This window comes from Cynocephalus volans, chromosome 12, assembly GCF_027409185.1.
Source record: "Cynocephalus volans isolate mCynVol1 chromosome 12, mCynVol1.pri, whole genome shotgun sequence".
NCBI classification, from domain to species: domain Eukaryota; kingdom Metazoa; phylum Chordata; class Mammalia; order Dermoptera; family Cynocephalidae; genus Cynocephalus; species Cynocephalus volans.
The window spans coordinates 71,025,372-71,144,619 of record NC_084471.1 but is presented as its reverse complement, the minus strand read 5'-3'; the positions used below and the strand labels follow the sequence as shown (position 1 = coordinate 71,144,619).

The window sequence follows — 119,248 nt, the reverse complement described above, 5'->3', positions numbered from 1 at the left end:
AAATAAGAGAAAGCCTAAATCGCCATAATATAACCCATAAATATGTTTATTTTTGCTTACTAAGAAGTCTGGGGGACATGAGATTTTGGGTTTGGTTCAGCATTTCCACAATAAGTCATTGGTTCAATGTGACTATAATTTTTGTCCTTTCTCTCATATTGTCATTATGGCTTCTGTAGCTTCTAGTATCACATTATTAAACACCATATCTTAATTAGGGAGGAGGGCAAAGACTATTCCACCAGAAGGTTCACTTTAGACTCATTGGCTAGTAATGTATCACATGGCTAAGAAAGACTTAGCTGCAAGAAAGACTTCCCAGTTTACACCAAAGAAGAGTGGAATTTCATGAATGGTTTAGGCAATCATGACTCATCCCCTGGTGCTGATTATCTAAATAAAATTAGGATTGTTAATAGGTTAAAAAAGAAAATAACAATAAATAGGCAAACAATGTGTCCACCCATAAGGCATGTTTCTTTCTTTCCTAATTTTAAATGTCTGCTACAGTATGCTGGAATTCTCACTGATACTGTTACCTTACTATTCGTCTTTTCTTTTTTCTGTAGATTAAGAGCTTGGATATTTCATTGTTTGCATTATTTTGGTAGCCAATAGATAGGGATATTCTCACCTACTATCTTCCTACCTACTAGATTTCTATACATACAACTGTTTTTACTTCCTCCTTTAGTTTACTAGATGCTATGTACCGAACTGTGTCCCCCAAAATTCATATGTTAAAGCCTTTATCTCCAATGTGATGCCTTTTGGAGAGGGAGCCTTTAAGAAATAATTCGGTTTAGGTTTAATTTATAGAATAGTCACTATTGTAGTAACTACCCACCCTCATGATGGGATTTACGCCCTTATAAACAGGGACACTGAGAGCTTGCTCTCTCTCCACCATGTGAGGACACGGTGAGCGGGCAGCTGTCTACAAGCCAGGACAGGAGCCCTCACCAGAAACCAGATTGGCTCACACCTTGATCTTGGACTTTCCAGCCTAGAGAACTGTGAGAAAATAAACTTCTGTTGTTTGAGCCACTAGACTATGGTATTTTGTCATGGCAGCCCAAATGACTAATACAGTAGAGAAGATGTGTCTTCTCAATCCGAGTAAATGTCTCCACCTGTACTTTAGATATTATTCCATTCTGCTTCCCCCAGGAGCTAGCTCCTTCAAACTTGTCCTTTGTCTTCTTGGTATTCAAATTTTCTTTCCATTTGTTTTTTTGCAATTATCACTTAGCACATTAGGCTATTTCTCTATTTGTGCGTGTTCATAAAATATTTTTTAAATGTTTTTCCAATCCCATCTACCCTTATATATTCTTAATTAATTCTCTCATTTCCTCACACCCAAATATACTGAAGTAATAATTGCATTACCTGGAAACCATTTCTTCATCAATCACTCTTCTGAAGCTCATCTATGGTTTACTAATGACTTCTAAAACCAGTTATTAATTTTCTCTAAAACCTGGGATGCATAAAATACCATTTTATTTATTTTTCAGTGTGTATTTGTTTTTTCTTATTTTAAAAGGTGTTATTATGTAATGTTTCAAATATAAATAATGACTTGGAGAAAAATATGAAGAGCACCCGTTACACAACCACATACTTAACAAATCTTAACTTTTGCCATATTTCCTTCAGATTATTTTTCAAAAATAAGGAATTACAGATTTGAAATCTTCTTTATACCATTCCCTAATCCCTTCCTCCCTACACATAGATAACCACTATCCTAGAGTCAGAATATAGCCTCCTGTGGTAAGCAGAATAGCCCCCTAAATATGTCCATTCCCTAACCCCTGACACCTGTGAATATTCTACCTTGTATGGCAAAAAGGATTTTGCAGATGTCTTTAAGGTTCAAGACTTTAAAATAGGAGATTATTCTGAATTATCCAGGTGGGCCTAATCTAATTACATGAATCCTTAAAGCAGAGAACTTTCTCCCACTGTTGTGAGAGGTGGTAGAAGTGAAAGTCCAGACAACTTGAACGAACTGCCACGCTGGGGCTTCTCGAGCTCAGGGGAAGAGGAAGAACGACCTACAGAGTTCATGAAGGTAGGAGAAGTCATGATGAGAGAAAGAAAGAACTGCTCTTACTATTTCAAGCCCCAGCCATTTTAAGGCTGACCCTGGTGAGCACACAGAGCAAGAGCTGGCAAAAGCCGCAGCTGTGCCCTTCGTACGAAGTTGCTTGGAGGCTGCAGGGGAGAAGAGGACCTTTGTAGCTCTCAGGCTAACGAGACCACTAACAGTGTTCCTGTAGACCTGCATAGGAGCTAGGAGCCACAACAACAGAAAAAAAGGAGCCACTCAGAGGCCAGTGAGGCACCACAAAGGACCAGTGCATGGCCAATCCCATGGGAAGTGTTTGGAGTATGGGCAGTGGGGGAGACAGGTCCACCAGGAGAACATTGGGGCACAGCATGGACAGCTTATCTGCCTTCCAGCCAGCACAGGACCACTCAGTCGAGACTAGTCAAGAATATAGAAGTTCAGGGGTGCAGTTTGCTGAAAAGACACAGGCCCAGACCAGAGTTTTCACACAACTTGGGTGTATTGGACTTCACAAGACCTGGAAGTACTTATAAGGTCAATGATTAAAACCTGAGCTGCACAAAAAGCCTTCCCCAGAGAATCAGCAGCAAAGCAGAAATTTAACTCAACCACAGGGCTCAAAAGCTGGATCCCACAGAAAGTTCCCCCATTTTAGAAGTAAGCAAAGGACAACAAATTAGTTCCAGTGCAGAGTTTAAGGGGTGGGAACAGTGAATAATCCAACACAGAACTGAAAGAAAAAACAAAAAACAAAACCTCACAGATCAGAGAGAAAGTTTGAGATTAACCAGTAAAAGTCTAACACCACCAGAAAACACCTATAAAACCTAGAAGGACTGGAAGCCCCTCGGGCTCCCAAGCCAGGGTGGGGTAGGGATGATGGCCTTAGCCATGACCCCCCCATGTCCACATCAAGTCCAGAGATGACTGCCAGGCCACCGCCAAAGTGCCCCGGGCTCCTGAGCTAGGGCAATGGGGTGGCAAGGGTCTCAGCCACCACCCCCCAACATCTGCATCTAGCCCAGCAAGGACCACCAGGCTACCACCAGAGTGCCCTGTGCTCCTGGGTTGGAGGGGGCCACAGGCCTCAGCCACACACCCACGAAGTCCACATCCAGCCAAGCCACAACCAAGCCACCGCTGGATGTCCCCTCGGCTCCCCTGCCAGAATGAGGGGGGTTCCATGGGCTTCAACCACATCCCCCTTCCTCTTCTTCCCACCTTAGCCCCCTGCCCCTTCTCCTCTCTCCTTCCTTCCTCTCTCTGCCTCCCCCCAACTGCTTTGCAACAACATCTTAGAAGGTAAAATATAATAGTAATAATAATTATAAATTAATTAATTTTTTAAAAAAAGAAATATTTGAAGCTGGGTAATATTTACATATAGGTTCATTATCCAGTTCTATTCTTTAGGGTATATTTGAAAAATTTTCATAAGACATTTTGGGAAAGAATCAGTAACTTTGTGTTAAAGGATTTATGCTGAATGTAGTGTATAACTTTTTCTTCAGATGGAAAATAAAATATTTAACTTAAAATATTTCATGGATTTTACTTTTTCCTGTCTCGCAAAAATTATATTGCTTAAATTCAAAATAATTACATAAACTAATTAGCTAAATGATGATAATATTAGATTGCTGTTATAATGATAGACTGTTCAGGGTAGACGTTTGAAAAGTATAGAAGGAAATTCTCTCAGGATCTATATTCTCTGGAGCAAGTTAAACATTTACACCAGCTTGGAGTATTTGAGACTAATGCACATATGAAAGTCAAATAACTAATGTTAGAATTACCATTGAGTTATATGCTATTCAAATTATGTCTGAGGTTACACATAAATGAATTGCCAAAATGATAATGCTAAATAATATTCAAAATTAAGGCAAATACTTTATTTTTTAGCAGCTTTATTCAGGTGTAATTGAATCCAGTAAACTGCACATATTTAAAGTATAGTACAATATAACTTTAGACACATGTATATATCCATAAAACTCTCACCAAAATGAAGATAACAAACTCATACATCTCCCCAAAAGTTTCCTTGTGTCCCTTTAAAATCCCTCTGTCCATCCCTCCCCATCCTAGTCCCCAAGCAACCACTGATTTGCTTTCAGTTATTATACGTTAGTTTGCATTTCCTAAACTTTTATATGAAAGGAATTACACAGTATGTATGTACTCCTTTTTTTAATCTATTTTCTTCCATTCTGCATGATTATTTCAAGATTCATCCATAGTTCATTCTTTTCATTGCTGAGTAATATTCTGTTGTACGAATGTACCACAGATTTTTTATTCATTCACTTGTTGATGGAATTTGGGTTGTTTCCAGTTTTTGTCAAACAAAGCTGATGTGAACATTCATATATTAAAAAAAAAAAGAAAGAAAATCTCAGATATTGGAAGCATTTGACCCATTGCTGCTCAGTGAGGGACACATAGAAAGCATGAGAAGTAATGCAGGAAGCTTCTAGGAACAGAGAACAGCCCTCAGCTGACAGCCAGCAAAGAATCAGGAACCCCAGTCCTACAACTGAAAGAAACAAAATTCAGCCATCAATCTGAGCTTAGAAGTAGATTCATCCCTAAAAACTCCAGAAAGAAATGCAGCCCTGCTGATGCCTTGATTTTGGCCTGGTGAGACTCTAAGCAAGGGACCCAACTGAGCCACTCTGTATCCAGACTTCTGACCTATATGTACTGTTCTGAGTTGCTAAATTCTTGGTAATTTGTTACAGCAGCAATAGAAAACTAATACACTGACCCATGAATGCTTTTATACTTTTATTACATATGTACCTATTATTTTAATTTGTCATAAACATCTCTTGTTATATGTAGCATCCTGAAATTAGCTTTTTTTTTCATTCAGCATGTTTTAGAAATTTATCCAGGTTGATATATATAGAAATAGTTCATTCATCTAGTTGCTATATAGTGCTCTATCGTACTTTATTTATGCACTATGCAGAAGATTAAAGCACATGTTATAAATTTAAATGTTTTGGTTAACCTGTAGAATCTATAGGATTTTCTATGTAGATAAACACATCATCTTCAAATAATAACTACTCTTTTTTCTTGTCTTATTGCATCAATTGGCACTTTCACTGTAATGCTTAACTGCAGAGGTGAAAGTGTTAAAAGTCAAAGACAAAGAAAGAATTCTAAAAACAGCTGGAGAAAAGTGTCAAATTATCTATAAAGGAATCTCCATCAGGTTAATAGCACACTTCTTGACAGAAACCCTGCAGTTAGAAGAGAGTGGAATGACATATTCAAAGTGCTAAATAAAAAAATTGCCAACCAAGAATACTATATCCAGCAAAACTTTCCTTCAGAAATGGAGAAATAGTATCATTCCCAGACAGACAAAAACTGTTTGTCTGGGAAAGATATAAAAGCCACAAGATTGCCCCTTCAACAAATCCTCAAGGGAATCCTACATCTGGAATCAAAAGAGGGATATATATCACCATAAACACACGAAAAAGAATTTAAAATCATTAGTAAAATAGATATGTAAATGAGAGAGAGAAAGAAAATACATCTTACCACTACAAAAAAACACCCAACAGCAAAGACAAACAATAAAAGGGAAAGAAAGGAACAAAAGAAATATAAAACAACCATAAAGAAATTAATAAATTGCCAGGAATAAGGCAATATCTTTCAATAACAACCCTGAATATAAATGGATTAAATTCCCCACTTAATACATGTACATGGGTTGAATGGATTAAAAAACTACATCCAATTATATGCTGCTTGCAAGAAACTCATTTTGCCATTAAAGACACAAATAGATTAACGGTGAAGAGAAGGAAAAAGACATTCCATGCAAATAGAAATGAAAAACATGCAGGATTTGCCATACTGATATCAGATAAAATAGATTTCAGATCAAGAACTATAAAAAGAGACAAGGAAGGACATTATATAATGATAAAAGTATCAGTGCAGCAAGAAGATATAACAAGCATAAATATATATGCACCCAACATTGGAGCACCCAGATATATAAAGTAATTGTTATTAGATCTAAGGGGAGAGATAGACCTCAACACAGTAACAGTTGGGGACTTTAACAAGATGCTCTCAGCACAGGACAGATCATCTAATCAAAGAATTAGCAGAGAAATATGGTATTTAAACAGCACCTTAAACCAAATGTACTTGACAAAAATATACAGAACATTTCATCCAACAACTGCAGAATATACATTCTCCTCATTAGCATTCAGGATAGATCACATGTTAGGCCACAAATTAAGCCTCAAAAAAATAAATAAATAAATAGAAGATTGAATATACTGAGTGTATTTTCAGAGCACAATGGAATAAAATTAAAAATTAACAATGCTCCTGAATAACCTATGGGTCCAAGAAGAAATCAAACAGAAAATCAAAAAATTTCTTGAAACTAATGAAAATAAAGACACATCAAACCAAAACCTGTGAGATGCTGTAAAAGAAGTACAAAGGGGGAAGCTTATTGCAATAAATGCTTAAATCAAAAGAATAAAATATTTCAAATGAACAACCTAATGCTACACATCAAAAAATCTAGAAAAACAAGAATGATCCAATCCCAAATGAGTAGAGAGAAAGAAATAATTAAGATCAGAGCAGAACTAAATAAAAAAGAAACCCAAAAAAGATACAAGAGATCAATGAAACAAAAAGTTACTTTTTTTTTTAGAAGATAAACAAAATAGACAAACCATTAGCTAGGCTAACTTAAAAAAGAAGAGAGAAGACCCAAACAACAAAAATTAGAAATGAAAAAGGAGACATTACAACTGATACCACAAAAATACACACATATACACAAAAATAAAAAATAAAAAAACCCAGAGACACTACTATAAACAACTGTACACCAATAAATTTGAAAATCTGGAGGAAATAGATAAATTCTAGACACATACAAACTACCAAGACTGAACCAAGAAGAAAAAGGAAACCTGAACAGAACAATAAAAAGCAATGAGATTGAAGCAGTAATCAGCAGTCTCCCATCAAAGAAAAGCCCAGGATTGGATGGCTTTACTGCCAAATTCTACCCAACCTTTAAACAGGAATTAATACCAATTCTCTTCAAACACTTCCAAAAAATTGAAACAGAAGCCATTCTCCCAAACTCATTCTATGAGGCCAGCATCACCATGAGACCCAAACCAGACAAAGATACAAAAAAAAAAAAGAAAATTACATGCCAATATCTTTGATGAATATAGACACAACAAAATATTAGCAAACAGAATATAGCAACACATCAAAAAAATTATACACCAGGATCAAGTGGGATTCATCCCAGGGATGCAAGGATAGTTCAATATATGCAACTCAATAAATGTGATACACCACATCAACAAAATCAAGAACACCATGTGATTATCTCAAAAGACACAGAAAAGGTTTTGATAAAATTCAACATCCCTTCATGATAAAGACTCTCAACAAATTAGGTATAGAATGAAAATATTTCAACACAATAATTGCCATATATGACAAACACACCACCAAAATCATCCTCAGTGGAAAAAGCTTTATTTTTCCCTAAGAACAGGAACAGGACAAGGATGCCCACCCTCACCACTCCTATTTAACATAATACAGAAAGTACTATTCAGAGTAATCAGTCAAGAAAAAGAAATAAAGAGCATCCAGATTGGAAAAAAACAAGTCAAATTGTCCTGTTTGTGGATGACATGGTCCAGCACATAGAAAAACCTAAAGACTCTACAAAAAATTCTTAGAGCTGATTAACTATTTCAGTAAAGTTGCAGAATACAAAATAAACACACAAAAATCAGTAGCATTTTTATACTCCAACAATGAACTAGCAGAAAAAGAAATCAAGAAAGCAAGCCTATTTACAAGGGTCACCAAAAAAGTAAAATACCATTGAATAAATTTAACCAAGAAGTAAAAGATTTCAACAAGGAGAACTATAAATCACTGCAGAAAGAAATTAAAGAGGACACAAAAAGTTGGAAAGATATCCCATGCTCATGGATTGGAAGAATTAACATTGTGAAAAAAATCATACTACTCAAAATGATCTGCAGATTCAATGCAATCCCCATCAAAATATGAATGACATTCTTCACAGAAATAGAAAAAACAATCCTAGCATTCATATGGAACAACAAAAGACTCTGAATAGACAAAGCAGTCCTAAGCAAAAAACATAAAAAAGAAAGAAAGCCAAAGGCATTACACTCCTGACTTCAAATTATACTACAAAGCTAGAGTAACCAAAAAAGCATGGTACTGGCATGAAAACTGACACTCGGACAAAAGGAACTGAATAGAGATCCCAGAAATCAACCCACATATTTATAGTCAACTGATCTTTGACAAACACACCAAGAACATACATTCGGGGAAAGACTGCGTCTTCAACAAATGATGCTGGGGAAACTGTGCATCCATATGTAGAAAAATGAAACTAGACCCATACTTCTTCCATATACCAAAATCAACTCAAAATGGATTAAAGACTTATATATAGGACCTGAAAGTATAAAACTCCTAAAAGAAAACATACAGGAAACACTTCAGGATGTAAGACTGGGCAAAGACTTTATGAATAAGACCCAAAAAGCACATGCAACAAAAGGTAAAAAAAAAAAAAAAGGGTATTACATCAAACTAAAAAGCTTCTGCACAGCAAAAGAAACAATTAAAGACAACCTACAGAATGGGTAAAAAATGTTTGCAAAGTATGTATCCAACAAGGGACTAATATCCAGAATATACAAGGAATTAAAACAACAGTAAAAAAACCCAAGTAACCCAATTAAGAAATAGACAAGGGAGCTGAAAACACATTTCTCAAAAGAAGACATACAAATGGCCAACAAATATATGAAAAAAATGCTCAACATGACTAATCATCAGAGAAATGCAAATCAAAATGACATTGAGATATCATCTCACCCCAGCTAGTCTAGCCATTATCAAAAAGACAGACAATAACAAATGCTGCTGAGGATGCAGAAAGGGGGACTCTCCTACACTGTTGTTGGGACTGTAAATTAGTACATCCATTATGGAAAACAGTAAGGACATTTTTCGCACAATTACAGATAGAACCACCATATGATCCAGCAATTTCACTGCTGGGTATATACACAAAGGAATGGAAATCATCATGTCGAAGGGATGCCCAAGCTCCCATATTTATTGCAGCTCTATTTGCCAGAGCCAAGAGTTGGAACAAACCTAAATGTCCATTGAGGAATGACTGAATAACAAAAATGTGGTCTAGCTACACAATGAAATACTACTCGGCTATAAGAAAGAATGAAATTCTGCCATTTTCAGCAACATGGATGAACTTAGAGAAAATCATGTTAAGTAAGTAAGCCAGGTACAGAAAGAGAAATACCACATGTTCTCACTCATAAGTGGGAGCTAAAACAAAAACAAATAAATAAAAAAAGAAAGATACAACGATCACAATAATACCTTGAACTTTCAAAAGGAGAGAACAAAACTGAGGTTACCAGAGATGGTAGGGGGAGGAGAAGAGGGTTTAGTGAGGAATTACTAAAGAGTCACAAAGAATGATTACATTGTGTAATCATCACAATACCACAAAAATACAAAGACTCATTAGAGACTATTGTAAACAACTATATACCAACAAATTTGAAAATCTGGAGGAAATGGATAGATATCTGGACACATACAATCTACCAACACTGAATGAAGAAGAAATTGAAAACCTGAAAAGACCAGTAAGGAACACCAAGATTGAAGCAGTAATCAGAAGTCTCTCAACAAAGAAAAGACCAGGACCAGATGGTTGCACTGCTGAATTCTACCAAACCTTTAAGAAGTATTAATATCAATCCTTTTCAAACTATTCCAAAAATATTGAAACATAAACCATTCTCCCAAACTCATTCTATGGTCAGCACCAACCTGATACCAAAATCAGGCAAAGACACAGTGAAAAAAGAAAGCTACAGGCCAATATCCTTGATGAACATAGATGCAAAAATCCACAACAAAATATTAGCAAACAGAATCCAACAGCATATCAAAAAGATTATACACCATGATCAAGTGGAATTCACCCCAGGAATGCAAGGATATTTCAACATATGCAAATCAGTAAATGAGGTATACCACATCAACAAAATCAAGGACAAAAACTATATCATTATCTCAATAGATGCAGAAAAAGCACTTGACAAAATTCAACATCCCTTCATGATAAAGACTCTTAGTAAATTAGGCATAGAAGAAAAGTATCCCAATACAATAAAATCTGTAAATGACAAACCCACCCCTAACATCATCCTGGATGGGGAAAAGCTGAAAGTTTTTTCTTTAAGAACAGGAACAAGACAAGGATGCCCACTCTCACCACTTCTATATAACATAGTATTGGAAGTATTAGCTGGAGCAATCAGGCAAGAGAAATTAAAAAAAAAAAAAAAAAGAGCATCCATATAGGAAAAGGTGAAGTCAAATTGTCCCTAATTGCAGATGACATGATCCTACATAAAGAAAAACCTAAAAACTCTTTCAGAAAACTCCTAGAGCTGATAAATTAATTCAGTAAAGTTGCAGCATACAAAATCAATTTGCAAAAATCAGTAGCATTTTTATACACCAACAGTGAACTAGCAGAAAAAGAAATCAAGAAAGCAAACCCATTTACAATAGCTACCAAAAGGCTAAAATACCTAGTAATAAATTTAACCAAGGAAGCAAAAGATTTCTACAATGTGAACTACAAAACACTACTGAAATAAATTAAAGAGGACACTAAAAGATGCAAAGACATTCCATGTTCATCGATTGGAAGAATGAACATTATGAAAATGTTCCCACTACCTAAAGCAATCTACAGATTCAATACAAAATACCAAGGACATTCTTCACAGAAATATAAAAAAGCAATCTGATCATTCATATGGAACAACAAAACACCCTGAATAGCCAAAGAAATCCTGAGCAAAATAAATAAATAAATAAGCCAGTGGCATTATACTACCTGACTTCAAATTATACCACAAAGCTGTAGTAACTGAAAGAGTATGGTACTGGCATAAAAACAGACACATGGACCAATGGAACAGAATAGAGATCCCAGAAGTCAGCCCATGTACTTACAGCCAAATGGTCTTTGACAAATGCACCAAGAACATACATTAGGGAAAGGATAGCTTCTTCAGCAAACGGTGCTGGAAAAACTGGATATCTATGTGTAAAAGAATGAAACTAGACCCAAGCATCAAGCCATATACCAAAATCAACTCAAAATGGATTAAAGACCTAAATGTAAGACCTGAAACTATTAAAATCCTAAAAGAAAACATAGGGGAAACACTTCAGAATGCAAGACTAGGAAAAGACTTTGTGAATAAGACCTCAAAAGCACAGGCAATAATAGAAACAAAAGCAAATAAGATTATATCAAACTAAAAAGCTTCTGCACAGTAAAGAAAACAATAAACAGAGGGAATAAACAACCTACAGATGGGGGAAAATATCTGCAAACTATACATCTGACAAGGGATTAATATTCAGAATATACAAGGAACTAAAACAACTTAACAGTAAAGAAACAAGTAAGCCAATTTATTTATTTTTTATTTCATTTTATTTTGTCAATATACAGTGTGGTTGATTATTGTGGCCCATTACCGAAACCTCCCTCCCCCCTCCCTCTACCCCCTCCCTCCCAACAACCTCATATCTGTTCGCTTGTTGTGACAACTTCAGGGAATTGTGATTGTTGTGTCTTCTTCCCTCCCCCAAGTAAGCCAATTTAAAAATGGGCAAAGAAGCTGAATAGACATTTCTCAAAAGAAGACATACAAATGACCAACAAGTATATGAAAAAATATTCAACATGACTAATCATCAGAGAAATGCAAATCAAAGCCACACTGAGATATCATCTCACCCCAGTTAGACTGGCTGTCATCAAAAAGATAAATGCTGGTGAGGATGCAGAGAAAGGGAAACCCTTATACACTCTTGAATGAACTGTAAATTAGTACAGCCATTATGGGAAACAGTATGGAGGTTTCACAAACATCTACAGATAGAGCTACCATATAATCCAGCATCGTATATACCCAAAGGAATGGAAATCATCATGTTGAAGGGATACCTGCACTCCCATGTTTATTGCAGCTCTATTTACAATAGCCAAGATATGGAATCAACCTAAGTGTCCATCAACAGACCCCTGGATAAGGAAAATGTGGTATATATACACAATGGAATACTACTCATCCATAAAAAAGAATGAAATTCTGCCATTCACAGCTACATGGATGAGCTTGGAGAAAATTACGTTATGTGAAATAAGCCAGGCACAGAAAAAGAAATACCACATGTCTTCACCCATAAGTGGGAGCCAAAAAAATTAACAAATGAAGAAAAATGAAAGAAAGATACAACAGTCACAATAATTCTTTGAACTTTCAAAAGGAAAGAACAGAACTTAGGCCACTAGAGTGGGAAAGGGAGAGGAGAAGGGGGTTGGAGAGAAATTGGTAAAGGGCCCCCCCCAAAAAAATTATTACATCGTGTAATGTTGAATGTACTAATTATCCTGGGGGAAAAAAATAAATAAAATTTTCTTAAAAAGAGAAAGGAAGGAAGGAAAGACTACAATAATGTGTTGAACTTTCAGAAGGAGAAAACAGAACTGTGGTTACTAGAGATAGCAAAGAGGGAACATGCAGGGGCTTGGCAAGAAATTAGTTAATAGACACAGGAATGACTATATTTTGTAATGATGAACTTGCTAATTATACTGATTTGATCATCACACATTGTACACCGGTATTGATATTCAACTCTGCACCCCGCAAATATGTTCAATCAATTATTGTTCAAAAAACAAAATTATATAAAATAAATAAGGATTAAATGTAAATAAATAAATAATTCCTTCTTAACATATATATTTTTAATATATAAATATATTTTTAAAGGATGTTGGGTGACTATTACTCAGTAAATGAGATATGCAAAGTACAAGGTTATACATCTGGGGCGGTAGAGTAAATATGCCAGCTCCCTGTCTTTACAGCTAGGACACCGCTGCCTCCTTGTGGCATTATTCTATAATGACCATTTTTAACTATTTCAAGTTTCTTCAAATCAGTTTTGACAGCCAATGTCACAGAAGCCATGGCTTGAAATAGAGACTTTTTATAGATCTCAGATAGACATAAGCAGAACAACAATATTTGACAGAGACACAACCACCGTTATCTAGGTTTTTCTTTCAGGTGTCCCAGGTTCGGGGACAGAGAGGCTGAAGAAAAGCCTCGCGTAGTAAGAAAACCTGGAGTTGAGCACCACCAGAACAGGGACTGCTCGGGTACGATGTACAAAAAAACAGAGACGCGTGAATCAAGTTTAGATTACAGGCACTGCTCTTTCGCATGTTATGTAAAATTATGAAAAACTATATATATGGGGTAAGATTTTACATATACAGTCAAAATCTGTCACTTATTGTCTTTTACCGTGAATAAGTTACTTAGCCTTCTACTACTCAGTATCCTTATTTATAGAATAGTGACAATTATAGCAACTATCTCAATGAATTTTTTCAATGGTTAAATAATGATAATAATAAAAATAATAATTGCTTCTCAGAATTTTGGCTAAGATCAAGTGTAGTATCAGTTCTTATCAATTTAAAAATAATAACCAACATGACTGAGTCCTTACCATGTGCCACATGCTATCTTAAATGTTCTGCATTGATTGTCTTATTTCTTCTCACAACATTTATAAAACACATAAAGCTCCTAGTTAATTCTATGTTAGCACTTTGTACTCAATAAATGATATTTTAAAAGTCTATAAAGCTTTCTCTATATCTCAATCAAGTAGGGAAAACACACTTGTTTAAACAACTCAGCCAACAATGATTGTTTTCCAGGCACTGTACTAGGATCTGGGAATATTAAAATGAGTAAGAGAGAATCTCTGCCTTTGAGACACTCACCTTATAATGAGGAGAACAGTTATATTGAAGCTGTAATGCAATATAATATGTTATATTCTATCAGTGTGACAAGATTGCCATGGGAGTTCAGAGGAGGAAAAATTCATTCTGTATCAGATTATAAGGGAAATTTTTATACGAAAGGTACTATTTGAATCTGCCTTATCTAGATAAGCAAGTCTTAGGAAGAGGAGTGAGAGAAAAATCTTCCAGGAAGATGGCACAGTTCAGTAAAGGGAGCAAGATGTAAACATGCGGTGTTTGGGGTTAAGTGCATGGACTGTGGAATCACACAGGCTTGAATTTTAATCCCAGCTCCTCATCTTCTTTGTGGCCTTGGGCAGGCTACTGCTATTTCCCTATTTCCTTGCCTAGAAAATGGCATTGATAATTGTTCCCTATTATAGATTGGTTGTGAGGATTAAACGACATGTGCACATAACATTTAGCATATTATCTAGCCCTTTTGTATGTGCTATTAATGTATTTCCCTCTCAGTTGCCATTAGCTGAAAAAAGTGAACTATGTATTAATTGCCAGCCTTTTTTTCTTTTTTGGCAAACAGAATAAACCTCACTAAATGCACATATAAACTGTAAGATGCATCTGAATCTCAGAAGCACTAAAATATGAAAAACGTACAATTTAGAATCGAAGAAAGAATATCATCATCATTATGAGGACCAGTCTGCAATCTTTAATGCCATGCTGAATATTTAGATTTGATCCTATTGTTAAAATATATTTTTCTCTGATTTCTGGACACTTTGCAGCTCTTAAATTACATGTCGAAGTTAGCGTATAGTTGTCTGTCTCTCCTGTTATTATGTGGTCTGTTTAACCTGTCCCAGAACATGGTGGGAGCTCTATAGACTATGAAATAAGATGGAATCTGGCCAACCTGAGGGTGGTTTAGGATGAGAGGTGATCATCTGGGCCTCATGCTAGTACTCAAAGAAGTGGGCCATAAGCTCAGTGCAAAATAAATGCAAAACCACAGTTTCTGCCTGGACCTTATAGCTGATAGTTCATCTCCCCCCACTGTGTGTTTAGAAACAAATGTAGCACCAGACGCATCAGCACCACCTAGGAACTTATTTGAAAGGCAAATTCTCAGGTTCCACCCTGGACCCAAAGCAGAAACTCTGGGGGTGGGTGCAGCAATCAGTGTTTTATCATGGTGATTTGGGTGTCTTTCTAATAACTTCCTAGGTGCTGCTGATTTTCTGGTCTGAGGACTACACTTTGAGAAGCACTGAACCGGAGGAAGTTGAACTCCCAGAGCCTCTGCCAGGGACAATTATTGATGGAGACTTGGCTCATCTGAACCTCTCTCTAGTGGGGTGGGTAAGTCCACCTCAGTGCCCAGAAGGCTTGAGCCTCTCAGTCTGCCACCTCCTCTGGCTTTGGCTCCACTTTCTATTTGGCATTTTCTACATCCACAATGATACTGAAATATTGTCCTGGAAAGAAACAACTGTATTCCCACTGAGCATTATTAGCCAGAGGGCAGGATGACTGGAGAGTGGGATTCTGCCAGGTGTCTAGGGGTCTTGTTACTGAAAATCTGCCCCCGTTGTCTCTTCAGGCCCTAGCATCTTCTGCCTCCCCTGACACATCACAGGAAGCTTAATTGAGGGAGGTTGTGGAAGCAACTCCCCAGTGTCTGAGCCCAGGAACAATTGCTGAGGGCAAGGATAGCCCGTGCTTTATCCTCCATCACTTAGAGACTTCAGAAGGAATTGGCAAGATGCCCACCTTGTCTTGTTTCCTCTCAGCAAATGTATCAGAAATGCAGAAAAGGGAGGGGATGTCCTTGGGGCTTTCTTGGCGAGCTGCAGCCTGACCTACTATAGCCAATTACATGCACAAATTGCCCTTAGCCTCACTCTGAAATTACTCAGAAGCTAACTGGAAGAATATTCTGGATTTAGAGAATATTTGTTAACTAATAGTGGAAAAAAAATAGAACAGTCAAAGCTCTGAGTATGCAGTAAATGACTACATTAATCAGGGATGGGGGGGTCAACAAAACAGCGATAGAAATGATTTGTTTGTTACAACAAAAGAGCAATAGAAAAGATATGTAAATAATTGTGGAAAGAGGAGACTATCCCATCCAAACACCCTGCTATGCTTTGAAAGTGTCCCCCAAATTTCACATTGAAACCATGTAATTAAATATTTGAGTTAAATATACATGGAAGTTTTTTACTGGGGTGTGTCTTGGTCTGTTTTTGTGCTGCTATAACAGAATACCCAAGACTGGGTAATTTGTAAAGAACAGAGATCTATTTCTTACAGTTCTGGAGGCTGGGAAGTCCAAAGTTGGGAGGCCCACATCTGGCCAGGGCCTCCTTGCTGCATCATCCCATGGTGGAAGATGGAAAGGCAAGAGAGTATGGGTGGGGCGGAGGGGCGGACAGGGAAGAGCACAGAACATATCCCTCGATCAGGAACCTACTCCCTCAATAACTAACCCACTCCCAAAATAACAGCATTAATCCATTCATGAGGGCAGAAACCTCCTGATGTAATCACTTCTCAAAGGTTCCACCTCTCAACACCATTGCGTTGGGAATTAAGTTCTAACAGAAGAACTTTGGGGACACATTCAAAACATAGCAGGCTGTTTGGACCGGATAGGCTCCTCCTGTCCACAATTGTTTACATAGCCTTTCTACTGTTGTTTTGTTATTATAATCACCACTCTGTTGACTTCCATCCCTAATTGAGGTAATCATTTACTGCATGGCTCACCAAAACATTACTGCTTAGCTACAAAACAGCTTCTCAAGGACAGGACTATTCTCCTCCAGTTATTTTATTCCCAATTTCTATCCTAGTGCTCAAGACACAGTGAGTGTTTAATAAATGTTTACAAAATAGACTAACAAATTTAACATCAACCTCTTGATCCACGGTCATTATTGTTTTATCCCTAACCACCCTCTCTACAGAGGATACCTCAGTTCTTCCTCATACCTCATCTCAGTAATACCTCACTTCTTATTTTAGAAAGACTATTAGAGTGTGAGCTAACAGTATAATGCCCACCGAACTGAGACTGAAGAATGAAGCAGGCAACTCCATCAGGTTTACAAGTAGTTTGTTATTGTTGTTGTTATTATTGATGGGTAAGTTACTTACAGGGAATAGAATGTGTGAAGTAATCAGTCCAGATGCTGCAAAGGTGTTTCCTCTGTAACCCCACTGGAGAGGAGTTGTAGCTTGTAAGGGACCTAGAGACAAAAGTGGAGCTATGCCAAATAGAGAAAGGCTGTGGGTGTGGAAGATGCCCAGGCACCTGTTGCTTATTCTCGGGTTGCTAGAGTCACTCCCTTTATCTTACACAAGCATAGCATTCTGTTCCTTTCCTTACCTCAGTTGCTAAGCAACCTGTGCAAGGGAAAGATTGTAACTACTGAAGCTAGAACTCTGAAAGCCACAAGGATGGAGTGAGTTCTGACCACCAATCCTATAAAAGACTAAAATGGTTCAGCATGTGTAAGAAATCATGTACCTCTAGTTTTCACTGAAACACATAAATATTTTACTTAGGCTTTCAAACAGAGATTTTAAGCAATTTAATAGAAATTATCAAATCTGCTGTCCTATTTTTTCAGCAGAGCTTTTCCAAAGTATATCCAGGTGTGCTGAAATTATTTCCTACCCATCAATTCTTTTTGTTTTGTTTTGTTTTATGTTGTGTTGTGGGGTTTTTTTATTCAAAATATTTTAACATTTATTTGTACATGTTTGTGAGGTACATCATATGCATGTTGCTTCAATACATGCATATAGTACATGATGATTCACTCAGGGTAGATATCATAGTTTTGTACCCATTAGTCCGCCACTTTTCTTCCTCCCCACAACCCCCCAGCCTCTGGTAACCATTATTTTACTCTCTACTTCTATGACAATCACTTTTTTTTAGATTCCACATATGAGTGATATTATGTGGTATTTGTCTTTTTGTGCCTGACTTACTTCACATAACACGATGGTTTCCAGTTCCATCCATGTTGCTGCAAATGATAGCTATCAATTCTTTTTATGAACCTCATTTCCTCCTGTAAGCTGGCTTCCATCTATTCTCCTCTTCAGGAACTACACAATTTTTGTGCACTAAAATCTTATTCTTGACAACTCTTAACTACCTCCTCCTCTTCCTCTGATTTCTTTACTTGCTCGAATGCTATAAAAATTGTGCTTCTCTGATTTCCTCATACATCTTATAATTCTTTTCCTCTCCTTGATAGATCCTGCTGTCTAAATGGTAGAAGTCTTAAGACAGAATCTTTAGAGCTTGCAGATGTGGTAACAAGCAATGCTATTTGCCAATATTTCAGCTCTGTGTCTAGCACATGGTAGGACAGAACTTCTCAGTTGCCTCAAAGTTAAGTATGGCTGTATGTCTTGTTTGGGCCAATGGAAAATGAGTGGAGCTGATGTGTCAGTTCAAGGCAAAATTTTCTATAACAGTCTATGATTCATCATGTTTCTGTTTTCCTATCTCAATAATTGCTGGAGCGTAAAGAAGGAAGCTCCCTCAGCCTGATAACCTGAGTGAGGATGACATAGAACAGAGCCCTTCCCTGAAGCCCATTCGGAAGGACATGTAGTATGAGTAAAAAAATAAGTCTTTCCAGTTTTAAGCCACTGAGATTTGGGGGATTGTGTCAGGAGTCCCCAAGACTGCCCTCAGGCTCAATGATGCACTAGAAAGAATCACAGGACTCAGAAGCTCTCATAATATGGTTACAGTTTATTACAAAAAAAGAATGCAGATCAAAATGAGCAAAGGGAAAATGTATCAAAGTCCAAGAGAAACCAGGTGCAAGCTTCCAGGTATCCCCTCCTAGTAGAGTCACATGGAGGTATATTTAATTCTCCCAGAAATGATGTGTGACAACACGTGTGAAGTGTTGCCAACCAGGGAAGGTCACCTGGGCCTTGAGGTCCAGGGTTTTTATTGAGGGCCAGTCACATAGGCATATACATATGAGTGACTTCAACTATTCAGACCAGTCCTAAAGACAGGACTTTCTTTGGAATAAAGACAGGAATCTTTGTTTGCTTGAGAAACATAGGCCTGCAGAGTTCATTCTTTTCTGCCCACAGAGTTGATTTGGGGGGTCATACATCCTCTCCCGATGGTTATAGACACCTAAGTCATTTTTGTTTTTGAAGCACTCATTATACTAAGAAGTGACGAAATGACCAAACAAAACTTTAAAGAAAAATGAAATAATTTAAATATTTACATTTAATTAAATAAAACTTTGGGAAACAGACATTTTGAGACATACAAAAGCTGAAGAAATTCATTACCTAGAGATTTACACTGCAAGAAATGTTCAGAAAAAGTCATTCAGGGAGAAGGAAAATGATACTAGGTAAAAATCTATCTACACAGAGAAATGAAGAGCACCAGAAATGATATTTATATGGGTAATTATTTTTAAAAAGTTTTAAGTTTTTCAAACTTTTAATGACAACTGACTATTTAAAGCAAAAATAATAATGTATTTTGGGGGTTATACCATATGACAACAATAGCACAAAGGCTGCTGTGGGATAAAAGTTAATTGTTGTAAGATTCTTATACATTCTTATATCATAAAGTGATATATATCACTTGAAGGTAGACTGTAATAAGTTAAAGATGTAAACTATAAACTATAAAGCAGCCCCTAAAGTAACACAAAGAGTTATACCTAATAATCCAGCAAAAGATATCAAATGGGATTATAAAGATACTCAGTCCACAAAGACACAGAAAAAGAGAACAAGGAAACAAGAACAGCTAGGGCAAATAGAAAATAAAGGAAAAGAGGGGAGAGCTGAACCCAAATGTATCAATAATTACATTAAATGTAAACTAAATGTCCAATTAAAGGCCAGAGGTAACCGGATTTGGTTTAAAAAAATAAAAGAAAACTAAAAACAAGGCCTAACTCTGTGCTGCCTCCTAAGAAACCCACTTTAAATATAAAACTACAAGTATGTCAAAAGGAAAGTGATGGAAAAAGATATGCCATGCTAACAATAATCAAAACAAAGTTGAAGTGACCTTATTAATATCAGACCAAGTAGATTTTGCAGCAAAGAATATTACCAGGGCTAAAGAAGGTCATTTCATAATGAGAAAAGGGTGAATTCCTAAATAGAACAATCTGTGCATCTAATGAAATACATGACAAAAAAACTGAGAAAACTAAGAATAGGCAAATTTATAATTGCAGCTGGAGATTTCAACACCCTCTCTCAATCACTGATAGAACAAGTACACCAAAAATCAATGAGTATATAGAAAACTTGAAAAACACTGTGAATCAACTTGACCTAATTGAAATTTACAGAATGCTCCACCACCCCAAAACAACATAACATACATTATTTTCAAGTGCACAAGGAACATTTTCCAAGAGAGACCACATTCTGGACTATAAACTATGTCTCAATAAGTTTTTTTTAAAAATTCAATCATAAAAGTATTTTGTCTGACTATAATGCAATTAAGTTAGAAATCAATAACAAAAAGAAAGCTGAAAATTCTTTGTATTTGGAAACTAACTAACACATATCTCAATAACCCAAGGGTCAAAGAAGAAATAAAAAAAATTAGAAAGCATTTTGAACTACATAAAAATGAAAACACAACATTTCAAAATTTGTGTAATAAAGCTGTCAGTAATTAGAGGGAAATTTACAGCATTAAATGTCTGCATAAGAAAAGAAAGGTCTAAAATCAATTACCTCAGCTTCCACCTTAAGAAGCTAGAAAAAAGATCAAATAAAATCCAAGTAAATAGAAGAAAGGAAATAAAGATTATAGTGGATATCATTGAAATAGAAAACAAACAAAGGGAAATCAATGAACCAAAAGCTTGTTCTTTGAGAAGATGAATAAAGCTGATAAACCTCTATAAACAGACTGACCAGGACAGAGAGAAAGAGAGAGAGAGAGAAATCATAAAACACTTCCAGTGTCAAGAATGAGAAAGGTGAACTTTACCACAAATTATATAGATATGAAAAGACTAATAGAATTTTTAGAAAAGCTTAATTTTAGCGAATTTGAAAATGGACAAGAAATGGACACATTTCTTGAAAGATACAAACTACTAAATCTCACTCAAAAAGAAATGGATAACATGAATAGTCCTATTAAATAACTCAATTAAAAAAACTTAATTTGTAGTTAAAACTCTTTCCATAAAGAAAAATTCCATCCCAGATGACTTCACTGGTAAATTCTACATTTAAATAATAAATAATAAACAACTTATTCCAGGATATTAAGAGGAAGGAATTCTTCCCAATTAATTTTGTGATGCCAGAATTTTTATGACACCAAAATCAAACTATGACATCATAAAAAAGAAAACTAGAGAATCACTCATGAACATAGGTGCAAAATTTTTAATAAAATTTTATCAGGCAAATTCAATAATATATAAAGAGGATAATACATTATAACTAAGTACAGTTTATTGTAGGAATGCAAGATTAGACTCACATTCCCAATAAGAAAATGCCAGCAAACTAGGAATATAAGGGAGTTCGTTCAACTTGATAAAGGGTATCTAACAAAAAAACCTATGGCTAACATTATACTTAATAGTAAAAAACTGAAAGCAATCCCCTTAGGATCTGAAACGAGGAAAGAAATCTGCTCTCACTTCTATTCAACATTGTACTATAGGTTCTAGACACTGCAATTAGGTCAGTAAAAGAGATGAGAGGCATCCAAACTGGAAAGGAAAAAGGAAAACTGTGCTTATTCACAGGCAACATGATCATCCATGTAGAATATTTAAAAAAAAAAAAAACCTCCTGCCAGAACTAATCTATGAGTTAATATCTGAGTTTAGCAAAGCTACAGAATAGAAAATGAAGATACAAAGTAGATTTCCAAATACTAGGAACAATCAAAACTTAAAAGGAAAAAATATCATTTACAATAGCATCCAGATATATTAAATGCTTAGGTAAAAATCTTACAAAAGATGTACAAGATGTGTATATTGAGAACTATGAAATATTGCTTAGAGAAATTCTTAAAGATCTAAATAAATAGAGGAGTGTACCATGTTAAAGCATAGAAAGCTCAATATCAAAATGTTAAGATATTGGGCCGACCCCATGGCGCGCTTGGGAGAGTGCGGCGCTGGGAGCACAGCGACGCTCCCGCCGTGGGTTCGGATCCTATATAGGAATGGCCGGTGCACTCACTGGCTGAGTACCAGTCACGAAAAAGACAAAAAAAAAAAAAAAAAATGTTAAGATATCAATACCTCTCAGTTTGATGTATAGATTAAACACAATTCTAATCAAAATCCCAGCAGGCTTTATATAGAAATTGACAAGGATATTCTGAAATTCACACCAGAATGTAAATCATCTACAATAGCCAACACGATCTGAAACAGAAGAACAAAGCTGAAGGACTTACACTGCCTGACTTCAAGACATCATACAGCTACAATTAAGACGAAATGACATTGGTATATTCTTATCGCTGGCCTGGGATGATAATGCCATGGTTTCCCACCCATGGGAAGTGTCAGTAGGTGCTGTTGATTGGCTCATTTATTCTATAAACATTTGAGTTCCTCTATGTTCCAGCTGTAGTTCTTGGCACTATAGAACAATCAATAGTGATTAAGACAAAGCCCTCATGGAGCTTACATTCTGTGAGATGAAACAGACAATCAAAACTAATAGGTATTTATATTAGAATGTCCAGTGGTGATTAAAAGAAATGTAAGTCAGAGTAAAGGGATAGTAAGTGGTGGCAGCTGCTGCTTTAGATAGCGGATATAAGAAGACTTCTCTGAGGACAAGTCTTTTGAGCAGAGACCTAAAGTGAGTGAGGAAGCCAAACAAACGTTTGGGAGAAGAGTGTTCCGGGAGGAAGGGACAGTAGGTATGCAATCCCTGAGACAGAAGTGCACACTTGGCAGGAAGACAGTGCGACTACAGCAGAACGCACAGGATGGAGTGGGTAGGAAACGGTGTCTGAGGGGCAGGTTGGATATGGAAGGATGGTGGACTTTGTCCTAAGCATGATGCAAAAGGAACACAGGGTTCTGAGGGAGGAAGTGGTGTGATCTGTCTGCGTTTTAGAACAATCCTTCTGGCTGCTGCAGGAGATAAGAACGGACTGATAAAGAGGCTTTGGCAGCAGTCCAGGAGATAAATGATGTGGCTTGGCCTGCAGGTAATGAGAAGCGATCAGTTTCAGTACACACCTTGAAGGTACAGCCAATCAGACTTTCTAGGGTGAGACAAAAGAGAGGACTTGGTGATTCCCAGGTTTTTGACCTGAGCAACTGTGTGAATAGTGGCACAATTTAATATGGTGAGGAGAACAGGTCTTGGGGATGGGTGAAATTTGGAATTCAATTTTGGATAGTGAAAGATTTGGGGTGGTTAGAGAGAGGTAGGAATTTGAGTTGGAAAATGAGATCTTTATGGCCATAGAAGGATAAAAGTACCAGTGATGAGAGATGCTGAAAGAGGAGCTTGGACTCCTTGTGAAAACTGAGGTAAATAAAGAGGTAGATCATGAGGGGAATGGCCCTGATAGTCTCTTAGGGGGACAGGAACGGTCCTCTAATTGGAGCTTCTTCTTGTGGCTGATCTTTTAAGCAGTTCATAATAGTAAGAAGGTGACATTCAGGGAGTGAACATGGTGGTCTCACTTTTTCTTCAAGAAAACTATTTTATTCCCTCTGAGATTTTGAATCCATGATCATTGGAACTTTAAATTCAAAACCAGGAATGGAATTTCTCTAAATCCTGCTGAAGGCAGGTGGAGGGTGAGCAGACGTTCTTCCCTTTATCCATGGTGTCCACCCTGGCATTTTGCCACAGGTTGGATGCATTGAGTCCACTTTGGATTTCAGCCTCTCCTTTTCTACCCTGCATTTCTGTATGAGGGATCCTTTGGATCTTTCTTTCTCCCCATCACCTGGATAGGCTATGGGAACTGGGAGATACTATCTCAAGCTCCGTCTGCCTAAACACACCACACCACAACTTCTACTTCACCACAACCTCCATGTCGGCATAGCATCCCCTCTGAGGCTGTTACCCCTAGGGGTCTAGCTGCAGCGGGGAGCAGGGCCTTGGTCCCTTCTGTCCTTAGATTTTTAGACATATTGGGGAATTCGATATGTATCATTATCAGAAAGAGGCAGGTCCCTCTCAGAGTTGCTCATCTACACCTAACTTACCTCTCCTGTAATAATCACTTTCTGCCTCCTTTTTTGTCACTCCTCTTTTTTTTTTTTTTCAGGAAAACTATTTTTTCCCCCCTAAGGTTTTAAATCCATGATCACTCATCAGTCTTTGGTGATCTTCCAAGTCAAAGTCTTTTGGAATTCAAAACAAAAGCATTTCTCTCTCAAGGGCTTAGCTCTTGAAATTGAAAGCCAAATATATCAGACCTTACTCTGAAATTCAAAGTAAAAGATGGATTCTTCTTCTGGGCTCACTCCTGCCATCTCTCAGAAGCAAAGGATGTCTAATGCAATGGGTAGAGGGCAATGAAGCAGCAAAAATCCCCAGAAATTAAATTTAAAATTTCACAATATTAACTTTTATTTTACTATTATCATTTGGATTGACGGGAGCCTGTGGTGAGGCTGGGAGGGGAGAAACAGTTGTCCCAAGTCTATGAGGTCACAGCTGAGGTCACAGAGTGTTGAAGAGGGCAGGGCTGATACTGGGAACAGGGGACTGTTGTAAGATGGGGCTCAGAGAGGAGAAAGTCTAGGGGGGAAAGGGTGGGCCAAAGTGTGACTTGGGAAGCCCAGCCAGGTAAGTTTCTGGGCATATTTAACCTGGTTCCTCACTGGGGTTTGGAGGTGGGGAAGGGTGGAAGTGGGAAATGTGGGAGGGAATCTTCTCAAAGAAGAATTTGTCTTTTGTCTGGGTCACTGCATTGGCCTTTCAGTCCCATGTGCGGTGGACAGTATCAACTATGGGGTTTTTCCTTGTCCTCTACAAAGCACTTGAAGGATGAAGCTGACTGACCTTCAACTTGTAGTTCTATCTTGTGAGGTAGGATGGGATGGGGTATTTGCCAGTCTTGAATTCACTATTCACTATTTCCTATTCTTGCCTTTGGGCCCATCCTCAACTCAAGGAGCCTCTGGCCAACTCCCTACCTCCAATGTTATCCAGCTGTTTTTTACTTACGTTGTGTTTGTTTGTTTGTTTGTTTGTTTGTTTGTTTGTTTGTTTGTTCCACCCATCTTCTTACTGGTATTTTTGTTGTGACTGAAAAACAGGACAGGGAGATTTTACCTGGTGTAAACACTTCCTTCTACCTTTATCTCTCTTAACACATATGTACATGCACACACACACACATACACACTGACCCTTTCAAAACACAGACGCTTCCTGAACTACTGAGACATCTGTCCTTATAGTTCTCCAGTGGGTAAGTGCTTTTCTTCTCACTACACGCCTACCTTTTCCCCTGTTATGTCTTCCCAGGGCCTGGAGCTATCTCCACCTTCAGCTCCAGAGTCCTGGTTTCTGTCTGAGAACAAATGGCAGAGAATGCCTACCAGTACCAAGAACAAAAGGCAGGAATGAACTCCAGGCAGCAGAAAAGGTAAATGGGGCTAATGCCCCTTTAGCATCCTTAGATTGGCTATATCCTGTGGAAAAAGAACTAGAGTCACCTGTCTCCCATCTCTCTTGTCACCCCTATGCAAGTCTACACATGGCCAGGAGGTCCAGGCAGTTTACTCAGGACCCACTAGCATGGATGATCAGAGTGGTTGCCCAGATTTCACCTGTTTCCACTCCTCTCCTTCCTGCCAATTACCTATCTAACCCTGTATACAGCTACTCCTTCTTCCAGATGACTTTGGCAGTGATTCCATTAGTATTTAGGAAAGGGAGTTTCAGCTGAGCTGCCAAGAATAAGCAAAATCTTTCAACTTCCTCCTCGGCCTTCCATCCCCATCCCCACCGCATCACAGGTCATGAAGGAAAAAGGGAACACATTTTGGGAGTACAAAAAAGGAAGCAGTCTGATAGTTGGATGTACCTTCTCGAGAGGGACCTGGGCCGTTCGACAGGTTAGGTGGGGTGAAGGGCGGGGAATGGACACAGTTATACAGGGAGGAGAACAGTAAGGTTTAATGATAGTGACCGTCACCGTCATTTCCATTGCTCTATGCTTCAGAATTTTCAAAGTGTTACCACAGTAGCCAAGATATTTGGAAGATGAGGCCGCAAATCTAAGAGGGGACATGAGAGATGGGACCCTGTCTATCCTTCCTGAATTTTTAATATAGGAAGTTCAAGAATTCTTGCTAGGAGTTTTAGGATGGAGTTGGGAGAAGCTTTTGGATTACATTCCCTGCTTCTCATCAGGTTTCTATCATCCTTTCTTTCCAGCACATCCATAGAAGAGACAATGAGACCACAGGTGGGTAAGACCTCCATATGCACTGGTTCCTTTTGGAGTTCTTGATCCTGGGGAGAGGGGAGGAGAAGAGGCTATGGACAGGAGGCAGAAAAGCCTCCTGACAAGGACCATGTCTCGCAGGGCTTGGGCTTTGTAGTTGGGGTGCTCTTGACTGACTGGTGGGTCATGGTCTACCAAGATCAGATAACACCTCCAATGCCACTACTACATCAGATGACTCCAGGGGCAGGCAAGCTACATGGGCATTGATAAGACAGGTAAACATAAGGTCTGCTTGTACCTGTCACCCACCAGCTAGATCAAGATATGAGCAGGAGAAATGGGCTAAAAATGACTCAGCATGGTTGAAGGAGTCTTTGGGCTGCCTGAAAAATGGGTAACTACAGGTGTCCATCTCAATTCCAAGAAATATCTTTTATTCCACCAGTTCTATGATGTGTCATTTCAGATTCAGGGAGAGTTAGGGTAATGTTCTCAAGATTTGTTTCTTGTTTCAACAGGAAAGACGGGTATCAATAACTGAAACCCTGTGGGATCAGGTGAGTACAGAGGTGTCGTTTTTGACAGCCTGGTGAGAGGCAGGAGAAGCGAGAGAGTGTTTAAGAAAAGAGCCAATTTCTTTCTCTTTCCTTGAGCAGTTTCCTGATTGGTGACGAAGGACGTCCATGCTCCCTCCCATTTCGTCCTATTTCTCATCAGTGCCAACCCCTCAGAACTCCTCGTGGCGTGTCATCTCAATGCCTCTTCCCGATACCTGCCTGTTTGAAGCTGTCATGGGTCCTGTTTGTTGAAGCCTGGTTTTAAGGGTGTACAATTCCTCAGTTCTCCGTGACTGCCACAGACTTGAAAGCACAGGTTGGACCTTTCTCATGGATTCAGGGTGGTGAAGCTGTGCTCTGGACCCCACAATGAAGGCTGATATGTCTATGCATTTCCAACCCATTCAGATCAAGACTTTTATTAAAACAATAAAACATAAGCAAACTTAAATTAAATCCAGCCTTTATCTGACATTACCCACCATAAACCAGGCTCTAAAAAGTTATCATTCCTTCTCTCACGAATCTCACAGCTAAGTAGGGGGAAAAAGGCATATAAAGAAATAATCCCAATGCAGTTAAGTTATTTTTAAAGAATATGAACAAGGATCCTTGAAGATCAGGGAAGAAAGTAACTGTTTCTATTTTCCCACTAATAATAGCAAATTCCACTTAGTGGCTAGCCTCTGTTTCAAGTGCTCTAAATCTATTAAGTCTTAATTCTCGCAAAAGTCTTTGGAGGTAGGTACTCTTAGCATTATGAGTCTCATCTTACATATGAGGCACAGAGAGGTTAAACAAACTCTCACATAACCACTGAGTGTTTGTACTGAGATTTGAACCCAGAGGGTCTGGCTCAAAGCCTGGTTCTTTCCCACTATATGATGCTTCCTCTCAACTCCGATTTTTCTTCTTTTTATTTATCCATTTATTTACCGAGAAATGCAAAAATAGACAGAAATGTTCAAGGAATGATATAACAAACACAGATGTCCCTTCCATTTAAAATTTACTGTTAACATTCTATATTTGCTTCAAAATTCTTTTTGAAAATATAAAGAAATATAACAATACGGACAAAGGTGAGGTCCCTGGACAACCTTCTTCCTCCCTGAAGGCAAACAATATACTGAGTTTGGTGGTCATTTTATCAAAAGTCCATTTTTAAATTCATATACATATATGAGTCATATATGTGAGTGAATTAATATACATGAAAATATACAACATTATGTATACATTTTTTAATTTGCATAGAAATAATACATGCATTGTTCCGTAAGTAGCTTTTATTCACAGAATGTTTTTAAGACCCAGCATATGGATGTCTTAGTACATTTTGTGCTGTTATAATGGAATACCTGAGACTGGGTAATTTATAATGAACAGAAATCTAGTGGTTTATCATTCTGGAAGCTGGGAAGTCCAAGATCAAAGGGCCGGCATCTGATGAGGGCTTTCTTGCTGTGTCATTCCATGGCAGAAGGCAAGAAAGGGCTGGGCAGGGAGAGACAGAGAAAAGGGGACTGAACTTGTCCTTTTTACAAGGAACCTACTCCCACAATAACAGCATTAATTCATTCATGAGGGCAGAGCCCTCATGGCCTAATTGCCTCTCATTAGGCCCCACCTCCCAATGCTGTTTCATCAGGGATTAAGTTTTCCAACACATACCTTTTGAAAGACACATTCAAACCATAGCAATGGAGTATAGATAGATAGATCATTCTATATGCTGTACAATATTTAATTCTATCTTGTTTATCTGCATTTTATTTGTTTCTCAGTTAAGTTGGGTGATAAGATTGCTTTCAATATTTCACCAGTACAAACAATGCTAAAACATATTCTTAATGCTAATTTACAATTGCATGAGAGTTCCAACCTCCCCTCAATTCTCCACCAATTGACCTTATTTGGTTTTTAAAGTTTTGTTACTCTAACGGGCTAAACTTTTTATCTTATTACTGCTTGTACTGGATTGCAATAAGGTAGATACTGCATTCTTATGTTTATTGGCCAATTATATTTCCTCTTCTGCAACCTACTTCTTCATATCCCATACAGTTTAAACATATTTCTACTTGTTCATTTAATCTTTTATATATATATAAAAATATAAATATATATGTATATTTATAAATATATATATTATATACACACAAATATGTATTGTATATATATATAATATATGTAATTTTATATATATGTAGTTTTGGAAATAACTTTTTTTCTGTGCACAAAGACAATTTTCTCAACCTTGTTTTTCGAATAGTGAGTTTTCCCTCACTGATTTGTAATGCCACCTCTGTCATATACCAATTTCCCACATATACATGAGTCTGTTTCTGAACATTTTATACCAGTGTTACTCAAGTGCAGCACTTTTGACATTTGGGACTGGATAATTCTTCCCTGTGGGAGGCTACCCAGTAGACTGTAAGATGCTCAGAAGCATCCCTGGCCTCTACTCACCAGATGACAGTATCAACACTACTCCCCCGTTGTGATAACCAAAAATGTCAACAGACGTTACCAAATGTCTTTGGGGGGAGAGTTAAAATAGCCTCTGGCTGAGAACCCCATTAATATTTATCTATTTCTATGTTAATTCTGTACTATTTTACCTAAATGCATAAAATGCTTTCATATTTATTAGTATAAGGCCCTCTATTGTTCTCAAAATTGTCTCAGCTATTCTTGATTTTATAAGTTTTAGAATCAATTTGTCAAATTTCACGATTTTTATTACAATTGCCTTGAATTTATAGATTAATTTGGGGAAAATGAGATTTTTATTTTATTGAGGCTTGAGGTTTATATCTCATGGGTTAACTTTCCTGCCACACAGTTTCTGGTTACCTGCACTTGGGTTCAGGACCCCAAAGAGGTCTTCTGTGCAAAGCTTAGGCTCTCACCACTGGAGACTATCACCGTTCTAGAATCCACACCTATGGGTGATATATGCAAAGTTCTCATTCTTGTGCAGCTTCCACTGCCTTGTAGGGAAGAATTGTGAGAAAGATTTTTAAATATGCTAGATTCCTCACTAGCTCACCCATTTTTTTATTTCTGCCTTTCATGTCTTTGAGATATTTTACAATTCTGTCAGTTGTAGAAAACTGATGGTAATATGAACAACTCTCAGCTGTAGAAAAGTGTACAGCAGGATACAATTGATTATCACCCTGGAGATATTGGCCATTTTTCCAGTTTTTAACTTATTATAGTTGTTATATGACTATAAATCAGTGATGCCTTTAATTCTCCTTTGAACTGGTTATAATATCTTAATACATCCATCACTAACTAATGAGTTAAATAAAATCTTTTACATGTGTTCATTTTATATTTGAGAGTGAATAAGCCTTTTTCAAAAAGGATTCTTTAACATCCTCTACCCCATTCAAAAGAAAACTGAGACTATGTGACCCCAAGGGGATCTGTATAAGTCACTGCATGAGGGGGAACAAGGCCCTTGACCATGACCTTGCTAGGGAGCTAGATTCCAATCCTCCACTATATGCAGGTTGCATTTGGATTCCATTCCTGTACCAGCTTTGAAACAGCCTTTATCAGGCCCTGTTTCCTTAATTTATCCCCTACCACAGCTATGTATTTCCACTATGTTTCTGAAACTATGTCCATGAAATTTTTCCTCTGATATCTGAGCAAGGATTTAAAGCATATATCATGCAAACTATTTTATATTTTATTTCTTATGACTTCTGTGTGAAGAGAGGGGGTGGTTTTAGTAAGTAACCACTCTGAAATCTTGATAAAGACATCCATATGGTTCAGTTTTATTGAAATTTTAAAATATAAATTGATCCTAAAATATAAATTGGCATAGCTTTATTATTACTGACTGTGGTCCTTGATTCCTGCATCTTAAAACATAATTTACTGAAAGATTTAGGCCCTCCAGAATGAGTAAGCCTTGAAATAAACCTCTCAAAAATGAAAAATATCAATCTGAAGAGTGGAGGTGTTTATTTTTATCCACTTAAATGCCCGATTGAGTCCATAAAAAATGATTCGTTTTTTTGTATAGTTGCCAGCAAGCTATATTTCTGAGAGTGACATGCCACCTGGCCCTATGGCTTCTGGCTGTCTTGCTCAGAGCATGATTGGGATCCTGTCATTAGCACAGAGAGTAATTGTTTTATTTCCATTGGCTATGGCTGGAAGGTCTATATCAAGACATTAGAAGACATAAAACTTGGATTTAATCATCTGATATAATTTCAGTAGCTGGAACACCATTTTGCTTTGCATGATTTATAATGGGAAATCGATGTGTTACTAGGATATTTCTACCTGTGTTGGTTTAAATACTTCAAAATGTCCTACATATTCCCAAATCTATTGACAATTTTTTGAACAAGAATCATGGCTAACTGTAAAAAATATGCCTGGAGCTTTCCTGCTTTTTAGTTTATTAGATCTGAGAGTTTCAGACCTGCTATTTGTTGGAGAATTCTAAAGTATGAGAAAAAAGCAAAAGAATCAGTCTGTATTTTGGATATGAAGAATTGTCCTTTCTGTGGTTAGGAAAATGACCATATTTTGATTCCACTTCAAGGGAGCTATATCTTAGGAATTAGATTGAATTGTTTACTCTAAATTGGTTTAAAGACACCCAGTCAAAAAAAGACTTCCTTTGTGAATAGTTTAATTAGATGTTCTATAATGAATGAAATTACTGAATCCTATCAAAAGTATTTTCAGATCTGAAAACTATGAGTTGAAAATGAAAAATAGACTCATTAGGTCATCGGTAAGAATCTGTTGCTTTCAATAAGTGTCAGAATCTATGTTATTAAAATTGTTTTAAAATAGACTTAAAAGCACTTACATTTGTGAATAGCTTCTTCTAATTCTAAAGCTGCTGGTATCTTGTTCACTTTGACAAAATGTCCTTAGTTTCCCAGCTATCTGAAAATGATAATCAAATTCTCAAACATAAAAATGTCAGGTTTCACTTTACATTTGAATGGTATATACGTGCAGAAGCTAGTTATGCCCATAAGATAGCCAGAGCAAACCATGTGGTACCTTCATAGAGCACAGATATTTTTCTGGAGTTTCTAAGAACCTTCCCCATAGATATCAGCTACTTCAGCATCCTGGTCTTGACATTCTAGTTGCAGGTACATTTAAACTCTTGAATAAAGATGAGAATTAAAGGAAAATTCATCACTTTTGAACTTATAGGATCAGTTTCCTATACGGAACCAGGCAGGAAAAGTCTGTTTATTAAATCAATGGCCATGGCTTTTTGATTAAAAATAAGTAAAATTCTCTAGAGCCTCTCCTGCCATTTCCCACTGAACAATGTTTTATTAAATGAAAAATGTGGCCCACTTTTTTTCTTCTCTGTGATTTTCAATGACTCTGTAAGTTTTAGAGAAGGAAACAATCTTCTTAATTACAATGCTATATATTAGCATAGCTTTCATGTTCTTACAATTTTTGTACTAGCTAAAGAATAAGCTGCTTGTGTAAGGGTCAAAAGACCATCCTGTTGGGAACCAGTAAATAGTCGAGGATTATAAAAAAAAGATGAATACGATATAACAAAGGGTGAACGAAGTGTTGCTGAGAGGCAGTAAGTTGATAATTGGCACAGTTTATCCCTTGGACTGTTCATTTTCCATAAGCACCCTTATAAACAAATTGAAATTCTTCACTATCTAGAGAAACTATATTTTCACCAAACAAGATAGAGCTATCTGTCTTAAAGTTCTCACACTTTACATCAGCTGAGGGAACCCAGAGTTCCAACAGTCATTGTATCCATCCATGGCTGGGCAGTATGGTAGGTATATATTTAGTCGTGTAAGAAACTGCCAGAACTTTTCCCAAAGTGATCGTAAGATTTTACTCTCCCTCCAATAATGTACAAGAGTTCCGGCTGTTCTATATCTTCACCAATATTTGGTGGTGTTCTCCAATGTATGATAACCTAAATACAAATACGTGTTGATTTTAATAACTATGCCTAGCTTCAGAACAAGGACCAAAGAGAAATAAAATATAACAGTGGGTTTCATTATACATTCCATTCACAGCCCTCTCCTCTTTAAATACCTCACTGTACTTCACCTATTTATTATGTGCAGAAACAATGGCCCAGAGACATATGCGCAATGGAAATCAACAGAGATTTATTGCTGGAGTTAGAAAGCCACAGTCTCTTGGTATTCACTCTCTACAGCCTAATGGCTGGGAAATTAGGGAACTTAATTCTATATATAAAATTCTTTTGTAATAAAGTGATAGTCTGTAATATTAATTTTTCTGTATTTTCATCTCCTGTCAGGTGCTGACAGCTTTTAAGGACATACAAAAGGAGGTGAGATTAAATTTTGATTCTATGAATTCCCTGACCTCCTCACCTGCCCTTGATCCCAATTTCCCATACCCTACTGAGCTGTTCATTCTGACCACAGTCTTATCTTTATTTACCTAATGGTTTCTCCGTTTCAAAAAGTAGCACTGACTTGTCAGTCCAGACATCTAAGGCAAGAAGATGCCTAACAATTCTTTTGAGGAAATGTGATAATATAGAGAGAAAATTGTATTTACCAGAACTTCTCTCAACAAGAATATCCTTTGTGGTTATATGAAATGCTGATAAGTGACTGAGTTAGGGAGAATCCCCAGGTGACGTGGTAAACAGCCTTCTTACCTGAGTATGCGCATTAATTGCAGGGGTGTGCAAGTTAAGAGGCCAGGGCTAAACTTCTCGGGTAAATAGAAACAATCCTCTTCCTGCTCTTCCTCTATACAGATTTCAGTCTCTTTTCTAAACACCGATCAAATATTTAAGCAACATAGTCACATATGCACTATATTGTTGGCCTGCCCCAGACACTGAGTTATTATATTAGCTTGTTCAAGGTGCTGATATATCTCACTGTCACATCTTGTTTTTGTCTCTCAGAGTAGAGAGCAACAGACACTATCTACACAATTACTTATCAAGAGACTGTTTACATAGGCTATAAACAGAAAAACACAAACTTAGGACAGTTAAAAATACTACAAAGCCAAGGCCAACAGGAAACTTCTGTATGGATTTCTTAACTTTTGTTCCTCGGAATAAAGATATAATTTTATTAAAATTAGAAACAAATGTAATATGAGCCTCCTGTGGTCTTAGAAACAGTAGCTCCCTCTTCCTACCTGAGGAGGAATGACGGGCAAAGGGATTCAGAAGGCACAGAAAATAAACTTCCTCTGTTTCACTATCAGATCACTTTTGACCTTAAAACTGAGCCCTTTCCTATGGTCCAAGAAGAGAGATGCCATTGTATTCTGTTGCCATGTCTGTGACTTACTCTAATGAAAATTATAGCAGCCTTTGCCTCCAGCTGGTTATAGGTAAAAGGGGGCACTAGATGGAGATCAGAAGTTTGATATTTTCATCCAAGTTTTGCCTCTGGGTTCAGGGTGCCTCCACCCTACCCAGAACTTTAGTCCCCTGAGGCCACAGTCTCCTTCTGGAAGGACTTCAGCTAGTGGGAGGAGTAGGCTTGTCTATAAGTGGGACTTGTATGTGTTGACTTCCATCCTCTCAGGGCTTGTATTGAAGTTAACAGTCCATCTGACATCCCTGTGCTGAAACTCTCTTCCGGTGCTTCTTCATGAAATCCATCAGACACCATCCCTGCCCTCATAGATCCCCCAGGCTGCTGCAGACAAAACAGACTCTCTAGTCACTTTGTACAAGGGAAATTTTTGTACTTAAATACTGAGGAAAGAATTGATAAGTCAAGCATAAGATAGCAGAGAGAAACAGAATTAGAATGTGCTTTCTTTCTGATTAGGCCACAGCTTGCTCCTATTTATTCATCCATTATTCAACAAACATTTATTGAACATATGCTGTATGCAGGGGATTATCTTAAATGGTTTTGTGTGAGAGACACAAAGATAATACAAATTCTGCATTCAGAAAACTGAGAATTTCATTCCATTCCCCAAAAGCCCATATTTCCCAAATAGACATCCCTACATTTACTAAAGACTACAGCTGGTACACTAACGGTCCAGAAACCAGCCCCTGAGTCTCTGACTCTCCAAATTCTCATTATTTTTCAGCTGCAGGAAGATGCTCGGATTCGAGGTAAAAGAGCAATAATCCAAGGTTTGAATAAAGAATCAAGGGAGGGAATTTGGGAAGGAATAAGGAGGAATTCATCCCAAAGTTTCATCTTAGGATATTTCATTTGCCTTGAAGCTGGAGTCCAGGTCTTCTTTTCCTTTCCATCTTCAACCAAGCTGGGCACTGACTTTCCTTGAAGTCTCCATGAGCACTGGTTCTCTCTCCTCTATCCAGTCCAGTTACCTGGTATCTTAGTCTATTTGGGCTCTATAACCAAATACTATAGATTGGGGGGCTTAAAAACATCAGAAGTTTATTTCTTACAGTTCTGGAGGTTGGGAAGTCCAAGGCACAGGCAGGTTTGTTGTCTGATGAGGGCCCACTTCCTGGTTCATAGACAGTGGTCTTTTCACTGTGTCCTCACATGGCAGAAGGGGCAAGGGATCTCTCTGGGTTCTCTTTTATAAGGGCATTAATCTCATTCATGAGGGTTCTGCCCTCATGACCTGCACCACCCAAAGACCCCACTTCCAAATACCATCACATCGCAAATTAGGTTTCGATATATGAATGGTCAGGAAACACAAGCATTTATTTAGTCTACAGCACCTGGACAGGAATAGCAGGATCCATTTCTCCCTTAAATTGGCTGCTGTGGGCTTGAGGACACTCTCAGCCCTCAGTCAGACATGATTCTTTTCCGTCGAGGAGAAATGCCAAGCACAGACAGAAGCAGCTTCCCAGCTTTGCTATAAAGGCTTAGCAGGACTGGCATAGGGATGGAAAAACAGGGAGGTCACAGAGGAATGATTATTCAAGGTCGTCAAGTTATAGTTATCAAATGCCCAGATGTGAATTCTAGAAAATACTCAATATATCCAGTAGTCTAGAATTATAACATAAAAGCCATATTTGGAGCTCCTTCCTCCACCCATCCAAGAAAAAAAATATATAAATCAGAGCTTTTCAAACTTTTTTTATGTATACAAATCACCTGAGTCCCTTGTTTAAAAGCATATCAAATTCTTATTCAGTAGGTCTAGGGTGGACTTGAAATTCTGAGATTCTGTATTTCTAACAGGCTTCCATATGACACCAAAGCTGCTGGTTCACAGATCACACTTTGATTATCACAGATATATGTATATAACTGAGCCCAAAGAGAGATCCTCTAATGTCAGGATAAAATAAGATTTAATTCAGGGACTTTCAAACCCCATGGAAGGGTTGAGGAGACTTTAGCTGTGGGTACAGGAAGCATGGGGGAAGGGAAATCTAAAGGAGATTGTAACTACTCTTGGGGTCTCTCTGGCTATTGGAACCACTTTGGGCTTTTCTAGCTTCTCCACATAACAGAGTTCATAAGAGGCCAAATCTTCTTGGGTATCTTTTAAAACAGAGAGGCCAGAGAAGACCCCCTCCGTTCTTTCTTCAAGCCTGGTCAATCACCTCTACTCCAGAATAAAGAAATGTGGCCTGGAAGAATCCACTGTGAGATACAGAGAAACCTTTTCTTGGATGTTGATCCCTAAGGGTCAAAAGATCAAAAGGGTCAAGCTTACCTCTATTTGTAGGATGCTTGCGTGTCAGGCCTTATTTCCAAAGAGGTTGCTGCAGGGCCCTGAGAGTGCCCGCCTGATGACCCAGGCTGTAAAAATGTGGATTTAGGATCTAACTGCTGCTGTTGCTTTTTCACTTCTTGAAAGGTGGGGGAAGGGTGAAATTCAGGGTGAGATGAAGAGACTGCAAGTCTTATTGTATCCATTTTCCATACCAAAAGCGGAGATAAGAAATGAGAAACCAGAAAGAGAGGCATTTGGCTAATTCTTAAATGCCCAGCACTGGTCGAACAGAGCTCCGGTGACCATGATCCACTATGCTTTATAGATAGCCAGATGTCTGGTGCCACATTCTGCAACCATTTCTCTGACAGGCCTATAGGTCTTCAGTATCCCCACAAGTCTGGTCCCTTCCACTTTGACTGGCTATACTCCAAACTAGGGATATGAGCTTGGCAATTGGGGAGACAGTTCCAGACCCCTGTAACAGAATGACTCCTTCCTCTATCCACCTCAGGGATGAGCAAATGCTCCATGACACCCACATCATCTGCACCCAGGAATGGGTAAGTGGCCCTATTCTGACAGTCCCCAAGGGAGATGGCATCCACCTGGATATGGTCATCAAGGCCAGGAATATAGCTAGCTCTGAGTCTTGAGCTTTCAGAAGCCTATTCTTCCAATACACATCTCTTCTAAGGGGGCAAGAGGTGGCCCCACCAACACTCTCAACTGATGGTGAGCAACAGAGCCAGGGCTTTCTCCTCTGTTTTCAGCCCAATCAGAAATCCCTGAAATCTCAGGGTTAGTCCTAGACCTCAAGATAATAGATTTTGGAAATTTTTCCTCATTCAATTGAAGGAATAAGGGAACATAGAAAGAATGATGGAAAGGAAAGGAAAGTCATGAAGAAGGAGTAAATAATCGGGGGCTTAGAAGGTTATGAATAAAATTAACAAAATGTTGACAGTCCAGTGCTCTAACATTGGGAGATGTCAATTCCTTTTCCATAAGAACAAGATGAGGAGAAAAAATCTCCAGCTACCACAACAGAGATTTAATTTAGACGTAAGAATGACTTTCCCATAGTGACAACTGAGAAACAGAGGACTGGGTAGTCAAGAAAGACAAGGCAAGCATGAGGAATTTTCCTGATGAAAACATAGGCTCTGATAGGTTATGACACACTTCATCTCCTGATGCGCAGCAAGGGCTTTTTCTTATGGGCCACACAATAATCGGGGAATTGCCACTCCCAGAGCCAGTGATGCTCATTCCTGATGGAGTATGATAATAAAATCCCTAAGGACAGTGGAGGCCAGGGAGGGAGCCCAGAGGGTAAGATCTCTTTCCCTTATACATGCACAACCTCTTCTTATTTGGTACAGAAACATCAGGACTCCAGATTCCTGGAGGACCCCAAATTTGAGAAGATCACACTTCAGCAATGGAAAGCAACCATCAGGAGCCCGTGCCCACAACCTTAGAACACATCTCTCTGGTCAATCACCGTGCTCTTCTGGACCCTAACTCTATAATCAAAGAAGAAAAACTCCTCTGCTTCTACCAGGTGTTTCACATAGGCAGCCTTTCCCCCGACCTTTACCTGCCCACCCCACCATAGTCAGATCCTCTCAGGTCCTCATCCCAATGTGGCAGAGCAGTGCCCCACCAAGTAGGTGTGGTCCAGTACAAGGGACAATGGCGTGAGAGGGCAGGGCTAGGCCAGGTTCTTTTGGTCTCTGTGATCAAGACAAAGAGCCAAACAGCATGCATCAGGTGTGGATAGTTCTGTACAGGGAGGCTTGTTCAGGAATCAGGGAGAAACACTTGTGAGAGAAAGAGAGGGAGAGGTGGAAAGCTTAAAAACACACTAATACTTGTGAGGCCTGTAATTCCCTTCTGCAAAGTGCTCTGGAAACTTACATCACTTTTAGGGCTTAATTCAGTATCAAGAGTCAAATACAATACATCCATAATAGGCTCCTTTGTCAGAGTTTTCTTCAATCAAGTGCTTGAGTGTGATGCCCCCAAAAGCACTGCTTAAGTAACAGGTCATTTCCATAACCCTTTTAACTCTCTTACTCTTTAGGCTCATCTGACACCTAATCCCACATGGAGAAAAAGAGTGGCCACACCCTCTACCTCTCTAGGGCTCATTGAGAATTCTTTTTAAGGCAGGGTCTGAGTTATAGGTGATGGAGAAAATTGGTTTTACCTGCCTGTGACTATTTTTTTTTTTTTTAAAAACCCTTTCAAATATTTTACCCTGTTTCCCCTATAAATCCTCAAAATACACAAAATATTCAATATTTTGGCAAAAAGATTACATCTTTCTGAAAGAACACATACACTCACAAAACCTCTGTCATCACTCAAAATGCAGTTTTGGTTCAGATATTAAGGCAGGAAGCTTCCTTTCTCTTCAATACAACATAGCACGTGCAGGACAGCAAAGATCCTGAAGTGTAAAGTGCATAGAATATGGTCTAAAACTAATGGATCGCCTTGTTCAGTTCATGTTGGATGTCTTGGGGTAGAAGCATCACCACAAGGACTGCTTTTACAATGCCGCCTGCCTAGTAAACTACCTAGCAGGGAGGAGATTAAATTTCTTTTATTCCCACCCATGTGACTGTAACATCTAGGGCACAGCTTCAAATGCCTGAAAGAGAAGATATTAGGCAGACATCATCACTGAACCCAGAAGAGGGAGGAAATGCCAGGGTCTCTGGCTGCAACTGGAAACTTGGAAATCAAGTGAGACCCAAGCACATAGCAACTGCTGAGCTAAGAAACCAGCAAAAAAACAACTGACGAAATAAATGTGATGTAAAAGACATTTGCCCTCTTGGTTCTTCCTGGGCTGTAGAATGTAGTGATAGAATTTCATATGTACATGATACAGTCACAAGCTGCGTAACAAAGTTTCAGTCAACAATAGACCACATATGTGATGGTAGAGCAATAGGCTATACTGTACAGCCTGGCTGTGTGGTAGGCGATACCATCTAGATTGGTGTAAGTATACTCTATGACATTCGCACAATGATGAAATTGACAGCACATTTCTCAGAATGTATCCCTGTTGTTAAGCGACACATAACTAACTATACATTAGGAGAAGATCTGGATTCTAAAGTCATAAACTCATTCTGACTTTGTCTAAGTTATTCTTTGTGGGCCTCAGTTTCCTCTCCTGTAAAATAAGTAGACATAACTAAAAAATGCTGAAGGTTCCTTTCATTCCTAATATTCTGTGATCTAGAAGGTCTCACTGTCTACCATTCCAACATAGTTATCCCCCCAGCCTGTGAAATGGCACCTAGCACGAAGTACTTCCTACAAGAAAGGACTATTCAGGATATTTGCCAAAGATGGTAACCTTTGCACATATAGAGGCACATATTCCATGGCAGGGGAGGTAGAGTTTTTATTTATTTCCTTTCTAAAAAAAATCTGAACAAATGAATATAACAACTATAAAAAATAGGATTTAACACCAGGAGTGAGAATTTGTCACAACACCAGTGAAATAACAAACTGAATGCATTATAGAAATAAAGTAAATTTAAAAAATTTTTCATCTCATTAGATGTTAACTTGGCATTTGTTAACATACAAATTTTTATTTTTTAATTAAGACTATGAAATTAATGGAAAATTTTTTACATAATAGACACCATAATTACTGGGTTGTATTAAAACAAAAACTAGACAAGGTAGCCCTCTATTTTCATGCTAATGCAACAGTATTAGAAATGCTGTCAGTGGTTTTCCATTTCTTTCTTTTTTAATTTTTTATTGAAACATATTGATTGTACACATATATGGGGTACAGAGTTCTATGTCAATATGTGTATACAATGTGTGCTGATCTGCTCAGGGTAATTAGCATATTCATTATTGTAAAACTTAATTATTTCTTTGTTATATGCACATTTGATCTCTCCTGTAGTCATTTGGAAACATGTAGTAAGTCATTATTAATTATAGATTCTTAGGTCAACTGTACACCAATAGGACTTATTTTTCCTATCTAACTGTAATTTTGTGTGCATTAACCATCCTCTCAATAGCTCCCCTTTGCTTCCTCTTTCCTGCCCCCATAACCACAGTTCCTCTCTCTCCTTTTAACATTTCAAATTAATATTATTATTATTATTATTTATTTATTTATTTCTGGGGTTTTTTTCTTTGTTTTGTTCTCTTAGCTTCCACATATGAGTGAAAACATGTGATATTTCTCTTTCTATGCCTGGCTTATTTCACATAACATAATAATAAAGATGACCATTATGACGCTATCTTGACTTGGGACATTTTCAGCTAACTCTTCCACTTTGCTGGATTTTAAGTTCATTAGATGTGGTGTCGTTTTCTTAATCCCCTTGCTATTCATTTCCATGGGTAGCATCCATGCTGGAGATCCTCAGAGCCAATCAGCCCATCACAAGCTTCATACTCAATGATGTGGAAGTCCAATTAGTGAAGTCCGACTCTTCACTCTGCCCATTTTTTAATCAGGATATTTGGTTTTTTACCATTAAGTAGTTTGCATTCCTTGTGTATTCCGGATATTAATCCTTTGTTGGATGCATAGTTTGCAAATATTTTCTCCTACTCAGTAGGTTGTCTTCTCACTCTGTTAATTATTTATTTTGCTGTGCAGAAGTTTTTTAGTTTAATATAATCCCATTTGTTTATTTTTCCTTTTGTTGCTTGCACTTTTGGGGTCTTATTCATAAAGTCTTTGCCAGCCCTACTTCCTGAAGTGTTTGCCCTACATGTTAGGAGTTTTATCATTTCAGGTCTTATATTTAAGCCATTAATCCACTTTGAGTTGATTTTGGTATATAGCAAGAGGTATGGTAGTTTCATTCTTCTACATATGGATGTCCAGTTTTCCCAGCACCATTTACTGAAGAGGCAGTCTTTTTCCCTAATTTATGTTCTTGGTGCCTTTGTTGAAGATCACTTAACTGTAAGTTTTTGGTTTGATTTCTGGGTTCTCTATTCTGTTCAATTGGTCTGAGCGTCCGTTTTTATGCCAGTACCATGCTGTTTTGGCTCCTATAGCTTTGTGGTATAATGTGAGGTCAGGTATTGTTATGCTTCCAGCTTTTTTTTTTTTTCTTTTGCTCAAGATTGCCTTGGCTATTCGGGGTCTTTTGCTGTTCCATATGAATGTTAGGGTTTTTTTTTTCTATTTCTGTGAGAATGTCATTGGTATTTTTGATGGGGATTGAGTAGAATCTGTAGATCACTTTGGGTAGTATCGACATTTTCACAATGTTAATTCTTCCAATCCAAGGGCATGGAACATCTTTCCATCTTCTTGTGTCCTCTTTAATTTCTTTCAGCAGTGATTTTTAGTTCTCATTGTAGAGATCTTTCACCTCCTTGGTTAAATTGATTCCTAGACACTTTTTTTTTTTTTTTTGGTGACTATTATAAATGGGCTTGCTTTCTTGATTTATTTTTTCTGCTAGTTCATTGTTGGAGTATAAAAGCTACTAATTTTGTGTGTTGATTTTGTATCCTGCAAGTTTACTGAAATAGTTTATCAGTTCTAAGGGTTTTTTGGCAGAGTGTTTAGGTTTTCTATATATAGGAACATGTCATCTGCAAACAGGGACAGTTTGACTTTGTCTTTTCCAATTTGGATGCCCTCTATTTCTTTCTCTTGCCTGATTGTTCTGGATAGTACTTTCAATACTATATTAAATAGGAGTGGTGAGAGTGCGCATCCTTGTCTTGTTTCTGTTCTTAAGGGAAAAGCTCTCAGCTTTCCCCCATTCAGGATGATTTTGGTGGTGGGTTTGTCATATATGACTTTTATTCTGTTGAAATATTTTCCTTCTATGTCTAACTTGCTTAGAATCTTTATCATGAAGGAATGTTGAATTTTGTCAAATGCTTTTTCTGCATCTACTGAGATAATCACATGGTTTTTATCCTTGATTGTGTTGATGTGGTGTTTCACACTTACTGACTTGCATATGTTGGACTATCCTTGCATCCCTGGGATGAATCCCACTTGATCATGGTGTATAACTTTTTTGATGTGTTGCTATATTCTGTTTGCTAATATTTTGTTGAGGATTTATGTACATATTCATTAATGATAGTGGCCTATATTTTCTTTTTTTGTCTGGTTTGCATCTCAGGGTGATGCCAGCCTCATAGAATGAGTTTGAGTGAATGGTCTCTGTTTCAATTTTTTGGAATAGTTTGAAGAGAATTGGTATTAATTCCTCTTTAAAGATTTGGTAGAATTCAGCAGTAAAACTATCCAGTCCTGGGCTTTTCTTTGTTGGGAGACTGCTGATTACTGCTTCACTCTCATTGCTTGTTATTGGTCTGTTCAGGTTTTCTATTTCTTCTTGGTTCAGTCTTGTTAGTTTGTATGTGTCCAGAAATTTACCCATTTCCTCCAGGTTTTCAAATTTGTTGGCGTGTAGTTGTTTATAATACTCTCTAATGCTTCTTTGCATTTCTTTGGTATTTGTTGCGATGTCCCCTTTTTCATTTCTGATTTTTGTTATTTGAGTCTTTTCTATTCTTTTTTTAGTTAGCCTAGCTAATGGTTGTCTATTTTGTTTATCTTCTCAAAAAAACAAACTTTTTATTTCATTGATTTTGGTATCATTTTGGGGGTTTCTGTTTCATTTAGTTCTGCTCTGATCTCAATTATTTCTTTCCATCTACTAATTTTGGGTTTGGACTGTTCTTGTTTTTCTAGTTCTTTGAGGTGGAAATGCTTCTGACTTTGGTATATTGATTTTATACACTAAAACTTTCCTGAATTTGTTTATCAGCTCTAGATGGTGTCTCTAGGTTTTTCCATGTATAAGATAATGCCATCTACAGACGGATAATTTGACTTCCTCTTTTCCAATTCAGATGCCCTTTATTCCTTTCTCTTGCCCAATTGCTCTGGCTAGAACTTCCAAAACTGTGCTAAAAAGGAGTAGTGAGAGTGGCATCTTTGTCTTGTTCCTGTTCTTAGAGGAAAGGCTTTCAACTTTTTTATCCATTCAGGATGATGTTGGCTGTGGATTTTTCATATATGGCTTTTATTGTGTTGAGACACTTTCCTTCAATACCTAATTTGTTGAAAATTTATCATAAAGGGTGTTGAATTTTTTCAAATGTTTTTTCTGCATCTGTTGATATGGTTTTTTCCTTTCATTTTGTTGGTGTGGTATATCATATTTATTGATTTGCATATGTTGAACCATCCTTGCATCTCTGGGATTGATCCCACTTGATCATGGTGTATAATATTTTTGATGTGTTGTTGGATTCTGTTTGCTAGTACTTTGTTGAGAATTTTGGCATCTTAGTTCATCAAGGATATTGGCATGTAATTTTCTTTTTTGTTGTGTCTTTGTCTGATTTGGGTATCAGGGTGATCCTGGCCTCATAGAATTAGTAGGGGGGAATACCCTCTGCTTTGATTTTTTGGAATAGTTTAGAAAAATTAGCTTAACATCTTCTTTAAAAGTTTGGTAGAATTCAGCAGTGAAGCCATCTGGTCCTGGGCTTTTATTTTTGGGAGACTACTGGTTACTGATTTGATCTCATTGCTCAGTATTGGTCTGTTCAGGTTTTCAATTTTTTTTGGTTCAGTTTTGGTAGTTTTATGTGTCCAGAAGTTTATCCATTTCCTCCAGATTTTCCAGTTCGTTGGCACATAGTTGTTCATAATTGTCTCTAATGACTCTTTGGATCTCTGTGGTATCTGTTGTAGTTTCTCCTTTTTCATTTTTGATTTTTGTTACTTGGGTCTTTCTTTTTTCCTTAGTCTAGTTAATGACTTATCAATTTTTTTTATCTTCTTAAAAATTAACTTTTTGTTCCATAAATTTTTTGCATCAGTTTTTTGTTCCCTATTTCATTTAGTTCTGCTCTAATCTTTATTATTTATTTCTATCTACTAACTTGGGGACTGGATTGTTCTTGCTTTTCTAGTTTCTTGAGGTGTAATAGTAGGTTGTTTATTTGAGGTCTTTCAAGTTTTTTGGTGTAAGCACTTATTGCAATAATCTTCCCTCTTAGGACTGCTTTTGCAGTATCCCATAGGCTTTGGCATGTTGTGCTTGTATTTTCATTTGTTTCAAGGAATTTTTTTTTATTTCCTGCTTTATTTCTTCTTTGACACATTGGTAGTTCAGGAGCATGTTGTTTAATTTCCATGTATTTGTATAGTTTCCAGAATTTCACTTGTTGTTGATTTCTAGTTTTATTACATTATGGTCTAAACAAACATTACATATGATTTCAATATTTTTTAATTTGTTGAGACTTGATTTGTGGCCTATCATATGGTCCATTCTGGAGAGTGATCCATGTGTTGACGAGAAGCATGCATATTCTGTAGTTGTTGGATGAAATGTTCTGTAAATGTCTGTCAAGTCCACTTGGTTTTTAGCTCAGTTTAAATTCAACATTTCTCTGCTAACATTTTGTCTAGATGATCTGTCCAATGCTAAGAGAAGCGTGTTGAAGTCCCCAGCTATTACTGTGTTGGGGGGGGTCTCTCTCTCCCCTTTGAGCCAATAAAAGTTTATGTATTTGGGTGCTTCAATGTTGGGTACATATATATATTTATGATTGCTATATCTTCTTGTTGCATTCATCCTTTTATCATTACATCATGTTCTTTATCTCTTTTTATAATTCTTGATTTGAAGTCCATTTTATCTGATATAAATATGGAAACTCCTGCTTTTTTTTTTGGTTTCCATTTGCATGGAATGTCTTTTTCCATCCCACCACTATTAGTCTAATTGTGTCTTTATTGGTGAACTCATTTCTCTTAATTTTTGGAGTAGTTTTTGAGGGGAAAACTATATTGACAGTCAGGTTGGGAATTTTAGGTTTGGTTCTGGATAAATGTGGTAGTGTAGTTTCCATGTGACTTCTCTAATTGTATTCAGTCTTGGCATTGTCTGTGAGTGCCTTCATGGCCTAAGCAGTGGGGACTTTGGCAGTTTCTTGTTGGGGTGGTTGACACTGGGCAGGGTTGTTTTGGCTGTGAGCAGGGCTTTGAAGAGGATACGCTGGTGCACTCCGTGTTTCCTAAGTTGAGGTAAGCAACCCTGTATGGGCTCACTGGGGTCACCTTTGGGGTTTCAATTTCTGGGGTAGGTGGGGCAATGAGCTCTTCCTTTCCTAATGTGGGCAGAGGTGCCAGGGAACTGAGCATGTTGCACACCCCTGGGAAAAGTTCTGGGGCACTTCTCTGAGTCCCTGGGTGAAGTAGGCAGGTTCTCTGGAGCTTCCACACTAGAATGTGTGAATCTAGGTAGGTTTACCAGAGATGCAGGACTGTGTGTGCCCAGAAGGTGCCAGCTCACTCTCCTCACCCTCTCTGCTGGGCAAGCTTGCTTAGTCGAGCATGGAAGATGAGCATGGGTCAGAGATGTGCAGTGCTGCATGCACCCAGGGGTGGCCAGCATAGTCCCTGAACCCTCTCCACTGGAGTGGTGGGCTTACTGTGTTGAGCAGGTCTCAGAGTTCCAAGTTTGCTGGGGAGGGAAGGAACACTAGTATCTGGGCAAGTTAACCAGGGACTTCAGGGCTGTGTGTAACCCAGTGCTCTCTCTGCACCCTCTCTGCTGGTACAGCCAAGCTTGCTGAGTAGGGTAGGACTCTGAGCTCCCCAGGAAGGTGGGCACAGATCTATGCAAGTTTCCTAGAGACTTGAGGGACTGCGTATATCCCTAAAGAACCAGTTTAATCCCCACACACTCTCCATTAGGATCCAGGGACTCTCATATCCCTGGGGGAAGGTAGGCATAGGCAAGTTCACCAGAGCTACACAGAGCTGTGCACACCCAGATGGGGCTGGCGCACTCCCCACACTCTCTCCACCAGGGTGGGAGGCTCTGTCCATGTCCTGGCTCTTATCCCAAAATGGCAATGTCCAGCAATGGCCCAAAACCTAGGTGGTTGGGAAACTCAGCATGTACCTCCCCTCTCAAAAAATGCAATCATGTGGGCTCCCAGCAGCTCCCAGCTGTACTCACTGCCCACAAGAGCCATGTGGTTACCTAACAGCCTGAACTACAGGCATCTGTGGTGGGAGCACCTACAGGAGACACCCTCCCCAACACCCCTTCCCCACCAGCCTACCTTGTCCCAGCAGTGCAGGGTTTCTCTAGTCTCCAGACCAGTCTTGGTGGGGTGCTTCCCCTAACTATGTTTGTCATATTGAGATTCCAGATTTTGGGAGATTTCTTCACTCTTTTGCTGGATTCCATCATTTCCTCCTAGATGCTCTATACTATAGGTGACTATCTACTTGTTGGTTGAACTTTCCTTGCATAAGAGGTGCCTCTAGTCAGCCATCCTTCCAGGAAAAAAAAGGTGAGGGGGGCATTTCTAAAAACTGTTAAACATAAAACTCACACATTTTATAGAATTTTACAAATGTATAGCAAAATTCATCCAGAAGAATAAAGCAAAATTTCCAAAAAAAAGTCAATGCATTAGTGGATTTACCCTCAAAATTTTACTTCTCCAAGTTTCAGCCACTGAAATTATATTGTATCATATTAAAAGCAAGAATCAATTAGTAGAATAGAAATGCATTATTGATCCAGGAAAAGTTTCAGCCTGCGATCAGCCAAAAATGCATAATCAAGAATGATATAGGGCTCATTAATAAATGACGTGAGGAAATAATTTCATTCACTTACATATAAAACATTACTACCAGTCAGGTACTAGGCTTAAAGAGTATGGAGATTCAAAAGAATTATAGTTGGAAAAATATCTCCTGTATAAATGGCTTAAGTGATGAAATATTAATGTCACTGAAGATCATCAAGGATGATCTAGGATTCCAGCTGGAGCAACTGAATGGAAGAGGGTAACACATCACTAGAAATTGAGAAGACTCTGAGAAAAAGAGGTTTTAGGAGGTGAAAATAAAAGTTTACTTTCAAAAATGTTATGTTTGAGAGTCAGTGAGAGATCAAAGTAGAGACTTCAAATACGTTGTTAGATATGAGTCTGAACCACGAAGGAGATTTTTGGTAGCTTTCTCAACCAACTGGTCAATTATACTTACTTGCTTTTGTTACCATGCCTTTGTTCCTGAGCTAAGAAGTGGGGAGGGTCTTCACACGTTTCCTTCCTAAATTTTAAGAAAAGAGAATGTAGCCCTAGAGAGAAGTAGGAAGTTCTTGGGGAAAGACTCATGGGGAAAGTAGGACGTTGAAAGAGCCAAGACTATGAGAGAGAGCAGGTTTTGCAAATCAGTGATAAGAATAAAATCCAAATGGCATGGGAGATCTCCAATGCATGTGTGTCCTTGACCCTAAACACACGTTTTTATTGCCTGTCTCATCTGTGCAATCCCAAATTGATTAGCCTAGAAGAAGCCTGAAAAAAGTAGGTTTCTACCTAGTGCCTAAATATCAATGACAAGGGGATAAGGGAATAGGAATAGCAGAAGCAACACATTAAAAATTTCATTAAATTAAAAGAAAATACTGATTTCTAACATTATTACTATATTTCAACATAGTTCTGAATGTTCTGGACAACAAAGTAGAAAAAAAAAAAGAAAAGGAAATGCATGGTATAAGTGTTGGACAGGGCAAGATGATACCTACGAAAAGCATGAAAGTGACCTACCTTTCTACTTGGATGCACTCAGCGCTCCTCTCTAAAGCCATGCCCTCTACCGATGCAATAAATCTGTAATGGATCAAGCCTACTCAAGGACATTGCTCCAGCAATTCTCCCCTTTTTTTCTTGAATCACTTTTTCTTTTTTGTTATGGCAAATGTTGTTCAGTATCATCTAAATATGCTGTAATTTCTCTCCTTTCTCACCCCTTCCACTCTTTTCCCTGTTATTTACAGAACCCCTCCAGCTTTCTTAGGATTAGAGCTCATGTGATGTATATTTTTCCATCTTTTTACTTTTTAGCCTATATGTGTTTCATATTTATATTTAAATCATAGTTATATTTAAAACATGTTTAAGTCTTGCTTTTTTATTTATTCTACAATTTTTAATTAATTTTTAATCTGCCTTTTAATTGGAGTTTTTAGGCCACTTACATATAATGTGAGTATATGTCGTTGGATAGAAAGTGACCATCATTTCATCATTTTCTGGTTGTCCATTCTGTAACTTTCTGTAACATTCTTTTTTGCCTCTTTGCCTGCCTCATTTGGTCTAACTGAATAATTTTTAGTGCTTCACATCATTCCCACTACTGGATTATTAGCTGTAAACTCTAGGATTTTTTACCCAGTGTTTTCTCAGTTAACAATATTAACTTTTAACTTATCCATTGTACTTTCAAATATGTCACCTCATATAAAATGTGAAAACCTTAAAACAATATACTTCTATTTCCCCATTCCCATTGTTTGTTCTATTCATGTCATCCATTTTACCTGTATATAATTTAAAGTCTATTATCTTTTTAGCATCTTTATTGAATAATTTACATGCCATAAAATCAACCCATTCTAAGTATGCAATTTGATGAGCTTTGACAAATATAGGCAGCTATGTAATCACCACCTGCTGTGGATTGATAGAATTGTGTCCTCCAAATTTTATATATTAGAAGCTTAATTCCCACTGTAACTGTTGAGCATGGGAAATCATATTATGGTTTTTGAAAGGTAGGGCCTTGAGGAGATGATTAAATTGTAGGACAATGCTGTAGTGAATGTATTAATAATAGTGGTCAGGGGCATGGCTCTGAGGGCTTTAAAAGAAGAGCATATGAGAGTTTAGTTTCTCTCTGCTCCACCATTTTCTTCCATGTGAGAGACCCCTGGGTCACTGTCACCACCATCAAGATCCTCACCAGATGTGTTCCCTGGACTTTGGACTTCCAGCCTCTGAAACTGTAAGCGATAATTTTTTTTTTCTTACAAATTACACAGTTCCAGGTATTTTGTTATAAGCAACAGGAATGAAGTAATACACTACCAAACTCAAGATATAGAACAATTTCCATTCATCTAAAAAGATCTAACATGTGTCTTTGGCATCAATCTCTGCCCCCAATCCACCAGGCCTCCCACCCTCTGTGACAAATGGATCTGCTCTGAAGCAGATGACTACTGTTTTGTCTTTTCTAGTATTTCGTATAAATAAAATCATACAGTATGTAGTATTTTTTCTTCTTTTTTCACTTAGCTTAATGCTTTTGAGAGTCATCCATATTCTTCCATGTATGAGTAGTTTTCTTTTTAGTTCTGAATAGCGCTACATTATATACATATGCCACCAAATTTTTATTCAAGAGTTAATAGAAATTTGGTGCTTTTTCCCATGTTCTGACTTTTATTTATAAAGATGATATGAACTTTCATGCATAAGTGTTTGGTGGATAATATGGTAAGTGTACATTTAACTTTATAAGAAATCGCCAAATTGTTTTCTGAAGTGGATATACCATTTTGCATTCCTACCAATACTTGAGAGATCTGGTTACTACACATCTTTATCAACACTTTGTATTGTTAGTCTTTTTCATTTTTAGTCAGTCTGGAGTGTGTAGCATACTTCTCTAATTACTAATGATGTTAAGCAACTTTATGTGCTTACTTGCATTCTTTAATGAAGTATCTATTCAAATATTTTGCCCATTTTCTTTGGGGTTGTTTGCCTCCCTTCATTAAGTTATTAAACTTCTTTGCATATTCAAGCTGCATGTCCTTTATCAAATATATAGCAATATACTATTAAAATTCCAGGAGGCTTTTCATGTAAATTTGCAAGCTGATTCTAAAATACATCGGGCAAAGCAGAACACACATAATAGCCAGAACAATCTCAAAAAAAAGAAGTAAGCTGAAGGACATACACTACCTTATTTCAAGACTTACTTTAAAACCATGGTAATCAATGTGTACAAAATATATGTGCAGAAAATCACAAAACTCTGATGAAAGAAATCAAAGACAAATAAATTGAGATACAAATAAATGGGAAGCTATTCTATGTTCATGGATTAGAAGACAGTATTAAAATGTCAGTTTTTCCCAACTTGATCTATATATTCAATGCAGTTATAAATCAAAATCTCACCAGTTATTTTGCATATTAACAAACTAACTCAAAAGCTTATATGGAAAAGTCAAAGACATAGAGCAGCTGTGAAGGTTAATTTTAGGTGTCAACTTAGTTAGATGAAGGAATGCTGAGAAACCTGGTAAAGCTATCTTTTCAGGTGTGTCTGTGAGGGTGTTTCCAGCAGAGATTAGTATGAAGTCTGAGTGGACTGGGTGGGAAAGACCCACCCTCAGTGTGGATAGGAACCATCCAATCTGTTGGGGGTCGGGAGAGAACAAAAGACAGAGGAAACATGTGACTCTCTCTCTCTCCACTGGAGCTGGGATACACTTTTCTTTCCTGTCAGTGGACATCAGAGCTTCAGACTCTTCAGCTTTTGGGTTCCAGGACTTACCATCAGCTTTCCTAGTTCTGAGGCCTTTGGACTTGGACTGAGCCACACTACCAGCGTCCAGTTTACAGACAGCCTATCGTGGGACTTTTCTTCACAATCGAATGAGCTAGTTCCCCTAATAAATCCCTCTCATATAATTATAACATAACCTATTGATTCTGTTTCTCTGGAGAACCCTGACTAATACGGCAGCCAATACAATATTAAAGACTAACAAAGTTGAGGGACTCACTATCTGATTTCAAGACATACAGATAGCAAGTAAGCAGATAAAAATATGCTCAACATCACATGTCATTAGCAAATTACTAATTAAAACAACAAACGGATACCACTACAGACCTATTAGAATGACTGAAATCTAAAAAATTGACAATATCAAATTTTGACAAGGATGTGGAGCAGCATGAACTCTCATTCATTGCTGGTGGGAATGTAAAATAGTACAGGCTCTTTGAAAGCCAGTTTGACAGTTTCTTACAAAGCTAAACATAATTTTATCATACCATCCAGAATCCATGTTCCTAGATATTTATCCAAATGAGCTGAGAACATGTGCACATGAAAACTCCATATGAATGTTTACAGCAGTCAATCCTGCTTATTTGGAGTTTCTATATTTGTAATTTGCCTATTTGCTACAATTTTATTTGCAACCCCAAAATTAATACTCATGGCACTTTTGTGGTCATTCACAGACATGCAGAAAGCAGTGAAAATTTTCAGTCACCCAATGCTTATGTTCCCAATTGAGCTTGAACAAGGTAAAGCTCTATCTTCTTGTTCCAGTTCTTATACTGTAAACAAGCACCTTTTTTACAGTCTATTTAGTGCTATTTTTTTTGTGTGGTTTTGTGGTTTTTGTTGCTAATTTTACTCTTTAAAATGGCCCACAAGCACAGTGTTGAAGTGCTGTCTAGTCTTCCTAAGTGCAAAAATCCTCTGATGTGCCTTACAAAGAAATAAATATGTTAGATAAGTCTGATTCAGGCAAGAGTTATAGTGTGGTTGGCCATGAGTTCAATGTTAATAAGTAAATAATATGGTATGCCCACAAAAAGAAAGAGGAAATTCACTGATTTGTATATGAGGCTGCTCCAAGAAGTGCTAAAGTAACATCTATATTGTATGATTAAGCTATGGAAAAAATAGAAAAGCAGCTAAATTTGTGAATTCATGTGATAATAAACAATTTTAAAACAGCATAGTACTCATCACTACTTTTCAAAATCATACTGGAAATCCTAATGCAGTGAGACAAGAAAAGGAAATTAAAGGTACAACAAGAAGAAAGAAAGAAAACTCTCTTTGTTCATAGATGATATGATTGTCTGTGTAGAAAGTCCAAAAGAATGACAAAAATCTCCTGGAACTAAAAAACAATTATAGCAAGACTGCAGCCTACAAGGTTAATATACAATAGTCAATCACTTTCCTCTATATCAGCAATGAAAAAATTGAATTTGAAATTGAAAACAGAATTAAATTACATTTTGTAATTTGGCACTCCCCCAAACAAAATACTTAGGTATAAATCTAACAAAATGTGTACTACAAGACCTATATTTTTAAAGGAACAAAATGAGGAAAGAAAGCAAAGAAGACTAAATAAATGGAGAGATATTCCATGTTCATGGATAGGAAGATTCAATATTGTCCAGATGTCAGTTCTTTCCATATTGATCTATAAATTCAATGTAATCCCAACCAAATCCCAGCAAGTTATTTGGTGGATATCAATAAATTCATTCTTAAGTTCATATGCATAGGCCAAATACCTGGAATAGCCAACAATATTTAAGGAGAAGAACAGAATCAGAGAACTGACACTACCTGACTTCAAGACTTATTACAAACCTACAGATATCCACACAATGTCGTATTAGACAATCAGACAAACAGATCAATGGAATAGAATAGATATCCCAGACACAAAACCACACAAATATAGTCAACTTTGCTAAAGGAGCAAAGCCAATACAAAGGAGAAAAGACCGTCTTTTCAACAAATAGTGCTGAAACAACTGAAGATCCACACGCAAGAAAATGAATCTAGACACAGATTTTACACCCTTTACAAAACTTAACCCTAAATAGATCATAGGCATAAGTGTTAAATATAAATCTATAAAACTCCTATAGGAGAAAATCTAAATGACTTAGGGTATGTTGATGAATTTTTAGCTACAACACCAAAGGTATGATTCATAAAATAAATCATTAATAAGCCAGACTTCATTAACATTAAAAACTTCTGCTCTGTTAAAGACACACAAGAGAATGAGAAGGCAGGCCAGACACTGGGAGAAAATATTTACAAAAGACACATCTGAAAAGGACTGTTATTCAAAAAATGCAAAGAAGTATTACAACTCAACAATAAGAAAATGAACTATCCAATATAAAACTGTGCAAAGGAGAAGACAACTTACTAAAGAAGATATACACATGGTAAATAAGCATATGAAAAAATGCTCTACATCTAACATTATTAGGGAACTGCAAATTAAAACAACAAGGTGATACCACTATACACCGATTAGAATGGCCAAAATCCAGAACACTGACAACACCAAATGCTGGTGAGGGTATGGAGCAACAGGAACTCTCATTCACTGTACATAAGCACTGTACTCTAGTTGATAAACTTGTTTCCCACAGGGGGAATAGGTTAACAATTCTGATACTTGTATTCGTGTATATTTGAACAATTAAGTAAATACATGGAAGATGATGGGAGCCAGGTTTCTCAATGTTGAAGTGAGAGTTTACAGATAAACAAGAGGAAAATGCTAGAATGATCCATATGGTAATAGATTAGAGTTAGAAATGAGTATAAATTCATATTTAGCTTAGCTACACATGGTTACATATAGAAATTTTTATAGGTATGTGTATATACATGGGTAAGTATGCACACATATACTTCCTGCTGCCAATTGAGAGGGCCTGAAGCAATGACATCCTGGAATCAGCAATCACATCTGGCACCCAGATCTTGGTTTCTAATACCATTCTCCAGTAAAATGAACTAGGGCTGGGGCAAGGAATATACAAAATGAGCATGAAGCATCTTATAATCAGAAAGTTTTTTAAATGCCCTCTCTCTCTCTCTCTCTCTGTCTGTCTGTCTGTCTCCCTGTCTCTCTCGCTCTCAAACACAAACACATACACACACACACACACACACACACAAACACACACACACAGAGATGGGAGTATGTCAAAAGATCACAGGAGCCAAATGAAAGAGATCCCAATGACAAAAGCCAAAACAATTTGAGCAACAAACACAGTAGTATTGGATTATAATCCAAAGTGTAAAATATTCATAAGGCCACACTGATATAAACAATTTAACACATAAATAAATGGGGTACAAGAAACAAATCACCCATACAGAAGAATTTCAATTAATTTATGTAGGAACTCCACCCCAAGGAGGTAGAGAATACCTTCCCACTCCATTTTATTTTACTTTTTTATTTGGTTTATTTTTTTATTGAGAGCTGCACATAGTGATTTCCTTCCAAAGAGTACAGTATGGAAAAGAAGGCCAACGTGGAGGAAAGAGTAACTTTACAGTGGATAAATTTGAGAAACACTGCCTGAGACAGGTAACCAAAGTAACCTTCAATAGTGATTGGTTGTATTGATAGTATGTACTCCTGGTAGGATGTAATTAAAATGGTACATTACCTCTGTGGTCTTCTTCCCAAAGCCTATAACCCCGTCTAAACATGAGGGAAGCATCAGAAAAGCTCAAATTTAGGTATATTCTTCAAAATACCTGATCAGTACTCCTCAAAACTATCAAGGTCGTCAAAGACAAGAAAAGTCTGAGAAACTATTGCAGTATTTGATGTAATGTGATATCCTGGATAGGATCCCAGATCAAAGAAAGGACATTAGGTAAAACCTAAGGAAATCTGAATTTAAAAATATGGACATTAGCTAATAATAATGTATCAATACTTATTCATTAATTCTAATAAATGTGCCATAGTAATGTAGAACCTTAATAATATGTGAAACTGAATGCAGAGTATATGGTCACTCTCTATACTATCTTCTCAATTTTTCTGTAAATATATAACTGTTCTAAAAATAAAGTTTATTTAATTCCAAAAATATAGTAATAATTGTAAACAAACATTATTAGCTAGTTAATAGGTTTGTTTCTCACTGTGGTATGGCTCAGAAATTCTGAAATGCTTTTTTTTGTATTCTAGAATTTTATTAGTGATATGGAGACAAATAGGAACCAGGTTTCTCACTGTTAGAAAAGGACTACCAAATATGGAAAGGTAGAAGACATGTGTACATATTTATACATATGTGTACATGTGCATTCATAATGCATACACACACAAACACATTTTTCTAGCTCTGTCTGGTAAGAGCGTCTAGAGGCAATGACATATCAGTACCAGTAAAGCTCAGCTAGCACCAGATCTTATTTTCTAAATACCATTTTCCATTTAAAGAAACGGGAATATTTTGGAATAAAGACTGTTTCAGGGATAGGGAAAGGAAAGTATAAGATCATTCTTTTTGTGCCAAAAGGGGAAGTGATCAAAGAATGATGGGCCGTAATAAAAGGAACAGGAGCCTACTTGGAGAGAGCCCACTGGACATATATTAGATAATTTGAGCATTACAATAAATAATGATAGCAATTGATTATAACCTACAAAATAAAATAAGAGTTCATGATTCCATACGGCGGGTGGGGAGCGGCAGGGAGGAGGTGCGTTACTTACAGAAGAATGTGAGTTAATAAAGAATGAAGAAGTTAGGAAAATATCAAAGAATGCTAAAGCTATGGAGTAAAAATTTAGTAAGAAATAAGATATTTATATAGTCTCAAACTATCTCCCCAGAAATTATTTATTAATTAAAAAGGAAAAAAATAACTTTACAGTGAAAAAATTTAGTGGACACCACATTAAAATTTTTTTCAGTCTTCTCTATATATTTATTTTTAATTTGCAATAAAAAAAATTTTAAAGCAAGCATAACCTAGAGAAAACAAAAAAGTTAATACACCTTGGTGCCCAAAATGTATTAACAAATTTCAAATTGTGAAAACTGAGGAAAAAATAAATATAATAGGTACATAGATTACTTTTTGTATCTTACCTTTGTGGTATGCAAATATTATTCTCCCTTAATTATATTAATTTTATCATAATATCTAAACTATATATAATTGATTAATATGTCATCTGACATTAGATTCTATTTTAATTAGAAAGTGTAGAAATAATACTAATGTGGAAGCTTGAGAGCTCCAGTGGGCTCAATATTAGAATTTTTGGAATAACAAAATGTTCTGCCTTACCAAGAAAACCAACAAAAACAAAGTAAAACTCTACAAAGTGATCTCCCCAAAATGAAATGTATTTGAATTTGTTTTTTTTTGTTGTTTGTTTGTTTTTTTGGTTTTTTTTTGTCGTTTTTTCATGACCGGCACTCAGCCAGTGAGTGCACCAACGGTCAGTCCTATATAGGATCCGAACCCGCGGCGGGCGCGACGCTGCGCTCCCAGCGCAGCACTCTACCAAGTGCGCCACGGGCTCGGCCGGAAATGTATTTGAATTTGAATAACTCCCCAGCTTAACATCCTTCAGAGATGCTCCGTGGTCCACATAATAAAGTGTCCAAATTTCTTGCTCTTGCTCAGCCCATTCTTGCCATGTGACACTCTGGTCACCTCGGGACCCTGTAGAGAGTCCCCATCCAGAAGAAAGCCCTCACCAGATGCGCCCCCTAGACCTGGGACTTCCCAGCCCCCAAACTTACTTCATGAACATGATCATTTCTCTTGCTGCAGTTGCTTGGGGGGGACAGCAAGCCCATAACTTGCTTCTCACCTACCTGACAGTGACTTTCTTGCTGTTGCTTCCTGGGCTAAACCAACATGGAATCATTTCTAAATACATTGGAATGGCCAAAAGGGAAATAAACAAACTTCTCAAACAAAAAGAAAAGAAAAATGATTAATGCATCTGCTTTGTTCAATGTGATTAATGCAGTGTACGTTGACCCTGGGAACAGTTTCCACCATGCTATCTGGATACTAAAATGTTAAAGGAAGTAGCTCTTTGCTCTCCCTCTCTCTGCCCTTAGTTAATAGAAATTCAGACTGGCCAAGTAAGGCTTTATGCATGTTGTCTTCATGTCAAGTGTCGCTGGGGGCATTCTCATCAGTTGGCCTTGTATGGACAACTCATTAGTGAGTATGATTTGTTTTTAATTTTCTCACCCAGGGTTAATGTAATTCTTACTTTTAGACAACTTCCTTTAAAACAAAATAGTGGTGAACTTTACCCCTTAGTACAGTTAACAGTGACTGGATAATTGTCCAAATTGATCTTTGCTTTAGCTACATACAAGGTATAACCTGGGATTAGACCTGAGAATGGCCGCCTATGTCAATGCCATTGAGAAAGTCTTCAGGGTGTACAATGAAACCGGTTTGACCTTCAAATAGATGGACCATAGCTGACTTCTTCACTACTCTCTTCATCCATAACGTCTACAAACTTCTACAAGTTTACATGTAACCACAGAAATCTCTTTCTCTCATGGACATTATTCTCAAGTCAACCCAAATCAGCCCTTTAAGAAGAAAGAAATTATGATTAGGAGATCATAAACTGATTGATGAGTGTGAAAGTAGAAATTGCCCACATCAGAGAGCCATTTGCAATATTTTGCCTTTAAATAAAAAGTCTCTTTCATCTAGCTACGCTCCCTTGCTCCATAGCTTGTTCCCAACACATTAATAACCTGTTGTTTGGGCTGAGCATCTGTTTTCCAAGAGCTTGCCTTATTTTGCTCTGGCCAAGTCTGGAACATGCTGCAACTTTGGCATATTTAAGAAGTGGGTATGTGGCATTTTCAGAAGGTAGTGCGGTCCTAAAGCGAGTTATTGGTATTTCACATCAGCAGAATAACTCAATTTAACAAGGTGAAAACAAAAATAAAAGCTTTATATGCATTTTATTTTTTAGAATATAATTATTTTAGAATAAATCAGTACATATTGATGTAATAAATCAACTCTAATCACTTAAGCCTAACTTTGACCCAAGCAGTGATTATTTATAAGCATAAATGAAAAAAACTAGCATTTGTATGGCATAAAACAGTATCATTTAAAGCTCATCAGTTCTGTATTACTGTCCATCAAAAAAAAAAAAAAAAAAGCCAGATGGATAATAAGTTACCTCCCTAACTACAAATGATTGAGGCTATTTTTGTTAAGACTATCTGAATTTGCTAAACATAATTATGGCATGTAGTCCAAATAATGCGGTAACCTCCTTATCATGCTACCTAATTTTTCTTTTTTTTTTTTCTTTGAAGATCTATTTTGTTGGCTAATTGAACAATAAATCATATAGAGTGACCCAGAAAAAAACTACACGGTCTCCTTGTCTGAAATCTGGCTGACAGCTATAAGCATTGTCAATGTTCCTAACTCTGCCTGATTTTATGTCCCTTTTCTTTTAAAGGCCTCACATTCCTCACACAGCTCAGTTAACAAAGTACAGCTTAAAACAACATTGCACAGAATATTTTGTTCAAGTTTTTTGGCCAAGGCTTTTTGAACAGTAGTATACCAATGAAGTACTAGATATTATTTATGTGATGAATAAGCTTTTGCAAAAACAATAATGCCCTTTCAGAAATTTCAAGCTTCTTTATAACTACCTGACTTAACCTGGTAATAAAATCAGTTATTAAAAGTATTATCTTTTCAAAAATAATGAAAGGGAAATATTTTCAGAAAAACAACAGCTGAGGGCATTTGACACTAGCACACTTGCACAACAGAAATACTGAAGGGATTTCTTTACATAGATGGAAAATATTCCTTAATGGAAACATTAAAATAAAGAAAAGGGTTTTGCGCAGTGGCAGTATCATAGCCATTGAGGTTTATCCAAGGTGCAATTATTGCTAATTGAATATACAGGAAAGAATTAAGAGCAACTGAATGTTTGAACATGTGGGTAAATTTAAATGTGTATTGATCTCTATAGTAACAGTAATGCCTTAAGGCATTATGCACACACATAGATATATAAACATACATACATATACATGCACAGGCATACATACACACACACATACATAATCAAAATACATGACAATAATAGAACAAAATGTTGGAAAGGGGTAAAAAGTGTTAAAAATAAGATAAGATACTTGCCCAGGAAATGGTAAAAGTACTAATTTATAGGCTGCATTTGGTAATTCCAGGGTAACAACTAACACAACGGTAAGATTCCCTCCTAATAGGAAGGGGAAGTGGGGAGTGATTTTTAAAATGGTCCATCCAAAAGAAGGCAAGAAAGGAGAAAAAAGGAATATAAAGCAGGTATGACAAATAGGTAACAAATGATGAAAAGGGAAATTTAAATCCAACTATATCAATAATTACATTAAATGTAAATGGACTAAATATTCTGACTAAAAGATAGAGGTTATCAACTAAATGCTGCTTAAAAGAGTTGCACCTTAAATGTCAGGTACAGAAAGGTTTATAGCAAAAGAATGAAAAATGCTACATCTTACAAACAAAAAAGAAAGCTGTAAGGCAGCAATAGGAATCTTGCCAGGGCCTCCCCTTAGTCCATTCCCAGGAAAAGATGTTAGAATTGGAGAGGTAAATTATAAGATTATTGTAGTGGGGTGGCACTTTCAATCAATTCTAGTTTGACCACATGAAGCAAGGTCAATATTCAACCCAGAGGTGCCATTCACCCAGTTGAACTAGGAAGCCCTTCATGATCTTATCATCTCTTTAATTAAAATGTTTATATTTTCCATTCCAAATGTCCAATTAAGTCACTGCTCTACTGGTTTTAAAGCATCCTTTTCACCCATTCTTGTATTATGGTCATGTTGAAATGTGTTTCTTGATCCAATGAGATGTAGGTCAAAGCTCCAAATTGATATAAAGTTCCTATTTTCAGCACGTTTATGGTTTTTCAGCTGATGCTTCAGTTAAAGAGTATAAAACTCAAGGAGAAGTAAGTGTCTAGTTTTGTTAAAAATCCTTTTGAGAACTTCAGAAACCTTGGTGGTGGCACTGTTTCAACCATCTGTCAGCTTTGGGTCAGTCATTGTTCTTGGAAGAATCTCCTCAAGGCCAGTTTCAGGTAGTTTATCTCTTGCTAACATTCAGAAAGATTTTCTGCCACATTAGTGGCTTTGGTGGGTGACAGTGGAATATGTTTTTGTAACACTCATTGCATGTCTTGGATACTACCATGCCTGCTCATCTCATGTACCTAAGTAGCTGCCCGCAGACAGTGGACTAAGGCATCCACGTTGGCCTTCTGGTTCTCCTCTGAGCCAGTGAGCATCTGTATGATCTACTTTAACTTTCTTTCTGAAATTCTAAAGACCTTCTTCAATTGCATTCTACAACACCAGACTCTGATTGTTTATCCATCAAATATTTATTAGTCAGACCACTGGGCCAATGGCTAAGGCCCAAGAGTCTATGCATATCCATACTTTTCTTTATTGCATTTTATATCAATTAGGATTTTTTAAAGCAAAATTAAGTTCTTTTTATGTTGCTATATAAGTCAGCCCTCCATATCTGTGAGTTCCACATCTGCAGATTCAACCAACTGCAAATCAAAAATATTCAGAAAAAAAAGATTAAAAAATACAAATTTTAAAATACACTAAATGACTATTTCACAGCATTTACACTGTATTAGGTATTATACATAATCTAGAGATGATTTAAAGTATATGAGAGGATGTGTATAGGTTGCATGCAAATGCTACACCATTTCATATAAGGGACTTGAGCATCTGTGGATCTTGGTATCAGCGTGGGGACCTGGAACCAATCCCCCCATGAAGATGACTGTCCTGAGGGATGACTGTACTCTGCTTTCAGCTCAGCCCATTGTGCAGACTTACTTTTGCTTTCTTCAACTAGGGATTTATTGTCTGCTAAGCAAATAGCAGACTTCCATATGAAGTCCCATTTTTCAATACAGAAACTCCCACCGGTGTATCAAGCAGGTTGTTACACTTCAGTGGGAAGGGAGCCATAAGATTTAGACCATTCACACACATGAGTGGGTGTTCTATCATTGATCCTTGAGATAGAGAGAGGCTGTCTGCTCATGAATATGATGCACTCATTCTACCTTACGATATTCCTGAGTATAACATTTATATTATACCGAGGAAATTTGTTGTGAAGTTCTTTCTTTATATTAATGTCTTTATGACATCACTCATAAAACATATATATCTTGTTGTCTGGTTGTCTTTCAGCCAATGGGCTGTTTCCACCAGAGTTTAAGAGCATGCTAATAATTATGTCTCAAATGGGTTGTACTTAGTCACAACTTTTCTAATTCAAAATACCAGTAGCTGCCATTAGATGGCAGAAGGAGACTTTTCCTATAAACTTCAATCTCAGTTTCAATAGTGGACACATCTAAAATCATTGGTCCATTAGGATTACAAAATATAGTCCCAGAGGCAAAGCTTGTACCATTACATTTTGTATATCCTCAAAGATTGCCTTTGTTACAGACCTTATTCAAATATAGTCATTTTTCTTTTTCTTTCTCAATTTTATTTATATTTCAATGTATTGTTTCAATACATGGATATACTGTGTGTTGATTCACTTAGGGTGGATAGCATAGTTTTGTACCCGTTAGTCCACCTCTTCTCCTCCTCCCAGCTCCCCCCTCTCTCAGCCTCTGGTAAACACTATTCTACTCTCTACTTCTATGAAAACTACTTTTTTTTTAAGTTTCCACATGTAAGTGAGAACATGAGGTATTTTTCTCTCTGTGCTTGACTTCCTTCACTTAACATGACGATTTCCAGTTCCAACCATGTTACTGCAAATGATATATTTTTTATAGCTGTATAGTATTCCATTGTGTATATATACCATGGGTTTTTTTATCCATTCATCCAGTGATGGGCATTTAGGTCGATTCCATATCTTGGCTATCGTTAATAGCATTGCTATGAGCATGAGAGTGCAGATGTCTTTTTGATGTATTGATTTCATTTCCTTTGGGTATATATCCAGTAGTGGGATAGCTGGGTCATAAGGTAGATCTATTTTTGTTCTCCGAGGAACCTCCAAACTGAACTGTTTTCCACATGGCTGTACCAATTTACATTCCCCCCAACAATGTAGGAGGGTTCTCTTTTGTGCACATCCTCACCAGCATTTGTTATTTTCAGTCTTATTCATAACAGCCATTCTAACTGGAGTGAGATGATATCTCATTGTGGTTTTAATTTGCATTTCCCTGATGAGTAATGATTTTGAGTATTTTTTCATGTACTTGTTGGCCATTTGTATGTCTTCTTTTGAGAAATGTCTATTCAGGTCCTTTGCCCATTTTTTAATTGGTTGTGTTTTGTTTGTTTTTGCTCTTGAGTCATTTGAGTTCCTTATATATACTGGATATTAGACCTTTGTCTGATGTGCAGTTTGCAAACATTTTCTCACATTCTGTAGGCTGTCTCTTCACTTTGTTGATAGTGTCCCTTGCTGTGCAGAAGCTTTTTAGTTTGATGTAGTCCCATTTGTGTATTTTAGCTCTAGATGCCTGTGCATTTGTGGTTTCATTCAAAACAGTGCTGCCCACTCCCATTTCATGTAGTATTTCCGCTATGTTTTCTTCTAGTAGTTTCATAGTTTCAGATCTTAAATTTAGGTCTTTAGTCCATTCTGAATTGATTTTTGTGTATGGTGAGAGATAGGGGTCTAGTTTCAATCTTCTGCATGTGAATACCCAGTTTTCTCAGCACCATTTACTGAAGAGGCTGTCCTTTCCCCACTGTATATTCTTAGCACCTTTGTCAAAAAATCAGTTGGCTGTAAGTGCATGAGTTTGTTTCTGGGTTTTCTATTCTGTTACATTGGTATATTTGTCTATTTTTATGCCAATACCATGCTCTTTGTTTACTATAGCTTTATAGTATATTGTGTAGTCAGGAAGTGTGATATCTCCAACTTTGTTTCTTTTGTTAAAGATTGCTTTAGTTATATGAGGTCTTTTGTGATTCCATGCAAATTTTAAGATCATTTTTCTATTTCTGTAAGGAATGACATTAGCATTTTGATAGGGGTGGTGTTAAATGTGAAGATTGCTTTGGGTAATATGGACATATTGATGATATTTGTTCTTCCAAGCCATGAACATGGGATATCTTTCCATTTATTTGTGTCCTCTTCAATTTTATTCACCAATATTTTATCATTTTCATTGTAGAGGTCTTTCACCTCCTTGGTTAAATTTACTCTTAGGATTTCATTTTTTTTTTTTTTTTGGTAGCTATTGTGAATGAGATTACTTTCTTGATTTCTTCTTCAGCTATTTCATTATTGGTGGATAGGAAGGCTATTGATTTTTATGTGTTGATTTTGTATCCTGCCTCTATAATGAATTCATTTACTAGTTCTAGTAACTTTTTGGTAGAGTCTTAAGGGTTTTCTTTGTATAGAATCATGTCATCTACAAATAGGGATAATGTGACTTCCTCCTTTCCCATTTGGATGCCATTTATTGCTTTCTCTAGCTTTATCACACAGGCTAGAACTTCTAGTACTATGTTGAATGAGTGGACAAGGTGGACATCCTTGTTTTATTCCACATCTTAAAGGAAAAGCCTCCAATTTTTGTCCATTCAGTATGATATTAGCTGTGGGTCTGTCATATATGGCCTTTATTGTGTTGGATAACAGTACTGAGAAAAAGATACCAGAAAACATGGGCAAATTCTTTATAAAGGAAAGAGAAAAGGCTAAGATAGCATTACTACACAAAGGCAGCACTACAACACCAAAATTCCCCAGAGCTCCCCACATTGCAAGAGCTACTCCTTAGCCTTCCATGCTCCTGCATGTTTGACCCTGACCAAGTTGAGGATTCAATCTGGACCTCAGATGGTTAGAGAATCTGGTTACTTTCCAACTGGCCCATTAAGTGCTAACAACTGCTAATAATCCCAGTACATACCCAGGTGCTTTTTATGGTAAGGGTGAATTTATGGTCTTATCCTAACATTGATATTCTAGTTACACCATCACCCCATCACAGCTTTTTTTTTTTTTTTTTGTAGGAAATCCTGCAAGAAAGATGACCAAAGAGCCAGCACAAGTGATTGAGAGAGACTCTTTCAAAGCTACTAGTTCACCTGATGTTTTTTATTTAGCTTTAATTTTCAAAATATTTTTATTGAAATATCAGTAATATGTTACTTCTTTATTCTTCTGAAATATTTCAGTTATAAAGAGAATAAAATATATATGTGCAGTTTAAATAATTTAAAATGAGCAATCAGAGGCAGGGTAAGATGACAGACTAGAGATGGCCAGGGTGCATTGCTCCCACAGAGAAGGACAAGAACAACTAACAGACAGCTAAATATTAATGGGAGCATTGGTGGCAGAGTATAGGAGTACAGCAGGAGACTGGTGAGATTCCTGTGGAGCACAAAAACCCAGCATAGTGGCAGAGGAGAGAGAGGCACATGGCCTCAGTACCACTTCTCTGCCACCAGCATCAGCACAGGAAGAATTTTCCCTTGCAGTAAAAAGGTAGGCAGAATGCCAACAATAAAAAGAAAGAAAAAGTTTATCTACAACCCAAGAAACCAAAAAATACAGAAGACAAACAGTAAATCAGAAAGAAAGGGAAAAAAGACACTTAAGACATTCAAACAAAAATCAATAAAATGCTAGGAGTAAATCGACACTTTTCAGTAACAACTCTTAGTATAAAAGGATTAAATTCCCCAATCAAAAGACACAGATTGACTGACTGGATTAAAAAGGAGGACCCGGGCTAGCCCCATGGCTCACCCAGGAGAGTGTGGCACTGGTAGCACTGAGGCCGCAGGTTCAGATCCTATATAGGGATGGCCGGTGTGCTCACTGGTTGAATGTGGTGCAGATGACACAGTGCTGAGGGTTGTGATCCCCTTACCAGTCAAAAAAAAAAAAAGGAGGACTCAACAATATGCTGCCTTCAAGAGACACATCTCACCTATAAAGACTCACATAGACTAAGAGTGAAAGGATGGAAAAAGATTGACCATGGAAACAGAAATGAAAAATGAGCTGGAGCAGCTATTCTTATATCTGATAAAATAGACTTTAAACTAATAACCATAAAAAGAGATAATGAGGGGCACTACATAATGATAAAAGGATTCATCCATCAAGAAGACATAACAATCATAAATATATACGCACCCAATGTCAGAGCAGCCAGATTTATAAAGCAAACTCTATTAGACCTAAAGAAGGAAATAGACACTAACACCATAATAGCAGGAGACCTGAACACCCCACTATCAATATTGGACAGATCATCTAGGCAAAGAATCAGCAGAGAAACACAAGATCTAAACAACACTCTAGACCAATTGGACTTGGCAGATATCTACAGAACATTCTATCCAACAACCTCATAATATTCATTCTTCTCATCAGCACATGGATCATTTTCTAGGACAGATCATATGTTAGGTCACAAATCAAGTCTCAACAAATTCAAAAAAATTGGAATTATCATATGTATTTTTTCAGAGCACAATGGATTAAAATTAGAAATCAATAACAAACAAAATTCTGGAAAATATACAAACACATGGAAATTAAACAGCATTCTACTTAATGACATATGGGTCCAAGTAGAAATCAACCAGGATATCAAAAAGTTTATTGAAACTAATGAAAACATTGATACATCATACCAAAACCTGTGGGATACTGCAAAAGCAGTACTAAGGGAGAAAGTATACGCATTAAATGCTTACTTCAGAAGAATGGAAAGATGCAAGTGAACAACCTAATATTTCACCTTAAAGAACTAGAAAAACAAGAACAATCCAAACCCAAAGTTAGCAGATGGAAAGAAATCATTAAGACCAGAGCAGAACTTAATGAAATTGAAACCCAAAAAACGATACAAAAGATCAATGAATCAAAAAGTTGGTTTTTTGAAAAGATAAATAAAATAGACAAACCATTAGCATGGCTAACTAAAAAAAGAAGAGAGAAGACCCAAATAAAAAAAATTAGAAATGAAAAAGGTGATATTACTACTGATACCTCTGAAATACAAGGAATCATTAGAGACTACTATAAACAATTATATGACAACAAATTTGAATATCTGGAGAAAATGGATAAATTTCTGGACACACACAAACTACCAAACGGAGCCAAGATGATGTAAAAAAATCTGAACAGACCGATAACTATAAAAGAGATTGAAGCTGTTATTAGAAGGCTCCCAACAAAGAAAAGTCCAGGACCAGATGGATTCACAGCAGAATTCTACCAAACCTTCAAAGAGGAATCGACACCAATTCTCTACAAACTATTGCAAAAGATTGAAACAGAGGCAATTCTCCCAAACTCATTCTATGAAGCAAACATCACTCTGATACCAAAAACAGGTAGAGATACAACTAAAAAAGAAAACTACAGGCCAATATCCTCGATGAATATAGATGCAAAAATCCTCAGTAAAATACTAGCTAACAGAATACAGCAACACATATGCATAATTATACACCATGATCAAGTGGAATTCATCCCAGGGATGCAAGGTTGGTTCAACATACCCAAATCAATAAATGCGATACACCGTATCAATAAAATCAAACACAAGGACCATATGATCATCTCTATAGATGCTGAAAAAGCATTTGATAAAATTCAACACTCGTTCATGATAAAGACTCTCTACAAGTTAAGTATAGATGGAAAGTATTGCAACATAATTAAAGCCATATATGATAAACCCACTGCCAATATCATCCTGAATGGGGAAAAGCTAAAAGCTTTTCCTTTACGAACAGGAACTAGACAAGGATGCCCACTCTCAGCACTCCTATTCAACATAGTGTTGGAAGTACTAGCCAGAGCAATCAGAGAAGGGAAGGAAATAAAGGGCATCTAGATTGGAAAAGATGAAGTCAAACTGTCCCTGTTGGCAGATGACATAATCCTATATATCAAACAGCCTAAAGCCTCTGCAAAAGAACGCTCAGACTTGATGAATGATTTCAGCAAAGATGCAGGATACAAAATCAACACACAAAAATCAGTAGCATTTCTATTCTCCAATAGTGAACATGCAGAAAGAGAAATCAAGAAAGCTTGTCCATTTACAATAGCCACCAAAAAAATAAAATACTTAGGAATAGAGTTAACCAAGGATGTGAAAAATCTCTATAATGAGAACTACAAACCACTGCTGAGAGAAATTAAAGAGGACACAAGAAGATGGAAAGATATCCCATGCTCTTGGATTGGAAGAATCAACATAGTGAAAATGTCCATACTACCCAAAGTGATATACAAATTCAATACAATCCCCATCAAAATTCAAATGACATTTTTCTCAGAAATGGATAGAACTATCCAGACATTTATATGGAATAACAAAAGACCACACATAGCCAAAGCAATTCTGAGCAAAATAAAAATAAAGCTGGAGGCATAACACTACCGGACTTTAAACTATACCACAAAGCTATAACCAAAACAGCATGGTATTGGCATAAAAACAGACACACTGATCAATGGAATAGAATAGAGAATCCAGAAATCAACCCACACACCTACAGCCATCTGATCTTTGACAAATGCACCAAGCCAGTACACTGGGGAAGAGACTGCCTCTTCAGCAAATGGTGCTGGGATAACTGGATATCCATATGCAGGAGAATGAAACTAGACTCCTACCTCTCACTGTATACCAAAATCAACTCAAAATGGATTAAAGAACTAAATATACACCCTGAAACAATAAAACTTCTTAGAGAAAACATAGGAGAAACACTTCAGGAAGTAGGACTGGACACAGACTTCATGAATACGACCCCAAAAGCACAGGCAACCAAAGGAAAAATAAACAAATGGGATTATATCATACTAAAAAGCTTCTGCACAGCAAAAGAAACAATTAACAGAGTTAAAAGACAACCAACAGAGTGGGAGATAATATTTGCAAAATATACATCTGACAAAGGATTAATATCCAGAATATACAAGGAACTCAAACAACTTTACAAGAAAAAAACAAGCAACCCAATTAAAAAATGGGCAAAAGAGCTAAATAGGCATTTCTCAAAGAAAGATATACAAATAGCCAACAGACATATGAAAAAATGCTCAACATCACTCAGCATCCGGGAAATGCGAATCAAAACCACACTGAGATACCATCTAACCCCAGTTAGGATGGCTAATATCCAAAAGACTGTAAACGATAAATGCTGGCAAGGTTGCAGAGAAAAAGGAACTCTCATACGTTGTTGTGGGACTGCAAAATGGTGCAGCCTCTATGGAAAATGGTATGGAGGTTCCTCAAACAGTTGCAGATAGATCCACCATATGACCCAGCTATCCCACTGCTGGGAATATACCCAGAGGAATGGAAATCATCAAGTCCAAGGTATATCTATCTGTTCCCCAATGTTCATTGCAGCACTATTTACAATAGCTAAGAGTTGGAATCAGCCCAAATGTCCATCATCAGATGAGTGGATACGGAATATGTGGTATATCTACACAATGGAATACTACTCAGCTATAAAAAAGAATGAAATACTGCCATTTGCAACGACACGAATGGACCTACAGAGAATTATATTAAGTGAAACAAGTCAGGCACAGAAAGAAAAATATCACATGTTCTCACTTATTTGTGGGAGCTAAAAATAAATAAATAAATCCAAAAAAAAAAACAGTGGAGGGGACGGAAGAAGACATAACAATTACAATTCCTTGAAATTGATATGACAAGCAAGCAGAAAGGACATTGTTGGGAAGGAGGTGGGAGCGGGAGGAGGGAGGGAGGTTTTGGTAATTGGCCAGAATAATCGACCACATTGTATATTGACAAAATAAAATAAAATAAAATAAATAAAATAAGACAGAAAGACAAAAGAAAAAGAAAAAGAAAAGAATGAACAAAGTTTATAAAATCTATGGGATACTATTAAGTGAACAAATATTCAAATAATGGGCATTCCAGAAGTAGACAAAAACAAAAAAGATATTGAAAACCTATTTAAAGAAATAATAGCTGAAAGCCTCCCTAGTCTTGGAAAAGATGTGAGCATCCAAATCCAAGAAGCTGAAAGGTCCCCAAATAGATTCAACCCAAATAGATCACCTACAAGACACATTGTAGTCAAACTATCCAAAGTTAAAGACAAAGAGATAATTCTAAAAACAGCAAGAGGAAAGTGTCAAATCACTTACAAGAGAATCCCCATTAGACTAAGAGCAGACTAATCAACAGAAACCCTACAGGCCAGGAGAGCATGGGATGATATTTTCACAGTGCTGAAAGAAAAAACTGTCAGTCAAGAATACTATATCAAGAAAAGCTGTCTTTCAGAAATTAAGAAGAAATAAAGTCTTTCTCAGACAAGCAAAAATTAAGGGTTCATCACCATCAGACTGGCCTTCCAAGAAATGCTTAGGGGAGTCCTACATCTAGAAGATAAAGAACAATAACAACCATCATGAAAATATTTGAAAATATAAAACTTACTGGTAGTGTAGATAAAAAAATTAGAAAGAGAAAGGAATCAAACCTTATCAATGCAGAAAACCACCAAAGGATAACTATTAAGAAAGGAAGAAAGGACTATAGTATACACAAAATAATTGGAAAGCAACCAACAAAATGACAGGAGTAAGACCTCACATACCAATAATAACCTTGAATGTAAACAGATTGAATGTTCCAATTAAAAGACATAGACTGGCTGAATGGATGAAGGAAAACATGACCCATCCATACGCTGCTTACAAGAAACACACCTTACTTACAAAGGCACACATAGACTGAAAGTGAAGGAATGGAAAAAGATATTCCATGTAAATGGAAAGCAAAAGCAAGCAGGAGTAGCTATACTTATATCAGATAAAACAGACTTTAAATCAAAGTCTGTACTAAGAGACAAAGAAGGGCACTACATAATAAAGGGAGCAGTACAGCAAGAGGATATAACGATTATAAATACATATGCACCCAACACCAGAGAACACAGATATAGACAGCAAACATCATAAGATCTAAAGGGAGAAATAGACAACAACACAATAACACATGGGGACTTTAACACCCCATTCTCACCATTGGAAAGATCATGAAGACAGAAGATTTAAATGGCACCATAGACCAGACAGACCTAACATACATATATAGAGTCTTTCATCCAACAGCTGCAGAATACACATTCTTTTCATCAGCACATGGAACATTCTCTAGGATTGACCATATGTTAGGCCACAAGTAAGTTTCAATGAGTTCTAAAAAATCAAAATCACATCAACTATTTTTTCTAACCATAATGGAATAACATAGATGTCAACAAAAAAGAAATTTGTGAAACCAGAAAAATAGACAGAAATTAAACAACATGTTCTTGAATGACCAATGGGTCAAAGAAGATATTAAGAATAAAATCCAAAAAAAAAGTCTTGAAACAATGAAGACAAAAACACAACATGCCAAAACCTATGGGATACATCCAAGTCAGTATTAAGAGGAAAGTTTATAGCAAAAGATGCCTACATAAAAAAAAAAAAAAAAAATAGAAAAACTTCAAATAAACAGGCCAACAGTGCACCTCAAGGAACTATAAAAGCAAGAACAAAATAAACTCAAAATAAGTAGAAAAAAAGAAATAAAAATCAGATTAGAAATAAGTGAAATTGAGACTAAAAATACAAAAGATCAAGTGAAAAGCTGGTGTCTTGAAAATATAACCAAAGTCTACAAACCGTTAGCCAGACTAACCAAGAAAAAAAGAGAAAGACTGAAATAAATAAAATCAGAAATGCAAATGAAGACATTACAAAGAATACACTGAAATACAAAGAATCATCAGAGACTATTATGAGCAACTATACACCAATAAATATGAAAACCTAGAGGAAATGGATAAATCCCTGGACACATATGTCCTACAAAGACTAAAACAGGAAGAAATAGAAAACCTAAATAGACCAATAACAAATAATGAATTAGAATCAGTAATAAAAAGTCTCCTGACAAAGAAAAGTCCAGGACCAGATGGCTTTACTGGTGAATTCTACCAAACATCTAAAGAAGAACTAATACTGTTGATATTCAATGCTGTACACCACAGATATGTACAATCAACTATGTTCCAATAAAAAATAAAATAAAATTTTAAAATAAAAATTAAAAAATAAAGAACTAATACCAATACTTCTTAAACTATTTCAAAAAGTTAAAGTGGATAAAATTCTTCCAAACTCATACTATGAAGCCAGCATTACCCTAATACCAAAACTAGGCAAGGACACAACAAAAAATGAAAACTACAGGCCAATAACCCTAATAAACATAAATGTAAAAATCGTTAATAAAATAGTAGCAAACCAAATCCAACAGCACATCAAAAGGATTATACACTATGATCAAGTGGGATTTATCCCAGGGATGCAAGGATGGTTCAACATATGCAAATAAATAAATGTAATACATCATATTGACAGAATGATAGAAAAAAAGCATATGATCATCTCAATAGATGCAGAAAAAGTTTGTGATAAAATTCAACATCACTTCATGATAGACTCTCAACAAACTAGGTATAGAAGGAAAGTATCTTAATGCAATAAAGGTTATATATGACAAACCCATAGCTAACATTATATTGGACAGGGAAAAGCTGAAAGCTTTCCCCCTAAGAACTGGAGCAAGACAAGGATGCCCTTGTCACTCTCAGCATTTCTATTCAACATAATACTGGAAGTCCTAGCCAGAGAAATTAAGCAAGAGAAAGAAATGAAGGGCTTCCAAATTGGAAAGGAGGGAATCAAATTTTCCCTCTTTGCAAATGACATGATTTTATATATATAGAAAAACCTAAAAACTCTACCAAAAACTCCTAGACCTGATAAACAAATTCAGTAATACAAAAATAAAATCAACATACAGAAATCAGTAGCATTCTATACACCAACAACAAACTAGCAGAAAAAGAAATCAAGAAAGCTATCCCATTTACAATAGCAGCAACAAAAACACTAATTAAAGAAATTGAAGAAGACACAAAACAATGGAAAAACATCCCATGCTCATGGATTGGAAGAATCAATATCATCAAAATGACCGTACTACCCAAACTGAACTACAGATTCAATGCAATCCCCATCGAACTACCAATGACATACTTCACAGAAATAGAAAATAAAAAACACAATTCAAAAATTTCTGTGGAACAACAAGCGACCCTGAATAACCAAAGCAATCCTGAGCAAAAAGATCAAAGTGGGACATATCATACTCCCTGACTTCAAAATATACCACAAAGCAATAGTAATCAAAACAAAATGGTACTGGCACAAGACAAACAGGAACAGAATAGAGAATTCAGAAATAAATCCATGTACCTACAGTCAGCTGATTTTTGACAAAGGAGCCAAGAACATATATTGGAGAAAGGACAGTCTCTACAATAAATGGTGCTGGGAAAGCGGAGATCCATATGCCAAAGAATAAAACTATACTCCTATCTGTCACTAAAATCAACTCAAACTGGATTAAAGACTTAAATGTAAGATCCAAAACTATAAAACTTCTAGAAGAAAATATAAGAGAAACACTTCAGGACATAGGTCTGGGCAAGGACTTTATGAATAATACTTCATAAGCACAGGGAACAAAAGCAAAAATTAACGAATGGGATTATATCAAACTAAAAAGCTTCTGCGCAGCAAAGGAAACAATCAACGGAGTAAAAAGACAACCAGCAGAATGGAAGAAAATATTTACAAACTATGCATCCAACAAGGGATTAATATTCAGAATATACAAAGAACTCAAACAATTCAATAGTAAAAAAAAAATTCCAATTTAAAAAATGGGCAAAGGAACTGAATAGCCACTTTTTGAAAGAAGACATACAAATGGTCACAGGTCTATGAAAAAAAGCTCAACATCACTAACCATCAGAGAAATGCAAATCAAAAGTACAATGAAATATCATCTCACCCCAGTTAGAATAGGTATTATCAAAAAGACAGGAAATAACTAATGCCGGCAAAGATGCAGAGAAGGGGGAGCTATTAATGTAAATCAGTTCAACCACTATGGAAAACAGTATGGAGATTTCTCACACTTTTCAAACTACAAATAGAACTACTATATGATCCAGCAATCCCACTACTGGGTGTATATCCAAAGGAATGGAAATCATCAAGTTGAAGGGACACCTGCACTCCCATGTTTATTGCAGCTCTATTCACAATAGCCAAGAGTTGGAACACAACCTAAATGCCCTCCAATGGGTGACTGGATAAAAAAAAAAAAATGTGGTATATATATGCAATAGAATACTACTCAGCCACTAGAAAGAATGAAATTCTCTCATTTGCAGCAACCTGGATGAGCTTGGAGAAAATTATGTTAAGTGAAGTAAGCCAGACACAGAGAGAGAAATACCACACGTGCTCACTCATATGTGGAAACTAAAAACATTGATCTCATAGAAGTAGAGAGTAGTGGTCACTAGAGACTAGAGGGAGGAAGAGGGTGGGAGTGATGGGGAGAGGGTGGCCAGTGAATACAAAATATCACAGAGATAGGAAGAATGAGATCTTGGGTTCTGTAATAATACAGAGACTACAGTTAACAACAAGTACTGCATATCTTTGAATAGCTAGTCAAGATGATGTTGAATATTCCTAACACAAATAAATGACATATGTTTGAGGTGATGGATATAATAAACTCCCTGATATGAGCATCCCAGACAGTATGAATGTACCCAAATATCATATTGTACTCCATAAATATATATAATTATCATGGATTAACTAAGAAAAATAAATTTTAAAAGAGAGAAATAGAGAGTACAATAGTCATTACCAGAGCTAGGGAAAGGGAAGGCAGAGGGTGCAGAAATATCTTGGTAGACTGGTGCAAAGTTACAAAGTTACGAAGTTACAGTTAGAACTCTAGATTCCTTATTTATTACCAAAGAAAAAAATGTTTTAGAAAAGTGGACTTTATTCTAAACATACTTTAATTGAATTTCTTTTGCTTAGTTAATAAGTTGGCAAAAATAATTAGTAATTAAATAAAATAAATTGACAAGGGACAGTGGATAACTCTTATGTCGAAACAGTCTAGTCAGAATGAAAACTTTATACCTCATTGTAAATAAATAAACACAAATTTTCATTTATACTACAGTCTATTACTACTTAAGACTCTAATAAACTTGTTAAGCCAATACTCCCCTAAATACTTCTATATGACCAAACTGTAACAGAGCCCTGTGTAGCCATCAAAATGGGTTCATCAATGAAAATAGATTTGAATAGACAGTTTAGACAAATGACTGTGCTTCTTAACTTTTTTTTTCTTTTCAACCATTTGATCAACAAATCACTTTTTGCAAGAAATTTGCCTAGAGGTGATTTCACCTGAAAAGTCCCAAAGAGCAGATCAGCCCTTAGAGTGTCAAATGAAAACTATTCCTTTCTTGCTTGGAGAAAGAGTCCAATACCACTTTGGCCACTCGCTCTCCTTTCAACTCCCACTAGACTCAGAAGAGTTTAGGTTTAATGACTACAGGCCATTGCACCAACCCAGATGTTCTGAAGCCCCACCTGAGAGATCCCCCTTGGTCCTTATAACAGTCAATGCTATTAAAGTTCTTGCCTACTAAGTCTGACTTTACACTGTAACTATAGAATATAAAAGCTGTTTCCCATTCATCCTCTGGGCTACCAAATTCAGGGAATCACCCAAATCAGCAGCCTAAACATAGCTGCTCTGCAGACTGGTTAAACCAAGACTATAAACTATGTGTGGCTAAGACATGGTATTAGAAACAGGGAAAACTACAAGGTGTTTTAGACAGGCTTTTTGAAAAAGCAAAGAACTCCCCAATAGCTATTTAACTTTATTAGTGTAGAAATTAGTTTTTAAAAAATCATCAATAGAATTTTATAAACTCAACCATGATAGAAGATTTAGAAAACCGCCTTCCCCAGTTCTTCTTTTTTAGGAGATGCATCTAAATGAAAGTCCTGCAGCCAAGTTGGAGAGCAGATTGCCTTATGGAAGAGGTTGTACAGGTAATCTGTATTTGTGGTATTGGGAAGGTTTTCAGGCTGGGTTTCTGACTACAGACTTAATAAGTAAGGATCCCCCTTGCTAGACGGGGGACTTAGTGGCAGTGGCCAGGACCAGGAAACTGACTGGGCCACCATAACAAGTTCTATAGGTGACTCAAGGTCAGACTTTAGGGTGTAAGGCCAAAGCTAAAAGTTATGGCTAGAGGTTTTCAAGATGGCGGCGGCTGCGGCGGCTGGCGCGGAGTAGCTGAGGTGGAAAAGGTGGCCACTGGGCCTCAGGCAGCCGGGAAACTTGTGGACCTTCCTCTGGCCATCTCTTAAGGGAGGACTGCTGCTGCTGGCCGGTCGTGGGGGCTCAACGCCACTTTGCCCCCAGCAGGAGAGGCTGCCTCATTTACAGGCAACAGCTTTGAAGTGTGGAGCAGGAAAAGAACTGATTCTTAGCTGCAAAAGCGAGTCTTGAAACAGGGAACGCGGCGCCAGGGCTGCTGTGGATGCAGCCAGGATCCCGGAGGCGGGGGCCGCGCTGAAGGCGACCAGCTGCCCTATTCAGGATTCGAGGTTTCAGGCCGGCATTAAAGAAGATTCCTGGGAGCGCCCGAGCGGCGCCACGACTGAACAGCCCGAGGCGGCCGCGCCGAGAACACGGAAGGCAACAAACCAGAGACAGAGCGAGCACCCGACCTGGCACAGCACTGTGAGTGATCCCTGGCACAGCTCTGTTCGGGGGGTGGATGCCCATGCGGCTCCCGCCTGCACCACCAGGCCACTCACTGCCACGGTGCTGCCTCCATTTTCCCAGGTGCGGGCAGCTCCGCCCGGCTCGGCCATCACTGAGCCCATTTGCTTGGCCTGGCGCGGGGCTTTCCGGACCCTGCGGGCGGGCCTCCTCTCCCACTCCCTCCGCGGTTCTCTGGCGGGGCTGGGGGTGTGGGGCGTCCCGACCAGTGTTGGGAGGGCTAGGAAGTACGGGCGGGCCGACTGTCACTCCACCACACCCTGGACTCCGGCCCGGTAAACTTCCTGTTACTGGGAGGCAGATACCATCTCTGCGACCACCAGTTTGGAAAAAAGCCTAACGAATTTCTGGTTGGGAATAGTGTGGTAGGAGAGTTCCCAGGTCTGCTTGAACCTGCCGGAGAGCAGGCTGCAGGCGGGCACTAGACTCGGTTTATACCGGGGGGATACAAAGGTGAACAAGACCCGAGAAAGATCTACACAGTGCTACAAAGGCACCCAGAGAGACCGGTCGTCTGTGCCTAGCAGAAACCTGGTAGACTTCCTGGGCGAGGCGGTGCTGAGCAGGGTCTTGAAGGCCCAGCTGATAGACGAGGGTAGCAGAAGACACACCCCAGCCCAGCACAGTGTGCACAGAGGGGGGAGACGTGCGGCCAGGGAGGCGGAGACTCGACAGAAACCACACACCCGGTGGGGTCGCCACTGCACGATCTAACAGCCTGGGCCAGAACACACGGAACGGGGAGAAGTCCTGTACAGAAAGTGAAAGCTCAACAGAGATCACACACCCTGTGGTACGTGATCCACCAGCCCAGCAGAGTCCAAGCTGACCAGAAAGGTGGATCCCCGGAGAAGCCCAAGACCCGAGGCAACCACACACACAAGACACTAGAGGCCAACTGAGCAGTCACGGCGGGAGCCATACCAAATTGGCAACCACAGCAACATCCTAGTTAGTCATTAGTCTCAAACCGGTGGACTGTGAAACCCCCTGCCACAATGAATAAACACCAAAAAAAAGACACCAGAAATACAAAAAATCAAGAAAGTACACCACCAAAAGTTAATAAATCTCATACTCTAGATCCTATAGAACAAGAAGCCCTTGAAATAACTGACAAGGAATTTCGAGTGATAATTCTAAGGAAACTGAATGAGATACAAGAAAACTCAGCTAGACATCATGATGAAATGAGGAAAAGTATACAGGATCTGAAAGAGGAAATATACAAGGAAATCAATGTCCTGAAAAAAAATGTAGCAGAACTTGCTGAACTGAAGAAGTTATTCAGCGAAATAAAAAACACAACGGAGAGTTTAACCAGCAGGCTTGTCGAAGTTGAAGAGAGAACCTCTGAACTTGAAGATGGGCTGTTTGAAATAACACAAGCAGACAAAAAGAAAGAAAAAAGAATCAAAGACATGGAAGAAAATCTGAGAGAGATATCAGACAACCTCAAGCGCTCAAATATCCGAGTCATGGGTATTCCAGAAGGGGAGGAAAATGGAGATTCCATTGAAAACATATTCAACAAAATAGTGGCAGAAAACTTCCCAGGTATAGGAAAAACCACAGATCTTCAGATCCAGGAAGCTCAACGATCTCCAAACGTATTCAACCCAAAAAGGCCTTCTCCAAGACATGTCATAGTCAAATTGGCAAAACTCAGAGACAAAGAGAGAATCTTAAAAGCTGCAAGAGAGAAGCGTCAAATCACCTATAAGGGAGCCCCAATCAGGTTAACATCAGACTTTTCATCACAAACCCTAAAAGCTAGAAAGGAATGGGATGATATTTTCAAAATACTAAAAGACAAAGATTGCCAGCCAAGAATACTCTACCCTGCAAGGCTATCCTTCCGAAATGAGGGGCAAATAGTATATTTCTCAGACAAACAAAAACTGCGGGAGTTCACTACCACAAGACCACCCTTACAAGAAATCCTCAAGGGAGTACTGGGTTTGGTTCCTGAAAAATAACTACCACTGCCATAAAAACCTAAGAAAAATCTAAACCCGCTAGTACAATAAAAATGGCATTCATGAAGAGAAAACAAGCTAACAAAAACACTATCTACAACCTAAGGAACCAACAAACAAAGAAACCAAACAGTAAATCAGAAAGCAAGGAACAAAAGACACCTAAGACAACCAAACAACCAATAAAATGCTAGGAATAAATCAACACCTTTCAATAACAACTCTTAATGTTAAAGGCTTAAATTCCCCAATTAAAAGACACAGACTGGCTGACTGGATCAAAAAGCAGGACCCAACTATATGCTGCCTACAAGAGACCCACCTCACCCACAAAGATTCACACAGACTAAGAGTGAAAGGATGGAAAAAGATTTACCATGCAAACAGAAAAGAAAAACGAGCTGGAGTGGCTATTCTTATATCTGACAAAATAGACTTTAAACTAAAAACCATAAAAAGAGACAATGAGGGACACTACTTAATGATAAAAGGACTGATCCATCAAGAAGACATAACAATCATAAATATGTACGCACCCAATGTTGGAGCAGCCAGATTTATAAAGCAAACTCTATTAGACCTAAAGAAGGAAATAGACACTAATACCATAATAGCAGGGGACCTGAACACTCCACTGTCAATATTAGACAGATCATCTAGGCAAAGAATCAGTAGAGAAACACAAGATCTAAACAACACTCTAGACCAATTGGAATTGGCAGATATCTACAGAACATTCCACCCAACAACCTCAGAATATTCATTCTTCTCATCAGCACATGGATCATTCTCCAGGATAGATCACATATTAGGTCACAAATCAAGTCTCAATAAATTCAAAAAAATTGGAATTATCCCATGTATCTTCTCAGACCACAATGGATTAAAACTAGAAATTAATAACAAACAAAACTCTGGAAACTATACAAACACATGGAAATTAAACAGCATTCTACTTAATGACATATGGGTCCAAGAAGAAATCAAGCAGGAAATCAAAAAGTTTATTGAAACTAATGAAAACAATGATAATTCATACCAAAACCTGTGGGATACTGCAAAAGCAGTATTGAGGGGAAAATTTATTGCATTAAATGCTCACTTCAGAAGAATGGAAAGATGGCAAGTGAACAACCTAACACTTCACCTTAAAGAACTAGAAAAACAAGAACAATCCAATCCTAAAGTTAGCAGACGGAAAGAAATCATTAAGATCAGAGCAGAACTGAATGAAATTGAAAACCAAAAAACAATTCAAAAGATCAACGAATCAAAAAGTTGTTTTTTTGAAAAGATAAATAAAATTGACAAACCATTAGCATGGCTAACAAAAAAAAGAAGAGAGAAGACTCAAATAACAAAAATTAGAAATGAAAAAGGCGATATTACAACTGATTCATCTGAAATACAAGGAATCATTCGAGACTACTATAAACAACTATACGCCAACAAATTCGAAAATCTGGAGGAAATGGATAAATTTCTGGACACACACAAGCTCCCAAAACTGAACCGTGAAGACGTAGAAAATTTGAACAGACCAATAACAATAAAGGAGATTGAAGCTGTTATCAGAAGGCTCCCAACAAAGAAAAGCCCAGGACCTGATGGATTCACAGCAGAATTTTACCAAACATTCAAAGAGGAATTGACACCGATTCTTTACAAACTATTCCAAAAGATTGAAACGGACGCAAATCTCCCAAACTCATTCTATGAAGCAAACATCATCCTGATACCAAAACCAGGTAAAGATATAACCAAAAAAGAAAACTACAGGCCGATATCCCTGATGAATATAGATGCAAAAATCCTCACTAAAATACTAGCAAACAGAATACAGCAACACATACGTAAAATTATTCATCACGATCAAGTGGGATTCATCCCAGGGATGCAAGGTTGGTTCAACATACGCAAATCAATAAATGTGATACACCATATTAATAAACTCAAACACAAGGACCAGATGATCATCTCTATAGATGCTGAAAAAGCATTTGATAAAGTTCAGCACTCATTCATGACAAAGACCCTCTATAAGTTAGGTATAGAGGGAAAGTATCTCAACATAATTAAAGCCATATATGCCAAACCCACTGCCAATATCATCCTGAATGGGGAAAAGCTGAAAGCTTTTCCTTTAAGAACAGGAACTAGACAAGGATGCCCACTCTCACCACTCCTATTCAACATAGTGTTGGAAGTACTAGCCAGAGCAATCAGAGAAGAGAAGGAAATAAAGGGCATCCAGATTGGAAAAGATGAAGTCAAACTGTCCCTGTTTGCAGATGACATGATCCTATATATCGAACAGCCTAAAACCTCTACAAAAAAACTGTTGGAATTGATAAATGATTTCAGCACAGTAGCAGGATACAAAATCAACACACAAAAATCAGTAGCATTTCTTTTCTCCAATAGTGAACATGCAGAAGGAGAAATCAAGAAAGCCTGCCCATTTACAATAGCCACCAAAAAAATAAAATATTTAGGAATTGAGTTAACCAAGGAGGTGAAAAATCTCTATAATGAGAACTACAAACCACTGCTGAGAGAAATTAGAGAGGATACAAGAAGATGGAAAGATATTCCATGCTCTTGGATTGGAAGAATCAACATAGTGAAAATGTCCATACTACCCAAAGTGATATACAAATTCAATGCAATCCCCATCAAAATTCCAAAGACATTTTTCTCAGAAATGGAAAAAACTATTCAGACATTTATATGGAACAATAAAAGACCACGGATAGCCAAAGCAATGCTCAGCAAAAAAAATAAAGCTGGAGGCATAACACTACCTGACTTTAAGCTGTACTACAAAGCTATAATAACCAAAACAGTATGGTACTGGCATAAAAACAGACACACTGACCAATGGAATAGAATAGAGAATCCAGAAATCAACCCACACACTTACTGCCATCTGATCTTTGACAAAGGCACCAAGCCTATTCACTGGGGAAGGGACTGCCTCTTCAGCAAGTGGTGCTGGGATAACTGGATATCGATATGCAGGAGAATGAAACTAGATCCATACCTCTCACCGTATACTAAAATCAACTCAAAATGGATTAAGGATTTAAATATACACCCTGAGACAATAAAACTTCTTAAAGAAAACATAGGAGAAACACTTCAGGAAATAGGACTGGGCACAGACTTCATGAATACGACCCCAAAAGCACGGGCAACCAAAGGAAAAATAAACAAATGGGATTATATCAAACTAAAAAGCTTCTGCACAGCAAAAGAAACAATTAAAAGAGTTAAAAGACAACCAACAGAGTGGGAGAAAATATTTGCAAAATATACATCTGACAAAGGATTAATATCCAGAATATATAAGGAACTCAAACAACTTTACAAGAAGAAAACAAGCAACTCAATTAAAACATGGGCAAAAGAGCTAAGTAGGCATTTCTCTAAGGAAGATATCCAAATGGCCAACAGACAGATGAAAAAATGCTCAACATCACTCAGCATCCGGGAAATGCAAATCAAAACCACATTGAGATACCATCTAACCCCAGTTAGGATGGCTAAAATCCAAAAGACTATGAACGATAAATGCTGGCGAGGCTGCGGAGAAAAAGGAACTCTCATACATTGTTGGTGGGACTGCAAAATGGTGCAGCCTCTATGGAAAATGGTATGGAGGTTCCTTAAACAATTGCAAATAGATCTACCATACGACCCAGCCATCCCACTGTTGGGAATATACCCAGAGGAATGGAAATCATCAAGTCGAAGGTATACCTGTTCCCCAATGTTCATCGCAGCACTCTTTACAATAGCCAAGAGTTGGAACCAGCCCAAATGCCCATCATCAGATGAGTGGATACGGAAAATGTGGTACATCTACACAATGGAATACTACTCAGCTATAAAAACGAATGAAATACTGCCATTTGCAACAACATGGATGGACCTTGAGAGAATCATATTAAGTGAAACAAGTCAGGCACAGAAAGAGAAATACCACATGTTCTCACTTATTGGAGGGAGCTAAAAATTAATATATAAATTCACACACACACATACACACACACACACACAAACCGGGGGGGGGGGGAAGAAGATATAACAACCACAATTATTTGAAGTTGATACAACAAGCAAACAGAAAGGACATTGTTGGGGGGGAGGGGGGAGGGAGGAGGGAGGGAGGTTTTGGTGATGGGGAGCATTAATCAGCTACAATGTATATCGACAAAATAAAATTTTTAAAAAAATAAAATAAAATAAAAAATAAATAAAAATAAAAAAAATAAAATAAAAAAAATAAAAGTTATGGCTAAACATTCAGTGTTCAAGCAAACAGACCCAAAGACTCATGAGAGACAGACTTGAGGGACATGAACACATTCTGGCCATGAGGGAGAAATTTGGGATATGAAGACTGAGGAACTCTCAATATGAACGTTGGAAAGTTAATCTAATCTGTCCAAGAGAAATATAAAGGAACAAATGTTCTATTCCTGTTTTAAACAATCTTCTGAATATGATCAGAAGAAAGTTAGTAGGAGGGGGTTTCTGCCTGTGGAGTAGGGGTTTCCAGCAGCAGGTGGCTCCAGCAGAAGTTAGGAGTTTGAAGTCAAACTTCAGAGACCTACAGGATAAATTCCCAAACTTTTTTCTATATTGTTTGAGAGAGTGGTCCAGATAATTAGCACTAAGCAGAATCCGCTCTCCTAGCTGCTGCTACAGCCTATCTACCCATTCCAATACTTCTGTGTCATGAAATCCTTTCAAGTTTTTCTGTTGCTTACTTGTTCAGGGATCCCAGCCTTACCTGGGACACACATCCCTCCTATTAATGCTATTGAAGATCTCCCCCAGTGTCTGCATGAATCCCAAACAATTTCTCTCCCACTTGTCTCTGGAGTCTGGTAGCAATAACAATTAGGAGGAATTACGTGCCCTCCTTTCTGAGTATGGCACCCACGGTAATTGCAAAGCGATTTACCCTTTTAAGAGACAGTCTCCACTCCAAAATAATCCCAAACTTCCAATTTTAATTCAAGCTGAGGTCGTGAGCAGGAGTGGGCGTCTAGTGGTACTTATTTCAATGTGATTTTTCTTATACCTCTCTTGATAAAGGCACTTTAAGTAATAATAACAACAGCAGCATTAACAGCAACAACTTTGAGCTTCGATAGTGCTTCACTCTACAGAAGAATTTATCTGGGTTTTGCACAGACTTGTAATTTCAAGGAAATATTATAGTAATAATAATGAATATTTAATGAATAGTTAGGAGTAGGTGCTTTTGAAGAGCTTTGTATATAATCTCATATTTAACTCACAAAACCCTTTGTGGCACTGTTGTCTGCATTTTATATGTGAGGGAACTGAGGCACAGAGCTTTATGTGTATTGTACAAGCCATATAGCTAATTAGTGGTAGAGCTGAAATACGAACCGAGTCTGATGCAGGAGTCCACATGCTAGCCATTGATCTATGATGCTGAATCATACTCTAGGCATCAGCTTTGCAGAACTACCCATGTTCTATTAAACATGACCTGATTTTTCTCAGTCCTGAGCTTTTGAACACATTGCCAGCTAATTGTCTTTGACATTCATTTTCCTGGGGCAATCATATACTTGCTCAAAAAATTTGTTCAAATTCCCTCAATGTAATGTCACTACTGACCCCTGTAAAAATCAAAATTTGAGTTCCCTTTGTATTAATTACACTGTTATATTTTCTTGTTTTCACATGTCTTCTTCAAAAGATCATTTAAAGAGAAAGAACTACAACTTAATCATATTTATGTTCCATGGGACTGACACTAAATCTAGACCACGATAGGAGCCAAAAATGTTTACTAAACAATACTGATATGATAAGACAATAAATACATTGAGAAAATTGCTTAGGAAATAATAGAACCTTGGCTGTCATGAGTTTTTATATTACTTCTAGGGAACAGCTTTTGTAAATGGCATTGGGAACCACAGCACCATCACTGAGTTCCTCCTCCTCCAGCTGTCTGCCGACCCCCACGTCTGGGCCCTGCTCTTCGTGCTGTTCCTGGGAATCTACCTCCTGACCCTGATGGGGAACCTGATGATGCTGCTGGTGATCGGTGCTGATTCTCATCTCCACACACCCAGGTACTTCTTTTTGAGTCGTCTCTCTTTTGCGGATCTCTGCTTCTCTTCAGTCACTGTGCCCAAGATGCTGGAGAACCTCCTGTCCCAGAAGAAAACCATTTCAGTAGAGGGCTGCCTGGCCCAGGTGTTCTTTGTGTTTGTCACTGCAGGGACTGAAGCCTGTATTCTCTCAGTGATGGGCTATGACCGCTATGCTGCCATCTGCCACCCATTGCTTTATGGACAGATCACGAATAAACAGCTGTATATGCACCTTGTGTGGGGCTCACGGGGACTGGGCTTTCTGGGTGCACTCATCAACATCTTCCTAGCTATGAACATGGTCTTCTGTGAGGCTAAAATCATCCACCACTACAGTTGTGAGATGCCATCTCTCTTCCCTCTGTTCTGCTCTGATGTCTCCAGGAACTTCATTGCTTTGCTCTGCTCCACACTCGTGCATGGACTGGGACCCTTCCTTTTTGTCTTCTTATCCTACACCCGCATTATGTCCACCATCTTGAGCATTAGTTCTACTTCAGGCAGAAGCAAGGCTTTCTCTACCTGCTCCTCCCACCTCACTGCTGTGACACTTCACTATGGCTCAGGTTTGCTCCGCCACCTCATGCCAAACTCAGGTTCCACCACGGAGTTGAGCTTCTCTGTGCAGTACACTGTAGTCACCCCCACGCTGAATCCCCTCATCTACAGCCTGAAAAACAAAGAAGTGAAGGCAGCGCTGAAAACAACTTTTGAAAAATGTTTGAAATATATCAGGTAGAATTAAAAACATAGAATGTGGATAATTGGGGTAAAGCTGCATACAACAAGACACTGGATAAGTCTACAGCAGTCAGGAATACTCCTGACTACCCATAATGTATGTTGGGGTAAGTTAAAGTAGAAGTGCATGAGAGAATGGAAAAAAGTTATTATAGGGAGGATAGTTTATTTTAATCCTTCTTAGAGACAAAATAAATTATTAAATTATCACTTTAATCTAGAAAGTTTTGTTAGGAATGTATTAATTCATTTTGTCATTCTAAAACATTTGCCTTAGGCTTTACATTTAGTAAAATCATGAGTGCCATGAATCTATCATTATTTTTTATTTACTTTGGGGAATACACTAAAAGCCATACATTTAATAAGAATGCAGTGTCACGGATCTCCGGGAGAGAAAAGTCACAGATAAGAGTTGATAAGCAGAGAGAGAAATAATTCGAATGTGGTGGTCGTAGAAGACAGGCATGAAAAACTAAAAGAGAAAACTACAGAAAGAACCAACATATTGAGACAGAACTCAGACTCAGATAAAATTTCCGTGAACTTCACTGCATGTGCAGCATGTTGGCCAGTGTGAGAGGCTGCAAGGAGGCTCTGTGGCTCTAGAAACTTTATTTCTCACATTGTTTTCATTCACTCTATGGGGGCTTTATGTTTTATTCAATTAGCTGATCTCATTGGTGTGTCTTCTCCTTGTAGAGTTCAGGCTATGTGTCTAGACAAATAATCTTGTTTTGATCTCATCACAAGTGAATCCTGAAACTGTCTTTGTCTCTTATCTTTCAGCTGTAAAACAACCGGACACTGTTTAGGGGCAGATGGTTTACCAGTTCTAAGGCCACTGAGCCACTTTCATATAATAAGCCATTTTTACCTATAAAACACAAATTCATTCTCACAGTGCTTCTGATCTGTTTAAGCTATATTTTAAATTGTCTAATTCACTGTAGTTAAGTGAAAAGGGACAAAAACTAACTATAAATTATTGAGTTTATTTAATATTAACTTGCACTTTGTTCTAATGGTCAGCTATGAGGCTTTTCATCCTCATCTGGCCATTGGTATCTCACAAACGGGGTCTCCAGAAAACTCTAAATTCATTGCCATCCTCCATGCACAGCAGGATATTCAAGACCTGCTTTGCTTTCGTCGACCGAAGATGAGGCACCCGCTAAACCCCCAAGGTCAAGCTTCTTATTGTGAAGAGGAGTACAAAGAACTGAACTCTGGAATCTGAAGTTGGTTATAATCAGCACACAGATGTCACAGGATGATAGTGATTGAGAGAAAAATGCCAACAGACTCAGTCAAATTCCCTTTAGTGTGAGTAAAGGACATATAATCATACTTGCATGAAGACTTTCCTATAATTCTAGAGCTCAGCAGTGTTTTCTCCACTGGAGGGGCCATGCCCTTGAATTTCAATGCCCACTGTGTTACCCCTCTGCTTACTATACTGCCTGTTCAGTAAAAAGATCCCATCTAGGCCTTAGAGAAGCTCTTTCTGCTGTTCTTTCAGGGGTTTTTAAGCTCTTGTGCCCCAGAAATTTGAGGAGACCCTGGCTACACTTTGACCTTCCCAAGAAATATAAGAAACGTGACAACCCTAACATATACCTGAGTGCTTATTGCTGAAAGGTTGAATTTATGGGGAATCATTCAGCATCAGTTTCCCAGGTACACCATCCCTTTAGCAGGCCTGAAGACACCTATGAGACAGGTGACAAAAAGGGCAGCAAATTATCACACTGCTCACTGTGTAACAGAGACAAAAAGATTACTCAAAGCAACATGAATGCAATGATAAGTCCAAAGGGACTGCACCTCAGCAACTCCTCTGTTAGAAGGAGAAAACTGGGTACAGCCCTGATTCAAAGTTAGCTTCTGCTTTTTATTATAAAGACAAGGAAGTTTCACAAGAAAAATCAGTTGATTCTATCATTTCAAAAGGACACAAAGATATGGGTAATGTGACAAAAGTTATCGATGGCTAAGTATAGCTTAAGCAGTGGAAACTAGCAGTCACTGCCACCACCAGTGCCACAAGAGAGCCACCATCATCATGCAAGCAGCCCACCACTTGAGTCTCTACTACCATGCAGGAAGCCCACCAAAGCCAATGTCACAACTACTGTCACAACCACTGTCCCTGCAAGGGTGGCCTTCTACCACAACAGTAGCCACAGCAGCCACTGCCACTGTACAGGTGAATCACTAACCACTCAACTGCATTGCTATAAGGAGGGTCACCCACAGAGTCCAGGGAAAGAGAATAACAGAAGAAGCAACCGCTCTACCAGATGACTAGACACTGAGATACTAAATATTTTTTAATTAAAAAAAAAAATAAGAAAATAGAGTATACCAAAGGAATACAATAACTCTCAAGAGCCAGACCCCATAAAGCAGGAAACCCTTGAAATCACTGAAAAAGAATTACGAGTAAAAATCTTAAGGAAACTCAATGAGATACAAGAAGACACAGTTAGATAAAACAATGAACTGAGCAAAACTATCCAGGATATGAAGGAGGAAATCTACAAAGAGATTAATGCTTTAAAAAAGAATGTAGTAGAACTCATGAAACTGAAGGAGTCATTCAACAAAATAAAAAACACAACTGATAGCTTAAGCAGCAGGCTAGAGCAAGCAAAAGAAAGAATTTCTGATCTTGAAGACAGTCTCTTCAAAATAACTTAGGCAGACAGAAAAAAGAATTTTAAAAAATGAAGAAAAAAGTGGGTCAAGGAGCTGAGTAGACATTTTTCTAAGGAAGATATACAAATGGCCAACAGGCACTTGAAAAAATGTTCAACATCACTAATCATTCAGAAAATGCAAATTAAAACCACATTGAGATATTATCTCATCCCAGTTAGACCAGCTATAATCAAAAAGACTGAGAATAACAAACACTGGTGAGGATGCAGAGAAAGAGGAACTCTTCTACATTGTTGGTGGGCTATAAAGTAGGACAGCCACTATGGAAAACTATATGGAGGTTTTTCAAACAACTACAGATAGATCTAGCACACAATCCAGAATCTTGCTTCTGGGCATATACCCAAAGGAATGGAAATCATCATGTTGTAGAGATACATGCACTCCCATGTTCATCACAGTTCTATTTACAATGAACAAGATATGGGATCAACCTAAATGTCCATTGATGGACTGGGTAAGAAAAATGTGGTATACATACACAATGGAATACTATTCATTCATTAAAAAGAATGAAATTCTGCCATTTGCAGCAACATGGATGAGCTTGGAGAAAATTATGTTAAGTGAGATACTCCAGGCACAGAAAGAAAAATACCACATGTCCTCATTCATAAGTGGGAGCTAAGAGAGAAAGAAGAAAGGGAAGAAGGACAACAGTGGTGCATTGGACTTGTGGAGGGAGAAAAAAACTAAGATTGTGGGGGGGGAGAAGGGAAGGAGAAGGGAGGTTGGGGAGAGGTTGGATGGGGAACCCAGGGAATAGTTGCAATTTGTAGCAATGGGCATTCTGATAGTATTGATCTGATCATCACATCGTGGGCACAGGTGGTGAAGGTCAGCTTTGTACCCCATGAATATGCATAATCAATAAATATAAATAAAAAATAAATAAATTTTAAAAGAACTCAATAAACATCTGTTGAAATAACTACTAAAAGAACAGTTGGATGCTTGGATAAGGGAAAGAGGAAGGAGGAAAGAGATGCATGGTAATTGGCCTGGGTGGTTTCTTGGTGGCACTGTAACTCTTCCAACTCATATATCTGAAGCTCACTGAGTAACATGGAATAAAACCATCTGGTGCCAAACCAACAACCCAGAAAGCTGAGGAAAAGCCTGATACATCACAGATCTGGAAATGATGATAAATTGGAGAAGAAATACTTTCAGGGAAGAGGACCGCCAATCCAGTAAAATGCAAGTATCCTGAAGCAGAGGAGCATGTCTAAAGAAAGGAAAATAAATTAGCAGTTTCCTATCAATTGGATGCATTCATTTAGTAAATTTCTTATAAAGTGAAATTCAAAGCAACACACTGGAAAAAACATATGTAATTTATCATGTAAGTTATGTATTGCAAGAAAAGAAGTACAGAAAGAATAAGACCTAGTTCAAGGAGACCCCAACACCAGGCGCACCTGCCAATGGTACCAGGCCTTCCAATTATCCCTGCCAGTCAGCCAACCAGCAGACCCCACAAGCTGGCCTCCCCATGGTCCCTCACCAGCCAGCTTTCCCAGAATCTCTGGTTGGGTTGACTGGTGCAGGACCTTTCCTCTTGAAGTCAGTCTGTAAAAAATGAAAAAGGTCACTACTTGCACCAATGCAAGGCTACAAGGACCACAAAGAATCAGGAAAATATAACACAAACAAAGAAACAAAATGAAACTCTAGTAACTAAACCTAAAGAAATGGAGATCAACGAACTGTCAGACAAAGAATTAAAAGTAGTCAATGTACAGAAGCTCAATGAGTTACAAGACAACACAGAAGACAACTAAATAAAAGCAGAAAAATAATGTATGAAGAAAATTAGAAGTTTAACCAAGAGATAGAAACTATTTTAAAAAGAGAAAAAAGAAAGAAATTTTGGAGCTGAAGAAGATGATGACTATACTAAAAAATACAATATAGAACTTCTGCAGCAGACTCAACCAAGCAGAAGAAAAAATTGGCCAACTTAAATATAGGTCATTTGAAATTAACTGGTCAGAAGAAGGGGAAAAATAGAAAAAGGAATGAAAATGAGTGAAAAAATGTCAGTCAAATTTATGGGACACAATCAAACAAATTAACATATGCATTATTACACACCCAGAAGGAAAAGAAAGAGAAAAGAGACAAAAAGCTTACTTAAAGAAATAATAGCTAAAAACTTGAAAATCTGGGGAAGGAAACGAATATTAAGGTTCATGAAGAAGGAGGCATAGCAAGATGGAAGGATGGAACCCTCCAGTGATGGTCCCTCCACAGAAACACTAATTTGAGCAACTATCCATGCAAGAAATATCTTTACAAGACCTAATAAAACCAGGTTAGGAACCACAGTACCTGTTTTTAGCATAATAACAAGAAGATACATTGAAGAGGGTAAGGACAGTCTTACATTACCTACACCACTGCTCCTCCAACCCCCAGGCAGCACTATGTGAAGAGAGACTGCTCTCTCTTGGGAAAAGGAGGGAAGTGTGCATGGAACTTTGCCTTGGACGCCAGTACCAGTCCCACCACAGTAAGACACAGCACTTGGCAGAACCCCATGGCCTCTGATTCCAGACCAATGCTCCCAAGACAAAGCTTATAGACCCATCTTGGGCCAGAAGGGAATCCACTGCCTTAGTGGGACAGACCAAAGTTCCAGCCAGCTTTGCCACCAGCTGACTTAAGTGGCCTTGGGCCCCAAAAAAAGATCAGCAGCAGTCAGGCAGCAGCAGCCACAGTTCTTGGACAAGGCCCAGTGCTGGACTGATCTGGAAGGCCTTGAGATTTGGGTGCTACCCAGAATGGTGCCAGCTGTGGCAGCCACAGGATTGCCTGCATCACACCTCCCCCAACTCCAGACAGCACAGTACAGAGAAACTTCTTCCACTTGGGGGAAGGAAAGGGAAGTGAGAGAGGATCTTATCCTGGGAAAACAGAAAACTCTCCCTGATATTTTTCATGTCTGTGAGACCTGGGGATCTCAGAATTTGCAAGAGTGTCACAGTGAACCTGGGCTTGGGGGCACCTGTAGTGCTGATATGGCTGCAGTAACCATAGCCTTAGGAAACTCAGCAGTCAATCTCCCTTGAATTCCTGGAAGGTCTTCTGATGAAGGATGAGAACAAATAAGGCCAGACTGCAAAGGATGGAAAAAATACCTAACTCTTCAATGCCCACACATTGACATATTACACAAGCATCAAAAACATTCAGAACAATATGACCTCACCAAATGGACTAAATAAAGTGCAGTGACCAACCCCGGAGAGATGCATAAGTGTAATTTCTCAGATGGAATTCAAAATAACTTTTTTGAAGAAGTTCAATGAATGTCAAGAAAACACAGAGAAGCAATTCAGAAATTATCAGAGAAATTTAACAAAGGGATTGAAATAATAAAAATAAATAAATAAACAAACAAACAAACAATATCCTGGACCTGAAAAATACAATAGATGAACGGAAAATGCATTCAAGGGTCCCAGCAGTGGAATTAATTAGGCAGAAAAAGAATCAGTGACCTAGAAGACAGGTTATTTGAAAATACACAGTCAGAAGAGAAAAAAGATAAAAGAATGAAAAGAAATGAAGAACACTTACTAGATCTATGATAGCATCAAAAGAGCAAATATAAGACTCATTGGCCTTCAAGGGGGAGTAGAGAAAGAGAATGGGGTAGAAAACTTACTCAAAGAACTGATAACGGAAAACTTTCCAAACCTAAAGAGAGATATAAATGTCCAGAAACAGGGAGGTCAAAGGCCACCAATCAGATCCAACATGAATAAGACTAACTCAAATTATATAATAATCAAACTCTCAAAGGTCAAAGACAAAGAGAGAATCCTAAAAGCAGCAAGAGAAAAGAAGCAAATAGCATATAAAGGAACTCCAATACACCTGGTATTAGACTTCTTGGTAGAAACTTTACAGGCCAAAAGGGAGTGGAATGACATATTCAAAGTGCTAAAGGGAAAAACTGCCAATTGAGAATACCATACCCAGCAAAGCTATCCTTCAAACATGAAAGAGAGATAAAGATTTTTCCAGACCAACAAAGCTGAGGGAATTCATGACCAGAACAGTCTTACAAGAAATATTAAAGAAAGTTTTCAGTCTAAAAGAAAAGAATGCTAACATGTAGCAAGAGATATCTGAGGATATAAAACTCACTGTGAAAGTAAGTATACAGACAAATTTATAATACTATAATACCATAATTGTGGTGTGTAAACCACTCGTGTCTTTAGCATAAAGACTAAAAGACAAACTGTTAAAAATAATAATTATTACAACAATTTGCTAAGAGATAGGCAATATAAAAAGATGTAAATTGAGACATCAAAAAGTCACAATAAGAAAGATGAAGTTAAACTGTAGATTTTTTGTGTGGGGTTTTTTTGTTTGTTTGTTTGTTTTCTTTCCTTTGCAATCAAAGATAAGTTGTCATTAGTTTAAAATAACTAGCTGTAACTATAAGAAGTTTTTTGTTTTGCCTCATGGCAACCACAAAGCAAAAACCTATAATAGATACACTGTCAATAAAAGCAAGGACTTAAAACATAACACCATAGAAAATCATTTAACCACAAAGAAAGACAACAAGAAAGGAAAAAAGAAAGAACAGAGTTACAAAACAACCAGAAAACAAGTAACAAAATGGTTCTTGCCTGTCGATAATAATCATGAACATAAGTGGACTAAATTCTCTAATTAAAAGAAATAGAGCAACTAGGACCAGCCTGTGGCTCACTTGGGAGAGTGTGGTACTGATAACACCAAGGCCGCAGGTTCGGATCCTATATAGGGCTGGCTGGTTAGCTCACTGGCTGAGCGTGGTGCTGACAACACCAAGTCAAGGGTTAAGATCCCCTTACCGGTCATCTTTTAAAGAAAAAAAAGAAAGAAAGAAATAGAGCAATTGAATGGCTTTTTTTAAAAAATGAGATGCAACTATATGCTGCCTACAAGAAACTCACTTTACCAATAAAGACACACACAGACTGAAAGAGAGAAATGATACCTATGGGATACAGCAAAAGCAGTGGAGGGATGCAAGGATGGTTCTACATATGCAAATCAATCACATTAACAGAATCAAGGACAAAAACCACACAATCATGCTGAAACACATTTGATAAATCAACATCCATTTCTAATGAAAACTCTCAGTAAATTGGGTTTATTTTATCTTCCATGAAGAGAGGATTTTAAATGTTCCCAGCACAAAAAAAAAATGACAAACATTTGAGATGATGGATATGTTAATTACCTTGATTTGATTATTACCCATTGAATACATGTACCCAAATATCACATTGTTTTCCATTTATATGTACAAATATTTTTAAAATTTATTTATTTATTAATTCTTTTTTTTACATCCTAAGATGTTGTAGAGCGATTGGGGGGAGGGGGGAGGAAAAGCGGGAGACAAATAGGGTAGGAGAAGGAAGGGGGGCATGGTTGAAGCCCATGGCACCCCCCTCATTCCGGCAGGGGAGACAAAGGGTTTTCCAACAGCAGCTTGGTCATTTCTGGGCTGGGTGTGGGTGTTGTGGAGCTGGCTGAAGCCCTCATCCCTCCCACTGCCCTGGCTCAGGAGCCTGGGGTGCTTCTGGCAGTGGCTCGATGGTCATCACTGGGCTGGGTGCAGATGTCAGGGGGTGTGGCTGAGGCCATCAGCCTCCCACTGCCCCAGTTCAGGAGCCTGGGGTGCTTCCAGTAGTGGCCTGGTGGTTGTCCCTGGGCTGGGTGTGGTTGTTGGGGAGCTGTGGCTGAGGCCCACAGCCCTCCCCTCTCCCTGGCTTGGGAGCCCAGGGGGCTTCCGGTCCTTCTAGGTTTTATAGGTGTTCTTTGGTGGTGTTAGACTTTTACTGGTTAATATCAAACTTTGTCTCTGATCTCTGGGTTGTTTTTTTTTTTTCTTTCAGTTCTGTGTTATTCACTGTTCCCACCACTTAACCTCTGTACTGGAACTAATTTGTTGTCCTTTGCTTACTTCTAAAATGGGGGAACTTCCTAAAGGAACCATCACTTGAGCACTGTGGTTGAGCTAAATTGCTACTTTGCTGCTGATTCTCTGGGGAAGGCTTTTTGTGCAGCTCAGGATTTAATTGTTGACCTGGTAAGCATTTCCAGGGCTTGTGAGGTCTGATACACCTAGGTTGTCTGGAAACTCTAGTCTAGGCCTGTGTCTTTTCAGCACACTGCACCCCCTGCAGTTCTGCATTCCTGACTGGTCTCCACTGAGTGGTCTTGTGCTGACTGGAGGGCAGATCATCTGTCCATGCTGTGCCCCATCATTCCTGCAGTGGCTCATCTCCCCCACTGCCCACATTCCAAATACTTCCCATAGGATGGGCCATGCACTGGTTCCTTGTGGTGCCTCACCAGCCTCTATGCAGCTCCTTTTTTCCACTGTCTGTATTTCCTAACTCCTATGTGGGTCCATGGGAACCCTGTTACTAGTCCTGCTGGCCTGGGGGCCACCAAGACTCTCTTCTCCATTGCCGCCTCCAAACAACTTCATATGAAGGGCACAGCTGCGACTTCGGCCAGCTCTTGCTCCTTGTGCTCACCAGGGCCAGGCTTAAAGTGGACAGGGCTTAAAATGGTGGGAGCAATCCTTTATTTCTCTCATTATGGCTACGCCTGTCTGCATGAACTCTGTAGGTCTCACCTCCTCTTCCCCTGAGCTTTAGCAGCCCCATCTTGGCTGTAGTTGCTTTTTATTCGTTGTTAATTGGTTGATTTGTGGGAGAGAGTGATGCTAGGGACCATCTATTCCACCATCTTGACTGGAACACTATATGTACAACTATTAAGCATCAATTAAAAATAATAATTTTTTTAAAGCCTGTAAAAAAAAAGTCAAAAAATGTCCAAAAGTCCTGAATAGACATTTTTCAAAAGAAGACATATAAATGCCCAACAAGTATATGAAAAAATGCTCAGCATCACTAATTATCAAGAAAATGCAAATTAAAACCACAATGAGATATCACCTTACCTCAGTTAGAAAGGCTATTATCAAAAAGACAAAAAATAGCAAATGTGGGTGTGGATGAGGGAAAATGGCAATTCATGCACTGTTGGTGGGAATGTTAATAGGACAGCCATTATGGAAAACAGTATGGAGGTTTCTCAAAAAACTACAAATAGAACTACCATATGATCCAGCAATCTCATTACTGGATATATATTCAAAGGAAATAAAATCAGTGTTGAAGAGATATCTGCCCTCCCATGTTTATTGCAGCACCATTCACAATAGCCAAGATATGGAAGCAACCTCAGTGCCCATTTACAAATGAGTGGATAAAGAAAAGGTAGTATGTATATATATGAGGGGACTTCAAAAAGTTTTCAGAAAAATGGAATTTAAAAATAAGAATAAAAAATATTAGCTTTATTTCTCAACATAAACTCCATCAAGTTCAAGACACTTTTTCAAGTGATCATACCAGCCAATTAGTCATGTCAATGCAGTCTTCTTTACGTTATTATCTGAAGAAAAATAGGTACCCGTTAAAGATTTTTTTTTTTTTTTTTTTTTCCTTTTTCGTGACCGGCACTCAGCCAGTGAGTGCACCGGCCATTCCTATATAGGATCCGAACCCGCGGCCGCTGGGAGCGTCGCCGCACTCCCAGCGCTGCACCCTCCCAAGTGCGCCACAGGCTCGGCCCTCGTTAAAGATTTTTTAAGATTAGGAAACAAAAAGAAGTTAGAAGAAGCCAAACCAGGACTGTAGGGTAGAATAAAGGCTAATGAATAGCCAACCTCTTTAAAAGAAAAACTAAAGAGGTAAACATAATCACTTTCCCAGATAGTAGGAGATATTACAAGGTCATAGTAACAAGAAGAGTAAGATAGACAAATAGACCAATAGAACAGAATAGAGAGCTCAGAGAGAGACTCATGTACAGGAAACTAACATTTGAAAAAGTTGCCACCAAATCAATGGGAAACATGTAGATTGTATAGTAGGTGGTGGGAATATTAACTCATTATATGAAGAAAATCAAATTGGATCTGTACCTAACATTATCACATTTACATGGTAGAATTCAATGTCAAATAAGAAACTATAAAGTGAATAGAAGAAAATGTAGAATATCTTCATGAGTTGGCATGGTAAGGGACTTCTTATATCAAAATTCAAATGCCCAAATCACAAGGCAAAAAAGAAAAAGAATTGGATTCATCACTATTTAGAATTTATATTCAAGGCAAGACAGCATAGATAAAGAAAATACAAATATTATAGAATGGAAGATATTTGTAGTGTCTCAAACTGACAGTAGATTAAATTTAGAGTTCACAGGGAACCTCAAAACAACCAGGGTATGAACCTAATAGAAAAAAACAGGCAAAGGATAAGAAGCAGTGTGTATAGAAGAGGAAACTCATATGACTAAAGAATATATAAAGAGATGCTCAAACTTATAAGTAAATAAACAGATGTAAGTAAAACAGCAAAGAGATGTCACTTCACAACTAATACACTACCAAAGTTAGTTGGTGAGTAATGGGTAATAGAGAAACTCACAAGTGTCACAGTGAAAACTGGTACAACCACTGCAATGTGAGAGTACTTAATCAAATTATATATGCACATGCACTATGATCCAGATATTCTTCACCTGTGTAAAATGCTCCCCAAAAAAGGTCACATAAGCTCCTAGGGAAACATGTATTAAAATGTCTATTGCAAACTTATTTTGGGTGGTAGGAAGTTGGAGGCTGTGGGGAAAATAGGATAATTTAGTCAGGCTCCCTAGACATTTCTTGTAAACAGGTTGTGTGTGGGTGGAGTTGGTGTGCATGTGCACCCATGCATCTTTCTAGTTAATTGCTTTTGTGTGTTCTGTAGTTTTGTGAAGCAGGCTGGTGGCAGAGAGCTCCCTTCTAAGAATAGAGCATGTTTACTCTGCTGGCAGCTGCTCAGTTTCAGTTTTTCTTTGGACTTTGCCAGTAGCAGTCGAGTTTCTGAGTTTCTCCTTTGTACCGCCTAACTCCTAGATGTGTGTGCTAAATAAAGACTATTCCTACTCCAACCAAGGCTCCGAGGACCTTACTGTCGGTTACCTAGCTCATAGCCCTGCCTGTGAAGGGTTTGTGAATGGGCTCAAGGGGTCTGTGAGCTCCATACCCTAGCTCTAGCTCAACAGAGGCAATCTGGATTCGTTAGGAAATTTGTTTCAGAAATGTAAAGGCTGGTATCCCTTTGACATGATGATTTCCATTATTTTAGGTATATACCTAGAAGTGGGATTGCTGGATCATATAGTAGATCTCTCTGTAGTTGATTGAGAAACCTCCATACTGTTTTGTGGTTGTACTAATTTACAGTCCCACCAACCGTACAGGAGCATTCCCTTCTCTCCACATCCTTGTCAGCATTTGTTATTCTCGATCTTTTTATAATAACTGGGGTGAAGTGACATCACAATGTGGTTTTAATTTGCATTTCCCTGATGATTAGTGATGTTGAGCTTTTTTTTTTAAGTGCCTGTTTGCTATTTGTATGTCTTCCTTAGAAAAATGTCTGTTCATCTCCTTTGCCCGTTTTACCTGCGCTCCCAGGCCCGTCGCAGCTCTATTTGCAATAGCCAACCGTGGGGGAAATAGGATAATTTAGTCCAGCTCCCTCACATTTCTTGTAAACAAGTTGTGCGTGTGTGGAGTTAGTGCACATGTGCAACCATGTATCTTTCTAGTTAACTGCTATTCTGTGTTCTTCATAGTTTGGGAAGCATCCCTAGCAGGCAGAGCTGGAGTCTAAAAATAGAACATGTTTACTCTGCTGGCAGCAGCTAAATTTCAGTTTTTCTTTGGATTTTTGCGGGTAGCAGTGGAGTTTCTGAGTTTCTCCTCTGTGCTGCCTAGCTCTTAGACGCGTGTGTGCTGAATGAAGACTATTCCTACTTCAGTTGAGGCTCCCAGGACATTTTTGTCCGGTTACCTAGCTCACAGACCTGCATGTGATGGGTTTGTGAAGGGGCTGGAGGGGTCTGTGAGCTCCAGACCCTAGCCCTAGCTCTACACCAAGATATGAAAACAGCCTAGATGTCCATCAATAGACGACTGGATAAGGAAAATGTGGTATATATACACCATGGAATACTACTCTGACATAAAAAAGAATGAAATTCTGCCATTCACAGCAACATGGATGAGCTTGCAGAAAATTATGTTGAGTGAAAAAAACAGAGGGAAAAACAGTGCATGTCCTCACTCATAAAGTGGGAGCTAAGAGAGAAAGAAGGAAGGAAAGAAAGTCCACAATGGTGCGTTGGACTTGCAGAGTGAGAGAGCATACCTAGGGTTGAGGAGTTGGGGGAAGGGGGGGAAGGAGGTCGGGGATTAATTGGGTTGGGAACACAGGAATAATCGCAGTTTGTGGTAATGGGCATGCTGATAGTATTGATCTGGTCATCACATCTTGGGTACAAGTGGTGATGGTCAGCTTTGTACCCCATGAATATGCATAATCAAGAAAAAAAGGAAAAAAAAGAAATGTAAAGGCTAAGCTGTTATACTCATAGAAGAGATTCCAAAATATTGTGAACAAAACAAAATTGAAGAATATTTTTCTCTTACGTCCAGAGGCATATGGAGGGTACAGGGTGAAAGGCGCAGGTTCCTTCTGTATTGTTGCTGTGCTATCTCCTAGGGACTTATTTGTTCATTCAACCACCATTCAACCCTCATCCAAGGCAGACTGATAATTGTTCTCCAGCACTTACCTATTCTTCCCTTCTACTTTTCAGTAACAGAGCTTTCCCGTGTTTTAGACATATGACTCTTCACGTAATGCAGAGACTACATTTTTCAGTCTCGTGGTCAAAGCTGAGAAACAGCCAACAAGTTGATAATTGTTGAACCTGGATGATGGATACAAGGGGGTCATTACACTACTACTCCTAATTTTGTGTATGTTTAAATTTCTCCATAATAAAAAGTTTTTCCACAATTTAAGTTGCTTTAAAGTTTTTAATCTATTTGGGTTTTATTTGAATAACACTAAATAAAAGAATTAGTTTTGGATGGCATGATAACTTTTTATTTTCTTCTTTATGTCATTTACTATCATTATATTTTATCATTATCTTATTTTTATAATCACAAGTGTGATTTAAAAACATAATGAAATAAGAAGGAAGGAAAAGACGGAGGGAGGGAGAGAGGAAGAAAATTCCACTCTTTAGAACTAGGAAACTTAGAACTCTATTTTTATCTTTAGGAATTATTGGCCACCAACTGGAGAAAGGTTGCGGTGGGCGAAGTGCATGCCAGGCTGGGGACGCGCTGCCTGTGGAGATCCGTGGGGGCAGACAGGATCGGTTGGCTGCCTTCCTGCTGCAGGGTGTTAAGTGAAAAAACGATACTAACGCCAACCAAGAAAGATCCAAGTCTCAGCATCATCCATGCAGATGTGGTTCTTAACAGTCGTTCTCATGAAGATGACGACCCCATCTGCAGAGTAACTGTGGATGGAAAATGAAGAGGAATTCAACAGACAGAGAGAAGAGTTATAGGAAGAAGAGTTTACTGAACGCCATTTCCAAGAAATGCTGGAGGAGGAAGAACATAAGTGGTTTATTCCAGTTCAAGATCTTCCACAAACTGTGGACCAAATATCCAAGATCAATTTAATGAACTGTTTTCAGGGATGACTCTTGTCTGGGCGATTTTGTGGTCAAGAGCAATCTGAACCAAATGCAAAGGAGTTTGTTCCTGGGGTGAAGTACTAAAATATTTGAGTACATGGGTCATCTTTTGGTGGAGGATTTGGCTTGTCTTTTTGGAGGCTAAAATGATCCCTCAGGGTTAGCTAACACTTGTTAATGTTAACAAGTGTTTTAAAAAAGAGTAAATTTAATTTAAGTTCTAGTTGTTAAGCAGATTTCTCAGTTGTGACTTAACTTTGCACTTGACCCCATCAAAAAGAGTCTACTTTTTCTGAGGAAAGCTTGTTAAATTAATTTGAAATAATGCATTACAGACAAATATGTCTTGTTTACTGAGGTTACAAGGTAGTGATCAGATGAGAACTAGTCCTGACTTTTATGGTGTATTATCACGTTAGAAATATTGAATTCTGCACCTAATGTTACATTTGAGGAAGTATGTGATTTGAGAATTGCCTGTTCTTCTAAGGACTCCCTGCATCATAGCTATGCCTGTGTGAATACTAACATTTGACCAACTCATAATCCAACTGAACAAAGAGATTATAACATTATGATTTGTGTGGTGCTTTTCCTTGCTTTATTAACCATCACAGCAAAACTAGAACAGTTTTGACTTCTTAAACTTCTGGGTAGGTTAAGCCGCCCTATGTGTTCAATGGGAGTGGTGTTTAAGTTGAAAATATTGTACAAAAAAATTATATTTTTTCAAAAAAAATTTATTGAAACATAATTGGTTATACATATTTGTGGGGTACAGAGTTGAACATGAATGCCTGTGTGCAAATATGTGATGATCAAATCAGGATATTTAGTATATTCATCATTATAAAACAATTATTCTTTGTGGACTTTACCAATTTCTTGCTAACTCTCCTCCCTTCCCCCTTTTCCACCTCTAGTTACCTCAGCTCTCTTCTCTCCTTTTGAAAGTTCAATATATTATTGTGATTGTTGTATCTTTCTTTTTATGTATTTGTTTATTATTTAGCTCCCACTTATGAGTGAGGACATGCAGTATTTCTCTTTCAGTGCCTGGCTTATTTCGCTTAACATAATTTTCTCCAAACCCTTCCATGTTGCTGCGAATGGCAGAATTTCATTCTTTTTTATGGCGGAGTAGTATTCCATTGTGTATATATATTTTCCTTGTCCAGCCATCTGTCAATGGACATTTAGATTGGTTCCATCTCTTGGCTATTATAAATAGAGCTGCAATGAGCATGGGTCTGCAGGTGTCCCTTTCACATGCCGATTTCTGTTCCTTTGGATATATACCCAGCAGTGGGATTGTTGGATCATACAGTAGTTCTATCTGTAGTTGTTTGAGAAACCTCCATACTGGTTTCCATACTGGCTGCACTAATTTACAGCCCCACCAACAGTGTAGCAAGGTTTGCGTTTCTCCACATCCTTGTCAGCATTTGTTATTCTCTTCACTTTTGGATGAGATCACATCTCAATGTAGTTTTGATCTGCATTTCCCTGATGCTTAGTGATGTTGAGCATCTTTTCATGAATCCATTGGCCATTTGCAAATCTTCCTTTAAGAAATGTCTATTCAGCTCTTTTGCCTGTTTTTTAGTCTGGTCACTTGGTGTTTTTTTACTAAGTTGTTTGAGTTCCTTGTATGATCTGGGTATTAACCTTGTTGGATGCATAGTTTGCAAATATTTTTTCCCATTCCCTAGGTTGTCCTTTCACTCTTTTGATTGTTTCCTTTGCTGTGCAGAAGCTTTTTGGTTTGATATAATACTGTTTGTTTATTTTTTCTTTTGTTGCCTGTGCTTTTGGGGTCTTATTCATTAAATCTTTGCCCAGTCCTACTTCCTGAAGTGTTTCCCCTATGTTTTCTTTTAGAGGTTTCATAGTTTCAAATCTTATTTTAAGTCATCAATCCAATTTGAGTTGACTTTGGTATATGGTGAGAGGTACAGGATCTGGTTTCATTCTTCTAGATATGGATGTCCAGTCTTTCCAGCACCATTTATTAAAGAGGCAGCTTTACCCCAAAGTATGTTCTTGATACCTTTGTCAAAGATCAGTTGGCTGTAAGTATGTGGATTTATTTCTGGGTTCTCTATTCTGTTCCACTGGTCCGTGATTCTGTTTTCATGAAAAAGAATTCTGAGCAACAATCTTAAGGAAACTCAAAAATATTTTTTAAAATAGTAGTAGAACTGGAAAAAAAGAAATTATAGGCCACCTCAGGCCCTTCTTGTATGATGCGACCCACTGAAACAAGAAAGATATACAGGAGGAGGAGTTCGTCCTGCAAACCCCATTCAGAATCAGAGCAGGTCTCCTGTTTAAGGGCCTCTCCAGAGACCTCCCTCACTCTCCAAGGTCTAGAACTGAGATCAAGTCCCCTTGCCATTGTAATTTGGGAGTCAGAATCAAGAAGGCTTTTCTTTGCACTGAAAGGCTATGGGGATATTTCTTTGCTGAGAAGTTTATCCCTGCATCTTCTAAAGGAAGGAAAAAGTCAAGGGAAGCCCACCAAACCCTGGTCATATCTATGGCTTTTGCTCCAGTGATGGAAAGGCTGCCATACAGATACTCTCTCCACTGACGGCATCTGTTGTTGGCCTAGAGAGGCCAAGTGATGACAAATCTCCTTATTCAAATCCATCTTCTCCTAAAACTATCTACTCTGGGAATCCACAAATGTACAAGTCATAAATAGAGATCAGATCCTCATTTATAACCTTCCTGAGTTACCCCTCAAGGGGAGAGTGTAGCTACTTTACCTTCCTCTGGTCTAGACTAAACTATAAAACTGTCTATTTTTCCAGGTGTTTCTTTATCTCTCTTCCCTTTTTTTGGCCTTTAATATCCTTGTAATGCACAGAAGTTGGTCCAAATCTAACTTGGCTTTATCCAAATCCACTGGTATCAATTCAGAAAATAGTCCAGTCTTTGTGAACTCTCATGTTAAGCCCTGAGATTACAGTGAAAACAGTGGGCATCATAGATTCACAGAACCCTGGAATGGGAAGGCCTTGGAATGGTCTCCGTTTTGATGGCTTCTGCCTGCTTGGCTTCCATGAAACCAGCACACTGGTGTGCCACTTTCTTGGGTCAACACAGAAAGAGAGAACGGGTTTCGATTTAGTATCAGAAATATCCAAGTAAGATCATTTCCACATCTCTAGGATTTCCAAGCTGGAATGGACTTTAGAAAACATCTAGTTTTCCCAGATAGTTTTTTTAAATGAGAAACTCATGTGACTTATGAGCTTACAGTGGCAGAGAAAGGACTTGTACCATCATCAAGTGTCACATGCCTCAATCAATCATTCAAACATTCATCATGGCCTGCCAGCCAGATGGTCAACCAAAATGCTAATTGCTTATTCTCTATGCCAATCAGACCTACTGTAGTTTGAGCTTGCTCCTTTAGGGACTAGGGAAGATTACTTCTCAGTGAATTGTAAAGAATCCATTTTCTTTCTAAGGTCTCAATTGTCTATTCTGAGAAATGAGCTTAGACAAAGATAAAGACTTTCCTACTTCATTAACCTGTGATTTGGTAGTCCTCAAAAAGGAATCAGAGAGCTTTTGGTAGATTTTCATTCAGTGCTAGACAGCAAAAGCAAAAAATCTATCCTTGAAAAAGATGCCATCTTTCCTTCCTGCTGGATGAAGTCTCCAAAATTTGTTTATGTTATAACTATTTCTTAGACACCCACTGTACACCAGCTGCTTTACATGGTCAAGCTCAATTTTAGTATGCATCACACTACAAGAGAGGTATTATTAAGCCCACTTTCATATAAAGAACCTGAGTTTTGTGAGTAACTAGATAATTTCTTGAATGTCTCAGAACAAGCTAATAAGGAAGCCATAAGTTGAACCAAGTCTCATGCTCTTTCTACCCTGCTTCTCTCAAGATAAACAGCTCTAGCTGATGAGTCCTCCCTCACTAGGAGACAGACAACTAATGTCTGTGCTCTCCGTGAGTAAACCAAATGTGGATTTGCACAAATCACTCAATATTTTTCTCTCCTGCTTGTGACTTGGAGAGAAGTCAGCAGGTAGAAATGGATGATGAGGAATAGTTCAGGAGAGCTCACCTGAGCCTGTGAACAAATTTCTTCATCTTCCTTTGTCTCAGTTTCCTTATGTGCTGTAAAGGGACAATAAGATTTCTCCTATATACATCACAGAAATGTTAGGAGGGATTTTAGATGATAAAAAATGACAGTAAAATAAATACCTTTTTTAACAAAACACTCAAGAACCCACAAGAAACATTCTTGGGATAGTCTATACTTGTTCCAATGATGATGGTGCCATTGCAAATAATAATAATAATAATGATAGTAATAATAATAATAAAATGCTTGTTTGGAAAATATCCCCAGTGGCCCTTAACAAGATGTACCCCAATTTTTAATCTTATTTTGGAATATCTTGCACTTATCACTTTTTCATCTCCCACTTTACTTACCAGTCTTGGCTTCTTTTCCAAATGAAAGAAAAATGCAACTAAAAGGACAAAGGTTCCTTAAGCATTATAAAAACAATGTGCTGGGGAAACTTCATCAAGATGGTGGTATAGACAGTCTCCAGCATCACTCTATCTCATAACCAATCAGTTTACAACTATTAAACTGCAAAGGCTGCTGACCTGGGACCACTGGAGCTCAGGGGAAGAGGAGGAAAGACCCTCAGAGTTTGTGAAGGTGGGAGAAGCCACAGCAAGAGAAGGAAGGGAACGTTCAGACCATCTGGAGCCATGGCTGTTTCGGGAAGAAGTTGTAGCAAACGGAACAGAAACTAACAGAAGCCACAGCTATGCCCTTTGCATAAAGTTATTTGGAGTCTGCAGGGGAGAAAAGGGTCTTGCAGTGCACCATACCAGCCCCCAGGCCAGCGAGGCCTCTGACAGAGTTCCCATGGACCCACATAAAAGTGACGGGACACAGCCTACTGAAGAGATAAGCCTCCCAGAGGCAGGTGAATCATCACAAGTGACCTGTGTATGGCCCACTCCTTTAGAAGTGTTTGGAGTGTAGGGGAGGCTGGCCTGCTGGGGGACCATTGGGGCATAGTTTGGGCAACTGGTCTGCTTTCCAATTAGCACAGGCCCACTCAGCGGAGACTGGTCAGGGAGCTAGAACTGCAGGGGGTGAAGTTTGCTGGAAACACTCAGTTCAGGGCCAGAATTTCCACATATCCCAGGTGTAAATAACCTCACAAGACCCAGAAGTGATTAAACGGTCAACAGTAAAAAGCCTTCCCCAGAGAATCAGCAGCAAAGCAGCAATTCAGCTCAACCAGAGAGCTCAAGCACTGGTCCCCATAGGAAGATCCCACAATTTTGGAATTAACCAAAGAACAATAAATTAGTTCTAGTGGAGAGTTTAAGTGGTGGTGGTAGATAATTATCCAACACAAAACTGAAAACACACGCACATGCACACAGATCAGAGAAAAAGCTCTGATATTAACCAGTAAAGATCTAACATCACCAAAGAATACCTGTAAAACCTAGAAGAGGAGACAGTCTCCTCAAATACCCAGGCATCAATGTAAAAACACAAAGATCAAGAAAGAACAGAGAAATATGACACCACCAAAGAAAACAAACCAAGCACCAGCAATGGACCCAGAGGAACAGTGAATTTATGAAATGTCTGACAGAGAATTCAGAATAACCCTCTTAAGGATATTCAGGGAGTCACAAGAAAATGCAGATAGAAAACTAAATGATCTCTGAAAAACAATCTAGGAGCAGAATGAGAACCTGGACAAAGGAATTGAATCAATTAAAAATAAATAGAAATTCTAGAAATAAAGAATACGTTATCTGAACTGAAAAGCTCAATAGAAAGCTCCAACAGCAGACAATCAAACTAAAGAAAGAATCAGTGAGTTGCTCTCCTATGTTGGAACAACAAGGATTCCTCAAATATTTAACTGCTCATAATAGAGAATTGTAAGAGGTTTTTTATCTTTTAGGTAACTGACCTAAGAAACTTACTCTGTGTTTTATCAAGACAATTTCTTGGGCTCTCTGCCTATGAAATCTTTTGTCACTTTGGTTTTATTTTATAATAATTTATGATCCTATTTAATTAGATGCTTCAAACCTTTCTTGTTTGACAAACTTCCCAAAACTGTATTCTAAAAATTGTCTGGGCTGACCCCGTGGCTCACTCGGGACAGTGTGGCACTGGGAGTGCAGTGGCACTCCCACCGCAGGTTCGGATCCTATATAGGGATGGCCGGTGCACTCACTGGCTGAGCGCGGTGCGGGCAACACCAAGCCAAGGGTTGCGATCCCTTATCGGTCACAAAAAAAAAAAAAAAACTAAGTCCGTTTGACTTGAACTAACTTTGAGATGTTCCAAGGACGCTGGAACTTCTCAAAGGATCTATAAAAGAGAGACATCAAAACTAATTGAACTTGTCTGCTAAATTAAATTAAATGGGAAGCATTGTCAAAACAAGAAATGGCATTTGACTTTTTTTGAGCTATATAAATATGTTGATATGTGTTCCAAAATTGTGTAACGTTCTTAGAAATCTGTCTTGATGTAAATGCTATTCATCATAATCTTGGTTCAATTATAATTTTAAAGTGTTATGTCTTCAAAAAAGTTTCATGGGAAAAAAATCTGACAGGTACAGGTTCCTGACAACTTTGAGTTCATACCATTGGACTGAATTTCCAAAATTCTAAAGAAACTGATAGGATTGTGAAATTGCTAACCAAGATCAAAAGAGGAAAAGTTAATTACATAAAACTGATAAAAAGAATTACAAGTTTTTACATTTTCTTTGTTTGAAACATTGATAGTTTTTTTAATGTTTTGTTTTCCAGATTTAAGAAAACCTTTAAAGGTGTAACAGCTTGCTAAAGTATACATTTATGAGCAAAAATTGAAACGTTTACTTTTCTCTATACTTGATCCCTCCAGGATTTTGAAATTATTCATAAGTATTCTTATTTTATGGCAATATAGTTATCTGCATAAGTTCGATAAGAATCTGTTCTTCTTGTAACAAGACACCATTGGAGACACTGGTTATTTTATCAAGGCTTTGACCAGAATGTCACGTTTTTTTGTTTGTTTGTTTTGTTTTTTTAACTTTTATTTTGTCTATATACATTGTGGTTGATTATTGTTGCCCCTTACCAAAACCTCCCTCCCTCCTCCCTCTCCTCCCTCCCCCTCAACAATGTCCTTTCTGTTTGCTTGTTGTATCAACTTCAAGTAATTGTGGTTGTTATATCTTCTTCCCCCCCCCAGTTTTTTATTTTGTGTGTGTGTGTGTGTGTGAATTTATATATTAATTTTTAGCTCCCACCGATAAGTGAGAACATGTGGTATTTCTCTTTCTGTGCCTGACTCGTTTCACTTAATATAATTCTTTCAAGGTCCATCCATGTTGTTGCAAATGGCAGTATTTCATTCGTTTTTATAGCTGAGTAGTAGATGTGTAGATGTACCACATTTTCCATATCCACTCATCTGATGATGGACATTTGGGCTGGTTCCAACTCTTGGCTATTGTAAAGAGTGCTGCGATGAACACTGGGGAACAGGTATACCTTCGACTTGATGATTTCCATTCCTCTGGGTATATTCCCAGCAGTGGGATGGCTGGGTCATATGGTAGATCTATCTGCAATTGTTTGAGGAACCTCCATACCATTTTCCATACAGGCTGCACCATTTTGCCGTCCCACCAACAATGTATGAGAGCTCCTTTTTCTCCGCAACCTCGCCAGCATTTATCGTTCAGAGTCTTTTGGATTTTAGCCATCCTAACTGGGGTTAGATGGTATCTCAGTGTGGTTTTGATTTGCATTTCCCGGATGCTGAGTGATGTTGAGCATTTTTTCATATGTCTGTTGGCCATTTGTATATCTTCCTTAGAGAAATGCCTACTTAGCTCTTTTGCCCATTTTTTAATTGGGTTGCTTGTTTTTTTCTTGTAAAGTTGTTTGAGTTCCTTATATATTCTGGATATTAACCCTTTGTCAGATGCATATTTTGCGAATATTTTCTCCCACTCTGTTGGTTGTCTTTTAAATCTGCTAATTGTTTCTTTTGCTGTGCAGAAGCTTTTTAGTTTGATATAATCCCATTTGTTTATTTTTCCTTTGGTTGCCCGTGCTTTTGGGGTCGTATTCATGAAGAATGTCATGTTTTTACATTGCTTTAAGGAATTGAGGTTGACCTTTTTATGGAACCAATAAAACGTCCCTTGGAAAGACTGGCCTGATATCTTGTCTACATGATTACAAGGTTCCTGGCCTTGTGGTAAGTAAAGAATGTAACTTTCTCACAGGCCAGAACCTCGATATTTTGGGGACCCCCAGAAGAGAGGAATTCACCCAATTCTTACAGGCAATCAGAGAGTAAGTCAAATCCTTAGTGCAGCTTTCGAAGACCTGAGAGGCTTTTGAAAGTCTAATCTGAGATTCCTCATAAAAGTCCCAGCAAAACCAACTCAAAAAGATCTTATATAATAGACCTTATTCTTGCTGCACTTTATGCAAATAATCTGGCCAAAAACTAAACTTATCTTGCAAATAAATTAGTCTTGTCACAAATATCTTTAGTAAAAATGGGAAGCTTGAAGAGAGAAAATTACGTTTCAGAAGGAAACGATAGCATTCCTGTTATTAGATTCTAGCCCTGTCCTTTTATCTATTAGTAAAGCTTGTATCATCCAGGCTACAACAGTTCCACATCAAGGGGGTGGTGCAAGAATTCCAACCTATCCTTTCCCAAGAGGAACCAAGTCCCTTTAAATCACTAGATCAGTCAGTGTGATATTTTTGCACCTCCAAAATGTAGGCAGGGACTATGCCCATGGCCAGCAGGAAGAAGAAAGAGAAAAAGCTAGGGCTGAGAACCAAACTGACTCCATTTTCCCTGCAGAAGACACTATATTACTTTTCCACTCCTCAGTCATGAGGACCCCCAGGGCACATGATTACCCTATAGCCCACCCTGATAAACTGAGATAAGTGAGGAACAGATATTCATTGAGTTACAAAACCCCTCCTCAAGCCTTTTTTTTTTTTTTTACTGTAATTGTAAAAATTAAGTTACAGATTAACCTTAAGACCCTTTTAGGAATTCCCACATGTACACAAAGCTTCAAGGTGACTGCTAGGATAATCCTCCTGGGGTGACAATAATGAACACCACCACCATTTTGGACCTACTGAGCAGGTGCAAGAACCAAAGCCTTAACTGAGTATGCGCCCATGATGCAATTAGGAAGAACAGAATGGACCAACTCCAGTGACAATGGCCTGCACCCCTTAGCTCCTTTCCCTCTAAAAGACCCTGAACAGCTCACCTGGGGGGCTAGCTTTCCTGTAGTTAACCCTCTTATGCATAAGTCTATCTCCTCTTTTAATAAAGTGCTGCTTGCTTTACTGCTGAGTGCATTGTTCATTTCTATGACTTTGGAACCCAAGAGCCTAATTTGGTAACATTTCTTTGGTGAGCAAAGCCGGGAGGTAAGGGGACTCTGGATGCCAGGTATATCCCCGGGATTTTCCCCATGGAGCACAGGTTCTGCTCTAATATCTGTGCCAGCAAAAACTGGAGAGCCTCAGGCACCAGAGAAGACCCTATCACAAGAAGCAAGTGGCCACTGGGACTATTTTACTCCCATGTCTCTGCTAGTGGTAAGTCTCTCCTGGAGCCCCTGGCCTAAATTCTGACAAGACAATGCTTTATTCTCTTTTACTCTCCCTTTTTCTTTCCCTTTTCTTCTTCTCTAAAGTGACTGCCACACAATGGCAGCTTAAATCCCTCTCAACCTTTAAGAAGCATGCTCGCTCTGGCTGACAATGGCTTGTCCTGATAGGTAACTAGCAGAAATGGGAAGGTCAGTCCTACACCATGAAGATCTCACTTGAGCAATTTCCCCCTGACAGGGGATTCATGACAGTGGTGAGGATTCATTCCCATGCTACACAGTGACTAGAAGTCTGGAAGCCACTAAAATTCTCTTTTTCTGTCTCTAATTTTCTGAACCCTCCCCTGCTGTTTGGTCAGATTATATTCAGTACAATAAAGGTGCACCCTGGAGGGCTCCTGGCTATGCTTTGTTTCTGATTTTCCAAGCCCTCTCCTGCTATTCTGTATAGGTGCACCCTGGAGGCTCCTGGCTGTGCTTTGTTTCTCTGATATACATCTAGTCGGTGCATTCCTTCTTTGTGCCAACAACAGTGGGGAGAACTGTTTTTATCAATTACTGTGTCAGTGAAATAAGAATGAGTAAGAGGCTGACCCCACTGATTGGGACTAGGATAAAGTGGATCCCACTGTTTCTCTTTTCTCTTTGTTTGTTTGCTTGGTTAGACATTTAGTTGAATACCGGTTATCTGAATAAACCTTCCAATCCTTGCACCCAGCTTTTGGATGTTCGAGTCATTTGTTTAGTAAGATGGGGTGAGCTGAGACTGGTCTGCTGGTAACAACCCCAAATGCCTTAGAGTGTTGCTTATGCCAAAGAACGTGGCATTTTCTTTGTTTATTTGTTTTACTTGAAAGATCATTTACAACTGAATGCATTAAAATTGAACTATGAGAAAACACATAAAAACTGCTCCATAGTAGGGGTCCATAAACATTTGTATCATAACCTCTGTGACAATAACTGGATGAATTTTAAAAAGAGAAAAGACTGCTTTTATGCCAGCTGCCTGGCTGCTGTCTGTTTTTGATATTTTGACCCTCAGGCTAAGATCCTCTCTACCAATAAATCTTTTATTGTCAGATTCTAGGTATTGAAATACCTGGGAGTCAATTTAACCAAGGAAATGAAAGATCTCTACAAAAAGAACTGCTGAAAGAAATTAAAGAGCACACAAAAATATGGAAAGACATTCCATGCTCTTGGATTGAAAGAATTAACACTGTGAAAATGTCCATACTACCCAAAATAATCTATAGGTTCACTGCAATCCCCATCAAAAACCAAGGACATACTTCATAGAAACAGAAAAAACAACCCTCCTGGCCCATGGCTCACTTGGGGGAGTGTGGTGCTGATAACACCAAGCCAAGGGTTAAGATCCCCTTACTTGTCATCTTTTTTTAAAAAAAGAAAAGAAAAAGCAATCCTAACATTCACATGGAACAACAAAAGACCCCAAATAGCCAAAGCAATCAAGCAAAAGAAATAAAGCTAGAGGCATAACACTACCTGACTTCAAATTATACTACAAAACTATAGTAACCAAAACAGCATGGTACTGGCATAAAAACAGTCACTCAGACCAATGCAACAGAATAGAGAACCCAAAAATCAACCCACATACTTACAGCCAGCTAATCTTTGACAAAGGCAACAAGAACATACATTGGGGAAAAGACTATCTCTTCAATAAATGGTGCTGGGAAAACTGGACACACATATCAGAAGAATGAAACCAGACCCTCTGCCTCTCACCATACACAAAAATCAACTCAAAATGGATTAAAGACTTAAATATAAGACATGAAACACTATAAAACTCCTATAAGAAAACTTAGGGGAAACACTTCAGGATATAGGGCTGGGCAAAGACTTTATGAATAAGACCCCAGAAGCACAGGAAACAAAAGAAAAAATAAACAAATAGGACGATATCAAACTAAAAAGATTATGCACAGCAAAAGAAACAATTAGCAGAGCAAAAAGACAACCTAAAGAATGGGAGAAAATATTTGCAAACTATGCATCCAACAAGGGATTAATATCCAAAATACACAAAGAACTCAAACAACTCAACAGTATGAAAACAAGTAACCCAGCTAAAAAAAAATAGACAAAGGAGCTGAATAGACATTTCTCATATGAAGATATACAAATGGCCAGCAGACATATGAAAAAATGCTCAACATCACTCAGCATCAGGGAAATGCAAATCAAAACTGCACTGAGATACTATCTCACCCCATTTAGACTGGTTACTACCAAAAGACAGAGAATAAAAAATGCTGGTGAAGATGTAAAGAAAGTGGAACCCTCCCTACACTGTTGGTGCAACTGTAGATTAGTACAGTCATTATGAAAAACAGTATGGAGGTTTCTCAACTATAGATGGAACTGCCATACAACTCCGCAATCCCATTGCTGGGTATATACCCAAAGGAATGGAACTCATCATGTCGAAGGAATACCTGCACTCCTATGTTTATTGCAGCTACATTTATAATAACCAAGAGTTGGAATCAACCTAAATGCCCATTGACAGATGACTGGATAAGGAAAACGTGGTGTATTTATACTCGATGGAATACTACTCTGCCATAAAAGAAGAAATACTGCCATTTGCAGTAACATGGATGAACTTAGAGAAAATTATGTTAAGTAAAATAAGCCAGACACAGAAAGAGAAATACTGCATGTCCCCACTCATAAGTGGGAGCTAGAAGGAAGGAAGGAAGGAAGGACGGAAGGAAGGAAGGAAGAAAGGAAGGAAGGAATCACAATAATACATTAAACTTTCAAAAAAAAAAGAAAAGAAATGTGGTTATTAGAGGTGAGAAAGAGGGAGGGGGCGGTGGGTTGGTGAGAAACTAGTTGAGGGTCACAATGGTTGATTGTGTTTTGCAAACATGAGTATATTAATATACTGATTTGATCAACACATATTATACACATGTATTGATATTCAATTCTGTACTCCACAAATGTATATAATCAATTATCTTTCAATTAAAAAGACTGTCAAAAAGTTTTTTTAAATGAATGGTAACTATGTGAGGTGATGGATATGTAAATTAGCTGAATTGTGGTGATCATTTCACAGTGTATACATACATCAAAACATCGAGTTGTAAACCTTAACACATATGACTTTTATTTGGAAGAATGAGTAGGAGGACACAGGAAGGAAGAAGACGAGAAGAACTACTGCTGGTGACTGTATCATAAAGATGATTTAGCCATACTTGACTGGATAAAGAAGGCAACTGATTGATTGATCGATTGATTGATTGATTGATTTTCTCAAGAGAATTCATAACTCAGTGACACCGTGTTAAACAGTGGAGTAAAATAAGTGTATAAACCAGTGGGGAGAAAAATATGTACAGACAGACTAGGAACAAGAGTTTGCCTGAGAACTACAAATGCTGACCCCAAGTGCCTTAGAGTGTTGCTTATAACAAAGAATGTGGCATTTTCTTTGTTTATTTGTTTTACTTCGAAGATCACTTACAACTGAACACACTAAAATTGAACTATGAGAGGGCCAGCCTGTGGCTCACTTGGGAGAGTGTGGTGCTGATAACACCAAGGCCACGGGTTCGGATTCTTATGTAGGGATGGCCGGTTTGCTCACTTGGGAGAGCGTGGTGCTGACACCACCAAGTCAAGGGTTAAGATCCCCTTACCGATGATCTTAAAATTATAATAATAATAATAACAATAAAATTAAACTATGAGAAAACACATAAAAACTGCTCGGTAGTAGGGGTCCATAGACGCTTGTATCATAACCCACTGTGACAATAAATGGATGAATATTAAAAAGAAAAAAAGACTGCTTTCATGCCAGCTGCCTGGCTTCTGTCTGTTTTTGATCTTTTGACCCTCAGGCTAAGATCTCTACAAATACATCTTTTATTGTCAGTTTCCTTCAGCAAAGACCCTTGAAGGCCCTGGCCTCATGTATGAGTGTATTTGTCCTCACAAGTGAGTTTTCCTCATCTTCTCTGTAGGAAAAAGGCCTGGGCTGTAGGATGAAGGCTGAGGCAGCACAACCTCAGCTTTAGTTAAGTTCCTGATCCAGCCACTTGATAAACCTGGTCCCTCATATTTTGTACAGCATGTGGCTATCTGACAGTGTAGCTGAGCCAGGTTAATAGGTGAGAGGTAGATTTGTAAGCTCAGTAGGAAGATGTGCCATCCAACTCTGCCCTCTCATGCACATCATACACAGGGTTTACTCCTGAAACCCTGTAGACCTGGGGGAAAGTGTTTTGTCCCATAATTAGGAAGGGAGTAACATGCACTACTCCTGGGAAATGCACCACACTGTGTTTAAATTCACACTAAAATGATATGACTAATACCAAGTTATTTCCTGAGAGTTTGTCTTCATTAGCTATAGTGGGTGGCCTCCTTACACCTTATCTAGCTCTACAGGTCCCCGAAATGTAGGGGCTTCATTTAGGAGCTGCTGGTTTCTGAGACAAGGGAAGCAGGGTCTGACTGTCTAAAGCCCCAGAGTGTACTGGGGTGGAAAGGGTGTAACCAGCAATCTTAGACATCTTAGGAAGGCAAGGAAGACAGGAAAAAGATGTGAATTTCATTTCCAGCTAGTTCAGAAATGTGATAATTAAATTGTAGTTTTGAAATGCTGGATCATCGAGGTAGGAAGACATCTCAGGAAACCATCTGGAGCAAAACCCTGATTTCAAGATGAGGAAATTGGGATACAGAGGACAGAGATGAACTGCCCTGGTTCAGACCATCAATGAGTAGCAGAAACAGACTTTAGTACCCAAATCTCCTGATTCTTCTTCTTTCATACAGCCCATAATCATTAGAATAAATAAAGTTCTGCAAAAATCCTCCTTAGAAACTAGCGAAGCAGCAAGGAGGGGTAATTGAGTGGATGGGCCAGCCCAGAGGCCCCAGGTGCACAGCTTCCTAAGAATCACTGAGCTACCATAAGGGTTCCTGTTCTATCTCTAGTTTCCAGAGAGAGAATTCCTTTCACAGCTCTTCACAAAGGATAAGAAAATCCCTCACCCCTCAAGTCACGCATTTCAGATTCTTAGATCCCCTGCTCATGCTGTCCTTTTACCACCCACATCTCTACCTGTCAAAATCCTACCCACACCTCAAAACCAATTTGAATGCCATCCCCTTCATGAATCCTTTCTTGATCCTTTTTTCCCACATTCTTCCCAAATATAAATTATCTTTCCTTTTGTGAATGTCCAGGGCACATTTGTAACCTCTCTCATGATAATTATGATACTATTTCTTGTATATAACTACTTTTTTTTTCCAACCAATAGGGGGATCACAACCCTCGGCATGGTGTAGTCTGCACCACTCTCAGCCAGTGAGCGCTCACCGGCCATCCCTATATAGGATCCAAACCCGTGGCCTCGGTGCTACCAGCGCCGCACTCTCCCAAGTGAGCCACGGGGCCGACCCTATAACTATTTATTGATGTTTACCTTATCTCTCCTATTAGTCCTTGAGGGAAGAGACCCTTTTAGCCAACTTTGCACCCCTCTGTAGTTTCTCGGTGATCAATAAAAGTTTGTTGAATTGAATTGGTACAGAAAGTAACCACATCTTTGTGTTGTAAATTCAGCCAACTTCCTCTTCAGTAAACATGGAAGGTGGCTGTGACTGTGGCCTCAGTGTCCACCCACTCACCCCATTTCCTCCCTTTCCCTCCAGGAAAAAAATATAGCCAGTCACTTCAAATCAGGCCCTTTATTCAGGACAGAGACGGAATCTGTTGCTGTGGTAAGAATGCCATCAGAAGCATTGGGCCAGGGTCTAAAGTCCAGCACACCAGCCATGCATCCCTGGAGAACAGTCCTCAAGAGTCCAATGGTGTCACTCCAGGGCCCAGGGCTCAGAGTCAAATCAACTTCAGAGGGGTAGAATGAAGCAAACTGAGGTAGCATTGGGGAAGAGGAGTTCCAGGAGCACAGAGAGGGCAGGAGCAGCGGGGAGAGCAGGTGCTTACGACTGCTCGCAGAGCCACTGTTCCAGCTTCTCAGAGCAGAGTGGCTTATGGGCCAACCTGATAATGGAGATGGGGACAAGGTGAGTTGACTGACTGGATCTTAGCTCAAATTTCCATCTAGTTTCATCCCCAGGAGTGCTGAGATGGAAGAGTGAGAATTACAGAAATGTCTTAGCTGGATGGCAAAAGGACGCTAAGCTATCTTGTCGGGAAAGGTCCTTAAAAAAAATCCAGGAAAATTATAGAGCTAGAAAAGATGTTCAATTTACCAACGGCTTGCTTTTAGCGTATGAGACTAAACCAGTGGAATTAGATGTCCAAGGCCAGGTGAAGGGAGGCCTGGGTCTCAGCCCTGCATTAGGGAACACACTATTAGGAAAGTTGCCACACAGGAGTGGAGCAAAGGAGGCTTAAAAAATGGAAACCTGAGTCTGCTAGATGAGTTTTGTTTTGGAGACTCTATTCTTGATTAAATGACCAGGATATAGGAAAGTGGTGCTCAGCTAAAGGGGTAAGGGGAAGTAGGGAGGGAAAGAAGAAAATAGAATAAGGACTCACCAGTAGTCCATTCCTTTATTATCCAGAATCTTCTTGGCACACATCATGTCATCAGTAAGGTCATCATCCAGGAACTCTGGCAGGGGTAGCAGGGAAAGGAATGAGAGAGCTAAGAAATATTACCCAGAAAGGTAATGAGTTCCCCTATTCCCTGGATTCAGTGTGTCTGGTTCTTCTCTGAACTGAAGAAAACTATGCCTGTTGTCTTTTATATGGAAAATACCAACACCGTAATGCCTCCCCCTGGGTAGGGACTTCCTGCAGTTCCCTGGATCATCCCTGGAGGAATCATCAACTTCATCAACTGACTTACCCTGAAAATGGAGAATATCAGACTTCAAAATTCCCAGACAGCTCAGATCATCTACCCCTGAACTTCAGGGGACTTGTCTGGGATTTGGTGATCATGAAAAACCCAAACAGTTTCTTACTCAGCACTGTCTATTCAAGTCCCACTGTTTTTGTGGAGTCCAGCCAAGGCAGTGAAGCCAGAGGTATACATGCTTGATGCCAAGAAGGAGATTATCACAGGAACAGGCCTCAGAAAAACAGAGGAGCAAGGTAAAGGAGGCTACTCACGGTCACAGGAGATGTTACAGAGGTTCCTTGACTGAGGAATATGGTTGCTCCTGCACCAAAATTTATCACTGATCTGGAACAGTCCATATTCTCTGCTGCCATTGTTACTGACTATGGTTTGTGTGTCATAACCACTGATATGAAATATGGTACAGATCCCTGAAGGAAAGACAAGAAACGGATCACAGAGATGTCCACTATCAGCATAAATGAAGAGCCATAGTTTCCAGACAGAAAAAGCCTTTCCAGCCAGTCTCCAAAGATGGCAAAGCACAGTGTATCTTGATGAGATGAGGAGAGTTCCAAAAAGGATCAGAAATGGGAGAGAGGAAGGAGGGGGGAACAAACGGAACCAAAGCGTACATAGATAAGAAGAGAAGATAAGAGGGTGATTAGATTAAGTGACAGTGGAGGAGAGAGGGAGGAAAAGGAGAATGGAGGAGAGAAGCCGATGAGGAACAGGATCAAACAAGGAGAAGGGAACTCACATTCAGGCAAAGTGATGCCTCCATGGCCATCCATGTCTTTCAGCACCTGGGAGAGCTCGCATTTTGTAAATTGTTTGGCCTGAATGGCAGGGAACAGAATGCCCACCAGGATCAGAGGAACAAAGGACATCATTGTGGCTGTCCCCAAGAACCTGAAGTAGGGGCACCACTCAGCTTCACCTGCTTATATTCATGTAGAAAGCCTCAGGGGCACTGGCACCAAGCCCTACATCCAGGAAGAAGATGAAGAGAGACTGGTCATGCCAAGACAAAAACACTGAGCCTGCCAGCCTCCTTCCGTAATTCACTCTACTTTTCCTTCCCCTCCCCCGATGTCTAGGCCGTACCAGGTATTGTTCCCAGCACAGAGAGAGTTCAAAGCATGACCCTGTTTCCTGTTTGGCTTTGTTCATACCTTTGTTTCTTGTAGGGTTGGTTCTAGGAAGCAGGATGTCCCCAGACTACTTTAGAAACAAAGGTGGCCTCAGGGCCTGTACAAGTGAGGCAATCAGAAAATACAATAAAGGTCCATAGCCAATTCCCTCTTTCCCCTACAGACATACAAAAGGTGGAAAGGGAGTGTATGTATCACATGCCATGGTCTCAGGATCAGAATTGGCACTGCCCAGCCAACCCAGTCACGGAACAAAGATTGGGAAGAGTCCCTTGAGGTGGGGGTTCATGGCTGAGGGCTCATAATTAGAGATAGAATATGAGCAGGTAGACTCTGAGAATCAGATATAACTTGGATCCCAAGACTTTCCACTTCAGGAAAATGGGCAGCGTGTATGAAAGTATCTAGCTATCCTAGGAGATATTATCAAGTTCCCCACTCCAAGCACCATTACCATAAGTAACCAGATACTATATTGGCATAAAGACATTATGTAAATCCAGAGCTAATAACTTGTAATATATTTGTTCATTTGTAAAAGAACTTGTAAGCAGCCTCAGAGTTCGCAACAGAAAGTTGGAAAGAGAGTGACCCAAACCAGTGGGAAGATTGGACTTCAAGAACCTTAAGGCTGAACACGGGTACATCTGGAGCCTATAAAACAAGTTTCTAGTTCTGAGGCTCCAAGCCAGTAGAGTTCTGAACAATTCCTTTCACTTGCTGGCATCGTTTCATGTCATGGTGCCAGTAGCTCATCCTCTTTATCCCAATCTTTAAACCTGATTTCTTACATTTCAGGGGGTATCCATTCAAACCAAACTATTTAAGACTTAGAGACTGGAGGTCTTCCATATTGTTATCACCTACAAATCTTCAGAGTCAGGGAAAACTCCTTTCAATTTAATCCTGTCTTCTACCCCTGGATAACCAGTAGATGAAGAGGCATGAGTGAAACTAGTGGGAGGATCTTGGTGTGCCAAGAGAGATGAAAGGAAAGTCCTGATAACAGAGATGTAAACACAGTAAAAGTACTACCACTGCATTTCTCCCGCGTTCCACCCAGAGGCACTGGAAGGGTGCATGACAGGAATAGGAATTCTATCACACTAGGCAACTTGTCAAAAATATGACTAGGGTGAGAGGATGACCTTGAGCCATATGGGAGAGGAACAGATAAGAAAAACTAGTTCTGAGGACTAGAGTTTCCAATACTGGAGTGATGTAAAATGCCTCCTGCACTGGGCTATGGACTAAATACCTATGACAGACTAAACTGGTGGGCCAGGGTCTCAGGAATCACAGGGGCTTTCTATACTTCCAGGCAAGTCAAGATCTATGGAAGCAGCCTGCTTGCCTGTAATTTGATTGTACCTCTGCCCTTCACTATAGGCAATAAAAAGCAGTATATAGGTTAAAAAAAAAGAAAGAAAGAAAGAAAAATCACAGCTAAGTGCAAAAAAGGAAATAAATGTGCCTCAGGCAAGAGGAATTATTATTTCCCTAGAAATGTTTGTAAAATAGGGTATCTGGAGGTGATCCAAAAATGGGATAGAAGGTTACAAACATTCAGAGAAAGATGTAGATTCCTGGAGATGGTCTAAAGGAGAATAATAAACAATTATCACAGCACTGAAAGACGATGTATATGGAAAGATGTAAGCACAGCTAATGGAGGAAAGCTCCTGCCAAAATTTCCTCTTCCATAGAGGTCTCGTTAGGGTGCTCCACATGGAGGCTGAGATCTGAATCAAGGTGGTAAAGAGGCACTTACAATACACTTTCGTGGATTTTTTTTTTAGAAGTATACTAGAAAGCTATGTTCATTCTCTCAGATGCTGTGTGAAACTCAGGGTTTCTAAATCCATAAATCATCTTTTTGGAGGACTTCCAGAAATAAAAAATCAGGAGCATCTTCTTTAAAACACATTTGCCATCCAAAACTGTGGATTATAGGTGAGTGGTAGTTTGTAGAGAGAGCCTAAGGCTACCATTAGGAGGAAACAGCCTGAGGGATGCAATAATATTGATCCTTACTTCTTACCGTTAATACCCTCACCTTGCTCTACTTCCTCCCATAATTTTATCGCTATGTAGACAATGAAGCTAGATCTTGGACTTGAAACCCAA

At 38.3% G+C, this 119,248-nt stretch overlaps 3 protein-coding genes and 1 pseudogene across 3 annotated transcripts; 3 read left to right on the top strand and 1 right to left on the bottom strand.

Moving 5' to 3' along the window:
- Window positions 1–13,726: 13,726 nt before the first annotated feature.
- Window positions 13,727–13,818, top strand: LOC134361440 (U2 spliceosomal RNA; annotated as a pseudogene).
- Window positions 13,819–33,250: 19,432 nt separating this feature from the next.
- C12H12orf54 (chromosome 12 C12orf54 homolog) lies at window positions 33,251–38,300 on the top strand. Its single transcript, XM_063115689.1, has 5 exons — window positions 33,251–33,301; window positions 33,424–33,456; window positions 35,208–35,232; window positions 37,288–37,336; window positions 38,159–38,300. Exons 1-5 carry the CDS (start codon window positions 33,251–33,253, stop codon window positions 38,298–38,300), a joined length of 300 nt encoding a protein of 99 aa, XP_062971759.1.
- Window positions 38,301–38,471: 171 nt separating this feature from the next.
- LOC134391718 (olfactory receptor 8S1) lies at window positions 38,472–86,245 on the top strand. The gene is made up of 4 exons (XM_063115688.1): window positions 38,472–38,476; window positions 39,419–39,530; window positions 84,053–84,999; window positions 86,038–86,245. Exons 1-4 carry the CDS (start codon window positions 38,472–38,474, stop codon window positions 86,243–86,245), a joined length of 1,272 nt encoding a protein of 423 aa, XP_062971758.1.
- A 27,264-nt stretch (window positions 86,246–113,509) lies between these two features.
- On the bottom strand, window positions 113,510–116,860 carry LALBA (lactalbumin alpha). Its single transcript, XM_063115686.1, has 5 exons — window positions 116,728–116,860; window positions 116,240–116,398; window positions 115,661–115,736; window positions 115,103–115,159; window positions 113,510–113,573 (listed from the first exon to the last, which is right to left on the bottom strand). The coding sequence occupies exons 1-5, from the start codon at window positions 116,858–116,860 to the stop codon at window positions 113,510–113,512; spliced, it is 489 nt and encodes a 162-aa protein (XP_062971756.1).
- Window positions 116,861–119,248: the final 2,388 nt, after the last annotated feature.

Excerpts from the sequence above, each read along its gene's own strand:
- C12H12orf54 (XM_063115689.1), top strand. The coding sequence starts at position 33,251 with ATGGAAATCAACAGAGATTTATTGCTGGAGTTAGAAAGCCACAGTCTC. Across the intron at positions 33,457-35,207 it reads TTAAGGACATACAAAAGGAG|CTGCAGGAAGATGCTCGGAT; the intron begins GTGAGATTAAAT and ends ATTATTTTTCAG. Across the intron at positions 35,233-37,287 it reads GGAAGATGCTCGGATTCGAG|GGATGAGCAAATGCTCCATG; the intron begins GTAAAAGAGCAA and ends TATCCACCTCAG.
- LALBA (XM_063115686.1), bottom strand. The coding sequence starts at position 116,860 with ATGATGTCCTTTGTTCCTCTGATCCTGGTGGGCATTCTGTTCCCTGCC. Across the intron at positions 116,399-116,727 it reads AGGCATCACTTTGCCTGAAT|GGATCTGTACCATATTTCAT; the intron begins GTGAGTTCCCTT and ends TCTTTCCTTCAG. Across the intron at positions 115,160-115,660 it reads AATAAAGGAATGGACTACTG|GTTGGCCCATAAGCCACTCT; the intron begins GTGAGTCCTTAT and ends CTCCATTATCAG.
- LOC134391718 (XM_063115688.1), top strand. Across the intron at positions 39,531-84,052 it reads ACTGGAAACTTGGAAATCAA|GGAACAGCTTTTGTAAATGG; the intron begins GTGAGACCCAAG and ends TATTACTTCTAG. Across the intron at positions 85,000-86,037 it reads AAATGTTTGAAATATATCAG|CTATGAGGCTTTTCATCCTC; the intron begins GTAGAATTAAAA and ends TCTAATGGTCAG.